Here is a 144,179-nt window from a genome sequence, read left to right on the forward strand (position 1 = left end):
CCAAGTGACCCGCTTCACCTCCGTGGGGAGGAGTAAGAGGGGACACGAGAGGCTGCGTATGTTGGGAAAACCCTTGCTCATAGAAACTGGAGAAGTGGGTAAGGCGCAATCTGCTCCTAGCAAATAGATCACTGGATAGATGGCTGAATGAGTGAGTGAATAAACATTGACCAGACATCTACTGAGTGTCGAGCACAATACTAAGTATTGGGTATATGAAATTAACCTTTACTGAACACGTACTACCTGCCTGGCTCTCTTTTAAGTGCTTCATATTATTTAATATATTAAATATATTAATGATTATATATTTATATTATACGATTTAATTTTGTTAATATAATTTATTTTATCTTAATTGAATGCTATATAAAATATATATCTATAAAACATAATTATATAAAACATAGTATATACTATGGTATAATATATAATAACATATTTAACATTTGTTAATATTTAATGTTTAATATATTTAATCCCATAACAATTCTCCTCCACCTTCACCTTTTGCCCCATGAGAGAAGGTTTGACTGATGCAACGGTGAGTTTTGAAAAAGAAGTTGTACGTGCCTACCTCAGCACCTTCTCTCTCTTCTGCCTCTGCCTGCCCACATGGGGGATGTGTTTTCCTTTGCTCTGCTTTGTGCAATATGCTACAGGTAAACCTATACTTTTGAAGACTTTGTTCACTTTCTTACTTAAGAAAATCAAACAGATTAATCCCAACAGATTAATCAAAATTTCAGATCATGCTGACATTGAATAAAAATCTCATTGAGCATTGGCTGAACATGATTCTGCAAGCTGGGGACATTGATAAAAAGTTCCTTCTGTCTCTGCAATATTTAGATCTTTTGTTGACAGCATTATAACAAGTTTTGACAATTATACTTCGAAAAGATATGGTGTATGGAGCAACAGAGACTCAGATTCACTGCTGGTGGGAATGCAAAATGGCACAACCACTTTAGAAGATAGTTTGGCACTGTCTCACAAAATTAAACATACCCTTACCATGTGATCCAGCCATCAAGCACCTTGGTATTTACCTAGAGGAGTCGAAAACTATGTCCACACAAAATTCTGCACATGAATGTTTATAGCAGCTTTATTCATAATTGTCAAAACTTGGAAGCAACCAAGATGTCGTTCAATAGGTTGGATTGAAGGACAATGGATAAATAACTGTGGTGCATGCAGACAATGGAATATTATTCAGTACTAAAAAGAAATGAGCCATCAAGCCATGAAAAGACATCAAAGAAGCTGGACCCAGTGGCCTGAGTCTATAGTCCCCAAGGCTAAAGCAGGAGGATCGTGTGAGCCCAGGAGTTTGAGACCAGCCTGGGCAACACAGTGAGATCATGTCCCTTTAAAACAAAAAGACATGGAAGAAACTTAAATGCATATTACTAACTGAAAGAAGCCAATCTGAAAATGCCTCATACTATGATTTCAATCATATGACATTCTGGAAAAGGCAAAACTATGGAGACAGAAAAAGATCAGTGGTTGCCAAAGATTAGTGGGAAAAGAGAGATGAACAGGTGGAGCACAGAGGATTTTCAAGGCAGCAAAAATACTCTATATGATACTATAATTGTAGACACATGTCATTAAATATTTGTCAAAATCCATAGAATGTACAACCCCAAAAGTAAACCCTATGGACTTGGAGTGATAATGACATGTCAGTGTAGGTTCATCAGCTGTAACAAATGTACCCCTCTGGTGGGGGATGATGGTAATGGGGAAGGCTATGCATGTACAAAAGCGGGGGATATGTAGGAAATCTCTGTACTTTCCTCTCAATTTTGCTGTGAACCTGATACTATAAAAAAACAAAGGTCTCGAAAGATACAGTGAATGAGCTTAAGGTTCTAAGAAAGTGAAAAAGATGATCAAAGCAATAGATAAGTTATTGCAATGAAAGTTTAAATTAAGATAATTAAGGTAATGTAAACTTTCATTGTAATAACTTATTATCTATTGATTTGATCATCATTCTATAAGCTTATGGAAGAAAAGGCTAAGAAATCATTCGATCACTCTTTTCAAATAAATGAAGTGTTTCTGTAAGTAGGGTGGTCCCTATGTCCACAAGAAGAAATAAACTAAATTTAAACAGATGGGTTTTTGGTTTTAGAAATTACAATTTTTAAAACTAAAGAAAATTACAAGCAATACAACAAAACCTATATTCCTACCACCTGGATTTAGCAACCACTACCATTTTGTTTTATTTTGTTTCCAACCTTCCTTAAAGGAAAAAAAAATCATACAGTGAATGATATAAAAATAGAAATTAGAATAATTTATATATAGTAGAAATTTATATATTAGAAATATTAGAAATCTATATAATATATTTAATAATTTTAAATACTAATTTAATTACTTATTAAATTAACATTTATATTTTATTATATTATTAAATTATTTAAATTAATTATTACTAAATAATTTAAGAATATTTCTAAATGTTAGAAATCTATAAATAACATTAGAAATTAGAATAATATCAAAGGGTTTACAGTAAAAAATAAGTCCTCTATTCCTAGGCCCCTAATCTTTTCCCCCAGAGGCAACCTCTGTCACAGGTTTCCATTATTTCCTTACAGAGGTATTCTTTGCACATATAAATACATATGTAAATGTATTTTCCATTTTCTTTTTCATAAATGAAAGACCATAATATACAACATTCTGTATCTTGCTTTTTTCATTTTATATATCTTGGAGACTGTTGAAACAGGAGAGTTTTGCATCTAACATGAGAAAGTCTTTTTAATTGTCGTGGTGATAAAATTCTGGAAAAAGTCACTAAAACTGACAATGTTAGTTTCCGCTCTTTCAAGCCACTTCTGGCACCAAATGCACAGGTTGGGGTTTCTGAGAGGCAGACTCTGACATGGAGTTCATCATGCAGAAATATTATTATTAGGAAGTGCTCATGGGCTCAACACCTGTGAAAGAGACTGGAAGAAAACCAAGCAGAATGGGGCAGACAGAAAGTTTGGGCAGCACTGCAGTCTCAGCAAAGGCCTCAGCTGACACCACGGGAAGCTGAAGTTGGGAGGGCCCTTCCGAGCTTCCTGAGTAAGAAAACACTCCAGGCACTTAGCCCTCCACAGCAATCAGTCCTTGGATGTACAGCCCTGGGGAGGGTGTGACCTTGGGCTGCTGAGTCTCTTCGGCCAAGGCAACTTCCAGAGAAGGCCCACCACAGCTAAGGGTTATCTGCTGGTGGTATTCCAAAAATATGGGGGAATAAGGTCTTCATTCCTGAAGGGGATCTGGGCAGAGCATCACAGGTATCCACTAGCAAAAAAAAAAAAAAAAAAAAAATGCTTGTTTTTAGCACACACTATATACAGTATCTAGAAATGAAATTTCATGATATGTATAGCTAACTTTCAATGGTTCAGGAAAATATATTCGTGGAAGTGTGAGGAAGAGATAAAGCAAACTTATAAAATGTTAACAATTACTGAATCTAAGCAAAGTATTTATGGGTGTTGGTAGTATTGTTCTTGCAACTTTCCTGTGGCACTGGTAGCCTAGTAAGAAATTGTATCTGGTCCGCTAATGTTAGATCTAGATGTCATGACTTGTTAAAGGTGGACATTGTAACTATCTGAGATTAGATTTTATGACCAATGCCAGAGTTTCAGTGTGACATGATTTGGGGTATAAAAAATTTGGTCAGCCCGAATTCAGATCTTTTCCCAACCTGTAGGGACCTCATTCTGGGCAGGAAGAATTTTCCAACAACCAAACATGTCTTTAGTAAATACAGTGGGGAAATTTGAGAAGCCATGTTCTCTATGTACATTTTAAAGAAAAAGCATTCAAAGGCCGGGCGCTGTGGCTCACGCCTGTAATCCTAGCTCTTGGGAGGCCGAGGCAGGCGGATTGCTCAAGGTCAGGAGTTCAAAACCAGCCTGAGCAAGAGTGAGACGCCGTCTCTACTATAAACAGAAAGAAATTAATTGGCCAACTGATATATATATTAAAAAAAAATTAGCCGGGCATAGTGGCGCATGCCTGTAGTCCCAGCTACTCGGGAGGCTGAGGCAGAAGGATCACTGAGCCCAGGAGTTTGAGGTTGCTGTGAGCTAGGCTGACGCCACGCCACTCACTCTAGCCTGGACAACAAAGTGAGACTCTGTCTCAAAAAAAAAAAAAAAAAAAAAAAGAAAAAGCATTCAAAATTCACAAATAAAACAGAAAGTACCATATGTCCCTTTCAATATTACAATACAGCCTTATCTAACAAGCCTGCCTGTAAGTCATCTGATTCTCTAGGAAGTGTAATTTTGTTCAATTTACCATTTACTGTTGATTAAAGCCTAGATTCTGTAAAGTTAAATATTATCTTGCAGAAAATTTATAGTGATTTTTGTCCAGTTACTAAAATAACCTCAAGGGTTATGTTTGTATCACCCTGTGGGACATTTACCAGTTTTGGATTTAATTTTGCCATCTTATCCCGGTATTAATTTTCTCACCAGTCCTATAAATCACCTTTCTAGATCCTCTTTGGATCAACTTTACCATCCTGCTGTTTTACTTATAACGAGTTAGTAAATTTTTGACATGTGCTCACTATATGTTTGTATCAAAATCAGAATTTGAAAATTAGACTTTGACTTCCTCCAGACCTCTATCTTCTCGTACCCTTTGTAAAAATGTGTTCCTTTTGCATATCACCCTAAATTCTAGCTCCTACTAGAACTTACAGATTGGAATGTTTTTTGTGGCAAGGCTTCCACCCTGTCATCCATGGGACTTCAGTGGAGTTCACTGTGGCTTGCCACTGACCACATTCTCCTTGACATACATGTATATGTAGAGAGACGTATAGTATATGCCTCTTCCTCATGTACTTTAAGGGATTTACAATTCCATTAGATCTGCAAAAACTCCAGTGAGTCAATAAAGTTAGCTGCACAGTTATTGCATGAAAAGAGAATATCTAAAAATGGCACAAAGCAAACAGCAACATTAGAATGAGTTATGTAACAGATAAAGGATAGCTGTGCAGCTGTGAGCAGTGGTCTGGCCGTGCTGTCGATCACCCACTCTGGCCAGGCTGGGCTTCATTCCAATCGCCCAGTGCCCCTGCCATGCCAGTTGTTAAATATTTTGAGTATCACCCTTGAATTAATACAGCTATAATAAGGTTATTATTATTTCTGCCATTTTAAATCACTGCATGTTAGAGTTCAGAGGTATTCTTTTGAAAAAACAGTAATGAACTTTTATGAAGTACCTAGAAAAGTCAAATTCATAGAGACAGAAAGTAGAATAGTGGTTATCAGGGGCTGGGGTTAGGGGAATGGGAACATATTGTTTAATGTCTCAGAGTGTCAGTGTGGGATGAAAAATTCTGGAGATGGATGGTGGTGAAGGTTGCATAACAATGTGAATATGCTTAATGCCACTGAATTGTGCACTTAAAAATGGTTAAAATGATGAAAAAATACAGGCTGAATATTAATAATAGTTAAAGCCGGATGATGGATACATTATACTATATTTCAGTTTTTTGTATATATTTAAAAATGTCAATTATAAAAAGCTAAAACAACCAAAAAATGGTTAAAATGGTAAATTTTGTTATGTGTATTTTTCCACCCAAAAAACCCCACCATAAATAATAGCCAATTAAAAAATTAGAATGATAAAGAGAAAAAACATTTTTAGAAATAGAATGAGTCCACAATTAGAAAATGAGTTCATATAGAAAATAAAAGGATAGAAGAAAATGATATGTGTTCAGAAAAGCAATAAAAACAAATATTTAGGAGTATTAATTTCTTTGAAGAGACTAAAGAAATAGATTTCCTGCTGGGAATTGTTGATATACTAATACCCTATTTGAAAAATTTAACTTTTCACAGAGAGGGAATATTTAATCTCCAAGAGAACAAGATGAAATTTAAAAATTTGAGCTGATTACTGGAAACACTCCCTGGTCTGGGAGGTAAATATTAAATTATGAAATGGCCTCCTCAGGGAAATTGTGAAAGTCATCATCCAAAATATTAAAAATTAAATCAGATAAAACATTTGATGGGCCTAATGTAGGAAATGATCCTGTTCTGGTTTGGGGGAGACAGACTGGAAGACTTATTGGGGCTTTTCTATTATTTATTATATTTTAAATATCCTGCCAAGAAGCAAAACCTATATGGCACAAGCTCTGAAATGACTATTCAGAGTTTCTATAAAAGCAAGGTAAAGTTCTGGTCCTCTTTTGAGTATATTAAACCAGAGGCTCAGAAATGCCCAGATCCTGCACTGCCAGGCAGTCCTCAGACTCAGCTGGCTCTAACCACAGGAAAAGAAAGAGCAGCCTGCAAAACAAAGTTCTCCTTCATTAAGAGCTGAGCAAGCACTTGATACTCCCACAAAGAGGGAAGGGGTTCGTGGCTCGATTGGAGAATGTAGCTTCTGCTTAAGATGTAGGTGAGATTTCATGTCTTTCCTCCAAATAGGAGGGGCCTGAGTCTCCAGAGGCCACGTGGAATGAAAGAGACAAAGGTGTTGAGCCTGCCCTAGGTATAAGATACTTAAAACAAAAAAACATGCGGTATATAGACACAAACTTTAAGTGCCATAACCTTGCTCACTAACCTCTCACTAAACAAGAACATTATCAACTCCTCTGTTGAATGCAGGCAACGCAAATGGGCAGAGACTTAAAGGTGTGGGGACAGGGGGAATGGGCTTCTTTCGCATTTTCTTTTTTTTTTTTTTTTTTTTTTTTTTTTTTTTTTTTTTGAGACAGAGTCTCGCTTTCTTGCCTAGGCTAGAGTGAGTGCCATGGCGTCAGCCTAGCTCACAGCAACCTCAAACTCCTGGGCTCAAGCAATCCTCCTGCCTCAGCCTCCCGAGTAGCTGGGACTACAGGCACGAGCCACCATGCCCGGCTGATTTTTATATTATATATATTAGTTGGCCAATTAGTTTCTTTCTATTTTTATGGTAGAGACGGGGTCTCGCTCAGGCTGGTTTTGAACTCCTGACCTTGAGCAATCCGCCTGCCTCGGCCTCCCAAGAGCTAGGATTACAGGCGTGAGCCACAGCGCCCGGCCTTTCTTTCGCATTTTCTCACACACACACCAACATATTTATAAGAGCTGACTGAATCTCAGAAATGCAAAATTATTTCATATGTATTCATATGTCTGCCTCCTTCAGAAATCAGAAGGCCAACGGAAGCCTGCAATTAAAAACCTTTATAGACTTTGAGGATGGATTTCAAAAAGAATGTTGTGGGCTGGGCGCGTTGGCTCATGCCTGTAATCCTAGCACTCTGGGAGGCCTAGGCGGGAGGATTGCTTGAGCTCAGGAGTTCGAGACCAGCCTGAGCAAGAATGAGACCTTGTCTCTACTATAAATAGAAAGAAATTATCCAAACAACTAAAAATAGAGGCTGAGGCAGGAGGATCGCTCAAGCCCAAGAGTTTGAGGTTGCTGTGTGCCAGCCTGATGCCATGGCACTCTAGCCTAGGCAACAGAGTGAGACTCTGTCTCAAAAAAAAAAAAAAAAAAGAATTGTGTGGCTTGAAATACGAAGTCCTATTCCAAAAGGACACTTTTCCATTGTTAGAATATAAAGATGAATGTTTTAGTTGGAAAGGATATACTTTAAAAGATAAACTCAGACAAAATTAAGGGAGAATAGTATATGGTGGTATTACGTGAAGCATGCCATTGTCCTAAACGTGAAATGAAAAAATTGAATTTTATGAAAGGAAGGAGGAGAAAATGAGAAGGAATGTAAAAGAAAAATATATAGAAATGTAGAAGGCACAAAGATGATGAAAACCTGAGCATTTCTCAGATAATCCTGGAGCAAGTCATGAATGAAAGGGAACTATCCATTTATTCAGTCATTCATTCAACAAACATTTATTGGGTATCTATTTTTGTGCCACACACAGGTAAGTGTTGAGGATAAAATATGAGTTGGGGAGTAGGTGGGATAGACACTGGTCCTTCAAGGTGGGGATGACATACATTCATCTAGGAATCATGCAAATGTCGAATTCCAAACTGAAAAATGCTGTGATGCAAGGAAAGAGCATGTTGATCTAGGGTTTGGGGGTAGGGAAGGCTTCCTTTATGTGGGGTATTTGCATTGTGTATCTTAATTGGGGTTTCTCCAAAAGCAGACACTATAATAAGGATTTGAGCACAAGTGACTTATGGTGATCCCAGGAAGCTCTGTGAAGGAGTAGGGAAGGGAGACAGGGAAGAAAGGACAACCAGTAAAAGGTCCATTGATGAGCAAATTACCACTGTGGGTAACTGGGACTCAATCCCATGGGAAACTCTCTAGACCAGCTACGGGCAGAGCATCAGCAGTATCTGCCACATACATATATCTAAAAGATAATAGTCATCAAGTAGAGAAAGAATCAGAGGGAAACTTGAGCTGTGTAGGTAGAGGAAACCTTGAACAAAGACCCTTCTACAAAGGCAGGAGGGAGTCTGTGGTTAGAGGACCTGAAAGAATATGCTGAAAGGGAGGGAGAATAGAACAAGATGAGAAGGGATCAGATCAGTCAGGGCCTTGGGGCCATGTTAAGGATTTTGGTCTTTGTTCTGAGAGGAAGGCAAAGGCACTGAATGTTACAAGCAGACCTGATCAGATTTACAGAAGACTGGAGGACAATATCTACATTCTCATCTTTTTATATTTATACTTATCTTAACACACTTGTTTATAGTTCAAGGATCAGAGGTACCACACTACTAAATATGCATGTGGGCCTGAGAAACACATCAATATGCCTATGAGATGTTTGTACTCTTGGTTCTAATAGTCTTCTAGAGTTAACTTTCTTGGAGGCATAGATCCTACATGTGTTCATTAATTCTTTTATTCATTCGGCAAGTATTTCTTGAGCACCTGCCATGTGCCAGGCACTGTGCCAGGTGCTTGGGGGATATGGCTATGAACAAAGCAGATGAAAGCAGGGAGTCACAGGGACCTCCATTCACAATGACCATGATGGGAAAATGGTGCCCATGGATGGCACTGGAAGGTCCCTCCCTTCAAGGAGCTCACATAATGGTGGAAAGGAAGGCTGGCTGAGTGGGATGAAGACAGATAAGCAAAAAAAAAAAAAAAAAAAAAAAAAAAAAAAAAAAAAAAAAGCAAATATGTGACAATTAAAAAATTTTGATATGTTTTATGGGAGAAAAAAAGCAGATGAAGAAATAGAAAGTAACTGGGGGTGGGGGAAGGAGAGCAACGACCACTATAGATTGCATGGCCAGGAAAAAAAGCCTTTCCAAGGGAGGATGTTAGGGCTGAGAAACAGAGAGCCATAGGAAGAGCCAGAGAAAAGCCTGCTGGCAGGGGGAATGGCACATGCCAGGATGGAAGAGTAAGGATACAGTGAGCAGGACCTTAGCGAGGTGGGTTGGGGCCAGATCATGGGAGGCCTTTTACGCCATGGTAAGGAGTTTGGATCCTATTCTAAGTGTGATGGGAAGATGCTGATGTCTCTAAGAGAAGAGTAAGTGTTGTGATTACAGATTAAAGGATCACTCTGGCTACTGTGTAGAAAATGGACGGGAGGGGGAAAGATCAGAATCACCACTCAGGAGGCTATTGAATAAGTAATCCAAGTGAGAAGACAATAGCTAATATTAGGGCCTGTTGGGGGAAATGGAGCCAAGTGGATCAATTTGGAATCTATTTTAGAAACAAACAGGACTTAGTGTCAAGTGAGTCTTTGCAGGAGGGGAGTAAAGAAAGTGGAAAATCAAGGCTGACTCCTAGTCTTTAGGTTGAGCAACTAGGTGAATGACGATATCATCTGACGAGATGAAAAATGCTGGGGCAGAAATAGATATAGATATTGAAGGAAGAGTAGAGTCTCGCATTGAGCATGTTAATTTGAAATGTCTACTGTACATGGATCTAGAAGTCTGGAGCCCCAAGAACAGATCTGAGCTAAAGATTTGGGAATCATCAGCCAAATTTGGGAATTTTAAGCCTCAAGGTATGAGAAGATCAGCTAGAGAGAGAGTGTGTACAGAGAAGAAAACAGGTTCCAGACAGAGTTCCATAGGATGCTGAATTTAGACATCAGCTAGAAAAGAAGCGAGCAAGGAAGACTGAAAAAAGCACAGAGAGGTAGAAGCAAGACAATGAGATGGCAATATCCAGACTCAAAGAGGAGTATCTGTTTAGAAAAAGAGCAGACAAGTGTCTAAGAGAGGTTGAAGAAGAGGATGGAAAAGGCAGTGTTTGTTTTGCAACATGGAGGTCATTGGTGATGTTACAAAACTGTTTGTGTGGCGTGGTAGAAACAGGGATGTTGGGGAGGAGAAACCTCATAGTTCTTAGATGGGACACCTGTAACCAAAGACAGATTCTAGCACTTTGGGAGGCCGAGGCGGGCGGATTGCTCAAGGTCAGGAGTTCAAAACCAGCCTGAGCGAGACCCCGTCTCTAAAAAAAAAAAAAAACAAAGACAGATTAACAAGAGAAAAACAAGTTTATTAACGCATGCAGCACACATCACCTGGGAGAAACCTCAATGAAAAATAAGTCCGTGGCTTAGAACTCTGTCTTATATAGCATCTTTAACAAAGAACAATAGGCTGGGTGCGGTGGCTCATGCCTGTAATCCTAGCACTCTGAGAGGCTGAGGGGGGCTGATCGCTCAAGGTCAGGAGTTCGAAACCAGCCTGAGCAAGAGCGAGACCCTGTCTCTACTAAAAATAGAAATTAATAGAAAAAATTAGCCAGGCATGGTGGCACATGCCTATAGTCCCAGCTACTCGGGAAGCTGAAACAGTAGGATTGCTTAAGCCCAGGAGTTTGAGGTTGCTGTGAGCTAAGCTGACACCACGGCACTCTAGCCCAGGCAACAGAGTGAGACTCTGTCTCAAAAAAAACAAAAAAAAAACCCAATAAATTTGTAGGGAAAGGATAAAGGAAAGCAGTTTTAGGCTTCCAAGGACACTGTTCCAAGGGACACTGTGGAAAGGTTTATGGGAGGAAATGAATGGAGTAAGGTTCATTTGTAGATCCCTCTGGTGCCGTGTCTGGGCTGATAACAGTCTAGAGTTGTCTACAGTAAAGGAGAATTTATATCCTGTCTTTAGGAAGAAAAGGGGTTGGATAGAGCTTTTCCTCCATTTGCTGCTTCTTAAGCATTGCCTTCAACTCAAAAATAATTTTTATGGCAAAGAGGCATATTTTGGTTGAGCTGCAGTGCAAGTCTGAAAAAAAGAGGCATGATTTGGAGTGACATGTTCTTGTTTTCTTCAGATGCCAATTTGGAGGTGAGTTTAAAAGTAATTTAGAATTGAGGAAGTAGAGATATTACATACAGGCACTTCATTTGAGTGGTTTTGTGTTTAAAGGAACCATCACAGTAAATAGGTAATGGAGGAATACATGTGATCAAGAGAAAATATTTTTCTTTCTTTAAATGGGAGATAGTAGAGTCTGTTTATATGGTGATGAGAATGATCTGGAAGCAAGGAGAGAATTAGATAAAGCAGGAAACATTGATGATGTGGGTATAGGTTACCTCCAAGAGGGCAGTCCTAAAGAGAAGATGAGATCCAAAAATGAAGAGTTTATCTTTTTTTTCCAATTTTTTATTATGGTAAAATACATATAACAAAATTTGCTATGTTAACCATTTTTAAGTGAACCGTTTAGTGTATTTACATACATTCATAATATTGTGCAGCCATCACCACCATCCATCTCCATAACTCTTATAAAACTGAATCTCTATACCCATTAAAAAATAACTCCCTATCTGAGCATGGTGGCTCACGCCTGTAATCCTAGCACTCTGGGAGGCCGAGGTGGGTGGATTGCTCAAGGACAGGAGTTTGAAACCAGCCTGAGCAAGAATGAGACCCCGTCTCTACTAAAAAATAGAAATTAATTGGCCAACTAAAAATATATAGAAAAATTAGCTGGACATGGTGGCACATGCCTGTAGTCCCAGCTACTTGGGAGGCTGAGGCAGGAGGATCGCTTGAGCCCAGGAGCTTGAGGTTGCCGTGAGCTAGGCTGACGCCACAGCACTCTAACCAGGGCAACAGAGTGAGACTCTGACTCAAAAAACAAATAAATAAATAAAATGAAAATTAAAAAAAAAAATTCCCTATATCTCAGCCCCTGGCAACCATCATTCTATTGAATATTTTTTGTCTCTATGATTTCAACCGAGTACCTCATATAAGTGGAATCATACAGCATTTGTTTTTTTTTGTTTTTTGTTTTTTTTTTTGAGACAGAGTCTCACTTTGTTGCCCAGGCTAGAGTGAGTGCCGTGGCGTCAGCCTGGCTCACAGCAACCTTAATCTCCGGGGCTCAGCGATCCTCCTGCCTCAGCCTCTCGAGTAGCTGGGACTACAGGCATGCGCCACCATGCCCGGCTAATTTTTTGTATATATATTTTTAGTTGGTCAATTAATTTCTTTCTATTTTTGGTAGAGACGGGGTCTCGCTCAGGCTGGTTTCGAACTCCTGACCTTGAGCAATCCGCCCGCCTCGGCCTCCCAAAGTGCTAGGATTACAGGCGTGAGCCACCGCGCCCGGCCAGCATTTGTTTTTTGTGACAGCCTTATTTCACTTAGCATAATGTCCTCAAGGTTCATCCATGTTGTATTAGTAGAATATTGCTGAATGTACACAAAGAGTGTATCTTTTAATAGGTGCAGGGACACTTTTTCCATTTGCTTACTAAGTTCTTAATGTATTATTTGTTGCATTTAGTTCAAGGGAGGAAAAAGGTTTACAGTGACACCTCCCAGGCACCAGATGGCAATGTTCAGCTGCTGGCCCACCTCTGTCACCTGAGAGCACTTTCCCAAAAGCTAGTACATAAAAAGCACTTTTGTCCTTCCAAGTTGGACCAAGGTAGCCCTAGGGCAATTGGAATTGTAGATGACTTTCTGGTTTGGCTCTTTTAGCAGAACTGCCACTCCTGGTTTGGGAAGAATAGAGGGTTTATGCATTTAAAGAGGACATTGTGATACAAAGGACAAAGGGTAGAGAACATTTCTCAGAATGGGCTTTGGGAGGCAGCAGTTTACCTGCCACTCAAAACTAGGAGGAACCTGCTAGACAATAAATAACACTGAATGAAGATCAGGAAGGAGCCCAGCATGTTTATTAACATGGAAACACTGATCAAGCCAGAGTTTCTGTTGTGTTGTAGGATGAAGGCAGTTGTGGGGACTGGTCCTTCAGCCTGTGGCCTTCCAGTGACTCACGCGTGTAGCAGCAGCTCTAGGAGGGAAAGATTAGCATCTGTGCTGTCACCACTGGTTTTCCTTTATGGGCCTCTGAATCTCTGCCCTAGTTGTACTGAAATAATCGCTCGATCACATCCTTCCTTCCTCACATCCCGGCCCAGATCTGACTTGGGAGCTCGTCCATCTGAGCAGCACAATAACCCAGCCAGCCCCACCCTCTCGTTGACTAACATTGACAGTATTTGCTGAAATATGTTTATGTCCAATTTACTCTATCCTGCGGTGCCTTTCCCCTTTTATACAATGGTCAGAGCCTTCCAATAACCCAATCCTATCCTTGCAAATTGATGTGTATTTCTTCTGGCTTGGCAAGGGCTCCTCCTATTTCTTCCTAAATCTTTGGAATTATCCTGGTGAGGGATCTTGGTTTTGATTTTAAGCAAACATTTCCCCCGTATATTTTCCATAGTCTTTACTCATGCTCAGGTCGCCTTTGTTTTGAAAAAGCATCTTTGCTTCCACTGCACCCCCAAATTACCACCTTATTTCTTGCTTTCCTTTCTCTACCAAACTTCCCTTTTTCTTCTTTAGCTCTTTGAAATCTGTTTTCAGTCAGCTCTAGAATTTTCCTCTGCAAGATTAACTATTCTCCTCAACTTTTCTATCATCTGATACTGCTGACTAACTACCCTTTCTCTTTCTTGAAATAATTTTTCTTTCTCTCCTTTCTTCTTTCTTCTTCTTTTTTGGCTTGCCTGACACTGGACTAACCTGATTCTTTTCTTAACTCTGATCCTTTCTTCTCTGTTACCTTGGATGACTCTTCTTCCTGCTTCTGCCTTTGGGGAGCAGTTCCCCAAGGGTCGGCCTCATCTGGGGGGGCTGAGCCATCCATTAAGGCCTGCTTTTACGTTAATGATTTCTCCATGTGATCTGATCCTCTCACAAATCTGCCAGACTATTCATCTAAATGCCCTCTAAACGTTTCCACTGGATATGATGCTTTCACCCAAGTTCAATATTTCTTTTTAAAAACCCTTCAACCTTCCCTTGCTCCCTGAAATCAGCTCCTCTCAACTTCTGTTTCCAAGTTCAGTAGCTCCACTGTGACCACCTTTTTTTCAAACCTAGGTTTTAATTGCAGTTCTTCCAAAATACGAGCTGTGAGGCTTAAGACAAGTTATGTAACCAGATAACCAATCTACCCATCAGGTAGCTCACATTAAATAAGGACAGTAATAAAAACTTGGGGTTATTGTGAGAAACATTTAAAGTGCCCTGCACCTGGAACTTCAAAAATATTCTGAAGCTTTTTGATAATAAGTGTTTTGAAATCCTCTGCCCCCTCTGTCGTCTATTGCTTACCTTATCAGCCAATTGTTTTTTCTCACATCTAAGTTATAAACAGATTGCAAACCAACCTTCCAGATTCCAAACTCTTTCAATCCATCCTGCATGTTTTTACCAGATTAATCTATTCAAACATTGCTTTCATGAAATTACTACCATGCACCAACTTTTAAATGGCTCCCTGTCTTTTACCTCAGAGATGAAACTTCCATCCTCCCTGGTCTGGCCTCACTCTATGCTCACTCTCCCCCTGGGCATTTCCTTGGCATTTCTTCCTCTCTTCTCCTGGCTGCTGAACACGCCATGCTTACTTCTGCCTTGTGGTTTTTCCATACAACTTCTCTTGATGGGCCTGACTCCATCTACTCCTTCCAGTCCGCTTAGCTTTATCTTCTTCATAAAATATTCCATTACTTCGTTACTTACCTTCTTTCAGAGCCTAGACTATGGCTGTCCTTAATATGGATCTATACTTCACAATTTAGCCTTTTTGTTTTGCTCCCTTTCCTCCCTTCTGATTTTTTCAGAAGCATTTTTAAAATCACAGCTTTATTGAGATATAATTCACATGCCATAAAATTCAATCTTTTCAAGGTACAATTCAGTGGTTTACAGTATATTCACAAACTTGTGCAACCATCACCACTATCTAATTTCAGAGCATTTTAGCACCCCAAAAATAAACATTGCACTCATTAGTAGTACTTCCCACTCTCTTCTCACCTCCCTCCCCAGCTCCTAACAACCACTAATTTACTTTCTGTCTCTGTGGTTTTGCCTATTATGGTTATTTCAAATAAATAGAATCATATAATAGTTGGGTTTTTGTGTCTGGATTCATTCACTTGATTTCATGATTTCAGCACAGTTTCAAAGTTCATCTTATTTTGTAGCCTGTATCAATACTTCATTCTTTTCTTAGGCTGAATAATATTGTATTATAATACAATAATAATAACAATAATTTTGTTTATCCGTTCATTGCTTGAAAAACAGTGGGTTTTCCATCTTTATTAGACATTATGAATATTCATGTATGTGCAAGTTTTTATGTGAACATATGTTTTAATTCTCTTGAGTATATACCTAGGAGTAGAATTGCTGGGTTATGTGATGTCTTAGTTTGTTTGTGCTGCTATAACAAAATACCATAAACTGGGTGGCTTATAAACAACAGAAATTTATTTCTCACAGTTCTGGAGGCTAGGAAGTCCAACATCAAGACACCAACAGATTTATGTCTGGTGAGGGCTGCTTTCTAGTTCATAGATGGTGTCTTCTAGCTATTTCCTCACATGGTGGAAAGGGTGAATGAGCTCCCTTTGGCTTCTTTTATTAGGAAATTAATCCCTCAAAAAAGGGATTAGTGATCTAACCAAAGAGAGCCCTCACATTCTAATCAAAGGTCCTACCTCTTAATACCATCCTTGGGGGTTAGGATTTCAATATATGCATTTGGGGAGGACACAAACATTCAGACAATAATATAGGGTAACTCTATGTTTAACTTTTTGAGAAACTGCCAAACTGTTTTTCAAAGCAACTGACCATTTGTATTCCTACCAGCAATGTATAAGGGTTGTAATTTTTTCATATCCTAGCCAACATTTATAATTACTTTTTTTATTATAGTCATTCTAGTGGGTAGGAAACATTATCTCATTTGATTTTGATTCGCATTTGCCTGATGATGAATGATGCTGAGCATCTTTTCTATGTGCTTATTGGCCATTTGTATATCTTCTTTAAAGAACTGTCTATTCATATTCTTTGCCCATTTCTAATTGGGTTATTTGTCTTGGGTTATTGTTGGGTTGTAATAACTCTTTATATATTTTAGACATAAGTTCCTTAAAAGATATAATATACAAATCATTTTCCCAGTCTATAAGGTGCTTTTTTCCCATTTCATTGCTGTCCTTTGAAAAATGATTATTTTATTTTATTTTTTGAGACAGAGTCTCACTCTGTTGCCCAGGCTAGAGTGCTGTGGCGTGTGTCAGTCTAGCTCACAGAAACCTCAAACTCCTGGGCTCAAGCAATCCTTCTGCTTCAGCCTTCCAAGTAGCTGGCACTACAGGCATGTGCCACCATGCCTGGCTAATTTTTTCTGTATATATTTTTAGTTGTCCAGCTAATTTCTTTCTATTTTTAGTAGAGATGAGGTCTCACTGTTGCTCAGGCTGGTCTTGAACTCCTGAGCTCAAATGATCCACCTGCCTTGGCCTCCCAGAGTGCTAGGATTACAGGTGTGAGCCACTGCACCTAGCCAATTATTTTAAATTTTGATAAAACTCATTTTATCTATTCTTTCTTTTATTGCTTATGCTTTAATGTCTTATCTAAGAAGCCACTGCCTTGTCTAAAGTTGCCTAACAAAGGTTTAGGCCTATGTTTTCTTCTAAGAATGTTATAATTTTAGACCTTATGTTTAAGTCTATGATCCATTTGCAGTTAATTTTTTTTTTTTTTTTTTTTTTTTGAGACAGAGTCTCACTTTGTTGTCCAGGCTAGAGTGAGTGCCGTGGTGTCAGCCTAGCTCACAGCAACCTCAAACTCCTGGGCTTGAGTGATCCTTCTGCCTCAGCCTCCCGAGTAGCTGGGACTACAGGCATGCGCCACTATGCCCGGCTAATTTTTTTATATATATATATCAGTTGGCCAATTAATTTCTTTCTGTTTATAGTAGAGACGGGGTCTCACTCTTGCTCAGGCTGGTTTTGAACTCCTGACCTTGAGCAATCCGCCCGCCTCGGCCTCCCAAGAGCTAGGATTACAGGCGTGAGCCACAGCGCCCGGCCTGCAGTTAATTTTTGTGTATAGTGTGAGTAGGGGTCTAAGTTCATTCTTTTGGATGTTGATATCCTTTCTGACATTTTAAATATAAACCTCCTGCATTAGATAGATGTTCCTTAAGAGCCTGTGACATGTGTTATACATTCTACATGTCTGTCTCAATGCCCTGCCCTATGCTAAGTTCACAATTAGCTACTACGTTTGTGCAGGGGTGTGTGAGCATTTCATAGTATTGTGGTGGTTCAAACATTTCACAAGATATCCTGATATTCAAACTTAAGCCAGAGGGAAAATAAGTATCACCCAGCATGGTTTTCTACAAAAAAAACCCTTTCTGTAACAAAAGCAGTAAATGCAAGTAGTGAATTTCTTTCCCCTTGAAGTAGAGATTTCATTGTTATCTCAGGGCCCTTTTTTCAGTCTATGTGAAAATAGCCCTATTCCTACCAAACATTCCTTGTTTCTCAGTTTGCCAGTCCTTTTTTTAATTACAGTGACTGCCCAGTTATACCCAAAAAGTGGCTTCTGCATCCTTCCTTTCCATTCTTAGATCAAACCCCAGCCCCCTTGATTTCTACCTCCTTAGTAGCTTTATTGGCATGTTCCATTTGGGGCAATCCCTAAGACAAGGAGAGAATTCTGCTCACCTGGTATTTGACAGAAATAATTCATATTTCATCTTGCTGGCCTCATTTGCATTTCTTAAGCTCCCTCCCCTCACACATTCACACTGATACAAACCTTCTCTTATTTTCTTCTGCCCCCAACCTCTCTTCTTCTTTCAAACCCAGTGGTTATATTTTGTATTAACCTGTTAGAAATACAACACACAGCGTAAACAAGCTCAGAGAAAAAGCTAAAGTCAACTTGAGCCTTACCAAGTCTGAAGGCTGTATTTGACGGCAGATCTGTGAGGTATCGTTTAGTCTAGATCTAAGTTCAGTGCTTGGTACCTTATTTGGATATTGCTGCTTTCAATGCTCGAGCTGTTCTTCCAAACACTGGAGTTCTCGGCTACTTTTCAGTATGATGTAAGTACCACAAGTATTGCATTGTCTTAGTGGTTCTAGTGGGGAATTTCTACATTTGAATATATTGGAAAACCTTAAGTGGAAGTAAACGTTTAAGAAATTCACTTGAAGGCCTCATTTGATAAACTAGAAAAAAAAATTCTAGTTTCAGAGATTTGAGTCTGACTCCTCTTTAATCTTCAAAGCAAACAACAGCTTGAAATACTCAAAAAGAGGGTCTGAAGGTTCCAGTTGCACTCCTTCTAATCTAATTATTCCTCCAATGATACTTAACTGAGAGCGCCTGCCTTCCTGTGCATGATATTGCTTAAACATAACTGCTGACTTTCTAACGCTAGTAAAGCCCCTTATAAAGCTATAATTAAGCTATTTCAAATGTTAAGAAATGGAGTAGTTATTTATAATATTAAAACTCCCCCATCACTAAATGTAGGAACATTCGTAGAAGTGGATTAAAGATAGCATCGTAGTCAGAGAAGTAGGCACTGCAGTGAAGGGTTGTCAGAAAGTAACTCTTACTGGAGAGTGGGAAAACAACTAGAATGTGGAAATTGAGTACATATGCTCCTCAACTTATGATTGAGTTACATTTCAATAAACCATCATAAATTGAGAATATCATAAGTTGAAAATGTATTTAATACACTTAAACTACCAAACATTATGTTATAGCTTAGCCTAGCATACTTTAAACATGCTCAAAATACTTACCTTACTCTTTAGTTTGGCAAAACCATTTAATACAAAGCCTGTGTTATAATAAAATGTTGAATCTCACATGTAATGTATTGAATGCTGTATTAAATGTGAAAAACAGAACGGTTGTAGTGGTACTTGAAGTTGTAGTTTTTACTGAAAGAATATGGCTTTCACACAACCATAAAGTAAAAAACTCATAAGTCAGGGACCATCTGTATTAAAAAGGGTTTCTGAGCCACGACAGTCAGATTCAACAATTTTGTCTGAGGAAAGGGAATATTCTGGAGGGACAAGTATATTTTTGGTTCTATAAAGGCGTATTTGAGAAGCAATAGTTATTCAGAGCTCACTGGAGCATGTGCAGAGGTCATTAAGGTACAACTCTTAGCTTCATTGCCATTTCCATTTTAAATCTGCCCTGCCCCTTAAACTCCGCAACCCCACCCACCCTTTTTTCTTGCTGTGCCACTTATGTATGCTATGTCATAGTTTAGGCATCATTATACATTGCCATAAATCTTTTGGGGATAAGGTGGGGAAATAAGTAAATTTTAAAAGTGGGGATTTTCCCAACAATGAGATTTCTCCATGGGACAGACCTATTGTTTCTTTAATGGCATGTACAGAAAAACTGAGATGCTGGATGCACTTCTAGGTGGTGACAGAAAAGTCTTGTATGCAAAATTCTGAGTTTGTAGAAAATAAAGAATAGGAGAAAAAAAAAACTCCTATGATCTGACCACCCTTCCAGTCTTTTTTCTCTGAATATTTAAAAATAAATAAGCTCATGATTTTACAGCTGTATGTCCACTTTTGCACAGTTTTGTACCCAAACAAGCAATTCCTTATTTTATTAAAAACATTTTCCTACATACTTTCAACACCATAATTTACATAAACACTCCCTCCTCTCTGGACATGCATACTGCTTGCAAGTGAACTACGTGGGACATCCATGAGTAAAAATAATTGGAGGAGTAGAGAGACTAGAGACTGAAGGCATCAATTTCTCCATGATGACTAGCTAAAAACACTGTAGTGGTTTTCCCTATTTTTTTGTGCCAAACCTCTGGCATTTGACTAAATTTCGCTTCTTTCCCTCCTTTAAGGGTCCCACCGCTTTCTCGAGGTCTCTAATCTTGTTTCCCAGTTGTGTCAATGAGCAAAGGGTCATTGCTGGGTGGTTTCCCTTTCGAAGGGTTTGAGACAGTTCGAGAAGACTATGAGACTTTTAAAACTCGGGTGTTCTAATTAAGAGGTATCTGAGTCTTCCTGACCTAAATTTTTTTTGAGCCGTGCATCTGCTAGCGGGGCAGTTACCCTAGCTTCTTGTTTCTGAACCGAGTCCCCTCAACATAGCACAACAGCAAATGGGGGAAGTGGAAGAAAAGTAGGGAACAGAAGGACCAGCTCTCCATCACTAGTCAGCCTTCAACAGGTAAAGTTCTTTAGCTCTTCCCTGTCCCTGCAGGCACCGTTCCAGAGTTATTAAGATTCTTCAAGGTGTGGCTGAGGGTGGGGTGAATGAAGGATGTATATCCATCTGAATGCTTTAATGGACTGTTAGTTCTAAATCGCATATAAAAATACTCAAATACGTACAAAGAGCTGGAGAGGGTGGGGAAACGATTTCTGAGTAAAATTCGTACAACTGTGTTGTGTCTTCCCCCCACCCCCAAACGAGAGCGTCGCGGAACATGTTCGACTGGTATCTGGCGGGAGCTTCCGAATGAGTTAAGGACGCCTGCAAACTCCTGGGAGTCCAGTAGGAGTTGCTGATAGTGCCGGACATTGCTTGCAAAGCATTTTTTGTGGTTCACCTCCCTCTTGGGTTTTCTCATTCTTTTGTGGGATGTTCATGGAGCGGGCTTGGGCATTTACTTTTTAAAGTTTCTACATCCCAAATCCCTCTCTCCAGCTCCCGGGGTGCGGCACGTCTCACAGCCCTGAGACTTTTGGACTCACTCCAGGTGTGGGGAGGGGGCGGGAGGACTTTGTTCCCCCAAAACGACCTTGCTCTGGGAATTTCCTGCGGCCGTTTCTCACGGGCAAGCCCCCTCCTCCGGCTGGGACCACAGACGCCCACTAACGCGGGCCCCCCCCAAGGCCGCAGCCCCGGGCGCGGACAGGCGCGCCCCTCGGCCCACCGCGCCCCCAGGGGAGGCCGCCCGCGCTCCCTCCGCTCCCCCTCCTCAGGGCCCGCCGCCGAGAGCCCGGATGTTGGAATCTATCCCTGCGCTGGGTCCTTCATTTCCATAAAAGGGCAGCACTCCGCAGGGCCGAGATTGCCGCCGCTGCCGGCGCCCCCCGCACCCCCCCTCGCGCGGCCCCCAGCTCGCCGCGCGCCGCCCCGCCCCCGCCCCGGAGGCCGCGCAGCCCCCGCCCCGGAGCGCGCCCGCGGGGAGGGCGGGCAGGGGGCGAGGCCGGCCGGACCCGCTCCGGCCCGCACGGCGCGGTGGGGGAGGAGGGAGCAGGCGCGCCCAGCCCCAGCCGGACTCGGACTGAGGGGGCGGGGAGAGAGGGGTGGAGCGCGGGGAGCAGCGAGGGGCCGCGACGACGGGACTCCATTAGCGGCTCCGGCCCGCAGCAGCGCTTCGCCGGCTGAGGAGCGGGACGCGGACGCCGCCCCACGCTGCCCCACGCCTGCTGCGGCGCGAGCCCCCGGCCGGGAGTGCGAGGAGCGCGCGGTGAGGGCCGCGACCAGGCTGGGATCTGAGGGGAGCGCGGGTGGGGAGGAGGAATGTTGAGCCTCCGGCGGCGTCTCTCCGGGCCGGGGTGCGGCCGGCCGGCGGGAGGGCGGGCGGGCAGGTGAAGCCCGCCGCGGTCCGCTAGGCTGGGACTGCGCGGGGCGGACGGGCGGCGCCGGCCGGCGGACTCAGGACCGCGCGGGTGAGCGCGGCGCGGCCGCCGGGCAGGGGCGCGGGCGCAGAGTGCAGCCCGCAGCCCGGCCCCGCCGCCGCCCGCCCGAGTTTGCGCGGAAGCCCCGGGTGCCCCGCTTTCTCCCACCCCGCGGCCGACACCGCGAGTTCGGTGGGATTTGCCTTCCTCTGGGGGAGTGACGCTTACAAGAGCCATTTCCTCCGCGCTCGCAGGAAGGAGCCATGGCTTTGGACGGGATAAGGATGCCAGATGGCTGCTATGCGGACGGGACGTGGGAACTGAGTGTCCATGTAACGGACCTAAACCGCGATGTCACCCTGAGAGTGACCGGGGAGGTGCACATTGGAGGGGTGATGCTGAAGTTGGTGGAGAAACTCGGTGAGTAGCATCCCAGCCGCGTCAAAGTCGCGACTTCCCAGAAAGGAGGGGGGAGGAGAGGAAAGAGACTTGCGGCGGGGGGAGGGGCGGATTTTGGAAATCTGGAAATCTTGGCATCCCGCACATGCTTTTTAAAAAATTTAAAATGTTGTGATATTTAAGCAAATAGACCTGTCCCCTTTGCATCTTGTTTTGTTTTGTTACTCTTTGAATTTTCATAATGTGATTCGAGCCTTCCAATTACAAACTTAATTGCGTAGTTACGGGGGCGGGGAATTCCTTAATTGTTAACATCTCTACCTACTTCATGTGAAAGAAATGAGGAAAGTATGCAAATGAATGTTGGGAGGGTGATATGGGGTCTGTGGTCATCTCTTTCTTCGGTGTACCTCAATGTTGGTGACCTTTGGTATTGAGGATGATACAAAATCCATTTAAGAAAAAAACATACTGGTAAATGTGCAACTACTGGCGCCAATATGAAGTTTTTGTAGCTGTACTGTTACGTGGTTGAGTGCATTAAAATGTTCCAGTCATCCACTCTTACGAGGGGTGGGGCACTGTTTGACAAACTTGGTCTACATAGACTGTGCTCGAAGTAAACTATTTCGAGCGTTCAATTTTATATTAATAGCATGCCAGTGAAATAACTTTGTGTTAAAAAGCACTTTATTAAACTAACTCGAAGTCTACAATATTAGCTTGAGTATAAATATATACTGGATTGATTCTGTCTCAGTTTTAAATAATCGGGTATCTTACAGTACAAAGCATAAAGAATTTTGCACTACACATTTTGTCATGAATGAAACCATTTTTTAGCTGGAAGAATCAACTAAATAGATCATTTTATCATAAGAGAAATGCTCAGAGGACTGTCTTCATGAGCTTTAAAGTGCCTTTTGTATATAACGCAGCTGTGGGATAAGGTGATATGTGTGACATTGTCTTTCTAGATTAAAATTGTTTTTTGGTTTTGGGGGCTTTTTGAGGGTTTTTTTCTTTGGTCTTTTTTTTTAAACACAGCGTTCATTCTTCAAGCCACACTGGAAAAGTAGAGAGTTATTATTTATCAGGAAATCTGTTTCTTATCAGGGTATTATTACATACCTACCGTATAAACTTACTGAAATACACTCTGATGCAATTTGCAAAATAAGGCAGAATTCATTTAGGTGGACCTGCCTTCTGCCGCTGTAGGAAGTTTAATTATTGAAGGATCAAAGAGAAGCTCCTTACAAGGTAGCCTCCTGAGACTGTTCATTGTTTGACTCTGGAAGACATAGCCTAGGAAAGAGAGCCCTCCTAGGTAGTAGCCCTTTAGAAATTAGGTTTCACCCTATTGCTTAACCAATTAACTGGCGGTTAACAGTGTTTTTATCTGATTTGAGCAAGTAAATCTCTTGTTTGCAAAATGTGTATGAACCTTTTTTGTCCAGTACTGTTATGGAATTATTTAAGGATGGCAATATCAAATATGTTTATATTTCCTTTGTTCCCAAAGGGAACAAGCATTTGTATCAGAGACTATCAAATATATGATAAATGGACCTTAATACTTCGGTCTCAATGAGATATTATTTATATTGCAAAAAAGGAGCTGTTGAAGGTGACTGAGACAACTTGTAGTTCTCGAAAGCCAGGCTTTAGCTAATGAATAAATAATGATTTCTATATTTATTTTGCATTGATTAGAACTGTTTTGTTATAGATTCACAGTCATAAATAGAAATATGGAGAATAAATTGTATGCAGACAGAATTGATGTTAATTTTAAGTAACTATAATCTTAATCTTTTTTAATGCTGATGCATTTTTAATTTTTTTATGCAGAGAAAGAAGCCTAACAAGGTAGGAAGTGCTGTGCATATGGGAACCTTGCATCTTTCTTGAATTGGACAAATATGATTCTTCTTGTGCTTTGAGTTCTAAATAGAAAGTACTTTTCAGCATAATTCTGACTTTCCTGTTTGGTATAAGTAGAGTTAGACAATTTTTTGCTCCTGGTTTTTAGGACAAGATACTTCGAATAGTAAACTATTTTGTTAACCTGTTGGCAAGTAAATGGAAGAAAAATTCAGCAGGAAAGCATTGAAAACATCCACAAGCCAGGCTAGTCAAATAAGAAAAGAACATTGTAATTTTTTAGAGTTGCCTGAAACTGGAATGGCTTGTCTTTTGAAACCCTGAGTTATGTGGCTGAAGGTATTTTAGGGGCAGACTGGATGACTACTTGCCAGCAGTGGCTAAGGTGGATCAAAGGCTCTTGCATTCTAGATAAGAGGTGGAGATCACGGTAAGGTTGAGATGGCCTCAGAACAATGATGGGCAATTAGCAGAATCTGACTACTGTGGCCTTGGAGCAATTATGACAAAAGGTACTGCACCCTTCACCTACATCTTCAGACTGCAAACTGCCTGATAACTTCCTAATCTCTAGGAACCATTGTATGTTAAGTTTGTCTTACCATTTAATGTTGGTGATGGCAATTATTTCCCTGGAGTTAATAGATCCCAGGATTACTCCTCAACATTGTATTACAATTTGTGTGTGTGCACATGTGGAAGTTTCTGGGTAGAGGCTTATTTGCTTTCATTGGTTTCTCAAAGGGGCCTATGATCAAAAAAGTTAATGACATAGCTCTACAATTTGGCCCCTGAGCATCAGTCTTATTGGGAAGCTACAGTGTTTATCTCAGACTGAGGTGTTTTAAGTAAGACAAAAACATAAATAATGTTTCCTCCATATGGATCATGGATATCTTTGGATTTAGTTAGAATTTTTTTTTTCCTCCTCATGTGTCAACTTGAATTAGTTAGAATCTTACAAAAAACTTTTGCACCTCAATTATGGTCATTAAAATATGATTCTTAGATTTATGACTTCAAAGATCTGCAAGTTCTTTTTTAAATCTTAATGTAAAACACATTTGTCATTTTGCATTAATCTTTTAAAAGAAAATAAAGACTATATGCTGTGAAGAAGAGAGCTTTAGGGAATTATATCCTGATGTGACAAAGTCTTTTTCATCTGTGACTCAGTCTGTGCTGATGCTAGACAAATAATTGATCGTCTCAATGTTTATACCTCATCTTGAAATTGAAAAATTGTTGTTTTCACTCATTTATTTTCTTAACATCCAAATTGAAAGCTTTAAATAGAATTTTTAAAATTTAGTGGGGTTTTTTTTGTTAAAAACAAATTTCAAATGTGTATAGTGTTTTTTAAAGAAAAAATATAAAACATTAGGGATGAGGATTGTAAAAACAAGACATTAGAGAATGAAACTGTAAAATAATTGTATGCAAAAATGAATTTTGTAAAGAATTAGGGAAAATCCCAATTTTGTGGGATTCTTCTGTCTGTCATTGAGAAGGATTAAAGAAAACCTTTGTACTCAGTGGGATTCAAAGTTTAGTCAACCTTGAGGACTCTGAATACCAAAGAGATGGTTAGTTTTAATGCTTGGTGGATGTGTTCACTGAGGGTTTTTAAAATTTTCTTTTTCTTCATGTTTTTCATTTTTATTTATTTTATTTTTGTTTTGATTTCCTTGTTTTTCTTTTTTTTGTTTTTTGTATTTTCTTTTTTCCTGTGTTTCCTTTTTTTTTATTTTTGTCATTCTTTCTTGTATTATTTGTGCCTTCTTTATACTGCAAGTTTTGAAATGTTTAGTGAGTTTTAGTATCATTTTATAAAAATTATCTTTTTAAAACTTTCACATATAATTAAATTTCTACTTTTCTATAAAAATTAATTTTTGGTAGAGAGTAAAGAACTCACTGAATGGAAGTGTCCAACCTCCAGCTCTGTGAGCTAAGAGGGAAAAATAGACTGGGTGATTGCTAAGTTTCTCCCAGCTCTGATTCTATGAGTATGAGGAATGTAGAAGTTGGGTTAGATCAGGTCAGATAATAATCCAGAGGGAAAAAATGCAAGTTGAGGGACTCAGAAATAAATAAAATGTATAGAGTTGCCTTAGGAAATTTGAGGATTGTGTTTCTGACTGTGGCCTTTAGAAAGTAGTAGTCCCTGCTTTCAAGTGTGTCACGTTCTTGCCATGTAATAATGAAAAAAGTGCATTTATGTTGGAGTTGCATGTTAGGATCAAGTTAGGTTGTAAAGTCTGTACACATGACCAAAAAAAGTAGTAGATTTTAGTAAAATTACACTAAAAATCCTTTATAGAGGTCATTGAGTATGCTGTACATTCATTGAATCTCACAGAAGTAGAAAATAGGTAGTTTTTCCTCTAGGAACTCCAAAAGTTAAGTCTCTTTAGTTGAGTGCCAAAGAAATTGGCTTGCGTTAGGGGCTTTGTTACACAAAAAAATACTTTAAACATCAGGATCAGAGTTTGGCAAGATGCACACAGGGAGAGAGATGCATATGTAACTGGACAGCTCCCATCTCAGACTCATGCTTAGTGCTCCCTGGGGAAGGCATATGCTTTTTTAGTGAAATGATGTCTATGCTGTTGAAATCCTCAGTTTTTCTCCCTGGGGGCTTATGGTTGAGTTCATGGAAATTAAATGTCTACATGCTGCATCCTTATTGCATTCATAGTGAAATATATTAAGATTATAAGAAATTGTTTAAAATCTTTGGAGGTGGCGTGGGAGAACCACTTAATGGCAAAATGTTAAAGTGAATTGCGTCTTTGTGTGATAGCAGGTTTAGCCAGTGGTTAGAATACTGTTAATGATTCATAGGAACTACATATTGGATTTTATCTGTTTCTTAGCAAATTTTAAGCTCCTTATAAATAGAGGACAGTACATAAATTTCACTATAATTCTATGGTACCTAATAAAGTTTGAGATAGTCCTTGGCCATGTTATAGGGTATTTGCTGTCATATGTGGGGTTTTTTTGTTGTTGTTATTGCGATGTTTAAGTTTTTTAAGATAAAAACTGTTTCCAGATAGTTACTTATAGAGACACTAAAAGGAATATATGGTTTATTCATATTCATATGGTTTATTCATTTATTTCCTTACAAAAGACCTTGTTGGAAATGTCTAATAGTTACCGGAGAAAATCGAAAGAAAATATTAAAGTTTTTGCTTATTATCTTCAACACTTAATTTTTAAAAATTTTAAACTACAAATTTAAGGAGCAATTTAATGAACACTGTATAATCTTTTTTTTTTTTTCTTTTGAGACAGAGTCTCGCTTTATTGCCCAGGCTAGAGTGAGTGCCGTGGCGTCAGCCTAGCTCACAGCAACCTCAAACTCCTGGACTCAGGCAATCCTGCTGCCTCAGCCTCCCGAGTAGCTGGACTACAGGCATGCACCACCATGCCCGGCTAAGTTTTTCTATATATATTAGTTGGCCAATTAATTTCTTTCGATTTTTAGTAGAGACAGGGTCTCACTCTTGCTCAGGCTGGTTTCGAACACCTGACCTTGAGCAATCCACCCACCTCGGCCTCCCAGAGTGCTGGGATTACAGGCGTGAGCCACCGCGCCCGGCCTGTATAATCTTTATCTAGATCATTAGTTAACATTTTGCCATGTGAATTCTCTATATACACAAACACATTTTTTGGAACCATTTGAGTAAGTTGCCAACATCTTAACCTTTCATCCCTAAGTACTTTAAGTATGTATCACCTAAGTACAAGTACCTTCTCTTATATAATTGCAGTACAATGTTCAAATTCAGGAAATTTAACATTGATTCAATTCCATAATCGAATATACGTCCATATTCCAATTTTGTTAGTTGTTCCAGTAATGGCCTTTGCTTTTTTCCATCTGGGATCTCATTCCACATTTAGTTGTCACCAAATTGGCCTCTTAATCTCCTTTAATATACAGAATGGCCACCAGGTGTGGAACTACAGGAGAATATATAATAAATGGCTTATTGATACTACATTAATATATAAGTAAAATAATAGTGTTTGTTTCCAAACTTTATGGGCACCTTGCAGTTTTTCAGCTTTTGTCTTTCAAGACATTGTTTTATCTTTTTAAAATAAGCTTCTTTATCAGTGCATTTCACTTAAGAGTGATATGTTTATAGGTTCTGTTTCATATACTTTAAAATTTAGTTTATTTAGCTTCCCATTAGATAAGCTGTGGATAATATTTTTAGACATCGTTTGATACAGATTTCCTGTAATGTCAGCTGTCCTCAGACTGTAGTAAGTACTATTAGATACATAGCTTATAAAGAAACATGTTGCCTCATTTGTCAGATCTGAATACTACTTCTGGCACTGCCACTTTACTGGTTTGTATGATCTTTGCACAACTAATTCAACCTACTGAGTGGGTTTTGATTTCTATAAAATAAAAATTAAAAAAAATTCCTCATAGGTTTTGGCGAGAATTAAATGAGATAATACACATGAAGTTGCTTTATATAAACTATTAGTGCTATACAAGTGAGATTGACTACTTTCTCAGTGGCATTGAAAGTTTCTGCATATATTGAAGTAGAAAAAAAGAAAATGGGGTTAAAATGTAATCTAGAATAGTTAACATTAATAAGTTCCAGCTTTCCTGGTGGGGAATTGTACTTCTCAGGAGTTTAGTTTGGGATTGCTTTCTGTTCCCATCCCCTAAACAATAAGAAAAATATCTATCATTCTACTCTTCACCCACTTCCAGACACACACCTGTCTCTGTAATGTCACAAAGCTGTTTAAATACTGCTTCACAAGGTTTCTGAAATGCAATGGACCAATAGTGAATGATAGTATTCTAGGGATTTGAAAAATTTATACCCTTGAAAGCATCAGTGTAAATTAATTCTCTACTTAATACATTCTATAAGAGCAATGATTTTTATTCATTTATAACAAAGGAATGAAATAAAATTGTTTCTTGGCACATGAAAACATTGGGCCTATTTAGAAACTAATGAAAGTGGTTTCAGAAAAGAGCTACTGTATGTAGGGTTTTTTTTGTTTGTTTTTTTTTTTGAGACAGAGTCTTATTCTGTTGCCTGGGCTAGAGTGCCATGGTGTCAGCCTAGCTCACAGCAACCTCAAACTCCTGGGCTCAAGCTCCTACCTCAGCCTCACTAGTAGCTAGGACTACAGGCATGCGCCACCATGCCCACCTAATTTTTTCTATATATTTTTAGTTGTCCAGCTTGTTTCTTTCTATTTTTAGTAGAGATGGGGGGGGGGTCTCACTCTTGCTCAGGCTGATCTTGAACCCCTGACCTTGAGCGATCCTCCCACCTTGGCCTTCCAGAGTGCTGGGATTATAGGCGTGAGCTATCACGCAGGCCCTATAGTATTTTACTGAAATAAAAATGCTAAAGATGTGGTACATTAAAAAAAGGTATGTGTCCAGTGTGAGGTAAACAAATATTTTAAAAATAATTCTTTTTTTTAAATTAAGAGATGTAACATTCTGCACTTGGATTTGTGGTTACAAATTCATATTCATTATATTTCACTCTTAAATTATTTGCATAATTATAATTGTTTTTTCCTGTTGAGTTTTTTTCATTTCTTTTTTTTTCCCCTAGAATGTTACGGTGTTACAAATGTTTTGGTTACATGGAATGTTTTTATCCTGCTTGAGTCAAAGTTGTAAGTGTGCCTATCACCCAGGTAGTGTAGGTACATTGTATCCATTAGAGTATGATTTTTGCCCATCCCCTCTCCCTCCCACCTGCACAATTTCCATGGAGTTTTACTTCCATCTGTGCACATGAGACGAGTGCTGATTATTAAGTTCCAAGAGTTTAAGAGTGAGTACATGTATTTTTTTCCTATTTTTGCCATACTTCATTTAGGAAAATGGTCTCCAGTTCCATCCAGATTGTGGCAAAAGGTATTTATTCATTTTTATGGCTGAGTAGCACTCCGTGGTATACATATACCACATTTTATTAATGCACTCATGAACTGATGGACACTTGGGTTGATTCCACATGTTTGTGATTGTGAATTGTGCTGCAATAATCATTCGAGTGCAAGTGTCTTTTTGATAAAATGACTTTTTTTCCTTTGGGTAAATACCCAGTGGTGGGATTGTTGGATCAAATGGTCGGTCTAATTTTAGTTCTTTGGGGAGTCTCCGTACTATTTTCCATAGAGGTTGTACTAGTTTGCAGTCCCACCAACATTGTATAAGTGATCCTTTCTCTCCGCATTCATGCCAGCATATATTGTTTTGGAACCTGTCTATATAAGCCATTTTCACTGGGGTTAGATGATATCTCCTTGTGGTTTTGATTTGTGTTTCTTCGATGATTAGTGACATTGAGCATTTTTTCATGTTTATTGGCCATTAGTCTATCTTCCTTTGAAAAGCTGCTCATGTTTTGCCCACTTTTTAATGGGGATGTTTGATTTGCTAATTTGCTTGAGTTCTTTGTAGATTCTGGTTACTAGCCCTTTATCATGCAAATGAATTTAGATATCTAAGACTTCTGTCTCTTTGTGATTTTGATTTGCATTTCTCCCATTCTTTAGGTTGTGTATTTGCTCTGTTGATTGTTTTCTTGGCTGTGGGGAAGCTTTTTAATTTAACCAAGTCTCATTTATTTATTTTTGTTGCTGTGATTGCTGGGGGAGGGGGATCTTCATCAATTTTTTGACTAGAGCAATATCTAGAAGAATTTTTTCCAATGTTTTCTGCTAGAAATCTTATGGTTTCATGCCTTAGATTTTGTTTGTCCCTCTTGAATTAATTTTTGTGAGTGGTGAGAGATACAGATCCAGTTTCAGTCTTCTACATGTGGTTGTCCAATTTTCCCAGCACCATTTATTGAATAGGGATTCTTTTCCCTAGTGTATATTACTGTCTACTTTGTCAAAGATCAGATGGCAATATGTGAATGGTTTTATATCTGGTTCTCTGTTCCATTGGTCTATGTGTCTATTTTTGTGCCAAGACCATGCTGTTTTGGTTAGTACAGCCTTGTAGTTAGTATTTTTTTCTTAATGTCAGGCCTATTGAGGTATAATTTACATGTAGTAAAATTCATCCTATTTAGTGTAATGTTCTGGGTTTTTCAACATCTTCATAGTCATGTAGAACTACTACAATCAAGATGTAGAACTTTTACAACAGTCCATAAAGTTTCCTTGTGTTCTTTGTAATTAGCCCATCTCAACTCCAGCTTCTGAAAATAGTTTGCCTTTTCTAGAATATCCTATTAATGGAACCATACAATATCTAGCTCTTTGAATCTGGTTTCTTATGTTTCACATAATACATTTTAGTTTCCTTTGTATGTTATCAATATTTTTTTATTGTTGAATAGTAGTAGTCCATTGAAAGGATATGTACCACAGTTTATCCATTCAGCAGTTCAAGGGCATTTGGGTTGTTTCCACTTTTGGGAGGTTATGAATAAGACTGCTATAAACATTTATGGGAATATATATATTTTTTGGTGACAACCTTAGGAGTGGGATTGTTGAGTAGTGTCCCTAAGTACATGCTTCAAGTTATAAGAACCTGCCAGACTTTCCCACAGTGGCCACATCATTTTGCCTTCAGCATTATGAGAGAGTTCTAGTTGCACTAGTCCTCCTCCACTCTTGTTATTGTCAGGGTTTATTTTTTTGTTTGTTTTAATTTTAGCCATTCTAATAAACAGTAGTGGTATCTCATTGTAATTTTAGTTGCATTTCCCTAATGACTAACCTACTGGCTAGGTAGATTTTCAATTTTCAGAATCTCTGTAGATAACCACAGAGTAAGCCTTTATTTAAGTTTGTTCCCCTTGGTTTGTAATGTGTAATATATTAGAACTCTTTGAAGATGGTTCTTAAAAAAATGGCAACTCTCTAAACTAGAACATACATAAACAATATCTAAAAATATCTAAATCTCTTTAAAGATATCTATTTTGCAACTATACTCTTGTGGTTTTATAAAAAGAGTTAGTATCCAAATCCTACTCTGCTTTCCTTCTTTGAGAATATTGTACATATTTATTCAGAGTGGCTTACCTAGAGTTACATAGTACAATGTTTTAAATATTAATTGAAATACCTTCTGATATTCTCTCTCAACTTCAGTAATTCTGCTTTTAAGTGAATTACTATATATGAGAGAAAAAAGGAGATAAGCAGTAAATGATTAAAATGTGAGGATTACATCTAGATTTGCATTCAGGATTCGGGTTTCAGACTGGACTATCTAGATATACAAGGACCAGCCAGCATCATTGCATACTTGGAGTGACCCTTGTACACCTTTCATGGTTATCAAGCTAATAACCTCCAACCCAAAAGGAGTGATACCTACTTTGGAATCTGTAGTCTTTTCTCAGATATTTAACTGTTTTATTTTTATATCATGCTGTAACTAAAAATGTATTTTAAAGATCACTTGTAATTTCAAAGCATTAATGTAATGATGTTTTTGATATCTTTTTCTTAATGGAACACTCAGGGTTATGAATAAAACACCAATAAAGTGCTAGCATTATTGATTGCAGATGAAGTTGTCTATTGGGTAAGTGCCTCCCAGCTTAATGTTCCTTAATGTAGTTCCTGGGTTCAGATTTAAGAATCTTATAACCTTTGAAATTAAAAATAACTTGAAGAAAAAAGGGAAAAAAAATAAAAATAACTTGAAAAAAAACAAATGATTGTTGTATCAGTTTAAAAAGTTTTATGGAAGGTAGTAATGAATTCTGTTGCTGAGATAGAATGCTCTTGTTACAGGGCATAGATTGGGAGAGACAGCAGTTCTGTCTCAGAAACTGGACTTTACCAGATTCTGGGTGTATGACCTTGAGCTGTGTGACCAACTGCCTTATTTGTGCTTCTGGTTCCTAATCTGGAAAATAGATAAACTATGTTAAATGGAGAGTATTTCTATAAATTTAATATTCCAATTAGACAAATGCCTTTAAAAGGTGAACTTTGTTAATGGTTAAGAGCTTAGTCTAAGTAAGATGTGGCTACTTTGTAGTTATATATGACCTTGGGCAAATTATTTTAGCTTTTCCTGACAGACTGTTTAATCTCATATAATCTTTGTTTACTTATCTGTTTTTAGGAGTTAATGTATTGACTAAATATAGTGTTAAAAAGATTAACAGAATCCATGGTGGTTAATAGAATGACTATACTAAGAGCTCCATAAAATGTATTCCACATGGGAGGCCGAAGCAGGAAGATCACTTGAGGTCAGGATTTCAAAACCAGCCTGAGCAAGAGCAAGACCCCGTCTCTACTTAGAATGGTTCTTGGCACATAGTATTAGTTGTAATAATTATTTTATTGAGGATCCTGTTGGATGTTGGGCCTGGGAAATCTCACAGTTATCTCACCTTATGAATTTGGGGAATAAATGCCTTAAGGAACTTAGAATAGCAGAGAGGGATCTTAGGATGAGTTGGGACATTGTTGTGTAAACAGTTTTGCATGAAGATAATTCTGCACACTCATGCTCTATTTTTGGTAGGTTATAGAGGTATATAGCATGAGACAAGTGGAAACTAGAGGTACATGAACTTGATTTCATTAGCAGTAGCAAATATTTATGGAGAGCCAAACATTATGTTAGGTAATGGGATGTAGTCCCTTGCTCTCTATGTGAGCAGTTTTCTACTAAAAGTGAAAACAGAATGTTGCTTTGAGTTGATGGTCTGGTTGAGAAGTGCCAAATAAATGGCATTTGAGTACAGGTAGATGATAGAGATTTAGAAGCGTGAGTAATGACTGGCTTTATTTGAAGAGTGTCAGGGTGAAAAGTTAGGAAGAAAGACATTCAGGTTGGGGATTGCAGTGTTCATGATGTATTGTAGAATAGCTTGAGAAATAGAAGATAAGTTTACAGAGAGGAAAGATATAGTTAGTAAATGTGAAATACTCCATTATTCCTTCATTTATTCCTTCACTCAACCACTTAATATTTTTAAATAAGAACCTACTGAATGCCAGAGACTATACTACAAACTGGAGTGAACAGAATTAACTCTTTCCTTACCTTCACTCAACTTGCAGTCTTAGGGTAAAGATAGACTTTGAATAGTAATTACTGTAGTGTGATGAGTGTTATGGTAATTGAAATAGTTATAGGGGTGTGTACTGGGGAACCTGACTTAGTATATACAAAAGGATTTCTGGAGGGAAGTGACTTAAGCTGAGACCTGAAGATGAGTTAGAAATTAGGAGAAAAATGGCAAGAAATACCCCGGGGTGGGGTGGGGGGGATGGCAGAACAACAGGTTAGGGAGAGGCTGAGAATTCCCAGGGTGAGAAGTGGAGCATGGGAGGGTGGCCAGTTGAGAAGCTGAAAGAAGTCTAAAGATGATGGAGAAGCAGCCATGGGGACCCAGAGGCCTGACATGAGGCTGAAGAAGAAAACAAGTGCTTAAAGTGCTTTGTGAACCAGATTTAAAAGATTTGACATTATCCTAGAGCTGTAAGATGCCAATAAAAGATTGAAACAGGGAGAGACATCAGATTTTTATAAATTTGAAGTTTATCATATTCATATAAGTCAATAGTATAAGGTATAAGCAGTGATAAGCCTCTTGGATTTTAAGAAATATTTTTAGGGGGGATTTTTTTAATTTATTTTTTTCAGCATATTATGAGGGTATAAATGTTAAGGTCACGTATATTGCCCTTGCCCCTGTCCCCCCTTAAGAAATATTTTTTCTAGTAGTCTACATTCCAGTTCTCTATTAGAATTAGTATTTTCTGAGATAAAATTTAAAATGTCAAAGGCAATTAATTTTTTTTTTGACCTTAACACATCAAGGTACAAAGCCAATTAAATATTCTTATTTTCATTTGAACTATAGAATAGCTAGTGCCTTTGATCACCTTTAAAAGACAAATCCAGTTAGTAATTCAGTGAGTCACATACTAACTGGAGAATTTAGCCCTGATGTTACTGTCTTAGAATTTGTCAGACATTTACATTGTGTGGAATCTGAGCCCTATCTTCCAGGAACTAAGCTAAGTTGAACACAATTAGCAATAAGCCTTCAGGATTGGATAGAAAGTTCCTCTGAAAATGAATAATTGGCATACTTTCTATTTGTGCACCCTTTAATTGCACGCATGGCTTATATGATTTGATAAAGCTTCTCAACTATTTTGAGTTAGTGTATCTTATAGTATCAAATAATAAGTTGGAATTGATAGACATTATTATTTGGATTTGTAACTTCAAAAGGCTATTTGTAAACTTAGTTGATCTGTTTATTTTGTTTTGAAGAGTGAATTTCCAAGTTTTCAGTCAATTGGCTGTATGGGAGAAATAACAATTTGTTATTTTTTATTAGAAGTTTAGTTTCTGTTTTAGCTGCCATAACAAATATCATAGCCTGGGTGGCTTAAATAATAAACATTTATTGCTCACGGTTCTGGAGGCTGGGAAGTCCAAGATCAGGGTGCCAGCATAGTTGGTTTTTGGTGAGGATCCTATTCCTGGTTCTTCACATGGGGGAGGGAGAGAGAGAAAAGCCAGCTTTCTCCTTTCTCTTCTTGGAAGGGCATTAATACCGTCAGAAGGGTTCTCCCTCTGTGCCCTGATTATCTCCCTACAGCCCCATCTCCAAATGCCATCACATTGGGGATTAGGGTTGTTTTTTTTTTTTTTTTGAGACAGAGTCTCACTTTGTTGTCCAGGCTAGAGTGAGTGCCGTGGCGTCAGCCTAGCTCACAGCAACCTCAAACTCCTGGGCTTGAGTGATCCTTCTGCCTCAGCCTCCCGAGTAGCTGGGATTACAGGCATGCGCCACCATGCCCGGCTAATTTTTTATATATATCAGTTGGCCAATTAATTTCTTTCTATTTATAGTAGAGACGGGGTCTCGCTCTTGCTCAGGCTGGTTTTGAACTCCTGACCTTGAGCAATCCACCCGCCTCAGCCTCCCAAGAGCTAGGATTACAGGCGTGAGCCACAGCGCCCGGCCGGGATTAGGGTTTTAATATTATGAATTTGAAAGGACATACAGCCATTGAGTCCATAGCAGTTTCTGAATGCTTTCCATAAATGAACTTCAGCAGTTGACGCTTTAATGTAAAAACAATAATTTTCTTAAGCTAAAATTGAATGGGGTACTTTAATTGAAATATGTTGGCAATTTGAATATGTCAACTTTGATGCCGTTTACAGCTTCTACTAACAGATTAAAAACTTTTGGCCAGATGCATTGGCTCACACCTGTAATCCCAGTGCTTTTGGAGGCTAAGGTGGTGGGAGGATGGCCTTGAGACCAGAAGTTTGAGACCCTGCCTCTATAAAATAAAAAAAATTAGCTGAGTATGGTGGCTTGTACCTGTAGTCCTAGCTACTCAGGAGGCTGAGGAAAGAGGATCATTGAGCCCAGGAGTTCAAGGTGGTTGTGAGCATGACACTGCGCTACAGTGTGGGCAACAGAGCTAGACCCTGTCTCTTAAAAATAAACTAAAACAGAATAAACTAAACTTTTTTTTTTAAGTATGACATATCAGCCAGATTTTTAGAAACAACACTTTGCACAGTTTTCGTATGCATGTTTCGCTTATCACAGTTTAATTAAATAACAACAGTTGTTTAACAACATGGCTCACAATTGCATAAAGTACAAATTTTGCTTGCTTACTCTTCAGTCCACAAATCAGTGTGTAAATAATAGATGTTTATCATCAGTGACCAGTCACTTCACTTTTTTCAAAGTCCGTCTATGATTGGTCACTTTGTACCTTTATACCGTTCGTACACAGACAGCAAAGTGTTTAGTTGTATTGCCTCCCTGTCCCCTAGTAATAAACTCATGATATTTTACAAAAATGGGTAACTGAAAAAGAGAGTTGACCAAGAAAGATAAAGTGAAGAATAAAAATGACCAGCAAAGAAACAAAGTGATAATGAAATGCTGGAAATGAAATTCAAATTAAATGTAAATGTAGTTATAGAAGAAATAGCTCACCATGGGAATGGGAATGCCTTTTCCATTTGGCAGACTGTAGATATGCAGCCAAAGGAATTTAGTGAAGGTGAACTTATTGACATATATGAGGCAAGTGGTGTGACAAAAAGGATGAAGATGTCCCAAAGGAGGTGATGCCTGCAAAAAAAAAAAAAAAAAACCCTGCATGTTGAAGGAACTTTCAAGAGCTACTTCTTGATAATGGAAGCGCAAAGGATAAAATGTTGGAATTTGATCTAAACATAGAAAGGAGTATGCCAAGGCTTAAGATTCTTAATCCACATCATAAGTTACATGAGAAGGCAAGCACTATTTAAGCTACTCTTGTTACTACTGAGAAGGAGAAGGAGGAGGATTCTCAGAAGTTTGAGGAGGACTAGGAAGTTCACAGTGGTGAACAGAAGAAACATAGCAGGATTCCCCAGTGGTGTCTCTTGGGCCCTGTTGACTAAATATTTTTAGTAATTGTTTCAGTGAAATTGAGCATATTGTGAAAGAAAGGGGTAAAGTCCTCTAAAAGTTTGACAGCTGAGTTTCTAGGTGGTATAAGTAAATGGCTTGAGCAAATAGTCTGAAAGTCTTAATTTGGAAGGCAGGAAGACACTGGCCTACGATGTTATCTGGTTTGGTCAGTCTGTGTGGTTTGCTTATGAGAGGGTTGGAACCAGCTTCTTAGTAGCTTTGTTGCTAGCATGCTAGGATTTTAGTGTTCTTTAACATCATTAAAGACAGGCTAAATTCTTAATTATGGTGATAGTTATATTATCTCATTTGGGGCTCAAGAGGATCCTAAAACAAAAGGAAAAAGCAGAAAGCTTTACGATATTAGCAGAGTGCAAAAATATATGTATTTACCAGAAGTAAGGCATGTACCCAGTACAATGAAAAGTCGCCTAATCAGAGAATATCTACTGTAATATAAATTTTGCTTCTGGTTTATGGAAGTGTGAAAATGCTAAACAAATTTGCATTTGTTTCCTGAATGAATACTTTTAAAATATGCAACTAGAAATTTTTGCCATCTTTAAGTAACATCTTATCTCTTACTAAAAAGATTTATTATTTTTAAATGTGGTTACTTAAGGTAAGAAAAAATAAATTATTTGATCAACTTTCTATTTAGCATTTTTCTTGACATTTGAAGCAATTAAAAGAATTTTAATAATTGCATTTTTAGAAGCCCATATGAAAACAGTCAAGCAGAAGAATTGGTGAACCTCTTAGGAAAAGATTAAATACTGTGTTTTTAATAATGTATCCCTTTGTGCTCATATTTTCTAGAGTATAAGCTAGCTGTAATTGCATAGGAGGCATAATATTTTCTCTACAGCAAAAAGCTTTGAAATATTTTATTTCTTTGCTTTTTTTTTTTTTTTTTGGTGACTCAATGCTGTGATACCAAAAGCTATCTGGTAGAATAAGCAATATTTGTGTACTCAGCCTCCAGTGATGAAACTCCAAACCTTCTGTTCCTTAGTATACACGTATGGTATCTTTATAAAATAAGTATACGACCACTTCCTGAATTTGAATAGCTAGCATTCTCTTACAATCGAGGGAGGAGATTTTTATTGATCCAGTTAATGTTTTAGCAATTTGCAGTTTTAATGATGTGAGTTTGACTACCTGTCAGGTACTGTTTATGTGCAACAGGGTACAGAGTGATTGGATCTGTTAAATAAGGGAGGGACACAGGAATAATTCTTTCTAGAATCCTGGCAATATGTTTTGAAGAATTAACATATCTTACTAAAATTTATTATAGAAATAAGACTTTTCTAGGTATACTAAACTATAAGTAGTTCTTCTAAAGAATTACTAAACAAGCTCAACTTATAAATAAATCGTGAAGCTCCTTCTTTTCTCCCCCACAGAAGGAAAATAAACAATGAGTTCATAACTTTTTACTTCTTAGTCTTTCTTTCTGGGAAAGGTTGCATTTGTGGTAGGTTGCTTCTGAAAATCTAAAATCAAAATTTTAAAAACACAGTATATCAGATAAAAAAAGTTACACTAAACCTGGGGGATAACTGAAAATCATGACTTTGAAATTGACTCTCAGAGCATGTTTTTGAGCATGGTCTACCCCCTTCAGTGGCTTTATAATGCAGGTGAATGAGTCTGCTTTGGTGATGATGCTAAAACTTCTATCATGGCAAGTTCCAAGCTGATTGTTGTGTGCGTGTGTGTGTTGCATTCAACTGTCTAATGTTAAGTTTGAAATACCACGCCTCCATTCTTAAAAGTAGAAATATTTATTTAGAACATTTTCCAGAGCCCAGATTAGAACATGGTGGGGAGTTACATGTATGGAAAGTTAGTCCAAAACATATACAGGGAATTTCAATAGTTATTCCCTTATGTGTCTTAATGCCACACAAGAAAAATAAACCATTATTTTCGTGATCCAATAGCATTTTCTTTTTTATTCCCGTTATATAGATACCCATTTTCCTTTTAAAGTCATCATGTTTTTATGTTTCTACTCAGTCTTTAATGAGGAATACTTAAATGTATGTTGGTATCTGAAATCTATTCTGCACATAGTGCATTATACAAGTTACAGTTGCATAGCCTTACAGTTTTACTTGCCACTGTAGAGATAAACTGTGGTATAATATGCTAGATAACTTAAGAGCTCTCAGGAGTTACTGCATTGAGATATAAAACTTTGCACACCACAGCCCCACACACAATTTGTGCCGTTAAGTGCTTTTTGATGTGCAGAGTTGACTCTTATGCTTGCCTGGGTAAGTGTTTCTCAATTGTTGTACCATCATTTTTCTCAGAATTCTGACCAGTGTATAAAATTTGTTTTTGCTACTAATGAATAGTATAGATGCATTCATGTAATACTCTGAGTAGAGCCATTTATGGAACTTGATGTGGAGATACTGTTAGTTTTGAGATAAGATTCTATAATGCAAAGCCAACACCAAAGAAAGATGAAATTTTCTAGAAATTGGGAAAACACTGCTTTGCCTATTTAAGAGGGCTCAATCAGGTCTCTACAAGATTTTCAAGTGATACTCTGCTGAGGGGTAATCAAATTAAAGAATCATAATGATTATAAATGTGTTTTAAGCTTTATGGGATCATTCCAATCACTGTTTAATGCTATAGTAGCTTTCCCTTTTAAAAAAAAACTAAACTAGAAATACTTCTTGGGCCCGCCATCCCCTTTCTGTCTCCTATTATCCATTATTCTGTTCCCTGTTATAGAGAAATATCCAGGAAAAGTTGTCTGTAGTCTTTATTTCTACTTCCTCACCACCCAACCATTGTAACTGAAATGCATTCATCACTTCCACTCTCACAATAACTTCTTTCTTGGTTTCATTCTTGCACACCCCCATTGCTGCAGTTCTTCAAGATTATCAGTGACAATTTTGAAACATAAATCATACCTGCTTTAAAACCAATTTCCAGACCCACACCCCAGAGATTCTTTTATATTTGGTTTAAGAGATGTCACCAAGATGGTGGAGTAGGAAATACCAGCCTTCATCCTTTTGTCAAAAAATACAGACAGCTGTCCACAAACCAAGATGACCCTGGTTTAGGGTGGGGCTAGGCATCAGCATTTTTAAAAAGCTACTCAGGTAATTCTAATGCCAGTCAGGCTGAAAACCTGCTCTAGTGGGCTTCTTTCTTGCTCATAATAAAATGTAAACAGCCTGCTATGACCTATAGGCTCTCTGAGGCCATCTCCTATGCTCTCTTCACCTCCTCCCCTCAGATCATGTTGGCCTCCTTCATAGTTGCTGGAACTTTGTTTCGTTCATTGTACCTCTAGCACTAGAACAGTGTCTTGTACATAGTACATGTTCAATAGATATTTGTTGAATTAATAAATATTTTTAATAGATACCATTTGATGGTCTTATTCTATAATAGTTATTATTATATGTTTAGTGCCGACTAGGTTGGTAATGTGTTGAGTCTTCAAGAATGCTACTGAAAGTCTGCTATTTAACTTATGTCACAAGTTCTTACAGTCCAACTTATCCATCTTCTAACACTGACTCTGCTTTGCTGTCAGAATGCTTGCTTTTCTGTTTTTGTCTCTTGGCATGAGCGCTATTGATACTTTTAGTTTTTTCTGGCATCCTGTTTCTGCTTTGATTTTGTATATTTTTTCTTCCTATTTTGTTACTTACACACTGTTTTCTCTGGATAAAAAAGACTTGTCTTACTAGCATTGACAGAGAGCTTCGTTCATTCTGTGGGTAAACATACCACTCATAGGGTGTTTGGTATGTAATCTTTGGACCATATTCCCTTCTTGTCTATGTTTATTCTTGATGGATGCAGGTAGGCTGTTCGTTTGATGAAAACCATGGTGGAATTGATGGGTAGAGTCAGGTTTTAAAGGGAAAGATGGGCATTAGGGAGAGGTGTGTGCTTCTGAGGTCAAAGAGTTGACCTGATGGAGAGTTGAGATTTTATTGCGACATTATCTGATTAAGTCCAAGATAACAATGCTTACAGCAGGAACCTGCAAAGTTTTTATGCAAGAGTCCAGATAGTAGGTATGTTGTGCTTTTGGGCCATAAGGTCTCTGTCATGCTTACTCAATGCTGATGTTGTAGTGCAGAATCAGTCATAAACAATATGTGAACAGACAGGTTGTGGCCATGTTCCACAAAACTTTATATGTGGACACTGAAATTTGAATTTTATGTAAAATTATTTAAAATACTATTCTTTTGATTTTCCTTGCAACCATTTAAAAATATAGTCATGAGCCGCATAACAATGTTTTAGTCAATGACAAGACCACATATACAACAATAGTCCATAAATTATAAGACCATAATACCATATTTTTTACTGTCCTTTTTCTGTGTTTAGATATACAAATACTTACCATTGTGTTACAATTGCCTACAGTATTCAGTACAGTAGCATGGTGCACAGGTTTGTAGCCTCGGAGCAGTGGGCCTAGGTGTGTAGTGGGCTGTACCATCTCAGTTTGTGTGAGTACACTCTGATGTTTATACAACAATGAAATCAGCTAAGGATGGCTTTCTCAGAATGTATCCCCATCCTCAAGTGAGGAATGACTGTATAAAAACTGTTCATAGCTGGTGGCCATACAAAGACAGGCAGAAGGCAGAATTTGTTCCCTGGGCTATTTATAGATTGCCAGCCCCAGGTTAACAGTAATGGTGTCCATTTGTGTAGTTTTGACTTAAGAAATCTGATTCTTGACCAGTAGTTCTTTTCATACTTCACATTATAGAAACTGTCTTTAAATTTTGTGGTTGAGGGCAGATTGCCTCTTTATCAAAGTTTATCTGTAACTTCTGTTCCAAAGAGCTCCTTACAAGATTGGTGTCTTTGCCTCTGTGTTTTAGCACCTATTGCTGGGCCGTTATTTGAATCTGCCCTTTGTTATGTCTATATAGCATTGCTTCTGCCCTGCTACTACCATAAAACAGCTGCTTTTTTAAAGTAAGCATTTCTATCAGGCTTGTAACAGAAGCCATCGAGACGCCCCTACATCTCACCTGCAGCTGTGGTGGACACATCCCCGACATGCTGACAGCTGCTTTTCCTCAAGCACAGGGATCTCTAAGCTTGTCCTGCCTGAGTGAGGGAGGCCAGCCCATAGCTGGCAGCTGAGAAGTGTTAGGAATTTAAAATTTGATGGCCCTAGAAACAAGCCTTAACCAAGGAAGTGGGAGAGGTATCACATCTTTCTCTTTCTTAGGTGGGACCATTCTAAGGCATGCTTTGCTTTATACATGATTCCTTAGAAGGACGAAATTTCAGTTGCTCAAAGCAGTTAATGAACCCTTAATTGATTTTTTTTTCTCTTTTTCTGAGACAGAGTCTCACTCTGTTCCCCAGGCTAGAGTGCTGTGACATCAGCCTAACTCACAGCAACCTCAAATTTCTGGACTCAAACAATCCTACTGCCTCAGCCTCCCTGAGTAGCTGGGACTACAGGCATGCACCACCATGCCTGGCTAATTTTTTCTATATATTTTTAGTTGTCCAGCTAATTTCTTTCTATTTTTAGTGGAGACGGGGGTCTCGCTTTTGCTCAGACTGGTCTCGAACTTCTGAGCTCAAATGGTCCACCCATCCCAATCTCCCAGAGTGCTAGGATTACAGGCATGAGCCACCACGCCCAGCCTCTTTCATCTCATTTTTACTGATCCTCTCAAGTGTGCTTTCTATTTCTAGCATTCCCTTCCCCCCAAATAAGGCTACTTACACCCAAGTTCTTACCTCAGGGTTGCCTTTTGCAGGACCCCAGATGATGTAAGTCAGTGCCTATGGACTCAGACTGACTGACATTACCAGCACAACTCTTTCCCTCCCTTCTTCCCCCACTCAGAGTATATGATGTGGCTTCCTCAATGGTTAACACTAGTACAGCAGAAGTGACTAGATGGACGTGTAGGGAAGAAAGTATCACAGGTTGAATATCCCTAATCTGAAAGTTTAGGACAAGAAGTGTTTCCAATTTCAGATTTTTTTGGATTTTGGAATGTTTGCATTATATTTACTAACATCTCTAATCTGAAATCTTTGGGTTTCAGAGCACTTCAGATTTCAGATTTTCAGATTAGAGAAACCTCAACCTGTATTTAACTACCTGCCAATAATTCAGTTCAGTCCAGCCTTACTCTGTTTGGTTACTAATATTCTTTGCGAGTTTTCTTTTTCTGCCCTTGCTTCTCTATTCCTGAAAAGTAACATGTGACCAAATCACCTCATTGTATATGAAAAGGCCCCAACCTTGGTTGTCTTCCATGGTCAGGATCAGAATTTACTGTTTTAGGGCCGGGCGAGGTGGCTCTCGCCTGTAAACCCAGCTCTCTGGGAGGCGGAGGCAGGCGGATTGCTCAAGGTCAGGAGTTCTAAACCAGCCTGAGCCAGAGCAAGACCCTGTCTCTACTATAAATAGAAAGAAATTAATTGGCCAGCTATATATATAGGAAAAAATTAGCCGGGCATGGTGGCGCATGCCTGTAGTCCCAGCTACTCGGGAGGCTGAGGCAGGAGTATCGCTTGAGCCCAGGAGTTTGAGGTTGCTGTGAACTAGGCTGATGCCACAGCACTCACTCTAGCCTGGGCAACAGAGTGAGACTCTGTCTCAAAAAAAAAAAAAAAAAAAGAATTTACTGTTTCTAAAAGTCAGTTGGCAAATTTTGTGCTGGAGCATAATTTAAGATGGAGGATATCATATACAGTAAGTATCACAATTAGTTGAGTAGTTGTAAAATAACAGTTATATATATATGTCTGCAGCCAAACTTCAAATGCCATAATTGGACTTTCCCAAAACAGAACAAATTATAAAAATTTCAAAATGGTGATATAATCACAAGTGTCTATAATTCTCCTGTTAAAGTACTTGCTGATTATTAAAATATATTTTTTTGCTGTCTGGGGAATTGAAAGTCTTTTCCTACTTGTTTTTCTTCCATAAAGAGAATAAGTTCAATTATATCAAGTAAATTTCACCATTATAGAGGGTGTTGTAGAAGGTGTTTCTAGGCATATAATCAATGTGAAAATTTGATTTTTTACTTAAAGGTAGACCAGTTGTATGTGTGTGTATTTTGTAAAGTTCCAAATTAATACATACTTTTAAATGTCTTAAAGTTGATAAACTCTTTTTAAAGCTATGATTATATTAAAATGAGCTTTATATCAGAGGCATGATGATAGTTTTAATTTTTATTTGCAAGAAAGTTATTCTCCAGGGTTGTTTTTTTTCTTTTCCTGAAAGGCTTTGTCTGGCTGCTGTTCTTTTTTTGGAAACATCACTTTCCCCTTTTTTAGCACTTAATAAGTTTAACATAAAATTGATCCAAAAAGTTTTTACTTTTATTGCTACTTCAAAAACTAATTGGGTTGGTCCAAGTGCAGTAGTGTTTACAATTAATTGATCACAACCAGTTACAGATTCCTTTGTTCCTTCGTCACTCCCACTGCTTCAGTTGACCAGCCCTAAAAAAAAAAAAAAAAAAAAAAAACTAGTTGGAGTTGGATTTTATTGCTTTACATTTACTGTTATGATATGCCTTATCTGGAGGTAGCCAAATATTGTGTAAATTACATTCTTTTATTTGGTTTCATTTAATTTAATTACATAAAGTTAACAGATATTAATATTTTCTATTGTACTTATACCAAAATATGTTCATGGAAAAAAGTTGGACTGTGTGACTTTATAAGTTACTTTTGGAGGAATGTATTTGGGAAAGCATGTGTGTGGGAACATTGTTTGTAGAGCTTTCTCTTAGATTATGGAGTATTACTCATGGGTGTTTTCTTTTCTGTGCTCCTCTTCTCCTAGGATATTGTTTCTGTTCACTTGGGTTCCCCAGCTTATTTTTCACCACCCCTGTCCACCTTAGCACGTTTCTGCAACCGTGTAAACCACAGCCTTTTCACCCAGTTTATCATCAGAATATTATTATTGTTCATTCCTCAAGGCTGAGCTCTAAACCCACCAACTCCACTCCTTTATTAATCTTTCTTATTCTAGCCCCCAGGGCTGTATTTGGTTTTTTTTTTTTTTTTTTTTTTTTTTTTTTGAGACAGAGTCTCGCTTTGTTGTCCAGGCTAGAGTGAGTGCCGTGGCGTCAGCCTAGCTCACAGCAACCTCAAACTCCTGGGCTCGAGTGATCCTTCTGCCTCAGCCTCCCAAGTAGCTGGGACTACAGGCATGCGCCACCATGCCCGGCTAATTTTTTTTATATATATATATATATATATATATATATATATATATATATATATATATATCAGTTGGCCAATTGATTTCTTTCTATTTATAGTAGAGACGGGTCTCGCTCTTGCTCAGGCTGGTTTTGAACTCCTGACCTTGAGCAATCCGTCTCGCTCTTGCTCAGGCTGGTTTTGAACTCCTGACCTTGAGCAATCCGCCCGCCTCGGCCTCCCAAGAGCTAGGATTACAGGCGTGAGCCACAGCACCGGGCCTTGTATTTGTTTTTTGATAACAGATCTCTCTCTCCCTCTCTCAACCCCCCTCCCTCTCCCCATCTCCTCTCTCCTCCCTTATATCTCCCCCTCTCATCTCTCTCCCTCCTCTCTCTTCTCTCTTTCTCTCTCTCTCCCCCTCCCACTCTCTCTCTTTCTCCCCCTCTCTCCTATCCGTGTGTCCCAATTTGTTTTCGACTTAAGCATTGTTAGTTACCCTGTGTTTTCTGCCTCAGCTACCTTTTATACTGGTTTTTTAGGCCAAAGAGTATGTTTTCTCAGCTGTTAGTATTTCTTTTGTACCTGTCACATAACAGGAACTTAGTACTTGTTTGTATTAAATACCCAGTTATTTAGTTTTCTACTTTTAATTTCTCTCAAAGTTATCTTATTGATTTTTAAATGTTTTGTTTATTATTTGTTTTTTATAGATGTAAAAAAAGATTGGTCTGACCATGCTCTCTGGTGGGAAAAGAAGAGAACCTGGCTTCTTAAGACACATTGGACCTTGGATAAGTATGGTATTCAGGCAGATGCTAAGCTTCAGTTCACCCCCCAGCACAAACTGCTCCGCCTGCAACTTCCCAACATGAAATATGTGAAGGTGAAAGTGAATTTCTCTGATAGAGTCTTCAAAGCTGTTTCTGACATCTGTAAGACTTTTAGTAAGTATTAGATAAATTCTTCAATAAAGTATGAGTTACGTGATATGCATATAACTGATGACTGCCATTTAGCCATTCCAAGGAGTTTGGGATTGAGGTGAACTATCTATTACATATGTGTGCAAAATTTCTACTTTATTATTTAAGGTTTTTATAGTCATTTAAAGTGAAGAAATGATGGGTTAAGGTGAAGCAGGAGGAATCTAGTAGAGATTCTTTCCTTACTAGGATTATATTATATATTTATTATTATGTAATACTTTATTCTGATGACATTTTTTGTGGGGTGGGAAAGGGAAAAGACATTTTCACAGGAACATGGCTTTTGCAGTGTTTCCTTCACATAAGTCACTATTTGATTTTAGCTATTCAGGCAGATTGTGTCACTTCCTTCATTGAAAGCCTGACACAGCTCCTAAGGAAATGACTATGAGTATTGTCTTCCTTAACCAGTCTACAATTTGAACACTCCTGTAGTAATTCTGAAATGAGATGTGGATTACTTTTGGCTGACCCAGTTATGTCATATAACAGGAAGTATTATTCAACCATCAGAGAAAATGTGAACTATTGTCATTACCACTGGTGTACAACTTTTGCATTTATTCCTTTAATAAAAATTCTTAGATAAATTTACATTTAATGACTTTTCATACTTTAATTCCAGTAGAAAAACTACATCTTTTTATGCTTTTTTTTTTTTTTTTTTGAGATACCATCTTGCTCTGTTGCCCAGGCTAGAGTGCAATGGCATCATTGTAGCTCATTGCAGCCTCCAACTCCTGGGCTCAAGTCATCCTCCTGCCTCAGCCTCCTGAGTAGCTGGGACTATAAGAATGTGCCACACACCTACTTAATTTTCAAAAATTTTTTGTGGAGGCAGAGTTTTGCCATTGCCCAGGCTGATCTCAAACTCCTGCCCTCAAATGATCCTCCTGCCTTGGCCTCCCAAAGTGCTAGGATTACAGGCATGAGCTACCATGCCCAGACATATGTTGTATTTTTAAATTAAACTAGTAATTTATGAATATAGTCTGTTGTGAAAGAATCAAGCTATACAGACATACGTCCCCCCCTTCCCGTAAGTAACCATTGTTGACAGTTTGATGATTTTCTATGGATTAATTTTATCCATGTAGATTGGATTTTTGTTTTTTATAAATAGGAGTATTTTGTATGTATTTTTGTTTTACTCAGCAATGTCTTAGAAATTTTTTTCATGCGTTGTATGTACACTTTATTCTTTTAAACTGTTTCACAGTAATTCAGAGTATAGATGTAATATTTATACCCAGTCACTTCTTGACCTTTTGGCTAAGGTAAGTGCAGTTTACACCCAGATTTCCCTATTAATGGACATAATTAGGTTGCTTCACTATTAGAGGAAATACAACATTTTCAAATGTTTTAAATATTGTTGAAAACATTTGAAAAATTTTTAGTTGGTATAGCTACTAGAGCATCCAGTCTTCCTTGCTGGCTTCCAGCACTCACACTCACTGCTAGAGCCTGGGGCAAGTGCTGCTTCTATACACAGTCTCATGCTCTAGCCAGGAATGGTGTGGAGGGGCTGAAGCTGCTTACCCTTTAATTCAGGGTCCCTCCTGTTTCTTATGTTTGTAGGCTTGGAGCTTGGAGGAGTGTCTGGATCCTTATCCATTTCTAATGTATAGTTTGGGTTATATCTTCTTTTAATCAATCCAATACCAACCTTTTTCTGTCTTTCAAAAATCACTTATTATTTTTTTCTATTATATTTTTTCTAGCAATGTTATACATACTCATCTTCCTTACCCCACTCTCCAGTTGTTTTTTTATCTTTTACTGTCGTTTGAAGATATTTGAAGTATATCCCTGAAACACTCTGCATGAGAAAAAAAAGATATTTGGAGTGTAGGAGAGGAGATATAGGCAGATGCATATGACCATTTTGATCTTATGCCTCTGGAATTAATATTTTTTAATTTCAATGGGGTTTTTCAGAAAAAATTAAAATATTAAAAAGTACAAAAAATTACCTAATTCTTATTATCTAGAATTAATAGCTGTTGGTATTTTATCACTTTTCCAAATTTTGTTTAAGTCAAAATAATACCGGTAAAGTTCTTGAGTCTCGTTTTCCTGAGTTCCTTTCACAAAGCAACTATTGTCATGAATTTAGTGTGTATCCCTGCAGTACCATTAAAATCCCTACACATGCATGGGTGCATTATCTCTATCCATATCCATATATATATCCATAAGTGATATATACTATTGGCATTGCTGTATGGGTATTTTCTTAGACAATTTTGTACATGTGTACAAGAATTTGTCTTGAGTATCCACCTAGAAGTAGAAAGGAGAATTGCTTTAAGTGTACACCTAATTCATTTCAGAGTACTGTCCAATTGCTCTAAGTGATTATACCAGTTTATATTACAGCTACCAATGTATGAAAACCCATTGCATCAGATTCTAGCACTTGAATATTGTCTGTTTTTATTATTTGTTTCTCTGAGTGAAAAAAACAGTATTTCTTTTTAGTTCATGAAGTTAAATATGTTTGCCTATTTATATCATTTGTCCATTTTTGAAAAATTAATAAACTTTCATTTTTAGAGCAGTTTGTAGGGTCACAGCAAAATTGAGCAAAACTACAGAGTTCCTACATACTCCCTGCCCTCACACACACACAACCTCCCCCACTATCAAAATCCTGCAGTAGTGTGGTATTGTTTTTATAATTATTGAACCTACATTGATATGTCATTACCCAAAGCTGGTAGTTTACATTAGGGTTCACTCTTGGTGTTGTACATGCTATGGGTTTGGAAAAATACTAATATATACCGATATGTATCTATCATAATAGTATTGTAAAGAATAATTTGTACTAAAAATCCTCGCTGCTCTGCCTGTTCATTCTTCCCTCTTCATAATCCCTGACACCCACTAATTTTTACACCCTCTCCATAGTTTTGCCCTTTCCAGAATGTTATGTAGTTGGAATCATGTAGTATGTAGCCTTTTTAGATTGGTTTCTTTCACTTAGTAATATGCACTTACATTTCCTCCATGTCCTTTCATTGCTTGATGGCCCATTTCTTTTTAGTGCTAAACAGTATTCTATTGTCTGAATGTACCACAGATTATTTATCCACTCATTTACCAAAGGACATCTTGGTTGCTTCCAAGTTTTGGATAAAGCTGCTATAGACATCTGTGTACAGGCTTTTATGTGGTCAGTTTTCAGTTCATTTGGTCCATTTTTCTTTTATCTTATATTGATTTCTAGTTCTTTATAAATTCTAATTATTTGGGGGATGTACTTTAAAAAAAATAATAAAAAAAAAATTTCTCCCAGTCTGTTTATTGTTTTTAACCTTTGTTCATGATTGATTTTATGCCTTTTTTTAATTTAAAAGAACATTTATTTTGTTAATGCAGAATTTATATACCAGAATTCCATGTTTGCATGGCTTTGTTTTTCTGTTCTCTTTTCCTTTCTGTTGATACATTTGTATGTTCTTACATGGATACCACACTGTTTGAATTTCTGTAGCTTTACAATAAATCTCTATATCTGCTGGGGCAAGTACACCATCCTTGTTGTTTTTCAAAATTGGGTTGTTTTTGGAATATTATGTTTCCATTTGAAATTTTGGAAGAGATTGTTAATTTCTAGGAAAATTTCCATAGTGATTGATTGAAAATGCATTGAATATATACACTAATATGGAGAGATTTTATGTAGAATCTTTCCATCTGTGAATAAAATCTATTTGTTGATGTAATCTTTTATGTCCTTAAATAACATTTTATTTTGTCTAGAAAGATATTATACTTTTTAAAAAAGGCTTGTTCCTAGGTGCTTTAGACCTTTTCTAATTGGGTACTGCTATTTAAGAATCTATTGATTTTTTTTTTTTCTTATAACCTGATATGTAATGCCTTGCTGAATTCCTTTTTAAATTCTAGCAATTTAATTATTGATTCTCTTGGATTTTCTATGTAAGTGATTATATCCCTTGTAAATAATAATTTTTCTCTTTTCTATTTTTTGTATGTCTAATTTCTCTATCTTGTCTCACTGTATTGGATTAGACCTCTAGTACAGTACTGAATAATAACAGTAATGATGACTGTTGCTGTGTTGTCCTGACTTGAATGGAAATAACATTTTACACTGAGTTTAATATTTGTTGTGTTTGTGGGAAGGTTCTTTCCTCTGTTTTCTTTTCATTATTAATGACTTTAACTCATGAACACATATGAAATTTTAATCAAATGGAGCTCAGGAAGTGACTTGCCCAAAATCATACAGAGAGATATAAGCCTAACCCAGTGTCCTAAGATAGAGCTCTTTATACTGTACTGCCATTTCCATTGGCCACACGTTGTCATCAAATCTTGTAAATTTTTCTTCCTACAAAATGTTTTAATCCCTCATTCCACACTGCACTGTATAGAATGAGGTTGGATGGTGAGAGAAGTTTCAAGTTATTACATTAATATTACTTATTCCACCTTCCCAAATATACTTGTAGTGTGTGTTGGTCTTTTATTTTTATTACTACTACTACTGTTTTTGGCTGCCTAGCATCTGAACTTTTGGCCCTGTGTTTTAGAAATCACACACCTTATGAGTTGTGGTTTCAGACAAAGCCCGTCTCCCTCCACAGAAACCAAAAAGTCCAGATAATTGTTTCCCAGCCTTCCTACAGATAGGGTGCAGGCAGTTGGCCGGGTCTAGGTCACATGCACATCAGAAAATTCTCCTAGAATTTTGAGTCAGGAGATAGTGACTCAAATAAGCCAGGACAACAAACAGCCCATTCTAATGGCATTAAGTGGCAGCAGCATCCAACTTCTAAGGGCAGAGTAGCCATAGTCTAGTGAGAGCACTTATCCGTGCACTGGGTATATTGGCCCATTTACCCTGGGGTCTCTCATAATGTTAAAATTTTCACTTTCAAAGCTTGAAATTTAGATTACAAGAAAGCACTATATAATAAGTATGTGTATATTATCATTCCATTTATGTTTATACATCTGCATAGAGATACATGGGAGGAGTTTCACTGGAATGTTGACAGGTTATCTCAGTGGTAAAAGTTCAAGTATGCTCTTTTTATTCCCTATTCTTTTCTTATACTTTTGGAATCTTTTGTGTTGTTACTGTTTTTAACAATCTAATGTATAATATTTGTATAAACAGGAAAAGAGAGCTATTTTCCATTGGGAGAACAAAACCACTTTTAGCTTTTGATGTTTTTATTTATCTCTAGAATGTAAACTACTTCTTTTTTTTTTTTTTTTTTTGAGATAGAGTCTGGGCTAGAGTGCTTTGGTGTCAGCTTAGCTCACAGCAACCTCAAACTTCTGGGTTCAAGCAATTCTTCTGCCTCAGCCTCCTGAGTAGCTGGGACTACAGTAATGTGCCACCATGCTCGGATAATTTTTTCTATATATTTTTAGTTGTCTGACTAATTTCTTCTTATTTTTAGTAGAGACGGGGTCTCACTCTTGCTCAGGCTGGCCTCAAACTCCTAACCTCAAGCGATCCTCCCACCCGGCCTCCCAGAGTGCTAGGATTACAGGTGTGAGCCACCGCACCTGGCCGTGTAAACTTCTTAAAGTCAGAGCCATGTGCTTCCATCTTTGTATTCTCAGCATAGAGCATGGCCTTAGAGAACATTAATTAAATGAAGAAGAGGAAAAAAAGATTGAATAAATGATTGAATAGTAAGGATCAATTAATCATATTACTGGGATTATATGGAAAGCAGAGATCTCTTACAAGATGTTTGGGGGTATTCTGCTTTGTTGGGTGGTTAAATTATCCTCTCAACAGTCTTAACAGGGATCTGTAAACTATCAGTATTTTTTTTTTTTATTTTGGCATATTATGGGAACTATCAGTATTAATGGGTATAAATTTACATAGTGTTTTGATAGGTTGTGAGCCCACAAGTCTTGCTTGCAGAAGAGAGAGAGTCTTAATGATAATTTTATTTGCAGATAAATTAAAGACTACTCAGGGAACTACAGCACTTGATTATGAAATTGTCCAAAACAAAAGGGATTGGGCTTTCTAGACTATACCAAGGACACAGTACAGAAATCTAAGAGGCACAAAAAAATGTAGACAGTAACAAAGTTTGGTGAGAGTCCAAATAAGTTTGTTGGGTTTTTTGTTTGTTTGGTTGGTTTTTAAGAGGCAGAGGCGTCCTCTGTTGCCCAGGCTGGAGTGCAATGGTGTGATCACTGATCACTGCAACCTCGAACTCCTGGGCTTAAGTGATCCTGCCTCAGCCTCCCCAGTAGCTGGGACCACAGGCTCAAGCCAGTGTGCCCAGCTAATTTTTAAATTTTTTGTATAGATGGAATCTTGCTATGTTGCCCAGGCTGGTCTCAAACTCCTGGGTTCAAGCAACCTCCTCCTCCCAAGATGTTGGGATTACAGGTATGAACCACTGTACCTAGTCCCAAGTAAGTTTTTGACGTGGGAATAGATAGATGTCTTTGTATGTTGGCAGCACAACAAGGAGGTGGGGCTCTGTGCTGCAGTCTGCTTAGCATTATGGAGAATTGGGGAGTAGGGTGGGGATTGATATCACAGAGCAAGGGTCCTAAGACAGGGTTCTCAATTGGAGGAAACCAGAAAGAAATTAGTGCATCAAGATCCAATTAAACATTTACAAAGTTGAGATTTGGTTATAGAAATAAGAAAACAGCTAATTGGCCTTAAATAATATTTTAATATATATTTAACAATTTAACACTGTTCTTATTGCTATAAAATATTCCTTGGAAATACCTTAAAATTTTTGTGTGTATATTAGGAAAGGGGGGGGTATTTGATTTGCAAAGCAGTTAAATCAGGTTGGCAAAACTGGCTCATTGCCTGCTTTTCTTATAGCTCATTAACTGTAAAAGTTAGGCTTTTACTTTTTTTTTTTTTTTTTTTTTTTTTTGAGACAGAGTCTCACTCTGTTGCCTGGGCTATAGTGCCATGGTGTCAGCCTAGCTCACAGCAACCTCAAACTCCTGGGCTCAAGCAATCCTTCTGGCTCAGCCTCCTGAGTAGCTTGGACTACTGGCATATGCCACCATGCCTGGCTAATTTTTTCTGTATATTTTTAGTTGGTCAATTAATTTCTTTCTATTTTTAGTAGAGATGAGGTTTCGCTCTCGTTCAGGCTGTTTTCAAACTCCTGACCTTGAGCAATCCTCCCACCTCGGCCTCCCAGAGTGCTAGGATTATAGGCGTGAGCCAAGGTGCCCGGCCTACATTTTTTAATGGTTGAAAAAAATCAAAAGAATATTTTGTGGCATGTGAAAATTACAGAAATTCAAATTACTGAGACGATAGGTAAGGTTGTATTGCAACACAGCCACACTTATTTGCTTAAGTGTTGTCAGTGGTTGCTTTTGCATTACAAACAGCAGAGTTGAGTAGACCTGGAAATCCTAAAATATATACTATCTAGACCTTTACAGATAAAGTTTGCCCATTTCTGAATTAAATTATTTGGAAACCCTATTGTAGTGGTTTATTTTCTTTTTACCACCGGAAACTGAACACTTAAGTGACAGTGTGTAACTTTTCCCAAAATAAATTGAGGTTTTTTTTCCTGTTAACTATTTTAGGTGACTTAGTATTCAACCCAAGTAATGGAATATTTTCCATGAATTGAAATGAATTCACTTAAGTATTGGTCACCATAATTTAATTAACTTAACTCCCTTATGTCTACTCCTGTGACTCTTGCTTGATTACTGTTACAACAGTAGAATTAAAACTAAGAAAGATGAGGACATTTCCATTGCTACCAAGATACATTGTTACCTAAGATTACCAATTAATGTGAAGGATATGCCAACCACTAGAAAAGGACAATGATGCAGGGCCAGCCCAACACTTTTTTTACATAAAGGGAATTATCTGCTTTTGCTGAACACTAATAACCTTTCCAGGTTTTTAATATGGTAAAAATTATATGCCTTTTTTTTTTTTTTGAGACAGAGTCTCGCTTTGTTGCCCAGGCTAGAGTGAGTGCCGTGGCGTCAGCCTAGCTCACAGCAACCTCAAACTTCTGGGCTCAAGTGATCCTGCTGCCTCAACCTCCCAAGTGGCTGGGACTACAAGCATGCACCATCATGTCCAGCTAATTTTTTTCTATATATGTTAGTTGGCCAATTAATTTCTATTTATAATAGAAATGGGGTCTCGCTCAGGCTGGTTTTGAACTCCTGACCTCGAGCAATCCGACTGCCTCAGCCTCCCAGAGTGCTAGGATTATAGGCATGAGCCACTGTGTCCGGCCTATATTTCTTTTTAAATTTAACTCTTAAGAAAATGATTAAATGAAGTTTTAGTTGGATTTTCCTTTTCTCTTTTGAAAGAAACACTGTTGGCTAAGAATACAAAATTCTTTTGTGTAACGTATTCCGGCACACACAGGCTTTGCAAATGAAGAACCTTTATTAAGAGTAAATAGAAATTTTTCTCCAAAAGTCTGACAACTTGCATAGAGCTATTATAAAGAATACATTCAGTGTTCAGAGCTTCTTAGCCTTCCGTATTATCAACAGGACATGTCCTTTGGGTCTTTCTGCATTAGACATATGCTAATTCATTCCCATGTTTTTCTTCTACTCTTGTGAAGAAGAATCTGTACTTGGTAGGGATAGAGAAGCACACAGTGCTAGTGAACAGAATTCAGATTAACTGAAACTCTATTGTGTTTAAAAAAACTTTTTTTAAAATCATAAAAGTAATTTGACTTAGGTAAGTTACACTGTATATAAGAACTCTAATACAAAGTTTGTTTCTGTGATAACAAAGATGGATTTTTTTAAAATAAAGATGAAAAGGAAATGAAGAATCTTTTAAACTAGTCTTTTGTGTCTTCCTTTTTCTGTTTTTGCCCTCAGGGAGAGATTATACTTTCCCTTATTTCTGAAAATTCTGCTTTTTTTTTTTTTTTTTTTTTTTTTGAGTGAGAGTCTCACTCTTCCAGGCTAGAGTGCCATGGCGTCAGCCTAGTTCACAGCAACCTCAAACTCCTGGACTCAAGCAATCCTTCTGCTTCAGCCTCCTGAGTAAATGGGACTACAGGCATGTGCTACCTTGCCTGGTTAATTTTTTCTATATATTTTTAGTTGGCATATTAATTTCTATTTTTAGTAGAAGCAGGGACTCACTCTTGCTTGGGTTGGTTTTGAACTCCTGACATTGAGCTATCCTCCTGCCTTGGCCTCCCAGAGTGCTAGGATTATAGGCATGAGCCACCAGGCCTGATCTGAAAATTCTACTTTATATTATTTTATTCCCAAACTATTTATCTCCATATATTTTATCTGGTATCAGTTAAGAGTGTTTTTGTGACAAGTAACAGAAATCCAAACTTAAATTAGGGCCTACTTTTTCACATAACAAGAAGTTACATGAGAAAACTAAAAGTGGTTGCTGAAACTGGGTTATTAGTTGTGTCTCCAAGGACAGGCTCTTTCCATCCCTCAGTTCCCCACCCTCAACATACTGGGTGAGCCTCGTGTTTGTTAGATGCCTTCTAGAGCTCCAGGTATATACAGGTTGAATATCACCAATCCAAAATTCTGAATGCTCCAAAATCTGAAATTTTTTGAGCTTCAGCATCATGCTCAATGGAAATACTAATTGGAGCATTTTGGATTTTTAGATTTGGGATGCTCAACCTGTAGCTACATCCAGGAGGTAGATTATCTCCTGGGCTCTCTTCTTATACCTGTGTCCAATTAGTGATGCAGAAACTTCCCACAAGCTCCCCTCTCATCTTATTGGCCCACCTTGGATCATATGGCTACCCTTAGCTGCAAGAGAGACTGGGAAAACATGAATATTTAACTTTTCCAGTTTCCTTATACCAGAAGCAAGCAAGAGGGTTGAGAAATGGCTGGTGAGTTAGCCCATTAACGGGTCTGCCACATGCCACTTTCTTAAGCATGTAGTCCAGTAAATGGAGCAAAAGACTCAAAAGTTTAAAAAAATAAAAATGAAATGAAAGTTTGATTAAGGAGAGTACCTAAGGGCTTATATAAGTTGTGTCTTTTAATTTTACTTATAAATTTTATTAAGATATAATGTAAGGTAAAATAATGGGTAAAATTTAGTGTGTTTTGACAAATGTACCACCAGAATGATACAGCACAGTTCCATCACCCTAAAAAGTTCTCTCATACCCCTCTGTTGGCAATCCTTTTTACCCTTTTGACCCTTAGCAACCACTGATCTGCCTTATTTCCCTGTTGTTTTGTCTTTTCGGAAATGTCATAAATGGAATCCTACGGTATGTGGTCTTTTCTGTAAGGCTTCTTCCACTTAGCATAATGTTTCTGGCCTTTATCGATGTTATTGTGTTTATCAGTTCTTATTACTAGTACCATTCTGTTGTATGGAAATACTATAATTTGTTTATCCATTCACCAGTTGAAGGAAATTTGGGTCCTTTCCAGTTTTTGGCTATTGCAAATAAAGCATCCATGAGCATTCACTTACAGGTCTTTGTGGGAACATAGTAGTGTTGCCTTTTTTCTGCTTACCACTGTAATTACTTGGATCCCTTTGATTCTTGGTTTCAAGCTTTATTAGGGGAGATACAGAGACACTGTTAGCCTTAGGGCTAATTTAGCCTCACTACTAAATTGATTGTCTTCTGGGGATTTTCTTCTATACCCCATGTATGTGCTCTCCCTGGCAGGAATGTTACCTGTTTCAGCCATCCCCACCCCACCCCACCAACCCCAGGGTTGCACAGATAAGGATTCAGCCAGCCTCCAGGGAACACCTCTGCAGACCTCCAGAGCTCTCTCTCTGGCAGTGCCTTCTTTCCTTATCTCTGACCCACACATTCTAGCCATCTTGGCTTCCCTGAAAGCCACCTACCATCTCTCAGCTCAGCAAGACCTGGCTCCCCCGTGCCTGTAGGCAGTAAACTAGTGCACTCAGAGGGCTCATCCTGTTTGTGTCTCTTCTTTTGTGCTTCTTGTTACCCAATGTCTGAAAACCTTTCTTTTCCTTTATTATTGTTTAAATGAAGCAGGAGGGTAAATCAAGTCCCTGTGTACTTCATCTTAGTTGAGACACCTCCCTTCTCAATTTATCCGAGATTTTTTTTCTAGCCTTGTACCTTTGTTAGAAAGCCATCCTTTGCTCATTGAAGCATTACCTATAATAAGAAAACCATTTCTTGATCTGAAATTTCAAATTGAACGTGTTTAAAGTTGAGCTTGTAGTTTTCCTTTGTAAATCTGTGCTCCTTCCTGACTCTTTTCCTCCTCCCCACCTCCCACCCTCCCCGCACAGGAGTCTCCATAGCAGTAAAAGGCTCCACCATCCCAGATACACACATACCAGAAATGTAGGAGTCATCCTTAGCACCACTCTCTTCCTCTCCTACATGTCTCATTTATTACCTAGAAACGTTCATTTTGCCTCCAAGATGTATCTTGAATCTTTTCACATCTCTCCGTCCACACTACCTCCACTGCTTTGGTAGTCCACACCACCACCTCTTCCCTAAATTATTCCTAAGTAGTCTCCTTTATCCATTCTTGTTCTTTGCAATGCATTCTTTACACAGTAAGCAGAAAGAGTTTTGAAATAATTTCTTTAATGAAAGCAATAGGTGCACAATTAAAGTAAAAAAGGCTTATAACAAAACCACTTTTATGCCCTATTTCTCCCCAGCCCATAATTATATTCCCTGTAACTTTCTACTCTTTTAGTGTTTCTGACGTTTATTCCCATAATTCTAAATACATGCTTATATTGTTATTTCTTTTTTTTTTTTTTTGAGACAGAGTCTCACTTTTGTTGCCCAGGCTAGAGTGAGTGCCGTGGCATCAGCCTGGCTCACAGCAACCTCAAACTCCTGGGCTCAGCGATCCTCCTGCCTCAGCCTCCCGAGTAGCTGGGACTACAGGCATGCACCACCATGCCCGGCTAATTTTTTGTATATATACTTTTAGTTGGTCAATTAATTTCTTTCTATTTTTAGTAGAGACGGGGTCTCGCTCAGGCTGGTTTCGAACTCCCAACCTCGAGCAATCCACCCGCCTCGGCCTCCCAGAGTGCTAGGATTACAGGCATGAGCCACCGCGCCCGGCCTTATTGTTATTTCTTGATTTATCAGTTTTAGATATAAGTTGACATCTTTTTACTCAACCTTTTCTTTTCCTCTGTGTAACTATTATAACTTTTGGCTAAATCACTATCATTGTTTACTATTACATTTTTACTTGCTGAGCCAAAATGTATATTTTTATCTTTCCTGCATCATATGCCTTTTTGTTTACCATTTGCTTCGTTTGCAGTGTGTACCTGTTACTGATTCTTCTACTTTCTTTCTTTTTTTTTTTTTTGAGACAGTCTCACTTTGTTGCCCAGGCTAGAATGAGTGCCGTGGCGTCAGCCTGGCTCACAGCAACCTCAAACTCCTGGGCTCAGCGATCCTCCTGCCTCAGCCTCCCGAGTAGCTGGGACTACAGGCATGCGCCACCATGCCCGGCTAATTTTTTGTATATATATTTTTAGTTGGTCAATTAATTTCTTTCTATTTTTGGTAGAGACGGGGTCTCGCTCAGGCTGGTTTCGAACTCCTGACCTTGAGCAATCTGCCCGCCTCGGCCTCTCAAAGTGCTAGGATTACAGGCGTGAGCCACCACGCCCGGCCTGATTCTTCTACTTTCTATTCTCTGTAATTTTCAACGTGATCAAATACATTATCAGATTGTAATCAGTCTCCTCCCCACTCCCTTCTTTTCTTTCTTCCTAGACACTCTCTGAAGCCCCTCCATCCTCCGCCTGTCTGGAGTGGATATTTTCTAGGCCAGGGCACATAGACACAGCCCAGGACTAACCTTCACCATTGTTCAAGGAAAGTGTTTTCTGTTGCATTTGATCCTTGAGTTTTCCTGAGTTTGATTTGCTCCCTTATTTTGGTGGAATATATTCTCCATCAGTGTAGTAAGAAAAAGGTGTAGTAAGACAAAGGTGAATGGGATATACATTTTTGAGATGTTATTTTTAAAACTGTTTATTCTGCCCTGTGATAGAATTGTTGGATCAAAAATAATTTTTCCCTCAGAATTTGGAAGTTAATGTCTTTTAGCTTCCAGTGTCATTATTTATTTTTTATTTTTATTTTATTTTATTTTTTATTTTTTTTGAGACAGAGTCTCACTTTTGTTGCCCAGGCTAGAGTGAGTGCCGTGGCGTCAGCCTAGCTCACAGCAACCTCAAACTCCTGGGCTCAAACGATCCTCCTGCCTCAGCCTCCCAAGTAGCTGGGACTACAGGCATGTGCCACCATGCCCGGCTAATTTTTTCTATATATATTAGTTGGCCAATTAATTTCTTTCTATTTATAGTAGAGACAGGGTCTCGCTCTTGCTCAGGCTGGTTTCGTACTCCTGACCTCGAGCAATCCGCCCGCCTCGGCCTCCCAGAGTGCTAGGATTACAGGTGTGAGCCACCGCTCCTAGCTAAGGGGTCACGCTCTTGATCAGGCTGGTTTCGAACTCCTGGCCTCGAGCAATCTGCCCGCCATGGCCTCTCAGAGTGCTAGGATTACAGGTGTGAGCCACCTCGCCTGGCCAAGGTTTTATTTTCATTTACTATGGAGACTTCTGACCAGTGGATAGTTCTTGTAATATACGTGGAATTTTTTGTATTGTTTCCTTGATAATTTCCTCCCCTTTGTTTTCTCTGTTCTCTCTGTTACTATTAGTCAGACATTGTTCTTGGATTGATCCTCTTACCTGTCTTTGTATATCTCGTCTATTGGATTTTTAAATAAATAAAATTTGTGGCTTTCAAATTTTAATGTTTAGTGTTTTATATATGTGTGTGTGTGTATATATATATATATTTTTTTTTTTTTTTTTTGAGACAGAGTCTCCCTTTGTTGCTCAGGCTAAAGTGAGTGCCGTGGCGTCAGCCCAGCTCACAGCAACCTCAAACTCCTAGGCTCAAGCGATCCTCCTGCCTCAGCCTCCCGAGTAGCTGGGACTACAGGCATGTGCCACCATGCCCGGCTAATTTTTTCTATATATATTAGTTGGCCAATTAATTTGTTTCTATTTATAGTAGAAAAGGGGTCTCGCTCTTGCTCAGGCTGGTTTCAAACTCCTGATCTCGAGCAATCCGCCTGTCTCGGCCTCCCAGAGAGCTAGGATTACAGGCGTGAGCCACCACGCCCAGCCCAGTGTTTTATATTTTTATAAATATAAAATGTAGATGTTTGTTTCACAGGTATTCATGAATACATTTAAGATTTGTGGACTTCATTTAAGTTATACTTCAACAGAATAGTGAAAACAAATGGAAGTGACCCTCTCTCTACCATTGTTAGTATCCAAGATCTCTTCATCTCTGGTTGTTCGTTATAATATCTTGTTCATCTCTTATACATGTTATTGTCTTGCTTTTCTCAGCATCTTAATTAAGGGTGTTTTGTTTTGCTCTCTGTACTCTGTATTATATCTGTTTCCCTTAAGCTTTTTTTTTTTTTTCTTTTTGTTTGGTGTCCTTCATATTAGAGGCTCTGGTGGTGTTACATTGTTGCCTCAACAAATTACCATAAATTTTGTAGCCTAAAACAACACAGATTTATCTCATTGTTTCAGTAGGTCAGGAGTCTGGACACTGCATGGCTTACTTGTGTCCTCTGTATAGAGTCTTAAAAGGCTGAAGTTAATGTGTCAGCATGGCTACGTTCCTTCCTGAAGGCTCTGGGAATGAATTGTGCATGGTAGAATTTGGTTCCATGTAGTTGTAGGACTAAGGACCCCTGGCAGGGTCATTCTCAGCTTCTAGAGGCCTTCCACATTCCTTGTTTCCCCCTTCTTCCATCTTCAAAGGCAGTAACCGCAAGTCATGTTCTTTGTAAGTTTATCTGACCTCTCTTGGCTCGTCTCTCCTCTGCCTCCCTCTTCTGTGGGTAAGGCCTGATGTGATTACATTGGGTCCAACAAAATAACCCACAATAACCTCCCTAAAATCAGTTGATTAGTAACCTTAATTCCATTTGCAAAGACTCTTCACAGCAGTACTTAGTGTTTGCATAACCACTGGTCGGCATCTTAAGGAGGTATCTTTTGAATTTTACCTTCCACGGAAGCCTTTCTTAAGTTGTGTGGTAGTTGTGTTTAACTTTATATGATACTGCTGAATTGTTTTAAAAGCTGTTTTTATATTCTGCCAGCTGGGTATGAGAATTATAATTCCTCTTCCACATCCTTGCTGACACTGGATATTATCGATCTTTTTAATGCTGACTTCTCTGATGGGTATATAATGCTATCTCATTGTGGTTTTAACTTGTATTTCCCTGATGACTAGTAATGTCAAGTATCTTCATATATGCTGCTTGGCCATTTTTCTGTGATGAAGTGCTTGTCCAAATCTTCAGCTCACTGGTCTTATTGATGAGTCATATGAGTTTTTATAATTCTGAATGTAAGCCTTTTGTCAAATGTTACATACATTACAAACATTTTGTCCCGATATATGCTTATGTTTTTGTTTTCTCAACATTGTCTTTCAAAGAGCAGGTTGGGGCCGGGCGCGGTGGCTCACGCCTGTAATCCTAGCTCTCTGGGAGGCTGAGGCGGGCGGATCGTTTGAGTTCAGGAGTTCGAAACCAACCTGAGCAAGAGCGAGACCCCGTATCTACTATAAATAGAAAGAAATTAATTGGCCAACTAATATATATACAAAAAAAATTAGCCGGGCGTGGTGGCATATCCCTGTACTCCCAGCTACTCGGGAGGCTGAGGCAGAAGGATCGCTTGAGCCCAGGAGTTTGAGGTTGCTGTGAGCTAGGCTGACGCCACGGCACTCACTCTAGCCTGGGCAACAAAGTGAGACTCTGTCTCAAAAAAAAAGAACAAAGAGCAGGTTGGTTTATTTATTTTTTTAAATAAAGGGCAATTTTTTGTGGTTCACTTTTTTGTGTGTCCTAAATGTCTATCTTATGTTTTCTTCTAGTTTATTATTTTGGCTGTTACATTTAGGTCTGTGATCTATTTAGAATTAATTTTTGCATATTGAGTTATTTAAAGGTTAATGTTCGTTTTTTTTAAAAAAATATGAATCTCTCAGTGTTCACTGTTGAAAACAAATTATTAAAAAATTATTGGCCACTTATATCTAGGTTTGGGACTGTTCTTCTCTTTCATTCATCTGTATATCTTACCATTTAGCCAGTAACTGCACTGTCTTAATTGCTGTAGATTTATGGGTCTTGAAATCAGTCAGGGTAAGTCCTCCAAATTTGTTCTTCTTAAAAATTACTTTGACTATTCTAGGATTGTTCTTATTTCCATATAAAATCTGCTTGTCAATTTCTATAGAAAATGAAATTGGAATTTTGACTGGGATCCCATTAAATCTTAAGCTCAATTTGGGGAGAATTGACTCCTTAACAATATTGAGTCTTGGAATTTGTGAACATATTGTACTATATAATGTAATAATATCTATTTATTTTGGTCATCTTTAATTTCTTTTGTTGTCATTTAACCATTTGCTTCTTATCACACTCCTCAAATGAAAATAGATAAGATGCAGAAACTTGTAGCCATTCAATACAAGGCAGAGAAATTTGTTTTTGTTTTCTTTTGTTTTTAGAGACAGTTTCTGCTCTGTTGCCCAGGCTGGAGTGCAGTAGCATGATCAGAGCTTACTGCAGCCTTGAACTCTTTGGCCTCAATCCATCCTCCCACATGAGCTTTAGGCAGAAAAGTTTGAATCAATTAAAATTTGAGATTTGGTAATGACGTGAAAGTATCATTACATTACTTCATTTATCATGTCATGTGTACTGTATAAGATAGAAAATGAGTGAAGGATGCCATATACTATAAAGCTTAATATCTTTGTTCTAGTTTTAGGTAAAAAATAAATATATAAATAAATAAGAGTTCTAATATTTTCTTTATGTACCCCATTAGATTGTTCTGTCTTCCACCTTGAGGTCATTACTTTTATTAGATAGTTGTTAACGACTGAAGAGTGCTTTTGGTAGATTTTTTTTTTTACAGTGTCATATATCAGTCTTTTGCATGGCATCAATGTCTGGCAAAACTTAAACATATGCAAAGCAATTACCAATTCTTGTCTTGAAACAATTAACAAATATACTAAGTGTAAAGAGTTTAAATTTTCCTTTGTTCTAGTAAAATTATCTATTTTCTTATATTAACAGATATCAGACACCCTGAAGAACTTTCTCTCTTAAAAAAGCCCAGAGATCCAACAAAGAAAAAAAAGAAAAAGCTAGATGACCAGTCTGAAGATGAGGCACTTGAATTAGAGGGGCCTCTTATCACGCCTGGATCAGGTGAGACTTTGACTAAGCAAAGGGCTCAAAGTGGGAACTGTGGACTGTATGTCTGTGTGTTTTCAATAGTGGATAAATGGATTATGTGGGTCAGGAGAGTGGGCAAGGTTTAAAAAAAAAATTCTCCTTCAGCGTGTTTTCCCTCAATCATGAAATCAGCATCAGTGTCATTAGTTTCTATCATGTACAAATCATCATGTCGGGTGTTAATAGTCACTAAATTGCTAAAGAGGAAGCCTGGTTCTCTTGCTCACAGAGTCAAAAAGGAACAGCACCATAATTGGGCTCAGGCAGAAATTGGAAATTTTGTAGTATTTAGATTGTTGTTCCCAATTTATGGATTGGGAAATTAAATTATTGTGAAAAACACCACTATTTGGTTAATGTGTTATTACTTAAAACCTTAATTAAATTATTAATACTTAAAAAAAAAAACAGTTACTGTATTCAAGGAGGTAATATATAAACTAAATGACCATTATAGAAGACAATGTTTTGCATATGCTGGTTCCCTTGCCTGTCTACCTTTTTTACTTTCTCTCCTTGCCTGTTTACTTTGAGGTTTTGCTCCTTTGAGAAACTTCCTCAGATTCCCTTTCATCACTTCCCCAGCCTGAATTAGGCATCTTCTATCATAAGTCTACAGACTTTTCTGTGTCTGTTGTTATACTTGCTTGTTTTCTCCTAGTAATTGTGAGCTCCCTGCATGAAGGGACTATCTCACCTTTTTTTTTTTTTTTTTTTGAGACAGAGTCTCACTTTGTTGCCCAGGCTAGAGTGAGTGCCGTGGCATCAGCCTAGCTCACAGCAACCTCAAACTCCTGGGCTCGAGTGATCCTTCTGCCTCAGCCTCCCGGGTAGCTGGGACTACAAGCATGCGCCACCATGCCCGGCTAATTTTTATATATATATATATCAGTTGGCCAATTAATTTCTTTCTATTTATAGTAGAGACGGGGTCTCGCTCTTGCTCAGGCTGGTTTTGAACTCCTGACCTTGAGCAATCCGCCCACCTCGGCCTCCCAAGAGCTAGGATTACAGGCATGAGCCACAGCGCCCGGCCTATCTCACCTTTTTGTTGCCAGAATATAACTCAGTGTATGGCATTGAGCAGGCCCATAGGTAATGTCTATGGGGAAGCCAGATGACTAATTGATGAGATTATATAGTTTTTCAATCCTGGGTATATAAATGGACTGAACTTACAGTTTCCCACATTTTCATTGGCTACACATTTATAAATCTATTACTTAGTATGAGTCCCTTCAGCAAATATCTAAACTAATACTACTAATTTAGTTCATTCTGATTTTTAAAATTCTGAAATAATAATGTATAAATCAAACACAGAACACTTACCTTAACAGAGCCCACAACTGTTTCATGGGTATGTACTTTACCCATGGAAACCCATTTAATTCTCACTGCAACCCTTTAAAGTGGGTTCTGTTATTATATTTTAAGGATGAAGAAATTATGACATAGTAATGCTAGTAAAGTCTAAAGTCACAGACCTTGTAACTTTGCTGTAACTATGTACTAATTGCATTTGAGACATACAAAGAAATAAGACAATCCTTTATCTAAGTTTATAGGTTAGTTAAAAAACAGTTACTGTATTCAAGGAGGTAATATATAAACTAAATGACTATTGTAGAAGACAATGTTTTAAGAATTCAAAATACAAAATAATTCCAAATTAAGTATATTCTGTTTTATGGATTGGGAAATTAAGTTTGTGAATTAAGCTTTTAAATTTCAGTGTCTAGAATTTTGATGGAAAGATAAGGCAATCCAACCAGAAAGAATGATATTGACATAGAACGTCCTGTCCAAAAAATAGTACAAGACATAAATAAATCATGATCTAGTTTATGTGGGAGAGACCTCCAGGGTACTTCAGGATCCCATTGGGGAGGGTATTTAATGACAGGCTACAGAGTTTAGACTACTGCATTGTAGAGCCATTGGTTTCTGGACATATTCCAAAACAAATAATTACTTTAGAGAGAGCATCAGATTTACTTCCAGCCAATAATTGTGGAGGAGGGAATGTGGGAGGGAAACAGCTGCTTGAAGGACCCCACAGATTGAGGACGTAAGGAGAATGAAAGATATGTCCGTGTGATATTGTGACATAGTGAGAAATATAGTCTTATACTGCATAATGAACTTTTGGCCAACAATAGACCGCATATATGACAGTGTTCCCATAAGACGATAGTGCTATATATTTACTTAGTTTCTATGTTTATGTCTAGATACACAGATGCTTACCATTGTGTTTCAGTTGCCTACACTCTTCAGTATAGTAATGTGCTGTACAGATTGGTAGCCTAGGAACAATAGGCTATACCATATAGCCTAGGTGTGTAGTAGGCTATGCCATCTGGGATTGTGTGAGTACACTCTATGATGTTTGCACAATGACGATCGCCTAATGACACATATCTCAGAATGTATCCCTGTTGTTAATTGACAAATGACTGTATTAACTTGCACCGCTGGGTTTTTTGGGGTTTTTTTATTGTTGTTGGTTTTTTTTTTTTTTTTTTTTTTTTTTTTTTGAGACAAAATCTCACTCTGCTGCTCAGGCTAGAGTGCCATGGTGTCAGCCTAGCTTACGGCAACCTCAGACCGATGGCTCAAGTGATGCTCCTGCCTCAGCCTCTCAAGTAGGTGGGGTTACAGGTGCACACCACTACACCCAGCTAATTTTTTCTATTTTTAGTAGAGGCAGGGTCTCTTGCTCAGGCTGGTCTCAAACTCCTGGCTCAAGCGATCCTCCTGCCTCAGCCTCCCAGAGTGCTAGGATTATAGGCGTGAGCCATGGTGCCTGGCCGGGCTGTTCTTATATTGCTCAATTTTTTGCTAGCTTGCACCCAAGATGGCATCCTTACCAGTTCTTACCCTTCCCAATCTTGGGCTCCCTGTTCTTATTACCACCAGTTCCCTTTTCACCCGGGCTGCAGCTGCTGTTTATTTCTGGTCTGTGTACCATTCCTCAGTTCTTCCCTCTTAGAGGCTTGAACTTTGGACAATTTTGTGTGCCCTAAGGGACCTATGTGAACTATTTCTTTGCAAGGAATTCTTTTGAGAAAGGAAAACCAATGTTTATATTAAAAGGTTGCTATTACTGACAACCACATTTATCGAACAACTTCTTGTCCAAAACACTACATGTAATATATTTAATCTTTTTTTTTTTTTTTTTTTTTTTTTTGAGACAGAGTCTCGCTTTGTTGCCTAGGCTAGAGTGAGTGCCGTGGCGTTAGCCTAGCTCACAGCAACCTCAAACTCCTGGGCTCAAGCAATCCTTCTGCCTCAGCCTCCCAAGTAGCTGGGACTACAGGCATGCGCCACCATGCCTGGCTCATTTTTCTATATATATTAGTTGGCCAATTAATTTCTTTCTATTTATAGTAGAGACGGGGTCTCGCTCTTGCTCAGGCTGGTTTCGAACTCCTGACCTCGAGCAATCCGCCCGCCTCGGCCTCCCAGAGAGCTAGGATTACAGGCGTGAGCCACCGCGCCCGGCCTTAATCTTTACAATTAAATATATTTATTATAATTGAACAATTCTGAAAAATAGGTAGCATGAGAAGAGAAACTTGGAGTGGCTGAATCACTTGCCTAGGAGCAAACACCAAATAAATGGCAGCACTGAGCTTTGAGCCCAGGTCCATTCTGCTCCAGAGCTGAAGCTTTGATCATCCTGCTGTACTCTCACCCTCTTCCTTCCCTCTTGTGCTCTCAGTGAGTACACACAGACCCTTAATTTTAGCAAACGTGTCTGTCAGTGGTCATACATGCTACAACCTAGCTTTTACTGAATTTTTGTAGCCTTGTTTACCTTAAAGAAGAAAGAAAAAAGTAGTTAACTTAAATTCTTTGAGAAATCTTTATATTGTACTATGCACATGGATTGGCGATCAGAATAGTTTCATATCCAAATTAGAACCTGAATATAGTGCTAAATGTTGTTGTAAGTCTTAGAGAGTTAGAATTTGGGAAGCTGAGGTAGTTTTGTTGCCTAAAAAACACGGGAAACATTAGTGAGTCTCATACTTAGTCCAGTTGTTACATAGAATTATGATAAAGTATCCCAGTTCTTAAATACCTTGTGTTACATGCCTGTGTCAGGTGGCATGCTCTTGATTGCTTTGCCATTCCTAGCTGCAACTAAGTAAATATCTAATCTCTAATTACCTGTGAGAAAGGAGTCAATAGGGCTATTCCAGACTGATCCTAGGTCTGGAGAAAACTTTTTTCAAGGTAAGAATAAATTTTACAGTATAGTTACAGACCTAACAAAGAAATTTAACTAATGTCTGGATTTATTGTGTAGATAGAAAATTATCTCATTAGCAACTTCTCTAAAAAATCTTAAAGGCAGCTAGACAAAGGAAAAATCTGTGTTCTAATATAATACAGAAAATGATCGATACTTCACTTGCTTGGCACTGTTGGGAAAATCACTTATGCAGGTTGTCATTTTTCCTAACTGGAACCTAACCATTTTAAGTATCAAAACATTTTTTAAGAAACTATTCTTTAAGTATAAAAGTAATGCATGCTTAAATATTACAGAATTATGTATTTTTTATTTTGCTTTTTTCCCCCAAAAAAGTGGGACTATGTTATATATATTATATACATTGTGTTTTCTCAATTATACATACTACTGGACTTCATATATATTTTCAGTTACAAAAGTCACTAATATACTCTAATTCTCATAAACTCAGTTTATACATAAAATGTACTAAACTGAAGGTGAAAATTTCTCTTAAACTTACTCCCTGGCTACTCCTCAAGAGGGTAGCCATTTCTTTTTCTTTTTTTTTTTTTTCAGCATATTATGGGGGTACATACAGATTTTAAGGTTTCAATAAATGCCCATTCCCTCCCTGCCCCCCACAAGTCTGAGTCTCCAGTATGACCATCTCCCAGATGGTGCACATCTCACTCATTATGTATGTATATACCGGGCCCCTCCCACCTGCCCAATACCCTATTACTGTAGTACCTAAGTGTCCACTTAGGTGCTGTTCAGTTAATACCAGTTTGCTGGTGAGTATATGTGGTGCTTGTTTTTCCATTCTTGGGAAACTTCACTTAATAGTATGGGTTCCAGCTCTAACCAGGAAAATATAAGATGTGCTGTATCACCGTTGTTTCTTAGAGCTGAATAGTACTCCATGGCATACATATACCACATTTTATTCATCCATTCTTGGATTGATGGGCACTTGGGCTGTTTCCACAGCCATGCAATTATGAATTGTGCTGCTATAAACATTCCAGTGCAGATGTCTTTTTTGTAGAGTGTCATTGGATCTTTTGGGTAGATGCCCAGCAAAGGGATTGCTGGATCAAATGGTAGATTCACTTGTATCACTTTAAGGTATCTCCATATTGCTTTCCACAGAGGTTGAACTAGTTTGCAGTCCTACCAGCAGTGTAGGAGTGTTCCCCTCTCTCCGCATCCACGCCAGCACCTATTGTTTGGAGACTTTTTGATAAAGGCCATTCTCACTGGAGTTAAGTGATACCTCATTGTGGTTTTGATTTGCATTTCCCTGATGATTAGAGATGTTGAGCATTTTTTCATATGTTTGTTGGCCATTCTTCTGTCTTCTTTAGAAAAGTTTCTGTTCAAGTCCTTTGCCTACTTTTTAATAGGGTTATTTGATTTTTTCTTGCTGATTTTCATGAGTTCTAAGTATATTCTAGTTATCAACCCCTTATCGGATGTGTAGGATGCGAAAATTTTCTCCCATTCTGTAGGTTGTCTGTTTACTTTCATGATTATTTCTTTGGCTGTGCAGAAGCTTTTTAGTTTGATCATGTCCCATTTATTTATTTTTGTTGCTGCTGTGATTGCCTTTGGGGACTTCTTCATAAACTCTTTGCCTAGGCCAATGTCTAGGAGAGTGTTTCCAACATTTTCCTCTAGAATTCTAATAGTTTCATACCTTAGGTTTAAGTCCGTTATCCAGCATGAGTTGATTTGGTAGCCATTTCTTGATTACTGTGTATAACTGTGTTGGAACAGTTTGGAGTCCAACTTGACAAATCCCTTTCTATGTGTTTATATACATGTGTGAGGATATACTTGCATGTCTAGTTGTTTTAAATAACAAATTTAAATATATTGTGTATTCTGCAATTTGATTTTTTTCACTGAACCATATGTTTTAATAATCTTTCTGTGTCAGAGCAGAGAGGTCTCCCTAGATTTTATAAGTGACTTCTGAGTTTTCCATATAGAAAATCTATATTTAACTGTTCATCTGCCTAAGTGGTATCCAATTTTTTGATCAAATATACTCCAGAGGCCAGATCTAGAGACATGCACCTGTAGTCCCAGCTACTCCAGAGGCTGAGGCAGGGGGATCACTCGAGTCCAGGAGTTCAAGGCTGCAGTGTGCTGTGATCGTGTTTGTGAATAACTCTTACATGCCAGCCTGGGCAACATAGTGAGGCCCCATCTCTAGAAAACACTAGTATGGTTGAATAATATTTTATATATTTATTAGCCATTCTTATTCTGTTGATTTTCAAATAATAGAGTTTGTTTTCTTTTATTTATATTTTTGGTTTTAGTGATACTAATCTTTTAATATGTTAGACAGTTTTCTCTATATACTAGCATTTTGTGGCCTTTTTTTTTTTAACCATATTAAGTTTTCCTTTTCTTTGTAGTCAAATACCTGTTATTCATTTACTTTTATAGTTCTAGGTTTTTACTCTTGCTTAAGAAAATTTTCTCCACAAATATTACAAAAATAACAAAAATTCTTTTAACAAAGTATGGTGTAAGATAGGTATTAGGATGGAAAACTTTAAAATGTATTAAATGCTTTAGTATATTTTGAAAAAATATATAAGAACTTGTGATAACTGAGTTATGAGGCAGATTTTACTGTGTTAAAATATGGCAATACTCAGGAACTATTCATTTACATGAAATTTTTAATAACTGTAGTAGGTGCCTTAGACTGTAGTGCTTTTTGAACTCTTCATTTCTCCTCAAAGTTTTTAAGTTATCTTTCCATGTTATTCAGCTGACTAAATCTGCTACTCCATCTTACTCTTTATTGGTTTTCTGCTTCAGATATGTTTTAAGCCAAGCAATCAGGAAAACAAGCCAGTTGGGATTGCCTCTGAGCTGAGACTGAGGAATTTATTTTTATTTATTTATTTATTTATTTTGAGACAGAGTCTCGCTTTGTTGCCCAGGCTAGAGTGAGTGCCATGGCATCAGCCTAGCTCACAGCAACCCTAAACTCCTGGGCTCAAGCAATCCTGCTGCCTCAGCCTCCCAAGTAGCTGTGACTACAGGCATGCGCCACCATGCCCGGCCAATTTTTTCTATATATATTAGTTGGCCAATTAATTTCTTTCTATATTTAGTAGAGATGGGTCTCGCTCTTGCTCAGGCTGGTCTCGAACTCCTGACCTCGAGCAATCTGCCCGTCTCGGCCTCCCAGAGTGTTAGGATTACAGGCGTGAGCCACCACGCCCAGCCTATTTTTTATTTTTATTTTTATTTATTTTCTTTTCTTTTATTTTTTTGAGACAGAGTCTCATTCTGTTGTCTGGGCTAGAGTGCCGTGGCATCAGCCTAGCTCACAGCAACCTCAAACTCCTGGGCTCAAGCAATCCTGTTGCCTCAGCCTCCCAAGTAGCTGGGACTACAGGCATGTGCCACTATGCCCAGCTAATTTTTTCTATATATTTTTAGTTGGCCAATTAATTTATTTCTATTTATAGTAGAGACAGAGTCTTGCTCTTGCTCAGGCTGATCTCAAACTCCTGACCTCGAGCGATCCGTCCACCTTGGCCTCCCAGAGTGCTAGGATTACAGGCGTGAGCCAGCGTGCCCAGCCGTCTGAGGATTTTAAAATGCCCATACCCTCTGACCCAGCAGTACTGCTAGAATTGGGAAATAAGTACAAAAATGTTTATTGAAATATTATTTGCAATAGTGACATTAGTAACAAAATTCCAGACAAATCACTTGGGAATGGCTTAGGTAAGTTGTAATACATGGAGGCGGTATACACAGCTCCAGCCAGACTGGCTGATTTATAGCTTGGCTCTGCAACTTACAGGTTCTTTTTTTTTTTTTTTTTTTTTTTTTTGAGACAGAGTCTCACTTTGTTGCCTAGGCTAGAGTGAGTGCCATGGCGTCAGCCTAGCTCACAGCAACCTCAAACTCCTGGCTCAAGCAATCCTCCTGCCTCAGCCTCCCGAGTAGCTGGGACTACAGGCATGCGCCACCATGCCCGCCTAATTTTTTCTATGTATATTAGTTGGCCAATTAATTTCTTTCTGTTTATAGTAGAGACGGGGTCTCGCTCTTGCTCAGGCTGGTTTCGAACTCCTGACCTCGAGCAATCCGCCCGCCTCAGCCTCCCAGAGAGCTAGGATTACAGGCGTGAGCCACCGCGCCCGGCCAACTTACAGGTTCTTGACCTTGGACAAGTTATTTGACCTTGTTTTGCCAGGTTTTGCCTTGTTTTGCCAGAGTCCCCCAGTAAAATGAGAATAATAGAGTTGTTGGGAACACTAAATGAGTTACTGCCATGTCATGTCCATAGAACAAATAGGAACAGTGAAGTGACAAAGTATGAAGTGAAGGATATATAAACTTCTGTTGAAAGGGAAGAGATTTGGGTAGGTGACTGATTCTATTAAAATGTGTGATTTAGGGGGAACATATTTCTGTATTAGAAACTTCATAAAGAATATTGTCAGTTCTGACTTCACTCAATTTTAAATAGTAATTTTTATAGATTCATACTAGGAACAAACTTTCAGTATTCTAAAATTCTCAAATAAAAGATTTGTTTAATAGATCTTTGAAATAAACAGTAAGATTTTTTCCTAGAAGTTGATTTTTCATATCTTATTTATATGTATACTCTCTCAGGATTATTCTTTGCCCAGCTGAGCTGGAGTATTGTTTTCAGCCCTTTTAAATAAGTGTGGGGTACCCAGTTAACCCTTTCACAAAAGTGTCACACAATTTTGAGTTTGAAAAATACCCATCTAGTTTAAGGTTTCAGCTTTTAAACAACGCCCCAAGACTATCCCAATGTTCTTCTTTAAACACTGAAAAAAGGAGAGTTCACAGCTTTGTTAGTTTTTTGGTACTAACATTGGAAGAACACATATCAGGGACATCAAATCAGATATCCTGTGGCTAACAAGAGATCATATATTTTCAGTAAAAAAAAATTTTTTTTATTTTGCCTTCTCTTCCTAGACTAGGTCATGACAACTATAAAAATCTCTAGCATTACAACTTTTTCACAGGTAATTGTTTCTATCATTGAATGGGAGTAAAAAGTTTAAGAGGGGAAAGGAGGAGGGATTCCTAAGCATATTCCTAAACTGGGGGATAGAAAAGCCATTTTCTTGCCATCATCCATTAACAATGTTATACTCATTACACATTTTCTTTTTAAAAGTTATGACTACAGAACAGAATGCAGCTTACCTGAGTTAAGACTTAGTGGGGGCGAGGGGCAGGCTGCTTTTACTTAATGTCATTCTGAACCTTTTAAAATGTCTTAAATTGAATCTCCTTAATTTTTGTACTTTATTTTATTTATTATTTTGGGGTTTTTTGTAATTTTTTTGTTTGTTTTTTTTTATTTTTGAGATAGCATCTCACCCTGTCACTGGAGCTGGAGTGCAGTGGCATCATCATAGCCCACTGCAACCTCAAATTCCCGGGCTCAAGCAGTCCTCCTGCCTCACCCTCCTGAGTAGCTGGCACTGCAGGCACGTGCCACTACACTTGGCTTATTTTTTTATTTTTTTTTGTAGGGATGGGATCTCGCTCAGGCTGGTCTCGAGCCCCTGGCTTCAAGCAATCCTCTTACCTTGGCCTCCCAAAATGCTAGGATTACAGGGGTGAGCCACTGTGCCTGGCCTAATTTTTATAGTTAAATGAAGGAGAATGTATCATTAGATGATTCATTTAACATTTTTATTTATGTAGCTTTTACTATATGTCTAGCCCTATGATACTGAGGAATTGGAAGATAAGACAATATCCCTGTTTTCAGGGGTTTAATTATAAAATGTATCTTTGTTAGCCTCTTTCTAGGGCAAACTTCTATTTAGCCTTTTATATTAATACTTTATTTGTAAATCTGTTGAAACCAGTTTAGCTATTCACTGAGAAAACATTAACATAAAATTATTCCCTTAATTTATGTGAACATATTCAATTACATTGAGTTATCTTAAAACAGAGTATGGATTTCAAAGGGTGGTAAACATTCTAGACATGTTTGTCACTATATGCTTGACTAAAGGGCAGCTTCGTGCTTTTGAATTGGATAAGAAATTTGTTTTTCTTAGGTTGTAGTTTCCAAGGTTCTTTACTCTGAAATCCACTTGAAATATGTACTTCAGTTTATGATTCTCAATTAGGAAAAAATCTGTTTTTTCTTTTTCCCATTTCCTTTTCATTCTTTTGTTTCTGTCCTCTTATTTATTATTGCCTTTCCTTTACCTTCTGAATGCCTTTCTTTCCTTTTCTATAGGCACTGATGTTCTTTACATTGGCCCTCTGAAAGGTGAGCCTTGCCACAATTTACACACAAGTATTTGTCTGCTTCAGCTGTATCCTTATTTTCTAATTCTCTTGAACTCATTTTTCCCCAGAATTTCTGCCAATTTAATTATACTCTTAAAGCTTTGTTATTATGTGTTTTAATGTTATGCAAATAGACTTAATTTCACATGTTTTCAAAACAGGTAAAATAATATACTAAGTTTTCTTTTCAGGATGAAACTTGTGTTTCACAATGTGCTTTGTATCGTAGAATGTGTTATTACTGAAAACTAAGATTCTGTACTTTATACTCACTACCTATTTTTCATGTTACTTATTAGGAAGTATATATTCAAGCCCAGGACTTTATAGTAAAACAATGACCCCCACTTATGATGCTCATGATGGAAGCCCCTTGTCACCAACTTCTGCCTGGTTTGGTGATAGTGCTTTGTCAGAAGGCAACCCTGGTATACTTGCTGTCAGTCAACCAATCACATCACCAGAAATTTTGGCAAAAATGTTCAAGCCTCAAGCTCTCCTTGATAAAGCCAAAATCAACCAAGGGTAGGTTTTAAGATAGAGAAGCAACTGAATTTCTTTGTCTAACTATAGGTAGACTTATTTTATTAATTCTATCTTGCTTTGTTCCACTGTTCTTATTAATTTGTCCAGATGGCTTGATTCTTCAAGATCTCTCATGGAACAAGATGTGAAGGAAAATGAGGCATTGCTGCTCCGATTCAAGTATTACAGCTTTTTTGATTTGAATCCAAAGGTACCGAGGGTTTAAAGGGATCTCTCTCTCTCTCTTTTTTTTTTTTCTTTTTTGTTTGTTTTCTGTTCATTTGGATGTTAGTTTTTTGGAAGTTAGTGGGGTAAGGAATTATTTGTATATGGCAAGTCTTGAATAATATTAAAAACCCAGGCCAGGTGTAGTGCCTCATGCCTGTAATCCCAGCACTTTGGGGAACTGAGGTGGGAGAGGCTCACTTGAGGCCAGCAGTTTGAGACCAGCCTGGGCAACATAGTTGAAACCCTGTCTCTACAAAAAAAAATTTTAAAAACATTAGCTGCGCTTGGTGGCACATGCCTATAATCCTAGCAACTCAGGTGGGTGATGTGTGAGAATGGCTTGAGCCCAAAAGTTCAAGGCTATAGTGAGGTATGGTCACACCACTGCATTCCAGCCTGGGCAACAGAGCAAGATCCTATCTCTAAGAAAAAAAAAAATTAAAACACAAAGCTTTAGGCAAAGGCATTTGAATTTTAAATAAGCCTGTTGTTTTAGTAGGTTGAAAGCATAACTAAACCTTTTTCCTTTTTGTCAAGATAATTACATTTTTGGTTGATTTGTATTTTAAAGGTACTAGTTTGATACTGGAAAATTGGTAAAGGTTTTTTTTTTAATTTAACATCTCTTCAACTATATTTTTTTTTTTTTTTTTGAGACAGAGTCTCGCTTTGTTGTCCAGGCTAGAGTGAGTGCCGTGGCGTCAGCCTAGCTCACAGCAACCTCAAACTCCTGGGCTCGAGTGATCCTTCTGCCTCAGCCTCCCAAGTAGCTGGGACTACAGGCATGCGCCACCATGCCCGGCTAATTTTTTATATATATATATCAGTTGGCCAATTGATTTCTTTCTATTTATAGTAGAGACGGGGTCTCGCTCTTGCTCAGGCTGGTTTTGAACTCCTGACCTTGAGCAATCCGCCCGCCTCGGCCTCCCAGGAGCTAGGATTACAGGCGTGAGCCACAGCGCCCGGCCTCTCTTCAACTATATTTTAAGTAAAAGAAAAGTTTTAGAAGGATTACCTTCTCAGTTACTGTTAGATAACTAATTATGTGTCAAAAGATCTTGCTTCAAAAAAATTTTTTTTAATCTACCTTTTTACCTGTATAACAGACAAACATCTGTTTTTACTCTGATTGGTATCGTCTGTGCTATTGTGGTACTTTGCTTTTCTGGTAAGATTTAACTTTGCTATAAAGGTCTGGATGTTTTCCCCCCAGAAAACACTTGGCACAGAGGTTTGGATCTTTGTCTTCTCTGTAATCCTGGGAAAACCTCTCTTGGCTATACTGTCATACTTTTCATGTCTAGATTTTACTGTATATATTTATCATCTTATATGCTTAAATAATTCTTTATACAATAGTAAAATGTATATAATAGAATCATAAAAATAATTTTAATTCATTTTCAGGCCACATCATATCTTTTAGTAAAACTATAGCTATTTTGGGAATATTACATTTGTGAGGGGAGGGTGGAGATGTATTTTGTTAACATTCTGTGGTACAGATTGACCATCCCCAATCTGAAAATACAAAATGCTCCAAAATCAGAAACTTTTTTGAGTGCCAACATGATGCTCTAAGGAAATGCTCATTTTGGATTTTTGGATTAGGGATGCTCAACGGGTATATTGCACATGTTCCAAAATCTATAAATATTCTAAATCCAAAACAAAAAGTCCAAAGCGTTACAGATAAGGGATACTTAACCTGTAGTATTATTAAGGCATTACTATTGATTTTTATTAATATGATTAAAAGGATAATTCAGTAACATGTAAGTAAGCCTATTTTCCACAAGTATATGTGTATCCTCTATTTTGGACACTTAAAATAACTACTTTTTCTAAGGACGTGCCACTTTATCTGAGTATGCATCTCCACAGAGAATAAGATATTCCCTAAAATAATTAGTTTTCTGATTATACTTCAGTAGGGCAAGTTGCAATAACAATACTGAAAAGTAATCAGTAGTTCTACCTTTAATGTCATCAAATGAGATTTTCTTAAAGGTTATAATATCTAGTGATTATTTCCCTGGAAAATAACATACAGAATCTGTTTTTAGTACTGAAAAATCAGTTATCTTCTGTCATATTTTAATGTCATTTTCAGTGGAAAATTAGATGAGGGTGTATGTGTGTGTGTGTGTATATGTGTGTGTGTGTATATATATATATATATATATATATATATATATATATATAATCCTCTGGGTATCTTTCTTATAATTTAGTATTTGATAATAAATAAAAATCCTGAGGGAAAAAGTGAATATTTAGAGTTTCAAATTTTTCACTGTTAAAGGTGATATATTACAAAAGAACTATTTCTTTTGCTGCAGTATGATGCAATCAGAATCAATCAGCTTTATGAGCAGGCCAAATGGGCTATTCTCCTGGAAGAAATTGAATGCACAGAAGAAGAAATGATGATGTTTGCAGCCTTGCAGGTATTGAAAGATTTGGTAAATAGGACTTGTTGGGGGGAATGGTAGGGAGTTATTCTTAAACAGTTTAGTGGCATACTAATTCTAGTAGCATTTGATAGACAGTATTTATTTTTTGCCATATAGAAAGTGAATAAACACTTAGGAAGGCAAAACAAATACATGAATATAGTTTAATTGTTTATCTTATCTAAGAGTTTAGTGTATACTTAATAGTTACTTTTGTGTGTTTTGTAGGAAAAATCCTCTCACCCCCAAATGTATATTAGCTTAAAGCTACTCAGTTTTCCCTAGGAAGAAAAATATGTATTAAAAATCAGATCTGATGCAGAGCTCACGTGTATAATTTTATACACGTGAAGCTGGGGATGATAAGACACACTATATAGGCTATGGCAGAAATGATACTCTTTTTGGTGATAAAATTTTAAGAAACTACTGAAACTGCACATAAATATGCTTTTAGAATGATAATCCTTAAGAAGTAGGTAGCTAACATTTTCCTTAGATTAAACTACTGTTTTGCCATATGTGGTACTTGTACATCACTTGCTTCTGAATTATAGCAGGGCTTATTTTAAAAATTATCTACTTCATTATTGATACACCGTCTAGTAAAATAGCTTTAGGTTGGCATTCACAAATTGACATTCCTACAGATACTGAAGTCTGATGACCACCAGATTAATTTATCTTTCCTAAATTTCAGGTACCTGAGTAAGGCTTTAGCGAGTGTTCTTAGATTATGATGAGATTCTCATTTCACCTAAAGTCTTGATAAAGTTGATCTTCAAATAACAGAAGTACAGGAAACAAAGCTGACATTTAGTTTTGAAGAGCTTTCACTGTAAAAATGATTTCATTTTTTTCTTAGAACACAAACAAAAATGTTCTTGGTCTTCCAAGTGCTTTTTTGTATGTGCCCAGAAAAGTTTTCAGTTACAACTCAAAAGGTTGCTGTTAGGGAACAAGAACAGCTTAGTTTATGTGATCAAAGAAGGGAATTGAAAATAAGGATAGATGAGGAAAATCCTAGGTGACAGATGGATTGATCAGTTATTTTCTAGATACTTGCTTAAGCAGCTAGTAAAGAATCCTGTATTATGTTTTTGGGTGATTCATACTATTTGAAGGAGCTCTTGAATTAAATTCTGGAGCAGTTTTTGGGAGTACCCTCATTTGGTTATGGCATTATACCTACATCCTTTTTTCGCTTTGAATACAAACTCAAAATTTGCTAGTGGAAATTTTGCCAGTGATACAATAATAATACTTTCACCACAGATTTTATTGTATAGTATTGCTTTTTTATTATAGAAATGCATGTTTATTGTTTTTGTTTTTTTAAAGCCAACAAATGCATATAGTGCCTGGCACATAGCAGATGCTCAGAAAATATTTGTTGAATGACAGGAAACAGTTGTGTTCTCACAGAAGTGGCATTATTCTGCAGCCCACCCCCTCCTAATGTGTAGTGGATATTCCATATCAGTACAATAGAAACACCACAGAGATCATGGATTTTAAATCATGGAAACTGTCAGTCTCAGAGCATACACAGTCCTCTTGGACCATTTTAAACTCTAGATTTAATGAGAGGATTTTGGAGTACAAATCCTCTTGAGTTGTTGGAAGCTTTCTCACATTCTGCCCCTCAGGCTGTAGGGAGCCATGCAGCACCAGAATAAGGACATTTTAGAAGTATGGTGAGAAAATGCCTAGTAGGTTTTCGTTCAGAGATACAGCCTATACTCTGAAGTATCTTCTTCTTGGGGTGTCTGGATCCTTGTGTAAAATAAATTTACAATAGTAAAAAGAAACAAAGTAATACAGAGTGAGACTCTGTGGATAAAAAATAAAGTAGGTAAATTGGTGACATTGTTTTTAAAAGCATTTAGCTCCAAGTATGTATTATAAAAACTTAACAGATATCCCATGCACCTTGCACCTTTGAAAGCAAACCTGGATTTTATGACAATTCCCATCCACAGCCAGGATTTTCCCAGTATGTCTCATGAAGACTTTTTGCATCATAATCACTTAAGACACTTAGTAAAAATGCAGAGTGCAGGTTGGACCCCAGATTTGCTGAATCAGGATCTCTGGGTGTGAACGTAGGAATCTGTATTTTCAACTGACTCTCCAGGTGATTCTTAATATACTCTGACATTTGGGCCACTGCCTGAGGGCCCCAGCCTACCTCATTATTCATAATTTATGAACATGGAAGTTTCTGCCTCTGTATGGATCTCATTTCATCACAACTGAAGGTATAGCCAGAGACTCTTAAATTCACTTAAAACACAGAGGAACACTGATATTAATAATTGGCCTCAGGTTAGTTTGTTAAGTGTTCCCAGGAATAGATTGTATTAAGTAAATGAATACTTCAAAAATTTGGAGTGCTACTATTGCTTTGAAAGGTAACTAATTAAGTTAGATTTAAAAGTTTTGCTGACCTTTGCATAAAACCTCTTTAAGGCTTAACATCAAAATCTAATGGATTATTAATATTTCGTCTAAGTCATTTACCCAAGTGTATTTAAAATCAATAACTAGTTATTCTGTACCCAAAGATTTTCCAATCTACATATATAAGTAGTTACCACTGCTCACTGTGCATGCTTAATTGAGCATGCATGTGCTACCCCTCCCCCAATATATATACACACGTATACATGGGTGCTTGTGTGTGTACTCACATATAAACATAATCTTGCATATAGCTGAGAATATAGAGCATCAAATTGAGGATGGGGCAAGTAGAGCTTTTGCTTTCGACATAACGGTGATCATTTTCCTTCTAGGTAATAGTAATGTAAGGCATTCACTGTTAATCCATTTCTACAAAAGACTTCATGCCTATTCTGTACATTCATTGAATATTCAATGATACCAGGCCCTGTTCTAGATGTAGGGAAGACTACACTGAAAAAAACAGTCAAATATTGCTGCTCATGTGGAGCTTAATTGAGGACCAGTTAACTCTCTAAGTCTTAAGACTCCCAAACTATGAATTCATTTGTACATAACAAAAACCCTAGTTCTTTGGGATAAATATTTATTAGCAGGTTTAGAATATTGATTTCAGGTGCCGTGCCTTTTATTTTGCTATCATTCTATTAATAGTTTCTGACACTTTTAGCTTTTCAGATTAGGTGAAGAAAAGCTATTCAATACAGATTCAGATAGTAATTTCATTTTAGAGTTTTACAGTTTTAACAGTCATTTTAATAAAATATTTCTGGTTCTAGTATCATATCAATAAGCTGTCAATCATGACATCAGAGAATCATTTGAACAACAGTGACAAAGAAGTTGATGAAGTTGATGCTGCCCTTTCAGACCTGGAGATTACTTTGGAAGGGGGTAAAACATCAACAATTTTGGTAGGGTGAATCTTTTTACCTTCTAATTTAGTTTGAATTGATGCATTCCTTTGTATGGATTTAGGTTATCACAAAGTACCTAAGGGCTGGAGAGAAATATTTAATGCTTTAGAGAAGCCAGATGTTAATTTTTTCATGAACTTCCAGGGAAGTTTTTTTTTTTAAAGTAATATTGTACTAATCTCTCGTACTTTCAGCATATTAAGATAGATCTTTGATACACTATACATTCTTCTACAAGTGGTAGGAAAGCATTTCTGAGAGGAAACCATCTCAAGTTATAGTAAAGTTCATTTTTAGTGACCTGCACATATGAAATATCACAAGAAGAGAAAAATATATCTCAGGAAAAGTTTTAAATGCATAGTTTGGTTTTAAAGTGAGAAATTAGGCCGGGCGTGGTAGCTCACGCCTATAATCCTAGCACTCTGGGAGGCCGAGGCTGAAGGATTGCTTGAGACCAGGAGTTCAGCACTAGCCTAAGCAAAAGTGAAACCCTACAAAAAATACTAGTAGACCAATTAGCTGAAGATGGTGGTATACACCTGTAGTTCCAGCTACTCAAGAGTCTGAAGCAGGAGGATTGCTTAAGCCCAGGAGTTTGAGGTTGCAGTAAGCTATGATGATGGCACTGCACTCCAGTCTGGGCAACAGAGTGAGACTTTTTCTCAGAAAATAAATAAATAAATAATTTATTTATCACTTATTTACTTATCTCAGGGTTCTGTGATTTACAAATTTTCCGTATGTAGCTACAAACATTTTTAACTGTATTAGAAGTAGTAACATAATATATTCTTATGGATTGTATAAGTTGCCATTTTCATCAAATTTTTGTAAACTTTTTACTCTGTGTGGAAATGCCTTCATACCAAGAAGAATATGTATGTATGGTCCATAAGACCACGTAACATGATTATGTTTTTAAAATCTTTGTAATCTATATTTTATGTAATTCTGTTTATTAGATAGGTTGGTTCTTGATATCATATACCTAACATTAGAAAGAATTTTTTAAAAAAATAAGAAAATAATTGAACTCTCTCCCTAGGGTGACATTACTTCCATTCCTGAACTTGCTGACTATATTAAAGTTTTCAAGTAAGTACAAAAGGGGGAAGGATTCCAAATATTAATGAGTAAGGTTGATTTTACAGTCATGTTCACATTATTAAAATTTACTGTCAGTTTGACTAACAAATGCATCTGTAAGAGGATTTACCAATTAAATAAACACTAAATTATGAGAGAAAATAACCAAATTATTAAATCACAGTGCTCAAAATAAACATTTTTCTTTGGAAAAGATTGTGAAACCTAGATTGCATCATATAGATGCTGAAACTTAGTAACACGTTGGCACAGCTCCACTGGCCTCAGTTGAAAGCAGTACGTAATGAACTGTTATTACCAGTGGTTATTTCCTTGTTCGGAGCCCAAGATTCTGTTGAATTCTGTTCATTTGTTCATGGAACATTTTATGTAAAGTTCCAGTATATCTTACCTAAATTTTAAAACAGTCCAGCTACATTCCACCAAATCAGAAGAGCTGGGCATTAAGGCAGAGAGGGGAAAAAGGAAAGGAGGTGATACAGAATATACTTTACTCTAGAAGGTATAAAACTATTATAGAATAAATATAGCTGGACATAGAGTTCAAAATACACAGCATTTCTGAGATAAGGCAAGATTTCAGGTGCTACTGCCCTGCCCTTCTTATTTCTCCCATGCACACCGTTTTCATGTTTTGCACCTTTCCTTATGCACTCTCCCTCATTATTGCTCTGTCCTCTTTCTGCATTTGGCATTGGAGTGGCAAGTTAATGTCACCATTGGAATATATCCCTGGGGGAGAGGAGCACTTCCCTCACTTCCAGTCATGCCATTTCAACTTGCTTCTTCATACAGCTCCAAAGGCAGCCCTACAGACACCCATGAACCTACAGATAATCCTGGGACCTAGGAATCTTCCAACTACTGACGTTTACTTCACCTTTCTTTTCCTATCCTTTCATGTGACCTGCTAATGATAGATGAGGTAGCTACAACCAAGGAGTACTGGAATGTATGCCCTACTGTTCTCCTCCTCTCCCCACTCACTGTGTGATTTTCCTGAGTAGATTGATAGGGGAGGGGCACAGTCAGCAACACTCTCTATAGTCACTGGCCAGAGGGAACTGATTTCAGCATGTGTAAAACTTGGCCTCAGACTTCTAACATTATGTAACTTTGCTAGTAAAATATAGCATTGATAAAATTACAACATCAAAGTGGTTCTTTTACTTCTATTTGTTATATAGGCCAAAAAAGCTGACTCTGAAAGGTTACAAGCAATATTGGTGCACCTTCAAAGACACATCTATTTCATGCTATAAGAGCAAAGAAGAATCCAGTGGCACACCAGCTCATCAGATGAACCTCAGAGGTAAGGGGAGCCTTGCGTGACTGGTGTTGATGGTGGAATATCTGTTGACCTTAATAGTCAGTGAACTTCACTTCCTGGGATTAAAAAAGTTTAGCGGTCTCTTTACTGCTTTGGATACTTTTTAAATGTTTAGATTTTTTTTCACTTAGTTCTTTTCACAGTTTTGAGTATTCAGTTCCACATGAATATTTTGCTGTAATCTCTTTGTGCAGACCTCATTTGAAATGTAAGAGTCTGCTTTTCTCATTTGTCAAATAAATTTATGGTGTCTCTTTTCTGATCTTCAGCATTTAAGGACATTTAGGTTTTCCTTATTCTTCAGGGGCTGCCGCCTCATCTGTTTCAGATTCTGCCTAATTCTCAACTATGTTGTAGTTATCTTCTCCTGGGCTTTGCTGGTTTCTCCCTTCCTCATAGGCAACCCACTTCTCTTCCTCAACTTCTCTGATGATAGGCTGGTCCCACTCAGATCCCCTAGCCTCTCGATTTTCCTGGCTCACCAGGCTTTGGCCGTGTTCTTCCCCTTCCCCAATACTTCTTCCTTACACAGTTTTGTCGTCTTTACTCTGCCCTCAGCCTGGCTCCCCAGGCAACCCCAGGATATCCCTCTGAGGCTCCTCGCTAACAGTGTCGTTGGTTTCCTCTTGTCTTTTCAAATCCAAAGCTGTCTAAAAACTAGGGGCTGATATTTGGATTGCACGTTCCCTTTCCCTGTGTCAACTTTGGCGGGCCTGCTTCCAGCATCCTGGGTAAGCCTGGATGAGGGCTCACTTGTTGGCTTTAAATTTTTTTTTTTTTTTTTTGAGACAGAGTCTCGCTTTCTTGCCTAGGCTAGAGTGAGTGCCGTGGTGTCAGCCTAGCTCACAGCAACCTCGAACTCCTGGGCTCAAGGGATCCTCCTGCCTCAGCCTCCCGAGTAGCTGGGACTACAGGCATGCGCCACCATGCCCAGCTGATTTTTATATTATATACATTAGTTGGCCAATTAATTTCTTTCTATTTTTATGGTAGAGACGGGGTCTCGCTCAGGCTGGTTTTGAACTCCTGACCTTGAGCAATTTGCCCGCCTCGGCCTCCCAGAGTGCTAGGATTACAGGCGTGAGCCACCGCGCCCGGCCTAATTTTTTTTTTTTTTCATTCAGGTCTATGGAGCTATAGCTTCATTTCCTATTTGGTGACTACTGTTGGTTCTACACATCACTCCCTCACTTTTAGCTGATTCATGCAATGATTCAGGTGGCAGGAAAATTTCCTCTCCAGGTTGGCCTGGGTCTTCTGCAGGTGGAGGACATCCTGCTACTGCTCTCATTTCTTTGCAGAGCCATTTCTTTGTTTAGCTGGTCTGGCAGGGTGTTAATGAACCTCTCACTTGTGCTGATAATTTTCACTAAAATTGCCCGGTTCACATCCAGTTTAGATACCACTTCCTCTGGGAAGTGGGACCTACTCTTTGGCACTTGGCATGCTTGGTGGAGGATGCAGTAGATCAGCTCCTCATTTTCTATTCCACAGTCCTCTTACTGCATATCTTCCCTTAGAGCAAAGGCCAGAAACCTAAAATACATTTTCTAAACTCATTTCCCGTGAGATTTAGATTCTAATCAGATGCATTCATGTGAGACTTGAATTAGGAATTGAGTTAACGGATTAGAGACAGAGAATTGAGAGAGGAGTGAGGTATATCTGAGCTCTGGACCCAACAGCAGCAGCCTCCTGGTTTCCCAGCTTCTTGATTGTAAAAGGTTCTACCTCCCTTGGGGGGCCAGTTCTGAGAGTTATTCCTTGTGGCCCAGCTTATCTCACCTTTGGGTACATTTTGTGTGTACATATATCATTCTCTGTAAAGCAGTATGCCTTTTTAATGAAAATACTTATATTTAGACAAAAGCACCAAAGGGCTCCTGACTCATTTTGCAAGAATGATTCCCAAAATAATTTCACATGACACAACACAGAGGTGATCTATATTCTATATTCCTGCTTTGTGGTCTAAATTTTACTTAGTACAATTATGTATCATTAAACAACAGGGATATGTTCTGAGAAATACATCATTAGGCACTTTCATTGTTGTGTGAACATCATAGAGTGTACTTATATAAACCTAGATGGTAGAGCCTACTGCACACCTAGGCTATATAGTAGAGCCTATTGCTCCTAGGCTACAGGTATGTACGGCGTGTTACTGTAATGAATACTGTAGGCGATTGGAACACAATGGTAAATATTTGTGTATCTAAATATTTTTAAAGGTACAGTAAAAAATATAAAAAAAATTTTAAATGGTACATTTGGTACACTTATGAATAGAGCTTACAGGACTGGAAATTGCTGTGGGTGATGAGTGGTGAGTGAATGTGAAGGCCTAGGACATTCCTGTACAGTACTATAGGCATTATAAACACTGTACACTTAGACTACACTAAATTTATTTTAAAAATTATATTCAATTATATATTAACCTTAGCTTACTGTAACTATAAACTTTAGCTTAAAACAAACACATTGTACAACTATACAAAAACATTTTCTGTTGTCATAGTAGTCTATAAGCTTTTTTCTATTTTTTTTTCTTTTTTATTTTTTTACTTTTTAAACTTTTTGTTAAAAACTAAGACACACATACACACATCAGCCTAGGCCTACACAGGGTTGGGATCATCAGTATCACTGTCTTCCACCTCCACATATTGTTCCACTGGAAGGTCTTCAGGAATAATAGCAACATGTAGCTGTTATCTCCTACAATAACAATGCCTTCTAGAAGGCTTCCTGCAGGATCTGCCTGAGGCTCTTTTACAGTTAATATTTTTTTTTATAATTAGAAGAAATATACTCTGATGAATAAAAGTAGTATAATATAGTAAATAAATCAGTAACATAGTCATTTATTATTATCAAGTATTATGTACTTTACATAACTGTATTGCTGAACACCACTGGAAGTGCATAGGTGTGTTTACACCAGCATCACCACAAACATGTGATTAATGCATTGTACTACAATATTATGATCACTTGAGGCAAGAGGAATTTTTCAGCTCCATTAGAATCTTACAGGACTACTGTTGTAGTTGTGGTTCCGTCATTGACCAAAATGATATGTGGTGCATGACTGTAGATTGTACATTAGGATACTTTAGTATATTTCAACAAAATGTCAAGTCTGTAACCAAATACATGAATTTTGCCTGGTAGCCATCTAAACTGTCACTGTACAGTTATACACATTAAAAAACAGAAAACCTTGCTCAGCCCTGGGTAGAGAATTGCTATTCTCATGTGTTGGAATCCTGTAGTTTAAATTAGGCTCACTGCCTACCTCTCACGTGAGTTTCACTTTTGGGTCTCTCAGAATCCACTGCAGCTTTCTTCTTTTTTTTTTTAAAGATTTTATGTCTAAGCTTATGCAGCTTTCTTCTTGATTCCCTCTCCAGCTGCCCAGGACCAACTTAGATGATCCATTCTTGACTTAGAGAGTCTTCTGGCCCCTGTCCTTACTGTCTCCATTACATTCCTAACCTTTTTCCTATATGACTAAGAAGTCAGGTCCTGGCATGGAAGCAATAAACTTGTAAATTGTTCTCAGTTCTCATCCTGTCTCTCCCAAGTCCCCAAAGGAGCACTTTCTCCACATATCACACCGATAACACTAGACTAGGAATCAGATGGCCCAGATTCTGCTCTGCTACTGAACAAGCCCTGTGATTTTGGAAAGATAGCCTATGTGGACCTCAGTACATTTCTCTGAGAGTTGGGGGACTAGATGCTATATAAATCCCCATAGAAATCCATAATACGAAGTTCTTAACAATTCAGTTTAGCTAATAATACTAATTAAACTCTTATGCTGAAAACTGTACTAGGTACTAGATACACAAGGAAGAATCAGTTACAGTCCCAACCTCCAAAGTGTTTAGGGCCTGTTGGGGAGATAAAGAATTACAATTTGGGCAATAAATAGTACTTAAAAAAGTAAGTAAAGAGTCAAAGGAACAAGGGATAAGAGTGCTATTTAAGTCAGTCTGCAGTGAGGGTGGAGAGGCTCCATGGGAAATGATGTCTGAGTTAATATCCAAAGAGAAATTGAGATTTGTGGAAGGAAGAGGAGAATTAATAAAAGAGCCTTCTAGGCAAAGACTGTTGTGCAGAAATACATAGAGAGCAGGACATGGTGGTGTGCACCTGTAGTCCCAGTCACTCGGGAGGCTCAGGCCAGAGAATTGCTTGAGTTCAGAAGTTCCAGACTAATCTAGGCTACACAGTGAGATCCCATGTCAAAAAAGGGAAAAAAAGGGTCCAAAGAAAAGCATCAGCAACTGCAGGGGCTTTTGTGCTGCTGGAACATAGAATCGAAGGGGGAGGATGAATATTTTCTTTATAGCTATTGAATCTGATTCTTGCTAACATGGGGACTAGCAGATGAAACTGGCAGAAATTAGTTGATAAAAATGGTGAGATTATTTTTTGAACTGGCAGCAGGGAAATGTCACTTTTGAAAGATTATTAACACCAAAATAACAGGATCTATATTTTCTACCAGCTATGGTATGGAGGAGTAATTTTAGAGAGATGATAGTAATCTAAATTAAGAGAATCAATATAGAAGGAGAAAGGGGGCAAGTTGAATAGACACTGAGAAGTTCAGTCAACAGACTGGATGATTGATATGGGAGGAGGCTAAGGAGGGGGGCATATTTCTCATGTATGTAATTGGATGGGTAGGATGATATTGAGATTAGAATGTAAAAGAAAGAGCTGAGTGTGGGGAAAGATGAGATTAATTTGGGGAGTTTTTAAACTTGAGATGCCTGTGGAATATCTTTTTGGAGATAGCCTATAGACCATTGGGTCGGGGGAGAGATACATGCTACAGACCCTGATAGGGTAGCAGTTAGCATTAATGTAAATGTAGCCATTGTAATGGTTGTTTATGAGAAGAGAAGGCTAACAGAAGAACCCTGCAGAATACCCATGTTTAAGGGACAGGGCAGGAAAGAGGAGATTATGAAAGAACAACAACAACAAAAATGCATAGGCAGATCATGAGCATGAAGTATGATGGAAGCTAAGGTAAATGTTTCTAAAGGTATAGTCAATAGTGTCAGATGCCACAGAGAAGTGAGATAGTTAAGCCTCCATAGTATGTACCGTGTTTCCCTGAAAATAAGACAGGGTCTTATATTTATTTTTCCTCAAGAAGACACCCTAGGGCTTATTTTTAGGGAATGTGTTATTTTTTTTAAGTACGGTACAACAATCTACATTTATTCAAATATAGTTAAGTCATCTTCTGGAACATCATCATAACTCTCCAAACCCCGAATTCCATCCTGAATTTCTTGCAACTCTATTTCGTTTAGAACCACTGGCCTTAATCTCTTATGTCCAGCAGTAGAGCTCTCATGGGCCAGATGAGAAGGGCTGCTCGTCGTCTTTACCGCTCTGCAATGAAATGCATGGGATGTGCAGATACATTGCATATATTGCGCAAATGCTTAGAAATCCTGCTAGGGCTTATTTTATGGGTAGGTCTTATTTTCGGGGAAACACTGTAGCTATGTGGAAGTGGTTAGTGATACTGATTAGAGCAAGTAGAGTTCAGTGGCTTTTTGAGTATGGGAGGCAGAGTATAGTCATTGAGAAGTAAAGTCATTGAGACAAAGACAGCTGTTTAATGAACTTTATTCATGACAGGAAGGAGGAAAGAGGGCAGTAACCAAAGTAGGAGGTATAAAGTGGAGAAGAAGAGAGGAGTCTGTTGTGGTTTAAGATGGGAGACACTCAGGAAATTAGAAGCTGATGGAAACGTGACAGCAGGAAGAAGGAAATATTAGTATCTGGGGGAGATCGAGGATCTCAGTGATGGAGCAAGGTTCCTGGGATGGTAAGTAAACAGCCCAGTTGGACAGGAAAGCTGGAGGAGGAGGGACACCTCTTCCACTGTGTGGAAGCAAGTGTAGCTAGGTTTAGCTTATATGGTGGCAGGAAGCTGACGGACTTCACTTCTTCTGGCTTTCTGTTCCTTGGAGACACAAGAGGTGAAGTTGTCCCCTGGGAATGAGTGGCATTGTAGGGTGTCTGAGAAGATTTGAAATAGACATTGTTGAAAATGCCTATATAAACACAGAAGGGTTGGAAGTGTGAAGGGCCAAGTTCAGATTGAGCTCCATGAATTTCTAGTGAAACCTGTCTGCTGAGTTTTGTGATTTTTTTTTCCCCCTTTCCCTCTCACAGTACTGAGCAGCCTTAGTGTAGGCAAGTAAAAAATAGATAGAATGAACGTGGGCTAAGGTTTTGCTGAGTGGATATATAATGTCAAGACAGTGAGTCTAGAGAATTGGAGGTGATAGCTGGTGAATGGGGTACAGGCTGGACCAGGGGAGAAGAGAGAGGTGAAAACATGCTGGTGGGGAGAAAGTCAAGGGGTTGCAGGAGAGTGTCCCTCAAAGAGTTTGATGAGAGTTAGGATTGGAGATTGCTATCAGAATGGGCTGTTTGCATTTAACCTTTCAAAGGTATACTACTTGGGTAACTGACAAAGTCCAGCTGTTGCTATAGAAGTTGGTGACTGAGGTGGCACGGGATGAAAGTTTTGAGATGTGGCCCAGTTAAGTGCCTATGCTCCTATGCTAGTACCTGAGTTACTGCTCACTTTGTCTCTCCCTTTTTAGTTATCCTGGTAAAAGAGGCCTAATTATTACATGATCATATACTCTAAATTCTCTTTAATTATTAATGATATTTGTGCAAAAGATTGTGTATCTTCAAACATCTGTTTTAACTTTGCAAGTTAAACAGATCACCACATAACTTTGTCATTGTTTCTAAAGCTTGTATGAGAGGTGTTATAAAAGGAACTATTTATATATAGTAAATATTTTTAAAAGAAAACAAAGGGAGGCCGGGCGCTGTGGCTCACGCCTGTAATCCTAGCTCTTGGGAGGCCGAGGCGGGCGGATTGCTCAAGGTCAGGAGTTCAAAACCAGCCTGAGCAAGAGCGAGACCCCGTCTCTACTATAAACAGAAAGAAATTAATTGGCCAACTGATATATATATATAAAAAAAATTAGCCGGGCATAGTGGCGCATGCCTGTAGTCCCAGCTACTCGGGAGGCTGAGGCAGAAGGATCACTTGAGCCCAGGAGTTTGAGGTTGCTGTGAGCTAGGCTGACGCCACGGCACTCACTCTAGCCTGGACAACAAAGTGAGACTCTGTCTCAAAAAAAAAAAAAAAAAAAAAAAGAAAACAAAGGGGAGTGGGAGTCCACCAAATTCATGACAGGAGTTGCTTCTGGAGAGAACAAAAAGAACCTCTTCTTTATCTAAAGTGTTCTATTTTAATACTGTGGAGAGAGAAAAATGACAATTTTAACATTTATTTCTTCTGGGTATAGGGGTGTTTATTATATTATTCATTGTACTCTCTGTGCCAAAAGGAATTATGACAGCAAGACCTGCTAACAATTTAAAGTTTTCCTTATAGATTCTACTGGATGATCATATGACATTGAGGGTGACATGAACTAAATGCAAACCATTGGAATACGCTTTAGGGAGCTTTGACATGCACATTATCTTAACTTATCCTCATAGCATTCCTGTAAGGTCAGGAAATTTGAACTTAGATGTTAAATAAATTGCCCGTAATTATGCTTCTTTACCACTTGGTAAAGAAAGATATGGAACCCAAGTCTTTCTGATTGCAAAGCGTTTCTCTGTTATACTGGTACTGCTTATTTTTTTTTTTTTTTTTTTTTTTTTTATTTTCTGGCTAGCCAGGGTCCAAGCCCCAGAGCACCAACACAGTGGCCACTCTCGCAGGCAAGGACCGGTACTGCTTATTTATGCCAGCCATTATGCCATTATCTAACACCTAGTTCAATTAATCTGTATTCACTTCTGTAAAGCCCCCAGCTAAAGCTTACCAGAGTTGATTCCATGGATTCTTTTTTTTTTGAGACAGAGTCTTACTCTGTTGCCCAGGCTAGAGTGCTGTGGCACCAGCCTAGCTCACAGCAACCTCAAACTCCTGGGCTCAAGCAATCCTTCTGCCTCAGCCTCCTGAGTAGCTGGGACTACAGGCATGCACCACTGTGCCGGTTAATTTTTTCTATATATTTTTAGTTAGCCAATTTCTTTCTTTCTATTTTTAGTAGAGAGGGGATCTTGCTCTTGCTCAGGCTGGTTTCGAACTCCTGTCCTTGAGTTATCCATGTGCCTCAGCCTCCCAGAGTACTAGGATTACAGGCATGAGCCACTGCGCCCAGCCTGCATGAATTCTTATAACCCATAAATATCTTCCTGAAAACTTGCCTATAACGCAAAATGTTGAATACCAATTATTTTCGCACCAACTTTCCAAGTATGTAAGTGTATGTTACCTTCTATAGCAGATGCGTTTCTAAAATACTGTGGCAAAATTCAACATGTTAAGATGCCACAAAATGAGGACTGCTTGTATTGGCTTGACATTTCTTAAAAGTAAATTTAACTATTTTAATATTTACAATTTTTTATTACAGGATGTGAAGTTACCCCAGATGTAAACATTTCAGGCCAAAAATTTAACATTAAACTCCTGATTCCAGTTGCGGAAGGCATGAATGAAATCTGGCTTCGTTGTGACAATGTAAGTTTTCCAGTTAAAAGTACACCCCAATTTTCTTTGCTTTTTATGTGAGTTGATCAGTCATCTTTAAATTTTGTCCTTGAAAGACCCGCCACGTGATACATTTCACACATCACTGTTTCTTTTGACAGGAGAAGCAGTACGCACACTGGATGGCAGCCTGCAGATTAGCCTCCAAAGGCAAGACCATGGCGGACAGTTCTTACAACTTAGAAGTGCAAAATATTCTTTCCTTTCTGAAGATGCAGCATTTAAACCCAGATCCTCAGTTAATACCAGAGCAGATCACAACTGATATAAATCCTGAATGTTTGGTGTCTCCTCGATATCTAAAAAAGTATAAGAACAAGCAGGTACTTGATTTGTTTTACTTCATCTAGTGTTTTCTGCTGGTTTGTTTTATAATTTTGTATGTATACTTTAAATTTAGTTTCTCCTCTTAAACAAAACTTTTTAGTCTTAATTGGTAGTTTTTACTTTAATATCAAGTGGTTAGAATATAAAATACAGGTTGAATATCCCTAATGTGAAAATCTAAAATGCTCCAAAATCTGAAACTTTGAGAGCACTGACATAACTTTCAAAGGAGATGCTCATTGGAGCATTTTGGATTTCAGATTTTCAAATTAAGGGTGCTCAACCAGAAATTATAACACAAATATTCTGAAATCGAAAATGCTTCTGGTCCCAGGCATTTCAGGTAAGGGCTACTCAACCTTCAGGAAATAAGTAGACTTCAGTCAGTTTAAATTGGTCATTTTAAAAAAAATCTTTATAATTTTAATAGAATAAATGAGGTGGAATAGTGGAGAACATTTAAACAACTTGAAATCATTCGTTAACAGGATGTTCTTTCAAACATTTCAGAGAATTGAACATGTTCTTAATGCTTTTAATTCATTTGATTTTATTCCTTATATAATTAAGCAAATGTGATACAAAGTAGTACAGCCAGCATTTCCCAACAAAAGTCTGTAATACCTGTTCTTGCTATTGAAGTGGACTTTTCCAGCCTTAGAAAGCAACTTTACGAGGGTAGGAGCAGTCTACATTTTAACAGTGTCTTTTTTTTTTTTTTTTAATAGAACCTAACCAAAATTTTGCACAAGGTTACAAAGTTTGGTAGATTTTCATTGAAATTCACTCTTTTGTCCACTCTATTTAGAATGCCTTTCCTGGAAATTAATACCATAAAAGGATTGCTATTTAGGAAAATGGTTCTTCAGTACAACATAAAAAGGTCCTTTGCAGGGGAGTTTCACTTGGGATAGCCCCAGTATTCTCTACACCAAATATCAGCCATAAAAGGAAAAGGCTTCAGTTTAGAGGTGGGGTGGGCAGGGGAAGAAGACCTTTAAAATAAATATTTCATTTTTATCTAGTTTCGCTTTTATCTTTTAGCAGTAATTTTAAAACATACTGAAAAGGCTCAATGAAATACTCAGAACATTTATTAATTCCTTAACTTTAAATATAATGTTTATTATGTGAGTCTGAAATCAGTTAGAAATGTTCAGAAGTTTTAATCACAAAGTATTTGTCCTTAAATTTCATAGGTGGTGTAAGCCTAGAAGTTGTTTATCCCATAGTCATACGATGTGGGAGTAGTAAGGAATGGAGGAAATGCTGCCCTTGGGAACTTTGTGGAATGTAGGTTGTAAGTTAAAAGGGAAAGTAAAGCAAGTACTAATTTCATTTCAGTTTTTATTTTTAAATTATTTGTAAAGAAACTTGTTTCTAAAGTTTGCCTTCAAAGGCAGTGAATAATTTCAAATCTTAGCAGTTTTATCATTTCACTATTAGGTATCAGGAAAAAAAGTATAAATGTGAGGACTGCCAAATGGTTTCCCTATCAACTGTTTATTGAGTTGTTTTCTCAGAAGCCTTTAAAATGATAGTTTTCTACTCCTGAGTTCTTGACTGGAAATTGTCAACTGAAAATTCCCTTCAGGACAAAAATGATGTTTCACTCATCTTTAACTGACAGTGTGTGGTCCGTGGTTAGGAATCCTTCTCATCTGTCTTCCACATTGGCATCTTACCAAATGCACATTCTTTTTAACCCTCCTTTCTCTAACTAGACTTTAAATTGTTCCCAGAAGGTCAGGAGGGACCATGTATTATAAGTGCTGATACTCAGAAGTTTTAGTTGCTCCTGCATGTCAGGCACTGTGCTATTCACTGGACTTCATGCTCAGTAATTGTTAAAATGAATTCCATGACATTCTGAAGTCTACAGGAAGATATGCAGGCAGCAGGGTCGTTCTTCCTAGCCAGGACATAAACACATGGTTTTCCTTTGGGTCTATCAGTATAACCTTTGTTTATATTTAATCTACTTTAATTTCCTACAATTATACATACATTAACTAAACTTGCTATTTTAAAGTAAATAACATTCAAACTGGATTTTAATTGAAAAAAATTTTTTAATTAGAAATGGGTTCTCACTGTGTTTGTCCAAACTGGTCCTCAAGCAATCCTCCTGCCTTGGCCTCCAAAAGTGCTGGGATTATAGGCATGAGCCACCACACCTGGCCATGGATTTTTAAATTTTAAAGAAAAGAATTGTTCTATATGTTAATCCAAATTGAAATGTCTAATGCATTTATAGCCACAATTTCTAGTATAGTGTATGGCATCTCTTTATTTTTCCTTCCAGGAAAAAGGATGCAAAAAACAGATGGTAATTGAGGGGTTTGCTTTTCTTATGTAAAAAAAGAAACAGTTTGGGCACTGCACTTATTTATGTCTTCAACTTCTTATTCTAAAAAGCAGTGCATGGATATTATCTGACTAAATCTGAGAAAACGTTAAAGGCTTTTTGAATATTAATTTTTATTTAGCTACTAAAATAATTAGCTTTACCCTAACCAGTAAGAACTGGTATATGAAGGGGGAAGGTACATGTAGTTGCTCTTACTATTTTCTCCCTACAAATTTCTACCCTTAATTTTTTAGTAACATTTAACATTCTAAAATAATGTGGAATGTTTTTCAGTATCTAAATGGAAAATAATTACTGCTTCCTCATTTTCATTCTTGCATTTACTTTGCTTGGTTTCCACCTGAAGTAATATTTTGCATGGTTTTTGGCTGGAATTTTGGGTTTCAGGTTACTGCAACTTTTTCTTTGCTTCATTGCCATTTTTTCTGATTGCCTCTTTGTTTTTCTTTCTGCTTCCTTTTTCTTTCTTCGCATTGCCATCTACAGCCAGGCTATATAAGAGATTTGGTAAGTTCTCTATATTTACCCAAAACAAAAAAAAGTTAATTAACAATTTAAAATCCATAGTCACAACCTTCCCTCATGGATTTCATCCCTTTCATCCCTGGTGAGCAGCTGTCCCAAAGTGAGCATAATTTAAATAACTTTTCTAATAATTCCTTTAGAAATTTTCAGGTACTTTAAAGCTGCCAACAAATATTCCTACTAGAAACTTGTATTCCAGGTATTTGTTCTGATCATATATAGGTGTTAAATTTAATTAAGGCTCATCATGTATATGTGTATTAGAATATGCCTCAAATATGGCAATTAGTACTTTGTTTCTTAAACAAAAAAGGAAAGAGTCTCACTCTGTTGCCCTGGCTAGAGTGCCGTGGCATCAGCCTAGCTCACAGCAACCTCAAACTCCTAGGCTTAAGCAATCCTTCTGCGTAGCTGGGACTATAGGCATGCACCACCATGCCTGGCTAATTTTTTCTATATGTTTTTAGCTGTCCAATTAATTTCTTTCTAGTTTTAGTAGAGACAGGGTCTTGCTCTTGCTCAGGCTGGTTTTGAACTCCTGAGCTCAATCGATCCTCCCACCTCGGCCTCCCAGAGTGCTAGGATTACAGGCGTGAGCCAGCGTGCCTGGCCAGTACTTTGTTTCTTGATATATGGAAACTGAAATTAAGAATTATTATTTTGACAGTCATCATTATTAAAATCCCCAAATGTAGCTTCAGATATTTCCTAATTTCAACTCTTGCAGTATATGATTTTGGGGAAGACTGCATAATTCAATCTTTTGAAATCTTTTTTGTCTTGATTCTACCATGAAAGAATAATGTCTAATGGTAAAGGTGATGTTTAATTATGTTTAGATAACGGCAAGAATCTTGGAGGCCCATCAGAATGTAGCTCAGATGAGTTTAATCGAAGCCAAAATGAGATTTATTCAAGCTTGGCAGTCATTACCTGAATTTGGCATCACACACTTCATTGCAAGGTCAGTGGTTCTACTAAGCATCTATGTGTAAACCTTAATCGGTGCATTTTTGCTTAATCTATTAATACTTCATGTAATTAGAAGTTAAACATTTACAATAAAATTTAAAGAATGTTACATTTTCTAAACTTTTTCACATTAAAAATCCAAAATATAGGGCGACTTCCGGGGCCCCCGCTCTTGGGGCCCAGAACCTCGTCCACGATAAAAAAAAAAAAAGAAAAAAAAAAATCCAAAATATAATTGCATTTCTGTTTTTACTCATAAGAGAATAGCATTTTTGTTTTAGGGTCAGAGAGCACTTATCTTGAAGAAAAGCAGACCAGCATGATGTTTCTTCCCCCAAACATGTTTTTTTGTTTGTTTTTTTTTTTTTTTTTGTTTTTTTTTTGAGACAGAGTCTCACTTTGTTGTCCAGGCTAGAGTGAGTGCTGTGGCGTCAGCCTAGCTCACAGCAACCTCAAACTCCTGGGCTTGAGTGATCCTTCTGCCTCAGCCCCCCGAGTAGCTGGGACTACAGGCATGCGCCACCATGCCCGGCTAATTTTTTTTTATTTTTTTTTTTTTGAGACAGAGTCTCGTTTTGTTGCCCAGGCTAGAGTGAGTGCCATGGCGTCAGCCTAGCTCACAGCAACCTCAAACTCCTGGGCTCCAGCGATCCTTCTGCCTCAGCCTCCCGAGTAGCTGGGACTACAGGCATGTGCCACCATGCCTGGCTAATTTTTTTTTTATATATATATATATATATCAGTTAGCCAATTAATTTCTTTCTATTTATAGTAGAGACGGGGTCTCGCTCTTGCTCAGGCTGGTTTTGAACTCCTGACCTTGAGCAATCCGCCCGCCTCGGCCTCCCAGAGAGCTAGGATTACAGGCGTGAGCCACCGCGCCCGGCCCTAATTTTTTATATATATATCAGTTGGCCAATTAATTTCTTTCTATTTATAGTAGAGACGGGGTCTCGCTCTTGCTCAGGCTGGTTTTGAACTCCTGACCTCGAGCAATCCGCCCGCCTCGGCCTCCCAAGAGCTAGGATTACAGGCGTGAGCCACCGCGCCCGGCCCCCAAACATGTTTTTAAGTATTCTTTAATGTTGTAGGTTCCAAGGGGGGAAAAAAGAAGAACTTATTGGAATTGCATACAACAGACTAATTAGGATGGATGCGAGCACAGGAGATGCAATTAAAACATGGCGTTTCAGCAACATGAAACAGTGGAATGTAAACTGGGAAATCAAAATGGTAAGCTAATAAAGATGCTATATTTGAGTATAGTGCTTCTGATAAAAATCAGTAAATTCAGAATAAAAGGCCTATAAATTCTGAAGATGATTTGTACCATTACCTCTTAAAGTACATACGATGGTTGGCTATTTGTTTCTCACTTAAATTTGCCTGTTTCATAACTAACCCAGTTATTAAAATTCTAAGGACATAATAATTTGTTTAGAATATTGCCTGGCCTTTTTAAAAGTTGTCTTTCTATAATAGATACATCCCATCTTCTCTTAATAGCAGCTACTATTAATACTTGATAAATGCTTGCTCTGTGCCAGGAATGCTACTCGATGTTTACATTTGTCCCCTAATATAAAAATCATCATAGCCTTCTATGGTAAATGGATTACCAGTACTTTACAAATGAGGTGGGAGGATCTCTTGAGGCCAGGAGTTCAAGACCAGCCTGGCCAACATAGCAAGACTCCATCTCTACAGAAAAATTTTAAATGTTGCTGGGCATGGTGGCACGTTCCTGTAGTCCCAGCTACTTGAGAGACTGAGGCTACAGTGAGCTATGATGATGCCACTGTACTCCAGCCTGAGCAACAGAACAAGACCCCATCTCCTAAGGAAAAAAAGAAAAAGAGGCCTAAGGGCCATCATTGTCCATGACCACGTACCCAGTAACAGAATCTGGATTCAAACTAAAACCTGGCACATTTACCGCTATATATTATGCTGTCCCTAGTCTTGGAGTACATGAATATCAAATAAAATAAATAGAACCTTTTACTAATAAGTCATTTAGGATCATAGTGGATTTGTATTAATTCCCATCACTTAATATATTGAGTCTCATATTTCTGAAATATTCAAACATGATACCTAAAGGTTAAATATCTAAAGCAAATATTAAATAAAACACAGGAAGTGGGTTTTCCTCCAGGACTTGAAGAGACATTCTCATTAATTGAATCACCAGAGACCATTTGGGAACTTAATGACCTTAAACCCTTGCATTCAGTCTTCCTTTTCATAAGAAAAAACTATTAGCCCTCTTTCCACCCCCTTTTAAACTGATACTGTTCCTTTGGACTTAAAGGTATTAATTTAGGATTTTAAAAGAGTAACTATTTGAGGATCAAGAAGTATTCTTAAGCAGCATAGTAACTTCTCTTGGACATAGCCTCCTCAAGTTTTCTGATAGTTCTTTGTCTTTGTTCCAGGTTACAGTAGAGTTTGCAGATGAAGTACGATTGTCCTTCATTTGTACTGAAGTAGACTGCAAAGTGGTTCATGAATTCATTGGTGGCTACATATTTCTCTCAACACGTGCAAAAGACCAAAATGAGAGTTTAGATGAAGAGATGTTCTACAAACTTACCAGTGGTTGGGTGTGAATAGAAATTTTGTGTAATGAAACTCCACAGCCATAACAATATTTAACTTTAAAGCTGTCTGTTACATGCTGCTTAATAAAGTAAGCTTGAATTTTATTTTATCATGAAAACGTTTTTGCCTTATCAAACAGTTAACATGTGCACTAAACAAGCACGACTATTAATCTGTTATCATGATACAATAAATGGTCTATTTGGCACATATCCCTTAGGGCCATGGATCGAAAACTGAGATAGTGGACAAATCAGCAGCAAACCGTCACTGATTAAGCTAGCCAAACTGTAAGAAACAAGCCATCTACTTTAGAGCTACCCAGGGCTTACTTATATGAAGTCTATTTATGATGTCTAATGCATGTGTTTTAATGTATGCTTAATTTGATGTCATATTTTAAAATAGCCTACTTTTGGTAGCCATTTGATCCCCCCCGCAACAAATCAGGCCTGCAAAAGATGCCTAATTATTTAAATAGTATCATTGTTTGACCTTGAAGGAAAATGCTTTTAGTCCGTTATGCTTGGTTTATTTTTGTCCTTGAATAAGCATGTATGTATATTGTTGTGTTTTTATTTTTACACCATATTGTATTACAACACTTTTAGTATTCACCAGCATATTCACTGTCTGCCTAAAATATGCAACTTTTGCATTACAATATGAAGTAAAAGGTCTATGAAGTATTCATTTTGTGTAACTAATGTACAAACACAAATTTTATAAAATTGTACAGTTTTGTTAAAACTACTCACAACTAGCAAATGGCTTAAATGTAGCATCTTGCATTAATTAAATGCTTTTAAAAGATATAATTAATATGCAATTTTAATATCTGCTAAATTAAGAATGACTTAATTATGGTCATGATTTACCACAATGTCCTTAAAACTCTAATGCCTTGACTGGCCTTGTTCTAGTCTGTTGCGCTGTTACAATCTGCGTTGGTGCTAGTCAGAAAATTCCTAGCTCACATAGCCCAAAAGGGTGCCAGGGAGGGGTGGATTTACCAGTATTGTCCAATAACTCATGGTTTAAAGACTGTATAAATGCATTTTATTTTAAATAAAAGCAAAACTTTTATTTAATGTTTCTTTTTGTACTCCTTGTTTCTAATATTTACACAGCACTGATTTTGTGGAAATGAACTTTTGCCTTTGAGAAACACTTTGCCTACTTGTGTTGTGAGAGCTGGCTAGTACTACAAAGTCACCAGATTGATAAAAGACTCCAAGAGATAAAATATCTCTAAGTTGAGAACCCCTCATTCTTCTTAATACTTAAAAATGGATGTGTAATATCTAAATGTTAGAAATGTAGTTATAAGCAGAAGTTGACTGGAGAAGAATTTGGTATAAACAGCAAAATTATCTTGGTTTAAAAAAAAAAAAACATTTATGAATTTACTGCCAGTTACTGCTGTCATCACTCAGACTCAAAATTTCAGTCTTTTACCCCTTGCATTTAATCAGGCCAATTCCTGTTAATTTTTCCCTCACACAGCTTTGCACCTTTCTCTTGTCATTACTGTCACCATCACCCAAATTCAGTTCTTTGTCCTGTGCCTGTCTCTTAAAGCAAGGCTTTCATCATGTTCTCCTTGGCTTTTCTTTGTACTGTAAAGCCATATGACAGGCCTTACTGCAAAATTTTTAAGAATTCCTTCCCATTAAATTTTTTTTTAAATAATATATTCCCTTCCCTCATCTTTAAAAATAACGAAATGAAAACATATATCTAAGTGTTACCTATTCTAATTTACATGACAAGTAAAGCTGCCTGTAAAGTGAAACAAGCTTTCAGTGCTTTAAAGCTTTCCTCATCACACAAGAGCAAAACGGATTCATCGTCAATGCACAGCACAAACTGTCGTGTGGACTGTGAGTGCTGGCTGTGGGCAAGGTTTCGCGACCGGTGAGTGCCATGCCGAAGTGGTTAATCCAGCCTCAGCACAGCACTGGCTGCATTTCACTCTGACTTCTTTTCTACAGGAATAAAAGCCAAAGTCAAGGGCTGAGAGGTCTTTTGTGGCCTCCCAACTCACATTTTCATCATCTCCCAATAGTCGTCTCCTTCCAAACTGGGCAGCTCACATTCTCCTGACACTTTGCACGCACACGTCTCCTATCTTTCCCCAAGCCTGGGATGTCTTCTTCCTGCCCAAAGCTCATCTGTTTAGCATTTTAGAAAGAGCTCAAGTGCTCTTTCTTCCATAAGCTCTTTCAAGTTTCCTTAAAGCCAAAAATGTTCTCTACCTCCCATGAACTGCCATTGAATTTGGTCCTTTTGTGGAACTTAAGAGCAATCATCCTTATTATAGTTGAATATATCCTATTGCCCCTAATAAATTACTGCAACTTTGAGGACTAGATCTGAGTGCCATAATTTCTACTTAGAGGTCACTTAACACATTTATTTATTGTATATAATATTGCTTATTTTAGAAATCAAGGAATTATTAGAACCTTGAATTTTTATAGCTTCAGCATAATAGTTTAATACAGAGGAAACTTTTTGCACACCAACTATGCATTAGGAACTATGTTTAGTGCTATTATATTCTCTCTTAAGGATTCATACAATCCAGTACCCTCATTTTATAGATAAGGCTCAGAGAGACCAAGTGACCTGTTGAAAGTCACACAGCTATAATTTGTGCCAAAGAAGAGTTAGAAGTGGAACCCAGGTTTGTATCTCCCTACCCAGTAGTGTTAAACCCTTCATGAATCCTGAAGAACCTTACTAGGATAGTGGCCGTTCTACAAAGACTAGTAAGACTGGCTGGGGCATCCAGAGACCTAGATTCACGTTTCTGCCCTGTGTGATTCAAGTTCATGTGGACATGAAGGTGCTGGTAACAGGACATCAAGCTTCCCTCCAACTTTTTCTCTTAAATCAGCAGGTTAGATGTAGTTAATCAGTAATCTTAACTCGGTACAAATTTTTTATACAACCTTGAACTTCAAAAGTATGGAGCTAGGGATGTGAACTTTGTAAAAGCCACTTGCAGTTCTTGACCACTCTGCTCATACACAGGCAAAAAAACAAAGATCTGGCAGAGTGACTTTTTCCTTTTTGTATACCGTAGCTTTTGCTCTTTTTTTTTAATGTTAAGTCTTATTAAGGTGCTTGTAACAGTGATTTTAATTAGTGATTAGTGGGATCAAGCGAACCTGGTTCCCTGACCCATCATATATCTAGGGAAAAAAAACAAAAAACAGGGTTAAATAAAATGTTTAAAGTCCTCCACACTGGCTACATTGAATATAGTAATTTTTCAATAAAATGTTAGGGTTTATTTTTTTACTCAAAACTTTTTCTTACCCTCTGTACATCCTATGCCTTTCATAACAATTTATACTCCCTATAATTAAGTTTGACAAGGGATGCAACTGTTTTTAGACCAATCACTTAAAACATGGTAAACGTCTACGCACCACTTCGATAACTCAAAGTATAAGCATAGGGCTTCTGAAATCCATCCCTTTGTGACATACTGTTGTGAACAAATGCGAACCTGAAAGAGCCAGCCTTTCAAGACGGATCCTGAGTGGCTACCTGGGCCAAAATATAAAATACTGCCCAATAGCCGTTTGCTGAGTTGGGGGTCACACACATTTATTGAGCTTCCCTAAAACCAGCATCTTTTATCTTTGGAAACCAACCAGTCAGAGCTCACCTGCCCTGGCGAATCCGGGCTCAGCTGTGTCAGCCAACCAGGGTTCAGCTGCAGTGACCAATCAGAACCAACCAAGTTTCAATCCTCCATTTCCATAGACAGACCTGATAGGGAACCTGCACGGGAATTTTGCTATAAAGCGCCAGCCATCTCTTTGGTGTCCCCAGTATACACCTTCCTTTTACACCAGGGGCTGAGTTTTCCCAGATTTGCAACCTGTTCACTGAAATACAGTCTCTTTCCTCCAAATTCCGTTTCACGGAACTTTTATTCACACTGTCATCACTGATACTGAATGCTTGACCATGCACACAGATGCCATCTATACTCTGCTTTATTCTAAAAATGTAGGTGCTGATTTTAAAAAATTTTAAAAACTTGACACCCCCCTCTCATCCCAAAACGTTTTTGTAGCTATTATCATCATCCTCTCTTTGTAAGCCATATAATTGCTCCAGAAAGACAAGGTTGGGCTGACCGACCGTACGGGTGCAGACCTAATGGACATGGTACTATAAGAAGTTGAGCCAACTCTTATTCTACTGATAGAGTCCCAGTCATCGCTACAAAGTAATATCCAGGAAGAAGTTGTTTACTGGAGAGCTCTGCGCTTTTCAACAAATTAACTGCAACTTTATCTGTTTGAACTGCTTGGGTCTGGCAGCTCAGGAACGGGGGAGGCGGGGGAGACCACTGACAGGAAATGGGAAACTCGCCATCTGGGGAAGGGGGATGCAATTCTCAGAGTGGATTGCAGAGCCTCCCAGGACAGGATACAGAGTAGCCAAAAACCTTATCTGCTGACCTTATTTCCCACTGCGGATTCCGCTCTTGTTTGCTCTGTTTTATTTAATAAACAATACAAAGTTTCCCAGGCTGAATGTATACATTAAAAGTCTCTGATTCCCTTAGTAAACAGTTATCTGCCCACACACATGCACACACATACACACATGCATACACACACTCCCAGTTGAGTTTCCTTTCTGATATTTGTGCATAGGCCTGTGTATTGCTAAAAATTACACGCACTTAAAATAATTTGAGACCATTATTTCATGAGATCTAATTATAGTCTCATGTAGCTTCATTGGTCAGGCATTATCTGTATTACTGCTCAAGGAAGTAGTCCAAGTTCAATGTTAATTAAATTTGTGATTACAAACAGCACAACCAACCAAACAGGTTTAAATTCATATCTGTATTAATATGGTTTATAGATACTGCATGATAAAAAGAACACTTTTTATAAGCATAAAATTCTCATCTCATATGTAAATTTTGTGAGCTTTATTTGTATGACCAAGTAAAATTCAAGTGAATACATTGACTCTCAGGTTTACTGATGGGAATATCTACACAACCTTGTTTCTATCTTCCTGCATAATGGCAAATTCAATTAGCTCTTAGAAGAAACATTTGGAAAACAGGATAGCAAAGGGCCAGGAACAGCCAAAACACTCCTAAAAATACCACAGGTGAGGGGAATAGCCCTACCAAATAGCAAGTAGTATTTAAAAGAAAAGAAAAAAACTACCTTGAAAGTGTAATGTTGGCACAGAGAAGACTAAAGTAAGGGAAAAGTCCAGACTCCACAAGCACACTTGCACTTGGAAGAGCTTCTGAACGAAAGGTGCTGGTGTTCATCTTTATGAAACAAAATAATTTGGACCACGACATCATATATTATACGTATGCAGCAGTCCAAATCAATGCCAAATGGATTAAATTTTGTTGTTGTTGAGACACAGAGTCCCACTCTGTTGCCCTCAGTAGAGTGCCGTGGCGTCAGCCTAACTCACAGCAACCTCAAATTCCTGGGCTCAAGTGATCCTCCTGCCTCAGCCTCCTGAGTAGCTGGGACTACAGGTGAGTTCCACAACACCTGACTAATTTTTCTATTTTTAGTAGAGATGGGGTCTCACTCTTGCTCAGGCTGGTCTCGAACTCCTGATCTCAAGCGATCCTCCTGCCTTGGTCTCCCACAGCACTAGGATTACAGGCATGAGACACCATGACCAGCCTTGGATTAAATTCTTATATGTAAACGGCGAAACCACAAAACTTTTAAAAAATAACAGAGCATTTATATGACATTAGGAAAAGATTTTGTGTGTTAAGGACACAAAAAGTACAAACATTACATTAAAATAAGAACTGTAAAGCTGCTATAAAGAGTAAAAGGCAAATCAAATGGGGAGAAGATATTTGCAAACACATAATTGACAGAGGATTAGCATTCAGAATGTAAAAATGGACAAAACACTAGAATAGGCATTTCACAAAAAAGCAAACCTGAAATGGCCAATAAACCTATGAAAAACTGTTTAACTTCACTAGTATTCTGGAAGATGGAGAGGGAGATTTTAAATACAATTAGAGTACAGTTTCACATATGCCATATTAGTAAAGTATTTAAAGTCTGACAACATCAAGTATTGGCCAGAATGTGGAATCATTGGAATATATTAATATATTGCTGGTAGGAGTATAAATTGGAACAGAGCACTTCAGAAACACTTTGACGTTGTCTGGTAAAATTACAGATGTATCCTATGACCCCAGAATTCCACTGCTGAGCACGTACACACCCTGGAGAAGCTTGCCCATGCACACCCCGAGACAAAGCTCAAGAATATGCAGGTGCACTACTTATGATAGCAAAAAACTGGAAACAATCAAATGTCTATAATGGTCAAATGGATAAATTATAATCCAGTCCTACAGTGGAATTAAAATAGCAATGATTAAATTCCATTATACAAAACAACTTGGATGAATCACACTGTAATGTCAGCCTTAAAAAAAATCTAGTTGCAAAAGATACATAGCATGTGTGAACTAGGCTGACGCCACGGCACTCACTCTAGCCTAGGCAACAAAGTGAGACTCTGTCTCAAAAAAAATAAAATAAAAAAATAAAAAAAAAAAGATACATAGCATGATTCAAGTTTTGAACGTGCAAAATCTTTAAACAAAAAAGACAATAGAGTCAAAGCTGGGTTTTCAAAAGACAGACTACTGATGATTCTGAAGTCCAGCATGAAACAGAGTGACTGTAGCCTAATGGAATTGAGGGAGTCTGGCTCTTTTTTATTTTTTTATTTCAGCATATTATGGAAGTATCCCAAGAATGGAGTCTGGCTCTTGACAGCTGCCACTCTGCTCTCTTGATGTGCTATCCTGGGTCTGGCCCTGCCGCCAAGCGAATGACTAATTGGCTGACTGTGTGGCTGCCAGAGTTTAAGAAAGGAGCTAATGAGCCCAGGGTCAGAGGTCCAGTTGGCTTTGCTGTTTCATACTCAGGCTGTGCCAATATCCTGTAAATCCCACAAGAGGGGCTAAACAAGACCAGAACAGATCGATCAGCTCTATGAGAAACCCAAACTAAGCTCAAAGGTCTGGTCGGTAGACAAATCACAGCATTTGCTTCTCATAAGCAAGTATGAAAATGTCAACACAAATCTTAGTAAACCGCCCAAGGCATAGCTGAGGAGTCGAGGTCCTGGATACCGCATCTTGCAACCTGGATTAGTATCAAAGTTGTTCTTGTACTTTAGATCCAGCCTCCTGCTAACACTAACTTTACGAAAAAGGAGTTCTGCAAATGATGCTGCCCGTCAAGAAATCACCCTACACTGTCCTAATTTGAAAGTGCTTCATAACTATATGAACATGAAGCCAACAGTACAAAAAAGCTAGATAGAAACCTATTGCTATGTAACTGGACAATATTGAAAATATCTAGAATCTATTTTGTTTGTTTTAAAAATGCCCCCAGTTCACACAGAGGGGACCAACAAAAGCAGTGATTACAGGCAGGTAAAACCACTGGGCAGCTTTATAAAAAATTATTCAGTAAAACTGGCTCAGGGCAGCTTCGGTGACAATGGAAAAGAGAAACAGTATCATAGACTGAAGGAGGCACACATAGGTTTATCTACAAGTGTATATTTTGAAAGAAAAGCCTTCATTTTTACAAGGGGGTGACAATCCCAGTTAATCTGTACCAAAGATGGGGGAAAGGAAGTCAGTTCTTCAAAAATAGTCACAATAGGTCAAAGAAACCTACTTGCCAAGGAAAGAGCAGGTAGCAAACAGGAGGACATTACTGTTAGAGTCATCTTTGTCACTTAGGTTTGACTTTCATTTCTAAACCTCTAACCCTAGAAATAACTTTGCATAATCAGCCCAAATGTCTCCATGGAAGGTTTATAATGCTTCAATTTCAGGAGTTCTCAGAAGAAGCCTCTCTTGTGTTATGTTTCTTTCTGATTGGGCTTTAGTCTCTGGTTTCAGTGTTCTGAGTACTTGCCATATGGCAGCAGTTCAGAAACTTCTTTTTACCTTCTCGTAGATTTTGTTAAGAGCAGCCACATAATGAAGAGTAAACGCCTCCTTATTCTTAGCAGGAAGCTGGAGCTAAGTTCCTTGCAGTGCCCCGTCCAGACCTCGCTGTCCTGCGCATGGAGGCCTAACGCTGTGAACTCGACCTTTTCACATGCCCAGAATTCCTCCTATGAAGATATTTAAAGAGGGAACTGGACAGATGTTTTCTTTAATCTTCAATAGTTAAGACAAATCTGTAGCATGTAGAACTTCTAGAAGTTTTTTGTTGCTGTTGTTTTTAGGCAAACAACATAAATTAACAGTGTTTCCTCTAGTCCCAAGAAGTATGAGATCAAATTAGGTTGATCTCGAAACAAAAATGACTTCTAAACCTGTTAAGATTTGATTATAACCTTTGTTCTGGGTTTATATTCTGAGAAATTGAGCGAAGAAGCTGTGTTCCATAAAAGCCTGGGGCAGAGTCTTTTGCAATCTGTTAGGCAACTATTTTAAAGGGGGTGGAGGTGTATAATAACTAATGGTTTGGTACTTAGCTAATTGAGTTCTGTCTCTAAGACAGAGGTCAGAAGTCCTGGAGGCGAGTCAGTGCATCTTGTTCCAAGAGATCTACAAATTCAGAGCCACTCCTCAGCCAACATCGACACTGACAAGGCAAGTGGAGCTGCTCGGTTGACTATGCTTTTGAGAAACAGAAGAAACTTCCTGAAGAGCTGAAGACCAAAGTATGTTACTGAAGCTGAAGGTGGAGAAATAGAAAGCAAGGGCAGGGCGCAGGGGCTCACGCCTGTAATCCGAGCACTCTGGGAGGCCGAGGCGGGTGGATTGCTCAAGGTCAGGAGTTTGAAACCAGCCTGAGCCAGACCCTGCCTCTACTCAAAATATAAAGAAACTAATTAACCAACTAAAATATATATACACACAAAATTAGCCAGGCATGGTGGCGCATGCCTGTAGTCCCAGCTACTTGGGAGGCTGAGGCAGAAGGATTGCTTGAGCCAGGAGTTTGAGGTTGCTGTGAGCTAGGTGGATGCCACGGCACTCACTCTAGCCCGCGCAACAAAGTGAGACTCTGTCTAAAAAAAAAAAAGAAAAGAAAAATAGAAAGCAAGAGGCTGTTATCTTTTTAATAAATCTCACACTTTGAGCTCCCACAAGGAATAGAACATTATGGTAAGTGACGTGGGGCCCAGAGATGAAAAGGCTCATGTAGACCCCGGGAAGACGGCACACGAGGAGTCTGACACATGTCAGGCAGCCGTTTGTGACTAACAGCCAAGTGAGTGATGAGGTGATAAGTGTTCACGAGGCACAGAGAACAGCTGTGGACCACAGCCACCCCGAAAAGCGCCTGCCAGAGGGGGTGCCCGCAGGGCCTTGGAGGGCATGAAGGCAGAGGGACGGGAGCGAGGCTCCAGGTGAGTGAGATAATCCCAACCCTGACATGAGGAAATGGTAGATACTCAATAAATATTTGTGAAAACCTCAAAGAGGGAGTTTAAAAAAAAAAGAAATTGGATAAGATACACAAACAGACATCCTGTGGAGTGGTGTGGTACGTGTTTGAGTTCTTCAAATGGAGCTAAATTTAGCCAACTCTTTCTGACGCGCAGATGGGGAAGCCAGGATGTGAGGGAGACCATCTACCGAAAGTCATCCCGGAGAAACACGGGAAGCATCAGCCATAACTCAATTACTTTAAATGCTTGTCGTTTTAAAAAGCAGGGCAGGAACAAAAATGAGAAAGCAACAAAAAAGGATTCTCAAAACATGAAAGGGTGTAACACATTGCAGCTTCCCCAGACAAGATGTCCCGGGGAAGGCCCGTGGGAAGGCCAACCTCCGTTTTAAAAGACACCCCTCACATGCAGGGTGAGGAGAGAGCCGGGCCAGAAACAGACGTGGGGACGCGCACACGCCCTCAGGGGAGGACGGGCGGAAGGGAAGAAGGCAGAGACCCGCAGCAGGACAGCTGAGGCGTGGGAATCTCTCTGTGACACGGTAAGGACAGTGCAGGGACCTTAGACCCTGAGCAGATGTGCCTGAAGCTGCTCAGAGAAACTTCTGTGAAGGGATGTGGAAAGACGACTACCACAAATAATAAGTCTTCCAAGACAGCTTTTTCTAGCAAATTCCATTTAGGTCCACCAGTAAGACTTTGTAAAGCAAGAAAAAGAGACCCCTGGAGCCCTTCTCATCAGATGGGTTCTGTGTTCACGACCTCGCAGAGGGGCCTTCCCCGACAACTCTCTTTAAAGTGTCCCCACAAGGTCTTATTATTTACTCGGTGTGTTCTCCTGAGGAGGAGGAGGATGGCCCTGCTCATCGGCACATGCCCAGTGCCTCTCGGGGCTGGCACAGAGAAGGTGCTTCGTACTGTTCCTTGAATGAAGGAAGGAAGGAATTCCAGCAAAAGGAAAAAATTAGCCTTTACCAAAGTGAAAACATGGAAGTGAAAGTTGCTAATAAAAGAAACTCAGAGGGAACTGCATTCCAGGCCTGGGGTTGAATACAGTGATATGCTTTGTGTTTTATTAGCCAGCTAGAGTTTCTCTTTTTTCCTTTTTCCTGCTATTTTTAGGTCCAAAAATCTAAGCCTTTGCTACTACTAGCTGTTTTGAAATCAGGAAGTGGAGCCAATTTAAATATTGGCCCAATCAAAGCAACCCAGAGGTAGTTGCTCTCAAAAGAAAAAACAAGTTCAAATTCAAAAAGCAAATAAACAAGAAAAAGAAATTTAGGATTTTCTGTTATCTTTTTACGTGTTTTATGTTAGGAATGTGAAGACGTCTCAGGGAGATAAAGCTCAGGTGTTATTTCTCAAGTTTAGCACAAGGTAGAAGAGTCCATTACAAGGACCGGAGCCCCTTTCTAATTTCTTCTCAGCCAAACCTCCCATAGTGTGACCCTGTCATGCCGATTCCCCAAATATCAGAGACAGCCACGTTTAAATTAAACAGGATTTTTCCAAAGCCAAATAAGAATACATTCTTTTAAAGGTGCTCTCTGCCACCCACAATTTCCCTCCACCAGCAATATCTAACACTTGCTGCACAAGTAGTGCATTGCAGACCACATGGAGGGTTTTGCCCCCACCTTAGTTTTGTCTTTTAGAATTTATATAAGTGGAACCACACAGTATATACTCTCATGTCTGGCTTCTTTTGTTCAGCATGTTTTTGAGATTTATCAGCTATTATCAAATGGACCAGTAGCTCATTCCTCATATGAACACATAACAATTTGTTTATCCATTCTCCTGCTGATGTACATTTGAAATGTTTCCAGTCTGGGGCCATTATGAAGAAAGCTACTATGAACAAAACAAGTCTTTTTGTAAACAGGTGTTTTCATTTTGCTTAGGAATGGAATGTGTAAGTCTAAGGGTAGGTAGGTATAGGTTTGATGTTTATGTAAAATTGCTAAAACTTTTTCCAAAGTGGACTTTTAAAACAATTTTATTATTTTTTCAGAGACAAGTTATCACTTTGTTGTCTGGACTAGAATGCACTGGCATCATCATAGCTCACGGCAACCTCCAACTCCTGGACTCAAGCGATTCTCCTGCCTCAGCCTCCCGAGTAGCTGGGACTACAGGAGTGCACCACGACACCCAGCTGATTTTTCTACTTTTTGTAGAGATGGGGTCTTGCTCTGTTGCTCAGGCTAGTCTTGAACTCCTGGCCTCAAGCAATCCTCCCACCTATGCCTCCCAAAGTGTGGAGGATTACAGGCGTGAGGCACCAGGCCCAGTCATCCCCAATTTTTAAAAGTGGGTTGTCTTTTGTAGAATTCTTTATATAGTGTGGATACAAGTACTTTGTTAGATGTACTCTTTACCACTGTCTTCTTCCAAGGTATGGATTGCTTATGTTTCTTAATGATGTTTTGATAACTAGAAATATGTAATTTTGAAGATATTGAGGTATTGGTCAAGGTTCATTTTTTTTCACATGTGGTTATCTAGTTATTTCTGCACCATTTGTTGAAAACATTGTTGATTCCCTAGTGACTTATCTTGCCTTTTTAACAAAATGTGGAAAATGCTACCCAAAATGTAAATAAAGGAAATATGTATGAGCTAATCTAGCAAGATGTCCGTTACTGTGTTAAAACATGTTTTATTTGTTTGGTATATAATTTTTTTTCTGTAAGCAGCATATTAAGGGGATGTCACACATTCTACCTGAGGGTAGGGGAAGTCAGTCAGAAGATTTAAAGCCCTGAAGCATTGGACAACATAAGAAAAAAAAGAGAGAGAGATGTTGGATGAAAGATAAAGGAAAGTGAAACCCCAGCTTCCTAGTGATATCACAAGACAGGCTCTCTCATTAACTTCTTAAAAATAGTTGTAAGATTGTCAGAGAAAAGGCACTGGCTAGAGTGATTTGTGATATCTTGCACACAGTGTCACAAGTCAACTCCTGCAACAGTACAAAGACCAAGTAGAGGGAGATAATTAGTTCTGTAATAGAAAAGGGCAAACCCTTAGCAAGGAACAAAGGGAGTATGGTTTTGGCTTCAGTGGTACTTTTTTTTCCTTTTTTTTAATTAAAGAGATGCAGTCTCGCTACATTGCTCAGTCTGGGCTCAAGCGACCCTCCTGCCTTAGCCCCCAGAGTAGCTGGGACTGCAGGCGCACAATCACACCGGCCCTCCAGTGCTTATGAGAACAGCGTTCAGCAATCGTTACGTCCCACGTGGCCGAATCGATGCCATTGAGGAGGCATTATTAATACACACACATTTTGAATGTGATCCAGTTACATCTTTCCCTTTGTGAATAAAAAAAGGTGCTTTAGCAATAACTAAACCACATTTTAAGGCTACTTTACTGTGCAGTAGAGATGATGTTGGCTAGAAACAGGAGCTTACAGGACAAAAAGTCAGCCTTTATTAATTTAAAAAGCATCCTAATGCTTGAAATATATGAATGGAACTATTAAAATATGTAGTACTCACCAGAGGTATCCCAGCATCAGTGATACTCTCTAGATTTTAAATATCTGCTATTTAAATGAATGCAACGAACGCAAATTAGAATCACTACCAATCATGCCAGATCCCAAGAGGAGATAATTGTGTGTGTTACATGTGTTGGAGGTAGAGGCGAGTGTCACAGAAAGAAAACCCTCTAGTTAGAAGTTTTTCAGCACTGCAGACTTTTCCCTTTAAAGGCGGATTAGAAGACAATATCTAAAAGAAACGTCGCCAGGCCTGGAGACGTGTGTCCTGCTGCCAGGGCAGCATTAAAGTAAACAGGCCGGCCGGCCCTGGGCACGCACGTCTCTGGATTACTCACGCTCGCTTCCAGGGCCTCTCCCTGGCACAGCTGTGAAGCAGGCAAAATGTAACTTTAGACTCTCCCACTTCCCCTTCTGCGTCTAGGTCCTTGCTCCTCGGCCCATCCGAGGTGCTCGATGCCTCATGCTCTCCAGGGTAGCACCACGCCCAGTCCTGCCCTCCTTGGAACTCGGCCTTGTCCCTAAAGCCGTGTTTCTTCCTCTCCCCGACCCTGCCATAATGTTCAAGTTAAAATTCCTTCTTCTCAGCTAAGCAACTGGGAGTTAAATAATGTTGTTAAATGAATTCATACTGGCATGTAACTAATATTTTTTATTCTTCCCATATGTCGTGGCATTTTAAAAATTTAAGCTAACGGAATGTGTTCGTTAGGGGAAAAAAACTCAGTCTGCAGGATACCCAACAAAGATAATTTGGGGAGGTCTGAGTTTCCTTGAACCATCCAAGTGCCACTGGGCTGGCAGAGTCCTGCACCAGACCAGGTCTCCTCTCCCCGATGCAGGTAAAATCCACCCACATCGACTCCTGAGCAAAGGGTTGGTGAAAAACGGTGGCAGATGCACAGATTTTGAACATGTATTGAAAAGTGAAATATAACTCTAAAAGATGAGATATAAGTCTAACAGTTTCCTTTTCTCAATGTAAAATGAAACTAAATGATCACCAGGCATGGTGGCTCACACCTGTGATTCCAGCACTTTGCAGGGGCTTAGGCAGGAGGATTGCTTGAGGCCAGGTGTTAGAGAACAGCCTAGGACCCCTTTCTCTACATACATATATAAGTACATAAATACATAAATAAGTAAGCTGGGTGTGGTGGCACGTGCCGTTAGTCCCAGCTACTTTGGGAGGCTGAGGCAAGAGGATCGCTTGAGTCCAGGAGTTCGAGGTTTCAATGAGCTATGATCAGGCCACTATATTTCAGCCTGGGTGACAGAGCAAGACCTTGTCTCTAAAAGAAAAAAAAAAGAAAAACTAGGCAGGGTGAGGTAGCTCACACCTATAATCCTAACACTCTGGGAGGCTGAGGCAGGAGGATTGCTCAAGGTCAGGAGTTCAAGACCAGCCTGAGCAAGAGCAAGACCCCATCTCTACCAAAAATAGAAAGAAGTTAATTGGACAGCTAAAAATATATAGAAAAAATTAGCCGGGTATGGTGGTGCATGGCAGTAGTCCCAGCTACTTGGGAGGCTGAGGTAGAAGGATTACTTGAGCCCAGGAGTCTGAGGTTGCTGTGAGCTAGGCTGATGCCATAGCACTTTAGCCCTGGCAACAGAGTGAGACTGTGTCTCAAAAAAAAAAAAAAGAAAAGAAAAAGAAATGCTAAATGATCAACAGATCAACAAAGGTGCCAAGATCATTTAATGGTGGAAAGGATAATCTTTTCAACAAATGGTGCTGAGAAATCTGGATATTCTCAGGCAAAAGAATGAAACTGGAGCCTTACCTTACACCAAGTACAAAAATTAACTCAAAATGGATCAAAGACTTAAGTGTAATAGCTAAAACTATTAAACTCTTAAAAGAAAACATAGGAGTAAAGCTTCATGACATTGTATTTGGCAATGTATTCTTGGATAGGACTCGAGAAGGAAGGACACAAGCAAGGAAAAAAAGCAGATAAATTGGACTTCATCAGAATTTAAAACTTATGTATCAATAGAGTGAAAAGGCAATCTGCTGAATGGGAGAAAATATTTGTAGATCATCTCATAAGAGATCAATATCCAGAATATGTAAAGAACTTCTACAATTCAACAAAAGAACACCATTCAAAAATGGGCAAAGAACTGGAAAAGACCTTTTCGCAAAGAAGATATACAAATGGCCACTTAGCATGTGAAAAAATGCTCAACATCACTAATCTTCAGGGAAATGCAAATCAAAACCACAGTGAGATACTACTTCATACCCATTAGGATGGCTACTATCAAAAAACCCAGAAAACAACAAGTGTTGGCAAGGATATGAAGAAATCGTGTGCATTGCTGGCGGGAAGGACATGAAGAAAACTCCTGTGCATTGCTGGCGGGAAGGTAAAATGGTACGGCCACCACTGTGGAAGAAAGTATGGCAGTTCCTCCAAAAATTAAACACAGACCAAATGATCTAGCAATTCCACTTCTAGGTATACACTCAAAAGAACTGAGAGCAGGTACTGGAAGAGATATCTGTACACCCATAGCAGCATTATTCACAATAGTCCAAAGGAGGAAGCTACCCCAGTGTCCACTGACAGATGAATGGATAAACAAAATGTGATATATGCACACAATGGAATATTATTCAGCCTTGAAAAGGGAAATCCTGACATATGCTAAAACATGGATGAGCCTTGAAGATATCATGCTAAGTGAAATAAGCCTGTCACAAAAGGACAAATATTATATGTTTCTACTTATATGAGGTACCAGCAGTAGTCAAAATCATAGAGACAGAAAGGAGAATGGTGGTTGCCAGGGGCTTGGGGGAGGGGAGAATGAGGGGTTAATGTTTAATGAGTACAGAGTTTTAGTTATGGATGATGGAAAAGTTCCAGAGGTAGTGGCAAATATGATTGTACTTAATGCCACTGAATTGTACACTCAAAAAGGGTGAATGGTAAATTTCATGGTATGTATATTTTACCACACATACACACACAACTGCATGAGCTTTTGAGATAATTACCTTACGTACCACACAAGATCAGGTTTAGAATCTAAAATGCATTTTCGAGCTGGGCGTGGTGGCTCACACCTATAATTCCAGCACTTTGGGAGGCCGAGCAGGAGGATCGCTTGAGGCCAGGAATTTGAGAACGGTTTGAGCAACATAGTGACACTCTGTCTCTACAAAAATTTTTAAAACAATTAGGCAGGAGTGGCAGTGCACACCTATGATCCCAGCTACCCAGGAAGCTGAGGCAAGAGGATCGCTTGAGCCCAGGAGTTTGAGGTTACAATGAGCTATGAGGACGCCACTGCACTCTAGCCCGGGCAACAGATTGAGACCCTGTCTAAAAAACAAACAAACAAAACGTGCATTTTCAATATTTAATAGCTAAAACTAATAAAAGATTATTTGATTCTTCCATTTTGACTCTTCAGAACATAAGCAATTAGGACTTCCATGTCTCTCTAGATCCAGTTTAACAGGAAATTGTTAGTCGGGACTGGGTGTAGGTGGGAGGTGGTGGATAGCAGGCCTGGAAGCTCTGGCTGCCACCCCCCGCCTCAGCAGCACTGTGGCCACCCTTCAGAAGGGAAGTCCTGGCCCTGGCATGGCAGCCCTATGTGCACTGCCTCCCAAGTACGAGTCTTGAGAAGGGCTCTTCCCCCTCTCAGATTAGCTGTGCCAGAGCCGCCTTCTCCCCTGTCTGCAGTGGACAGCCAGACTTAGTACACATGACAACCATCCTCTCCTTGACCAAACTGTAGTCAGTCTCCTGAGTCCTCTTCTCAACTAGGCCTTGACCTTGGCCCCTGTCCTGCACAACCCCAGTTTTGGCAAGAATCCTGCTAAGTGTAGACAGAATCCCCACACTCTCTGATCAAGTTCCTCATCCCCGGCCTCTGATGTGTAAGTCCTTGACCGGCCTTCAGCAAGAATCGCTGTACCCTTGATGTCCCTTGGTGATTTTCTACCCACTGACTCACTCAAGCTGCTAATCTGCTCGTTGGCTGCAAATCCATGGCTGTCTTGGTTGTACTGGGAGTTGAGACCATCTCTCTCCCCTCCCCCCTCGCTCTCTCCCTTGTTGCGACACTCACACTGCAATAAACAATAGTCCTGAACAAAGTCTTTCTTACCACCTTAACAAGTGTCAGATTAATTTTTTCTTTAACTCATATCATCAGGAACCTTGGAAGGTTTTTAAACATTAGCATTTCAAAAGCAATAGCCCCATGGGGGTCACAGTTATTGGCAAAAGCCAGTATGGTGGCATATACCTGTAATTCCAGCTACTCAGGAGGCTGAGGATCCCTTGAACCCAGAAGTTGAGCCCAGGCTGAGCAACAAAGTGAGACCCTGTCTCTAAATTAAAAATAAAATAAGGGCCGGGCGCTGTGGCTCACGCCTGTAATCCTAGCTCTTGGGAGGCCGAGGCGGGCGGATTGCTCAAGGTCAGGAGTTCAAAACCAGCCTGAGCAAGAGCGAGACCCCGTCTCTACTATAAATAGAAAGAAATTAATTGGCCAACTGATATATATATATATATAAAAATTAGCCGGGCATGGTGGCTCATGCCTGTAGTCCCAGCTACCCGGGAGGCTGAGGCAGAAGGATCACTCGAGCCCAGGAGTTTGAGGTTGCTGTGAGCTAGGCTGACGCCACGGCACTCACTCTAGCCTGGGCAACAAAGTGAGACTCTGTCTCAAAAAAAAAAAAATAAAATAAAATAATAAAATAAAATAAAATAAAATAAAATAAAACAAAACACAGTTACTGGCAAAGCAACCAATAATTTATCTGATCATTTGTGTTCTGGCAAATTAAATCCTAACAGTATTTGCCAATATGAGTCCACAGGTTCATAACCTTCTAAATGCTAAAAAACATAATGATCCCATTTAAGCCCTCTTGGGAGAATAGAAATTGTTCAGGTAATTTAAAAAGCAATGCCTTAAGGCCAGGTGCAGTGGCTCACACCTATAATCCTAGCACTCTGGGAGGCTGAGGCAGGCGGGTGGATTGCTTGAGGTCAGGAGTTCGAAACCACCCTGAGCAAGAGCGAGACCCCGTCTCTACTATAAATAGAAAGAAATTAATTGGCCAACTAATATATATAGAAAAAAATTAGCCGGGCATGGTGGCACATGCCTGTAGTCCCAGCTGCTCGGGAGGCTGAGGTAGCAGGATCGCTTGAGCCCAGGAGTTTGAGGTTGCTGTGAGCTGGGCTGACGCCATGGCACCCTAGCCCAGGCAACGGAGTGAGACTCTGTCTCAAAAAAAAAAAAAAAAAAAAGCAATGCCTTAGGCTTGAAATACTGTTGTAGGCAACAAATCCAAGACCCATTTCCTATCTGCACCAGCCTTCCCCGCCCCGGACGGACAGCATTCACACCCCCATACACACACCTGCTGCTCTTACTGCCAAGCAGGTGAGACACACGTAACGGTCCTCAGTTACCCCCATTTCCCTCCCACTCTGTAGGCTCCCTAGACACAGCCTTGGTTCCTCAGGGCCGTGGCACCAGGCAGTCTGCAGCCCCCTCTGAAGATGCCGGAGGTGACACGGGCTACTGCTGCATCGCCGCCCTGTCTGTGCTTAGGAGAACACGCCCAGCGGTAGGAGCAGGTCTGTCGGCCTGACTCACAGGAGACGCTGTCTCTTTGGGAGGAAGTGTGGAGCCGCCTCTCTGAATTCCATTTAGGTAAATTAAGGGGTGGAAAACCACTTGAAGCAGCAAGAAGGCAAAGGCCAGAATGTTTCCCTGGGCACATGACTGCTTTCTCCATTCAGCCGGTACAGAGTCATTCAGAAGGGAACAATTCATTCCCTTCAAACAATAAGTATGTCTTTGTCCCCTGTCAAGGTGTCCCAGGGAAGCATGAGTGGCTCTTGGTAATGAAAATAACCAACACAGAAAATGTTTTAAAACATTTGTGTCTGAGATGCTTCGGTTACTAACCCGTTAGCAGACTTCCTTTGGCCCAAGGCCACCTGGATTTCCAGAGGGAGGAGGTGACGCCTGGATTAGGTAACTGGGCCATTTGTCCTCATGAACTTTATTACCAACTTCCTGACTCTGGTTATAGGCCCATAATTAGTTTGTTTCTAAGTGAGAATGGCATTCAGGTTTTTTAGTGGCAATTATTTTATTCATCAAGTGTTCTAAGTAACACAAAAGAAGTTTTTCACAAAAGTAATGCCTGCTACCTGAGGATTTCTGTCTGGTAATCAGTTAATTGTTGTATTAGAGTCCCCGTAATATGTATTCCCCCACCCAAATTATAATTTAATGTTTTTCCTGTTTTAAAAAAACTCCACTAAGTTATTTTCATTGATCTCTAGAAAATGCCTTCAAATAAATTCTGCTTTTTAAAAATGCCTAATAATTCAGAAGTCTCGTTAATCATGTTCTTTCTGCTTTGTTATCCAGACACTTTTTTTCTAAAGTATGACATGAAGCATTTGTACCTCATCTGTGGCAAATATCATGCCAACACAATGAGTCAGCCCAAATGAAAATGTTACATGACACACTGCATGACTTCCATTTTTGGACCAGAAGGTTCCATGACAGTGATTTCAACCAGACTATATGACAGGGCATAAAAGAATTAACTATTCAATGTTATTTGTCTTTATGCATCTAATGGGTTTTCCTCCATTGAATATTTTCAGATGAACAATAATTTAATAAAATGTTCCCCTCTGTGTATATATATATATAAAAAGCCAGAGCTTTATATGGGCTAAGTCTAGCTTCATTATATTAGTTTTTTATAAAATACGTTAAAGCTTAAGAGAACATATTTTGGGAAAGCCTGTTCCCAGTGACTGCAATGTCTTCTCGTTAACTTTTTTTAAAAACTCAAGCTCTTACTTTTCACTTATGAATTAATTAGCTAAAAAACAGATCTGGTTCTAATTCCCAAGTCCAGCTCTAATTCAGAATAAGCTCTTAGTCACAGAACTTCAGATGAAAAATCTGTCTTACCCACTGACCGTGCCCAAGGCAAAGAGGAAAACCTAGATTAGGAAAGCACATTAGAGAATTATGGGCCCAGCAGACTTATTTAGTCAGGCATTATTAGGGTATGTGTTTCATATCCACAATTTTGTGTGATCGTAATGAAGTCCTAGTAGGAAAATTACATCAGATATTGATTTATCTCTGAGTTTTGTGAAAACTGGCTTTAGCTGAACAATGAATTTCCCTAGAAATTTTGCATCAAAATTGATGACACCTAGTGGTCCCTAATCTTTGTGGCACCAGAGACTGGTTTAGTGGAAGACAATCTTTCCATGGACAGGGGTGGGGCAGTAGGTGGAGCTCAGGCAGTGATATGAGTGATGGAGAGTGGTTGTAAATCCGCTCATCTCCCTCCATGCACCCCCCCCCCTTTCCTCAGTTTCATGGAAGACAATTTTTCCACCAATGGCGGGCGGGGGTGGGCAGTGGCGCAGAGCTATGCAGCTGATCCCTAACAGGCCAAGACGGGTACTGGTCCACAGCCTGGGGTTGGGGACTCCAGTCATACAAGACAAAGAAAGGCTGTGGAAATGTTCCAGATGAGAAAGATGTGACAATTTGATCCTAAAGGGGAAAAAAGGCTTCGAAAGGAGAATGTTAGACCAATAGATACTATTGGAATACAGATTGTCAGTGTTGAATTTGGTTGTTAATTGGACTGGATTAATAAGCAAATATCCCTATTAAGAAATACATACTGAAGCATTTAGAGGTAAAAGTTATGGTGTATGCAGCTGACTTTCAAATGGTTCGGAAAACTCTGTGTGTGTGTGTGTGTGTGTGTGTGTGTAGAGAAAGGATGTGTGCACAATGATAAAATAAATGGGTAACCTAGGTGAAGTTAGGTAGAGTGTATACAGGTGTTCTTTGTATTTTTCTTGCAACTTTTCTGTAAGCTTCAAATTATTTCTAAATAAAAAGGTTTTTTGTTTTTTGGGTTTTTTGTAAATCAAGGTGGATGCAGCAGTGGCTCACGCCTGTAATCCCAGCACTTTGGAGGCCAAGGTGGGAGGATTGCTTGAGGTCAGGAGTTTGAGACCAGCCTGGGCAACATAGAGAGATTCCATCTCTACCAAAAAAAAAAATTTTAAAATTAGCCGGGCATGGTGGCGTGTGCCTGTAGCCCTAGCTACTCAGGAGGCTGAGGCAAGAGGATCCGCTGAGCCCATGAGTTTAAGGTTGCAATGAGCTATGATTGTGCCACTGCACTCCAGTGACACTTTTAAATTCTTCAAAACTCCTTCAAGATCTATCACTTTTGCAAATTGATAATAAGATAGTTTCTTCATGGATTACTATAAAAATGATATAGCCCAATGAAATCTTACAATCTTGTCTATTTTTTTTTTTTTTTTTTTTTTGAGACAGAGTCTCGCTTTGTTGCCCAGGCTAGAGTGAGTGCCGTGGCGTCAGCCTAGCTCACAGCAACCTCAAACTCCTGGGCTCAAGTGATCCTTCTGTCTCAGCCTCCCAAGTAGCTGGGACTACAGGCATAAGCCACCATGCCCGGCTAATTTTTTCTATATATATTAGTTGGCCAATTAGTTTCTTTCTATTTATAGTAGAGACAGGGTCTCGCTCTTGCTCAGGCTGGTTTCGAACTCCTGACCTCGAGCAATCCGCCCGCCTCGGCCTCCCAGAGAGCTAGGATTACAGGCGTGAGCCACCGCGCCCGGCCTTGTCTATTTTTTAATGTAGATTTTTCATGCTTCCATTTGCCAGTATTCTCCAGAGAAAAAGAACCAATAGGATACACACACACACACACACACACACACACACACACACACACACAGATTTTAAGGAACTGACTCACATGCTTGTGCTGGTTGGCAAGTCTCAAATCTGAAGGGCAGACCAGCAGGCTGGAAATGCAGGGCAGAGTGGACGTTCAGTTTGGAGGCTGAATTCTGGAGGGCAGCAGGCTAGAAAGCCGGGCAGGGTTTCTATGTTGCAGACTTAAGAAGTCCTTCTACTCCAGGCAACCTCAGTCTTTGCTCTTAAGGCCTTCAACTAATTATTTGAGCCCCACCCATATCTTGCAGAGTAATCTGCTTTACTCTCTGTCTACTGGTCCAAACGTTTATCACATCTAACAGATACCTTCAAGGCAACATCTTGACTGGTGGGTTTTTTGTTTCTGTTTTTTTGGTTTTTTTTTTTTTGAGACTGAGTCTTGCTCTGTCACCCCGGCTAAAGTGCAGTGCCATCATCATAGCTCACTGCAACTTCAAATTCCTGGGCTCAAGAGATCCTCCTGCCTCAGCTACTGCCCCCACCTGACACCCCCCCACCTGACACACCCCCGGGTAGCTGGGACTACAGGTGTGCACCACCATGCCCAGCTAATTTTTCTATTTTTAGTAGAGACAGGGTCTCGATCTGCTCAAGCTGGTCTCGAACTCCTGACCTCAAGCAATCCTCCCACCTTAGCCTCTTGGAGTGCTAGGATTATAGGTGTGAGCCACCCTACTGGCCTTGACTAGGGTTTGACCAAACAATGGGGCACCATAGCTCACCCAAGTTGACACAGAAAATTAACCATCACACCACTGGAAACGGTATTCAGGGATCAGCATTGTTTAAGCTGCTGCAGGAAAATGGAGATAAAAACCTAGAGTGCAAAAAAAAAAAAGCACCTAAAATGCTCCCTGACTCCTAGACAAGTAAACTCTAGAGACAAGCCTGTACTAAGTACCCATGAAATAACCACAGAACAACTTAAAAGGACATGAAAGCCTCAATGCCAAGCTACCAGGCCCAAGGGACTCAGAACAGGCTTGAAGGGTCCAGAAAGTGCCCAGGCTCAGAGACAAAGGAGTGGGTGAGATTTAAGGATGAGAAGTTTCCTCTGGGGGGGGGATGGGGCGGAGGTTCTTCCAGGTGAACTCAATTAACCCTCTTCTCTATTCTTTTTACTGTCTGGAAGTATTAAACAAAGAAACATACCCTCAGTAAGTAGCATTACGTTATAGGGTTTTATGCCCCACTAAATGGATATCCCCAGTTAATAAATCCAGCACATTTGTAATGGATGGAGCTTTCATACTACAAAGAGCTACAAAATTGAAAGCCTGGTTTACAGTTTTTAAATTGTCTTAATTATTTAAATATGTGGAAAACTTGTTTGCCTTTAATATGAATGCCACATAATTCAATTCTCTAATTTTATATTTTTTACTCAATAAAAGTTTTTTTATTATTTTATGACTTTGCCATGGTTTTAATTAAAAACTCAAGCATAATTTTAAAAGAGAGTCTAATCACTATATCTAATTACAAAAAAGTTAAGTAACTGACATCATTTAAGTACAACTTTTAAAAATAATGACTCACAGATGGACAGGAAGTTGCCGTTAGAACAGCTGGAGTTGAAAGAAGCTGATGTCATTAAAGAAGCCCTTTTTAAAATCTCAGCTTCATCTATGCTAACTTTCCACACTGCATTTATAAACTCAATTTTTTTTTTTTTTTTGAGACAGAGTCTCGCTTTCTTGCCTAGGCTAGAGTGAGTGCCGTGGCGTCAGCCTAGCTCACAGCAACCTCAAACTCCTGGGCTCAAGCGATCCTCCTGCCTCAGCCTCCCGAGTAGCTGGGACTACAGGCATGCGCCACCATGCCCTGCTAATTTTTATATATATATATATTAGTTGGCCAATTAATTTCTTTCTATTTTTATGGTAGAGACGGGGTCTCGCTCTTGCTCAGGCTGGTTTTGAACTCCTGACCTTGAGCAATCCGCCCGCCTCGGCCTCCCAGAGTGCTAGGATTACAGGCGTGAGCCACCGCGCCCGGCCCTCAATTTTAAAATATCAGGAAAACTTTGGAATTGTAGGCCTTTGGCTGCCCTTTTTTTTTTTTTTTTCGGTCAACACTGATAACACTTTCACAAGAGAATTTAAAATATGTGTCTCTGCAGGAGACAGCAAACTCCCATTAAAGTCTGGAGCAGCTTCATGAGCCAATGGGACTCACTGAGAAATCTTCTGATATTACTTTTGCCTTTATAAGTAGAGCAAAACCTTGCAGTGCCCAGTGTTATTTATTTGTTCAGCAATCATTTATTATGTGCCTAGGAGGAGCTAAACTTTAAACACATGTTTGTTGGACTGAAATGAGTTAAATAACTAGATCTTCCAAGACCAGGTGAATACATTAAGTTTCATGGGGAGGCTTTAGAGCTGCCCAAGAAGGCAGTGGGGAATTCAGGTGTCTTCCAAGTGACAGACCAGGTTTCACTGACTCAGAAAGTGGCATCTTTCTGACACTGAGGCTGCATTTGACACTTTAATCACACTTTCCTCAAAATTCTCTTTCCTTTCACCATTTTTGTTTTCCTTTTGAGACAGGGTCTCACTCTGTCTCATGGGCTAGAGTGCAATGGCATCATCATAGCTCACAGCAACCTCAAACTCCTCGGCTCAAGTGATCCTCCTGACTCAGCCTCCCAAGTAGCTGAGACTACAGGTTCACCACCACATCTGGCTATGTTTTCTTATTTTTTGTAGACAGGGAGTCTCACTATGTTGCACAGGCTGGTCTTGAACTCCTGTCCTCAAGCAATTCTTCCATCTCGGACTCCCAAAGTGCTAGGATTACAGACATGAACCACTGTGCCTGGGCTCCCTTCAGCTTTTTGGATGCCATTTTCCCCTGCTTCTGTTGTTCCTGGCTTCTGTCTCTTGGCCCACGCTTTGTCAAGGTTCGGATTTTTCAGGCCTCTTTCAAGAGATCACTCTTCCTTGCATGTGGCACACTCTCCTGGGGCACTGTCACCCACGCCCATTACCTCACCATCCTCTAGAGGCCACAGATGACTCTCAAATCCCTACCTTGGCTCAGGCGTGTCCTCCACATGGCAGCCCGTGGCGCTGGGATCCCACTTCTCAGGCATCTCTCGCATGTCTTCAAGGCATCTCAAACGCCCCACGTTCACAGCAGAACTCATCACCACCTCCCTCTCTCTCACCAGCTGCCAACACTTCTTCCCCGGCCCCACTGCGAAACCACAATCTACCCAATTCTGGAAGTTTCCCCATTGAGTCCTCCCTCTCTCTCTTAGCCCAGCACCAGAAATATCTAGGCAGTCACAAGTCCTTCAAGTCTTCCTCCTAAATATTTCTTGAACCCATCCAGACCTTTCTATCCCATGCTCTAGTTCAGGACCTCCCTGTTCCCTGTCTGGATACTTTCTTCACCTGACATTGTTCCTCCTAATTCCAGGTGCAGCTCCTTACGATCAGGACTCTGCACCAAGGGCTCTTTCTAAAATGCAATCACTCTCAGCGGTTCCCTATCACTGCCAGCACTATCACGGCCTTTACATGTATATATACAAAAAATAATGTGCTTACGTGAGCGTGTGCACACGGGCGACACAAGCGCTGGACCTCCGAGGACAGGCCCCAGGCTGGTATAGAGTTTAGGTGCACAGACTCTGGGGTCTGAATGCCTAGGCTCAAATTTCAAATGTGTAATTTATGATTCACATGACCTTGGAAAAGTTACTTAATATGTTGATTCCACATTGTATGTATTAGTCATCCAGTGCTGCATAACAAATTACCTCAGTTCAGTAGCTTAAAATAAATAACACTTATCTCTGAGGGGTTTTATGCACCAGGAATTTGGGAGCAGCTCAGTTAGGTAGTTGTGGCTCAGGATCTTGAGATTGCAGTCAAGGCTGGGGCTACAAGATCTTCCTCCCCAAATGGCTCCCTCACGTGGCAGGTAGCAGAAGGGCTTAATTTCTTGCCATGGGGGCCTCCCCAAAGAGCTGCAACCTCTTCCGTGTGGCGCTCACCGGCAGGAAACCTTGCCTGCAGCCGGCCCTCACAGTCCGCAGGACAGTTTGTGCTGTGCATTGACGACGGATCCGTTTTGCTCTTGTGTGATGAGGAAAGCTTTAAAGCACTGGAAGCTTGTTTTACTTTACAGGCAGCTTTACGTGTAATGTAAATCAGAATAGGTAACATATGCATCTATGTTTTCAATTCATTATTTTTAAATGTTCACAATTTTATTTTGATAAATGAAAAATTAGAAAAGTCATATCATGGCTGTTGGCTAAAGTCGATGCTCGTCCGGAAGTGGTTAAGTGTCATCAGGATATGGCAGCGGCTTCCTCCAGAGTGAATGACCCAGGAGAGGGAGGGCAAGAAGGAACCTACAATATCTTCTGTTACCTAGTCTCAGTAGTCACAAATCGTCACTTCTGCCATATCATATTGGGTAGAAGCAAGCCATGAAGTCCAGCCTACACTCAAGGGGAGAGAAATTAGATCTAGTTTTTAAAGGCAAGAGTATCAAAGGATCTGTGGGCGTATTTTAATGCCAGCACCATGTTCTTCTGTAGAGCACAGACAAAAGTGGTGATTACTTCATAGAGCTAAATGAGGATTAAATGAACTAATAGAAAAGTGCATGGCACATGGTAAGAACTTGCTAAGTACTAGCTATTGCAATCATTCCCAAATTTACATCCCACCACGTCCTCCCTCATCAACTCCCCTTACGGATCCCTTCTCCCAGCCTTTCTGAGCTACCTGCCTGTCCCTGAATAAGTTATGCAAACACCTTTGTGCCCTGGCCCTCGGCTCTGCTTTCCTGGAAAACTACACGTTTTTCCTCTAACCCTTACTGGGTCCTATTCTGAGCACCTTTCTAGAACCTCTTAGGCTGGGCTAGGTGCCCTGCTGAGAGCACCCGAGGGCTCCCTCAAGCCAAGCATTTATTACACACATCTGTCTTCCTCCCTGTCTAAGTCAAGATGGCAGGGGTAGCGCCCTCAGGTGTTCCAGCCTCGGGCAGGTCTCCCCTGACATTCCCAGGCAGAATCAGGAGCTCCTTCCCAAGTGAGAAACCTCAATCATATTTCTGTTTGTGTCACCTTATCTTGTAATTGTCTCTGTCTCCCACTGCCACTGAAAAGGACTTCGTTTTATTCAACTTTGGAGCTTCAAGCCTGAGCATAATTCCCAGAACACAGAAGGTGTCCAACAGATAATTTGTTGAACAAATGGATTAAGTATTTAAAAGTTCAGAGAATACTTTGAAAGCACAGAAGAAGAATCACAGAATAATAAACAAAATAGGCCAAGTAAATGACAAATCTCCCCAAGCAAGCTCTGGCCAAACAAGGTCACACTGTAGTATCTATTTAGAATGCTCAGAATTCTGTTTTCTCAGGATCTCCTTTTGTCTTCATCTCTAATTAATATAAGCTAAATTTAAAATGATAAATTTATATTGTAAGCTTATAATATCACTATGTTTATAAACTATGAATAGCTCTAAGAACTTTGAGAGAAAAATAAAGTCCATTCATTGTTTACAATATACAAAGCCATAGAGTAGAAAAATTCCCCATTCCCCTCTATTTAATACATTTCACAATCTCTTGTTTAAAATTGAATTATTTCACCATTAATGCGTTTAAATGCCATTATAAAACAAAGCACCCAGAGATAAATCTAAGAAATTTGCCTATGAACACACTGATGACAAAAAAATGGAATATGACTCAGACCAAAGAAATCATTTAAAAACAGGCAGAAAGTAAATCTTAACCTGAGATCTGTTTTTCAACAGCAACCCAAACATGAACAGGCAAACTCACTGAGTGATTGTGACTTAGCATTAAAGCAGGTACACCTGGTAACGCTGGGAAGAACAAAGAGTGTGACATGGGAAGATGTTAATGTGCTGTTCGTGGTGTTAAAAGCAGGTGCCCTGGGCTACTGTCAGAGCCGCTGTCAGAATACTTATTTCTTAAATCTATTTCTTAAAGTCTGCGGTAGCCTCAGCAAAGTTTTTGTTTGAACTTGACCTACTCTATGAGTATAGTATTCTTGTTCTCCATAGGTTAGACTTCTTTCCACTTTTTGAGAGATGTCTTTATAAAGGATTGTGGGAACTTTCAAGAGCCAAAGTTAAGCACAATAATGTTGGACTAATAGGCAACAGAGTAGGTATTTTTGGATGAAAAACCCTGTCTGGTGTCCTTTCCAATTATACTTTGTAGGTATCCACCTATGCATTCTATCTACTTAAGGCCTGGACGGGAGGATTAGGGAGAATGCAGGAATTTTTACACTAGAGTTTCTGCTAACATATCCCTGTGCAAAGCAAAAGGGTGTAGTACATGTGGCTGCAGCACCCTTCTGGGTGTGTTTATGGCTGTGACTGATCTAAGACATTATCTTAGGAGTTCAGTAGCAGCTTCTATGCCCCCCAGCTTTAACGTTTAAGCAGTGTTTTCTCTAAGTAGCTAAGTATCTTAGTCTGTTCAGGCTTCTATGACAAAATACCATACACTCAGTGGCTTATAAAGAACAAATGTTTATTTCTTACAGTTCTGGAGGCTGTGAAGTCCAAGATCAGGGTGCTGGCACATTTGGTGAGGGTCTGCTTTTTGGTTCATAGATGACACCTTCTAGTTGTATCCTCACATATTGGAAGGGGGCAAATGAACTCTCTGGGTCCCTTTTATAAAAGCACTAATCCCCTTATAAGGGCAGAGCCCTCATGACCTGATCACCGCAAAGGTCCCACCTCCTAATACCATCATCTTGGAGATTAGGATTTTAACATATGAATGTTAGGTGAGGGGATAAAGTCATTCAGAGCATAGCACTAAGAAAATGGGAGCAAACATTGGCTTCTAAACTGTGGGGTCTGGGAGCAATCTTGGGAGACAAGGGCCCAGGAATTTCCTGCTGTAGACAGATTGTTATGAAGGGACAATGAGCAGAAAAGTATTTCAGAAAAAGAAGGAATCTGAAATGTATGAGAGCCCTGTGACCCATTTTCCAATGCAAGCACAATTTCAAATATTCTGCCCCTCTGTCAGATCATGAGTCACAGGTCATCTGGGCTACCACCTTAATTTTATAAGGCAAAGAAACGGAGGACAAATAATTCACCAAATGTTATGCAAGTAATTAGTGCCAGATGTAAATGCTAGAGTGTTATTTCCTAACTGTCCATCTGACCAGCCTTGAGGACAAAAGTCAAGGTCTCTTGCAGTTTAATTCTAGAGTTTTTAAACTGCATACACTGAATATACTTTTTATGATTTTCATCATTAAGAAGACAATTTGAATTTAAAAAGGAAGTTCCAGATGAGCTGATATTTTCTTCTGCAAGAATGAATGGTTTTAAGATGAGTATTGAGGGCTAGCAAGAGTCTATTTCAAATAAACTAAGAACTTTTTCAGTAACCAACTTTAGGATAAACTAAGGAGCAGCTAATAAGACAAGGAATGTGTGAATTTCATAACAGTTAGAAAGCATAATACGAATTATAATGCATAAAATTAAAATTTTAAAGTTGAGTCAATTAAAACCATGGGGTAAAATGGAAAAGGGAGAAGGAAAATCTTGAAGAAGTAGACAACATATATTCAGGGAGATTAGACATGATTATTCACTGCTGTCTAAAATAAACTTTAGGGTTTAAAATTTTTCCAAATCATAATCAGGAAAGGAAAAGGGGAAATAAGTCAGACATCATTATTCTGACTCCAGGAAATAATGCTGTATCTTAAAAATTCAATGAGTCTTAGTTTGTTCATCTGTAAAATAAGATGGGTAATCTTAAGAGTCCTTCCAATTTAAAAACTAGGCATCACTTGACCAGCCTAAAATAAATAATAAACAAATACATAAATAAAAAGCAGGCAACTTGTGCCTACGAAAAACAATATGCAGCACCATCTAGAGGTAAAAAGAAATACTTTTATGCATTTTTCACTTAGTTAAAAATGATTCTTAAGTCTTAAAGCCAAATTATCAATTCGATATATTTTATATTTGCAGAAAGTACCTGGGTAAATGTACCAGAATTTTAATAGCTCTGCCATACAGGATAAAACTTTTTAAATGAATCTGTCCTAGTGGCTGCAAGAATTCTTAGCTCCTATATGAATCTAGGTCATTTTTTTTCCTACAATGACTTTCTAAAGAATCAAACATCTTCTTTGGCATTCGTTAAGAAAGTTAGTAACATTATCCTAAGTCTGACACCAAGGACCACAGATGCCATGCTCACCTACTACTGTGATATATTGTGTATACAATATATAGTGTACACTAGACACATGCTTTACCCTTGGGGCTTTGTGGACTTGCTGAAACTATGGTCAGAAAACACAATCTATAGTTAAATACACAATGTCATGCCTAGATTTCAACTCCAGAAAAAGAATGGCTCAATTGAAAATGTGGATAATAACAGAAAATTGCAATGGGAGCCCTCTGAATCTACTTGAACTTGAAGAAAAATTTAATCAATGCAGAGATGTGAAGTCTATGGATGTCCAGTGGCTGTTAATATCTGGACGTACAACACATTTGTTTCCACGTCAGTGTTGGTGATAGCTTCCTCCTTATAACCACTTTTGGAACTATACTATTTTATTTTATTTTTATTTTTGTTTTTTTTTCTACTATTTTAATTTATAGTTCCTAAATTGTTTTGAGCGTGTTGTTCAGTTTCATCATGTCTTGCCGTCCAATTACATCTCACCAAGTATGTTTAGCACATTTGCTAATCATCTTGGATCCGCTCCCCACCCCACTCCCCAGCATGTCGCAATGTGAACATTTATGCGGACCGTGTAGTGCTGGTACCTTGCTAGTCACTATGAAATACAGGTCCTCCGACAAAGGTGAAGGTACAAGGTAAAATGGGGTTCAGACAAATAAATGTTCAATATTTGTTGTGACAAAGTTCATGAAGAGTCTTGCCTCACATCTGCATTTCCCTTGAGTGGTGTAACTTAGATTTAAAAGAAAAACAACAAAATCATTTCTGAAACTTTCCTTAAGTCTGTATGATTTCCAATTTCTCATTCATATTTTGGAAATACATTCTCTTTAGGGAATTACATAATCATAACTTTTTAATAGGTAAAAGTAAAAAGAACTAAATTTTTTTTTTAAGAATTATATTTTTTTCCAACTTTTTATTTTTAAAAATTCCAAACATCCAGAAAAGTTGTAAGAATAGACAATGAGTACTCATAAACCCACCACCTACGTTTAGCTATTATTAACATTCTTCTTAATCTAACTATATTTATTTCTGAGCCATTGAAAGTTGCAGATTTCACGACTCTTTTTTCCTAAATATTTCCTGAAGCATCACTTAAGAACAAGGGTATTATTCATAACCACAAAGTCATTGTCACACCTGAGAAAATTAATAATTCCCTGATATCTAATATCCAGCTTAAATCCAAATGTCTGTAATTGTCCCAAGGATGGGCGTTACAGATCTTTTTTTAAAAAAGATCAATATCTAATCAAGATTTACACAAAGCATATGGTTATTTCATCTTTGAAGCTCTCATTTATTGGGCACTTACTATATCCTAGGCTACACAGGCCATTCTATTTATTTTCATAAGAATTTGAGATAGTCAGCTATAAAAAATAATATGATCTAACACCTCTTATATTATCCTGGATAGAGCTGGAGCCCATTCTACTAAGTGAAGTATCCCAAGAATGGAAAAACAAGCACCACAAGTACTCAGCATCAACTTGGTATTAACTGATCAACACGTATGTACACATACAGTAGTGACATTCATCAGGCGTCGGGCAGGTCGGGGGAGGGGATGGGCATATACACACCTAATGTGTGCGTTGTGCACAGTCTGGGGGATGGACACACTTGAAGCTCTGACTCGGGTGGAGCAAAGGCAAAATATGTAACCTAAACATTTGTACCCCGTAATATGCTGAAAAAAAGGAATGTGAGATAATTTTTGTTATTATGTAAAGTAGTGATAAAGTACTTACCTCTGAATGCTTTGATGTACTTTAGTTTTTCACCATTACATTCACACAACGTAGGACAGAGACTTATATCTACGCAGGTACTAAATATAGCTGTGGACTAAATGAAACTTGGTGTACTCTTCTATTCTGGTAGGAAAACTACAACAAAAGCATGATGGTAAATTACCTAACTTGTTGTAATGATACACTGAGGTGGCCTGTCATCCACACTCTCCTGCTTCCCTGGGGACTTAAGTGGAAAAGCCCGAGAAGTCCAGCATTAGCTGCTGGAAGGGTAACAGGCAGGATAACAATTAAAATTCATGCCAATTTTCCATCTATTCAATACATCCATTTTTTTCATTTTCCCATTTAAAATGATTTTTAATTTAACATCAAAGAGGAAAAGAGTATCGCATTTGTCTTTTTTGGTTATTGGACACTGAAATAAAGGGAGCTGATACCAAATATCAGGTTTAACGTACAGGCAGCTTCTTTTCTCTTTTTTGGATCACAGGATTTTGAGAACCCAGGTTCACATAAAGATATAGATAAAAACAGCAATAATATTTTAATCTTTCTGAGTTATGGCAGGCTAATACGTGACAAGACATGCACAGAGTATTTCAATAGAGGTGATACAGGAAAAACATTTCAGCCTAATTTTGGTATATGTCTTGCTACATATTATCTGGTAGGAAGGTATGTCATTTATGTCATTTATTAGGCTAAAATGTTCTCTGATTCTTTGTCAGTCACTTTTTGAATCTAAGAGACGTATTTGTCAAAGGACTGTTTTAGGAAAGATGTCTGATGAAAATGATTTTTACCAGGACTACTGTAATAATTTCTATTATTATAGTGTAAGGGGCATGTAAGGGAAGAGTCTCAACTTATAGTTTCTATGATAAATATTAGTTAAAGCAATTTTTTTTTTTTTTTTTTTTTTTTTTGAGACAGAGTCTCGCTTTGTTGCCCAGGCTAGAGTGAGTGCCATGGCGTCAGCCTAGCTCACAGCAACCTCAAACTCCTGGGCTCGAGCGATCCTTCTGCCTCAGCCTCCCGGGTAGCTGGGACTACAGGCATGCGCCACCATGCCCGGCTAATTTTTTATATATATATCAGTTGGCCAATTAATTTCTTTCTATTTATAGTAGAGACGAGGTCTCGCTCTTGCTCAGGCTGGTTTTGAACTCCTGACCTTGAGCAATCCGCCCGCCTCGGCCTCCCAAGAGCTAGGATTACAGGCGTGAGCCACAGCGCCCGGCCAGTTAAAGCAATTTTGTACAGAAATGTACTGTGCTGCCTTCTTATTGTTAGCTAAATCTGCTTAAAAAGCCAACTGGTCATTCATCTTATTCAGATTTTTATCATTTATTGTGATACCTTCTTGCTTCTCTACGAGGGAAAATAATTTGAACTTGAATGCAAAGAAATTCCTGCTAGCACCTTGCCCCAAGTCAGCAGACTTCTATCCAAAGAGAGCAATTTTCAGTCACTTCTCTGAGTTACTAGTTTGTATAAAATGACCGGTATTGATAAGACTGAAAATTTTACCCTTTTTCTTAACCAGCCCACTTCACACACTGAGAAAGTGAAGAGGCAAGTTCTCTGGGTTCAGGGATCACTGCTAAATGCACAGGGCAAGCATGTAGTAGGCATTCAATAAATATTTACTAAATGGATATGTTGAATGTTTCAACACTTGAGACAGCTGCTGGGCTCTGAGAAGACCATGGCCTCCAGCAGACCCCTCGGTCTAAGCAGTGTGTGAAGTGGGTGCTTCTGAGCCACACAGCCATAACCTGAAGCATCCCCAGCAATGAGTGGAAATAACACATCTGAAACTGAACCCAACAGGACTTGAAGGCACAAACAAGGCCTTTAAGCCATTAAGAACTATTTTCAAGCCTTAATAACTAAGACTGCTTTCTGGTATAAGGATAGATAAACAGACCAAGGGAGCAAAACAGATATTGAGAAACAGGTTTATATTAACAGAGATACTTGAAATATGACAGGTGGTATCCAGATCAATGCGAAAACAATGGATTCATCAATAAATTATTTTGGGACAATGGGATACCCATGTTGGAATAAATACAGATCTGCAGCACACACTTAGGCACAGGTTTTAGTTATAATTTTTTAGGGATGTGTTTTTTATTCTCCCTCTTAAACCTCTAAACACCAAAACACATTTTCTTGCATTCTGCTCTGAGTTCCTGTTTTTGTTTAGAATTTGACCTATAATTTTACAACCTTGTCAGTGATTTTATGTTTTAAAAAATATTTAAAATGCTTCTAAGTATTTTTAGTTATTAGTGGGCGGCACTATATAACTGAATGTGCCGTATTAGTGAGATGGAAGACGTTGTCTACATTGTCTTCTAAGAGTTTTCTTTTTTAATTGTGGTAAAATATATATAACATAGAATTTGCCATTTTAATCATTTTTAAGTACACACTTCAATGGCATTACGTATGTTCACATTGTTGGGTAACAGTCATCATCACCCATCTCTAGAATTTTTTCATCGTGCCCAACTGAAACTCTGTACCCATTAAGCAATAATTCCCTTTCTCCCCAACCCCCAGCTCCTGGAACCACCATTCTACTGTCTGTCTCCATGAATTTGACTACTCCATGTACTGCATGTGAGTGGAATCATACCGAATTTGTCCTTTTGTGACTGGCTTATTTCACTTAGCATAATGTCTTCAAGTTTCATTATAGCATGTGTCCTTCTAAGAGTTTTTTTTTTTTTTTTTTTTTTTTTTTTTTTTGAGACAGAGTCTCGCTTTGTTGCCCAGGCTAGAGTGAGTGCCATGGCGTCAGCCTAGCTCACAGCAACCTCAATCTCCTGGGCTCAAGCGATCCTGCTGCCTCAGCCTCCCAAGTAGCTGGGACTACAGGCATGCGCCACCATGCCCGGCTAATTTTTTCTATATATATTAGTTGGCCAATTAGTTTCTTTCTATTTATAGTAGAGACGGGGTCTCGCTCTTGCTCAGGCTGGTTTTGAACTCCTGACCTCGAGCAATCCGCCCGCCTCGGCCTCCCAGACAGCTAGGATTACAGGCGTGAGCCACCGCGCCCGGCCCTTCTAAGAGTTTTAAAGTGATTTTTTTTATAGTTATGTCCCTAGTTCCCCTGGAATTGTGCCTAAGTGTGTGGTGCAGATCTGTATTTATTCCAACATGGATATCCCATTGTCCCAAAATAATTTATTGATGAATCCATTGTTTTCTCATTGATCTGGATACCACCTGTTATTAAGACTTGAAAATAGTTCTTAATGTCTGGTAAGACAAATCGTTCTACCTAGTTAAGTTTGAGTTTTCACATTTTTAAAATGTAATGCACTGCCTTTACAGATTAAAGTGAAAAATCACACAAGTATCTGTCCCGACCCGCGGGACCTTCTGTTACTCGAGGGGGCGAGGGGGACCGTGCCTGAAAGAGATGGGCGAGAGAAAGAAACGAGACCAAGCGAATGGTTGTCAAGGTCTACTTTACTTGGATTTTTAGTAGGTTTTATATACAGAAAACAAGGAAGTAGAAACAGAAAAATAGAGTGAGGGGATGATGAGGCTTGGGTGTGGGCTAATTAGCCCCAATCAGCATTTCAATGGCACCGAAAGCTGTAATGCATTCTTTTTGGAACTATAGCTGGAGGGCTGGGTGCTATTTTTATTTTAGGCTATTTTTCGTGCGTAGGACAAGTCAGGACAAGTCAAGACAAGTCGTTGGAATGTAGAGGGTCTTAGTCTCTAACAAGTATCTCAATAGATATAGGAAAAAAGCAGTTGATAAAATCCAACATCTATTTATGACTTAAAAAGAAAATCTTGGCCGGGCGCTGTGGCTCACGCCTGTAATCCTAGCTCTTGGGAGGCCGAGGCGGGCGGATTGCTCAAGGTCAGGAGTTCAAAACCAGCCTGAGCAAGAGCGAGACCCGTCTCTACTATAAATAGAAAGAAATTAATTGGCCAACTGATATATACATAAAAAATTAGCCGGGCATGGTGGCGCATGCCTGTAGTCCCAGCTACTCGGGAGGCTGAGGCAGAAGGATCACTCAAGCCCAGGAGTTTGAGGTTGCTGTGAGCTAGGCTGACGCCATGGCACTCACTCTAGCCTGGGCAACAAAGTGAGACTCTGTCTCAAAAAAAAAAAAAAAAAAAAAAATCTTAGCTAACTAGAAATAGATTCTTCAATTCTGTGTGGAAATTATACTAAAAAAAAAAAACCAGAAAGAAAAAAATAGACTCTTAACCAGTGAAACAGGGCAGGAAAAAAATATACGTAAGGATTGGAAATAAAGAAACAAAACTATCATTATTTGAAAATAATATAGACAATCCAAACTAATTAATACTCTATTAATAAAGTTACAAGATTACTGGATAAAAAATCAATATACAAAATTTATTTTTTCCTTTATACTAGCAACTAGTGGGGAGAAAATAAAATTTTAAAATGATACTATTTGCAATGGCATAAAAGTATGAAGATCTGGAAATAAATCTAACACTAAATATAATAAGATATGCATGGAGAGGATTTTGAAACTATTCAAAAAGATCAAATAAGACCTAAATAAATATACAGGGGTTGGAAGATTCTTCATTGGAAAGATGCTGAGCTCCACTACTGACCATGAAAAAGTAACTGTGCAGAACTTGCTCCCCCACAGTAAACAACAAGGAAACCGGACAAAAGATATTTCTGTTTTCACACATTGTGACAGCAGGCATGAAAAGACTGATCTTTGAGAGAAGGGAACAATTAAGATAAGCCTCACAAATTGCCCCAGCTTGGTACCTGGTGACAACTTTGAGCTTACAGCACAGGGAAGGAAAGCCTAAGCAAAGCACACTAAATTAAGAGACTTGGGGGAGGTGAAGGAGCTGGAAACTGTGGGGCAGAGTAGCAGAGAGGAGGAAGCTAGACAGAGAACGAGCTCCTCAAATTGGCACAGGGGTCTTCTTCAGTCTCTGGCTGAACACCAATCTGCACCTTCATAGAGCCAAACTCCGCAAGGCTGGGCAAAGAAGTTATCCACTGAACAATTCTCAGAGCACACAGAGGGCTAAGAGGTGTTGAATGCCACCCAGCCAGACTAGAGAGACCTCACCCAGTCACAGGGCAATCAATAGCAACCCCAGGAGGGTCATGGCTTAGTATTTTTTTTTTAGACAGAGTACCGCTTTGTTGTCCAGGCTAGAGTGAGTGCCATGGCGTCAGCCTAGCTCACAGCAACCTCAAACTCCTGGGCTTGAGCAATCCTACTGCCTCAGCCTCCAGAGTGGCTGGGACTACAGGCATGCACCAGCCACCATGCCCGGCTAATTTTTTTCTAATTATATTAGTTGGCCAATTAATTTCTTTCTATTTATAGTAGAGACAGGGTCTCACTCTTGCTCAGACTGGTTTTGAACTCCTGACCTTTAGCCATCTGCCTGCCTCGGCCTCCCAGAGTGCTAGGATTACAAAGGCGTGAGCCACCGTGCCTGGCCATGGCTTAGTATTAAAGCTAACTTCGCCCTACAGGAAAGGCTATTCCAGACACACTCTAACAAAGCTTAAAAATAATCCTCCAGACTATCAAGGTGATCCACAACTAATCTAACTACTAACCTGTGTGCTAAAACAAACTTCAAAACTCTTTGAAAAAAGACAACAAAATCCAAATACTCAACAACGTAACATTTATAATATCTGATCTCCAATAAAAAATTATTAAACATAGAAAAAAGCAGCAAATTAACCAGAAAAGAACTTTAAAAGTATATCTATACATAGATATTTAACAGTAATATATATAATAATATGCACTGTTCAAATATGATATGTGTTATATATACACACACACATATTTCTGTTCCAGTGCTTCTCACTTTGGTCTCACTTCGATGCTAATGCCCCAGGTGAGAGATGATACCAGTTCAGGACAGCATTGTGACAATAAAGATGGAGAAAAGTAGGTGGCTTCAAAATAAAGTTCATGCTGGATTGGGGAAAAGGGACATAAAAATGCGTTGCAAACTTCTCCCTCACTTTTAAAAAAAAATAATTGAGATGTCTCACACAGGGAAGATAAATTTCAGGTCAAAAGCTCTCACCAGCTGGGCACAGTGGCTCAGGCCTGTGATCCTAGCTCTCTGGGAGGCCAAGGTGGGAGGATTGCTTGAGGTAAGGAGTTCGACACCAGCCTGAGCAAGGGGAAGACCCCCCCATCTCTGCTAAAAATGGAAAAATTGGCCAGGCTTCATGGCCCATGCCTGTGGTCCCGGCTGCTGGGGGTGCTGAAGTGGGAGGATCACTTGACCTCAGGAGTTTGAGGTTGCTGTGAGCTATGATGATGCCACTGCACTCTATGTGGGGTGACAGAGCAAGACTGTCAAGAAAGAAAAGGAAGGAAGGAAGGAAGGAAGGAAGGAAGGAAGGAAGGAAGGAAGGAAGGAAGGAAGGAAGGAAGGAAGGAAGGAAGGAAGGAAGGAAGGAAGGAAAGAAAGAAAAAGAAAAAGAAACTAATAAAACTTGAAAAAGAAAAGCTGTCAGTTCTACATAGTACTACATAGAAGTCTCATCCAAATGCTATCGAAACTTCTGGACATGATTATGCTAAAAGAGCACTTCTCCCCAAATATGCATTACAAAGTCATCTATTAACATCTACTGGGATTGTCATTCCCAATCACCCTTCCTAGGTCCTGGGACATTCCCTCCCACTTACAGTGGGACCTGTGAAATACTAATTGTAAGGCTGGTGGCCCCTCCCTAGATGGAAAAAGAAAACGCTTAGTGACTTGACCTGCCAAGGACAAACTGCCAGGCCCCACTGAGAGGAACCACACCCAGATCTCCACCTGGATTCGCTCCTGGATTCCACAATACCTCCAGCCCCTCCTATTTCTCAACGACCTTCCAAGGTCACAATAGAGAATCCCAGCTCTTCCCGCCACAAGTCACTAGCCCCGCCCAAAGGGTATAAAAGGCCTCAGCCCCTTCAAACTGCGGCGACTTCCCGGGGCCCCGCTCTTGGGGCCCCAGAACCTCGTCCACGAGAGTATAATAAAGCCACGTGGTTTGGCCCCCTACTCTTTCTCTTTCTGTGTCTCTTTTCTTTTCGCCACCACCGAAAAACCTTACACTAATAATCAGAACAGTGTTTTTCAAAGCTGGTCCTGAGCCCAGCAGCGTCAGCATCATTTGAGAATTTATTAGAAATAAAAATTCTTGGGCTCCATCCCACACCTACCGAATCAGAAACCTGGGAGCAGATTCCAGTGGTCTGTGTTTTAAGAAGTCCTCCAGACGACTCTGATGCTTGTTCAAGAACTACTAGAGCCGGGCGCGGTGGCTCACGCCTGTAATCCTAGCTCTCTGGGAGGCCGAGGCGGGCGGATTGCTCAAGGTCAGGAGTTCAAAACCAGCCTAAGCAAGAGCGAGACCCCGTCTCTACTATAAATAGAAAGAAATTAATTGGCCAACTGATATATATAAAAAATTAGCTGGGCATGGTGGCACATGCCTGTAGTCCCAGCTACTCGGGAGGCTGAGGCAGGAGGATCGCTTGAGCCCAGGAGTTTGAGGTTGCTGTGAGCTAGGCTGACGCCATGGCACTCACTCTAGCCTGGACAACAAAGCGAGACTCTGTCTCAAAAAAAAAAAAAAAAAAAAAAGAACTACTAGATTAGAAAATATTCACATTTTAATATTTACTTTAACATTAAATTAATTAATTAATGTTTTAGAGGACATTGACATCATGGATCCAGGATCCTTCTGAGGGAATTTTTCAGGAAGATAAGAAAAAGAATGTAGAACAACTTGAAACAAACAAACAGAACACCTGGAACATGCAAAAACAGGCCATTTGAGCATCTTAGATGATGTTGCCCCTGCAGCTTTCACCGCCGCAGTTTGCCCTTTCTTTGCTACTGTGGCAAGAAGCACAGAGGAAAGTAGAGAAGAAACAGGAAAATCTGACTTCTTTCCTTTTAAAAAAATCATTTAATAATTTCCAACTGAAGTCGATACTTGATATTTGCTCTTGTCTTTGCACTTCTCTGCTCTCCTAGCCATAATTACGGATCAAGGGTAGGAGGATGGTGTTAGGGACCGACCTTCCACAGCCCCACCGGACAGAAAAGCAGAGACATCGAGGATGCAATCACACAAGAGAAGGTTTATTTTCTGGCTAGCCAGGGTCCAAGCCCCAGAGCACCAACGCAGTGGCCACTCTCGCAGGCAAGGACCCCGACCGGAACAACGGCATGCCTTTTATCCCCATGGTGCACAAGCCCCGCACAAGCCGACTACGCATGGATCATGCGTTGACCTTTAAAATGATTGGTTGCCCACTATTGCCTTTTGAAATAATTGGTGGGTTGGTTGCCCTCTATTGCCTGATAGGCCAGTTGCCCGTGCTTCAATGACCTCATCCCATAATTCCCCTTACAGCGGTACAGCAAGCAAGCAATGACCAGAAGCAAAGGTTTGCGGTTAGCTCATTGCCCCACCCAAGTAAATTCCCGACAATTGGAAGAATTCCTCTGCCCTTCCTCTGTCCTACAAATTCCTCTGCCCTACAGATGGAAGGATATGAGAGTCACCTAGGGAGCTTTTCCAAAGCATGTATCTCCCACCCCGTCTCCTGAGCTGTTGGCATGGGAGTGTGGGTGGAATAGCACACATATGCTGAAAAATCTTCCTGCGATTCCATCTACTTCCATCTCACCTCTTCCCACAGCCCACCAATTATCTCAGCCTCTTGTCAATGCAGGAGGAATGATCAGAATCAACGAATTTATCTTATGACCCCCAGTACTGAAAAAAAAATTTTTTTAAATCTCTTTGGTTTATTTTCCACGTAGCCCTTGTCACGATTAAAAATTATTTGCTTGTTTATTGTCTCTATTACGCGAATGCTTATTACAATAGATGCTCCGTGAGGTGGGGGACGTGCTGGTTCACAGCACTGGAAGAGTCCTCTGCACACAGCAAGCACTCAGTAACTATTTGCAAAATGACTGCTGCCCATCCAATGCCCTGCCCCGGGGAGAGGGAAAGCTGCCCGGGGCGAAGTGTGGGAGGAAAAGGGTGTCCGCGGGGGGGTGGGGGGGACTGTTTGGGGGAGCAGGGGAGGCGGGGAGCCCCTCTAGCCGGCGCCAGCCCTCCCAGCCGGAGCGCAGCGCCGCCCGCAGGCCAGGCCGCGGGCGCGAGCTCGCTCGGACAGGGCCGGGTCCTCCGGGGCAGCCCCCGCCTCGCCAGGCCTCGCCACCCCGCAGCCGCCGCTCTGCGCAGGCACCCCGACTCCGCGATGCGGGGTGCAGGGGCCGCCCCGCTCGCCTCCCATCGCGGCCGGGAGGCACTGGGCCCCGGGCCCTTCGCCCGCCGGACACCCCCAAGGTCAGAGCCGGAGGCGCAGCGGAGGCGGCGGCGCCCGGTGCGGGTCCGCTCCCCGGCGTGCGGGCGCGGCCACGGCCCCACCGGGCCAGGGTGGGGGCACCCAGCCCCTCCGCAGTCCCGCCCGCCGCCGGGGCGGCTCACGCTCTGCCCTGAAGAACTTTATGTTGTAATTTATTGCACAGAAGAAACAACCAGTGAAAAGCATTAGACTAAACGCTATCGACAGCTATATGGTGGGATAGAGACTTTAAGACTATAAAATCTGGAGAAGAAGTTGTAGATTTCCCACTCATTTTTACAATGACATCATCTCGGTTTGGAACCTTTGGGGTCAGATGGTGTAAGCTGCCAAAGTGACAAATAGGCACTCATTCCGCTCATGCATATAAACAAACAAACAAACAAAAAAAGTAGAAGGGAAGAGTAACAGCAATTACTTTGTGAAACACACCTGAAAATTACAGATGTGGTAGGGCCAAAGTCACCTAAGAACAAAAACAAGAAAGGCCTTTGATGTAGAGCCACTGTGCGGCTTGTGGCGCTTTCGTGTTTCTCCATGCCTTTCCTGTTGCCCGATTCTCAGCTTCATTTATTCTTGCTCTTGTTTATTCTTTGAGCAGTGAATAAGTAGGACAGGGGAAATGGTATATACATTTTAGTGCAATTTATCTGGTACTCTTTAACAATAAAAGGTTTAATGGTTCCTGTTTCTGAAAAAAAAAAAAGAAGAAAAGAAAAAAAAAAAAGGTTTAATGGTGACAAAATTTTGAAGTATTGACTAAGCTTTACGTAAAGATATGAAAGTGAATTCCAAGATAAATTGGCAAGTAAAAAAAAAAAGTGAGAATAGTGTGTATGCATATTTCTGTTAAAAGGGGAAAAAAATATGTTTAACATAATCATTTTGGGACAGATACACAAGAAACTGGTAACATTAGTTGCCCCTGAAAAAAGGAATTGGGTGGGTGATGGGCCAGGTAAAAAAGAGTTTTCACTGGATGCTCTTTTGTATTTCTTGAATTTTGAACCATGTATTTGTATGACCGTTTGTTTTTAAATAAACATTTTTAAAAGTTTTGGTTAGGAGGAGATTTCGGAATCTCAACCCTTTCTTCTTTTTTTTTTTTTTGAGACAGAGTCTCACTTTGTTGCCCAGGCTAGAGTGAGTGCCGTGGCGTCAGCCTAGCTCACAGCAACCTCAAACTCCTGGGCTCGAGCGATCCTTCTGCCTCAGCCTCCCGGGTAGCTGGGACTACAGGCATGTGCCACCATGCCCGGCTAATTTTTTATATATATATCAGTTGGCCAATTAATTTCTTTGTATTTATAGTAGAGACGGGGTCTCACTCTTGCTCAGGCTGGTTTTGAACTCCTGACCTTGAGCAATCCGCCCGCCTCGGCCTCCCAAGAGCTAGGATTACAGGCGTGAGCCACAGCGCCCGGCCTCAACCCTTTCTTCTGAGAGGCATTGTGGTGTAATAGAAACAGTATTGTTTTTGGAGTAAAAAAAAAAAGACCTGGTTTCAAAACCTGATCTGCTATTTACTAATTCTGTGACCTTGACCACATTCCCTAAGTTAGATGAATCTCAGTTTGGGTATTAATGAAGTCGATAAAACAAAAGCTGCTTTGTGAGGATTAGACATTATATAAAATTGCCTCGTGCTTACTGAATGGTAGCTATTATTCTGTGGATTTCAATTATCCCTGCTATCTGTTACCACCAATTATGAGTTGGATGTTGATTAAGAGAACCAGAGCTATGAACGGGGTCTAAGAGAGTCTTAATTTACAAATATCAACTAACATCTGTGGGAGGAGACCAATTTTTTAAAAATATTGTATTCAGGTGTTTTTAAGTCTTCAGGTAAGTCCAAGGGCTTCTTAAGGCTTCTTAAGATCTAAGAAAACTCCCAAGAGATCAAGCAATCAGTGGCATTTAAAGATGGCCAACTCCATAATTCACTTTCCTATTAGTTCTCCCTTCTCTGTTTCACTCCCCTTTCCTTACTCTTGTTTCTTGGAACTGTTTTCCCTAATAAAAGTATAGCACATAAGTCTTTTGCCTCAAGCTATGCTTTATGAGGAAACCCAAGCTAAAACTAGGACCTGCCTAATCCCACTGATGACAGTCTGGAACCGCATAGCAGACGCCATTGGTGCCCTGCCCATATGCCATTAGGCCTTACTATTAATAGGGCTTGATTTCCTAATTACCATCAATATTTGCATCTTCTGGATCTTTGAGAGGGCTTTCTATGCCACTCTCAACCAATATTTTCTTCTATTCTGTGCATTGTCATTTCATTTTCTTGATGGTATAGTTTGTAGAATGAAAGTTTTAAATTTTAATGCAGACCAATTTATCAAATTTATTTTTCACTTGTACTTTTGGTGTTATATCTAGGAAGTCAGTACCTAACCCAAGGTGACTAAGATTTACTCCTATTTTTTTCTTCTAGTAGTTTTAGTTTTTTTACATTTAGGTGTATGGTCCATTTCTAGTTAATATTTATTTACGTATGGTTGAGGTAGGTGTCCAAATTCACTCTTTTGCATGTGGATTTACAGTTGTCCCAACAATAGTTGTTGAAAAGACTATTTTTCTCCATTAATTGATTTGGCAATCTTTTGGAAAATCAATTGACCATGAATATAAGGGTTTATTTTGTGACTCTCCATTTTATTCCATTAATCTATGTGTTTATCCACATGCCAAGTATCATGCTGTCTTTATTACTATAGTTTTGTAAAAGGAGAAACAAACCATTTTTCCTCCTTACTGAACACACTCACAGCACACTTCTGTGACCAGCCAGGTATGTAGGGTTCTTCCACACACCGGGCAATTCTCCAGCAGACACCAACTGGGTGTCCTCTAACCAAATTCAACTGTGACACTACCTGCCTCCCATAGGTTAAGGGCTGAGTCCCACAACACTGCCTCTGACTTCAGATGCCACGCACAAGGCCCAGGTTGTAACCTGTACTTCTGACCTACCAGCTATAAATCGGGATTCCCACAACTCCCCCTCATCGTGTTTGATAATTTGCTAGGTTGGCTCACAGAACCCAAAGACACACTCTACTTATATTTACCGGTTTATTGTAAAGGATATTACAAAGGATACAGAAGAACATCCAGGTGAAGACAGAGGGTGAGGTCTGAATTTCCCAAGGTACTCAATAAGATCTCTCCAGTCTAACTGGACTGGAATTCTACAATGTCTCAGCACAGTTATTTTCATTAAGCTCTCAGTCCTGTAACAGTCACTATTGGCAGGCCTCACAGTCTTGACTATGTGCAGCCAGACACTTAGCCACAGTCCCAAAGATAATTGCCCCGTAGATCTTTGAGATTCCCTTCTTTATAGCTCTGTCATCTGGAGTATCCTGTCCTACATAATGCAGCCACCTCAGCAGCACAAACTCTGATCCTTGCCTCTCCTACCTAACAATATTGCTGCCCTGCACTTGGGCCCACCTCCCTGCACCTCATATCATAAAGAGCCCCCAGTCAGAAAGGCAGGCCAAACCTGCCCTTTCAGGGCAAAAGGTCACCTCACACATTTTCTTTATCTTAAGGATCATTGC

At 39.2% G+C, this 144,179-nt stretch overlaps 1 protein-coding gene across 6 annotated transcripts; it reads left to right on the forward strand.

The window, feature by feature from the left end:
• The first annotated feature begins 21,620 nt into the window (after positions 1-21,620).
• FERMT2 (FERM domain containing kindlin 2) lies at positions 21,621-100,452 on the forward strand. 6 transcript variants are annotated; one of them, XM_012757998.3, is made up of 18 exons: positions 21,621-21,823; positions 22,229-22,394; positions 46,657-46,890; positions 64,128-64,262; positions 74,831-74,863; positions 75,183-75,408; positions 75,517-75,619; positions 77,982-78,089; positions 81,341-81,475; positions 82,527-82,576; positions 83,776-83,900; positions 92,426-92,532; positions 92,664-92,885; positions 95,195-95,218; positions 95,747-95,767; positions 96,625-96,749; positions 97,849-97,990; positions 99,196-100,452. In XM_012757998.3, the coding sequence occupies exons 2-18, from the start codon at positions 22,238-22,240 to the stop codon at positions 99,367-99,369; spliced, it is 2,121 nt and encodes a 706-aa protein (XP_012613452.1). In that variant the 5' UTR covers positions 21,621-21,823; positions 22,229-22,237; the 3' UTR covers positions 99,370-100,452. The 6 variants fall into 6 exon arrangements, with proteins under 6 accessions (XP_012613452.1, XP_012613457.1, XP_012613453.1 ...); XM_012757999.3 differs by lacking the exon at positions 95,195-95,218 and having other exon boundaries at positions 21,691-21,823; XM_012758000.3 differs by lacking the exon at positions 74,831-74,863 and having other exon boundaries at positions 21,691-21,823.
• Positions 100,453-144,179: the final 43,727 nt, after the last annotated feature.

The sequence above is a fragment of the Microcebus murinus genome, chromosome 6 (assembly GCF_040939455.1).
Source record: "Microcebus murinus isolate Inina chromosome 6, M.murinus_Inina_mat1.0, whole genome shotgun sequence".
Taxonomy (NCBI): Eukaryota; Metazoa; Chordata; class Mammalia; order Primates; family Cheirogaleidae; genus Microcebus; species Microcebus murinus.

Bases quoted from the DNA above. Each gene is read 5' to 3' on its own strand.
- FERMT2 (XM_012757998.3), top strand. From the start codon at position 22,238: ATGGCTTTGGACGGGATAAGGATGCCAGATGGCTGCTATGCGGACGGG. The intron at 22,395-46,656 runs GTGAGTAGCATC...TGTTTTTTATAG, and splicing joins GAAGTTGGTGGAGAAACTCG to ATGTAAAAAAAGATTGGTCT. The intron at 74,864-75,182 runs GTGAGCCTTGCC...GTTACTTATTAG, and splicing joins TTACATTGGCCCTCTGAAAG to GAAGTATATATTCAAGCCCA.